Source organism: Chionomys nivalis, chromosome 15 (genome assembly GCF_950005125.1).
Source record: "Chionomys nivalis chromosome 15, mChiNiv1.1, whole genome shotgun sequence".
Lineage (NCBI taxonomy): Eukaryota > Metazoa > Chordata > Mammalia > Rodentia > Cricetidae > Chionomys > Chionomys nivalis.
Genome location: NC_080100.1, coordinates 16,522,523 through 16,666,701, shown reverse-complemented (window position 1 = coordinate 16,666,701; position 144,179 = coordinate 16,522,523). Strand labels below are relative to the sequence as shown.

At 34.6% G+C, this 144,179-nt stretch overlaps 1 pseudogene; it reads right to left on the bottom strand.

The window, feature by feature from the left end:
• Window positions 1–37,325: 37,325 nt before the first annotated feature.
• LOC130887679 (60S ribosomal protein L3-like) lies at window positions 37,326–104,302 on the bottom strand (annotated as a pseudogene).
• Window positions 104,303–144,179: the final 39,877 nt, after the last annotated feature.

Below are 144,179 nucleotides of genomic sequence, written 5' to 3'. Positions count from 1 at the left end.
CCTATTTTCTGTTTTCATTGGTACTTTGAAATAATATGCATATGTAATCCCTTATTGGGCAAGTTTTTAATGTGTCTGATAATCTGTGTCATTGGCTAAAACATAATTGATTCCTGGAGGTAGAAAATTTGTGCTAACTTTAAAAAGAACTTCCTATTCAAGGCTTTCTTCTTGCCCAGAAAACTTAGTTTTCAATAATTTCTGAGCCAACATCTGTAGCCTGTACCTTGTGTTTCATAAATGACAGGAGTTGTTCAGTTGATGTTTGCCCAACTTATCAGTTATCACCATGCACCTTGCCAGAAATTTCAGTGTATTTCTCCTCCACCTTCCGAGCCTCATCATTTTCAGTCAGCTGTAGGCATTAGCTGCCAGAATGCCAGAGACATATGGATGATGTTTTTAAAAATCCATGCACATTTCTATAGTGAGGACCCACCTCAGTAATATGTTTCTTTACCAAGTGAAAAGTTGTAATAAATACTAGGCATCTTGAAAAACACTATCATAAAAAAGGATGTTACTAGCATATGATTATAGGTAATGTTTTTATGGTGATTATATGCAGTTATTCTACACACACACACACACATTTTTCCTTAAGCTAAATCTTATTTCACTATATAAAATGCGTTTCAGTACTGAATTCTTGTCTCGGACTGCCAGTCCCCATATAATGACACACAACTTATTAGTTATGAATGTTTAGTGTTAATGTTGTTTCACTAGTTATTATAACTTAATTAAACCCTTTTCTTTTTGACTACATTTTCACTAAGGGCGTTTTACCTTTCTTTTATCCTATAGGTCCTACTTTCCTTCTTTTTATATGTCTGGCTGGCTGGTGGCTACCTGGTTAACTGGTCCTGGGTATCTCCTTCTCTTTCTCTCTCATTCTTACTTGAGCTAGCCTAGAGTCCTCTTCCTCCTTATTCTTTCTTTACAGTAGCCCCACCTATCCCTCTATTGCCATGGCTATTGGCATTCAGTTTTTGTTAGACTAGTCGGGAGCCTCAGGTAGGCAAGATAAAACAAATGCCACACATCTTTACATAGTTAAACAAATGAAGCATAAATGATGTAACACATCTTTATATAGTTAAACAATTATTCTACAACACAAGCAAATGAAACAAATTTTATGTGGTTAAAGTAGTATTCCATAACAAAATCTTGGCAGTAGCAATCTCAGTCTCCTGGGGTACCACCATAATCTAGGAAAAGTGTAATGACAAAGTAGGCTTGTAGAAACTCAGGGAATTTATTATCTTGTTGAAAAGGAAAAGTCTCTATAGAGAGCAGTTCGGTTTCAGAAGGCTTTTCCCAGTGGAGAACATATCACCTAAAATACAGCTTCTCATGCTATGGAATTATTATGAAATATTATGATACTTCTATCTGTTGAATTTTAGTAGTCCATACAGTAATAAAAGGAAAAACAATGTTTGTTAAATATTAGAACTTATCTAGTGTTTTCAAGCCATGATATGTACATTTATTGCTAGCATTATTAGTGCACTTAACTGAATGCAAGAAGAGCATTGAGGATTAGTTAAATTCTCTTAAAATAGTTATGTAGGTCATGGCCTCAGAAGTGAAAACACACATTCCAAAAGGCTCACAAACCTTTCCTGAGGGATTCCTGTATAGAAACTACTGCTTACAGATGTAAATACCCTTATGTACGAATGCTTGCATATATACACATAACTGCCTATTTTCATGATTATCTTATTAATGCATCATAAATATAAGATTTTCAATTAGTTTAGTATTGCATGTATTTTTTTTACCATCATGAATAAATACCAAGTTATCTTGGTTAGTGTCTGGGTTTCTATTTTGCTAAAATAGTTAGTGTCTGAAAGAATTCTTGCTAAACTTAACTTCATCAAAGAGAAATGTGTAAAAAATATTTATATGAATTTACTTGGGTGACTGCTATCTGGCATGAGGATAAATGCTGAGATATTTGAATTAGAATATGTAAAGATCAGATATAATTTTCCCATGAATTTTAATCAATTTAAAATATAGATCTTGGGCTTCTTGGTTTGGACTTGTCACACAAGAAGCTTAGGGTTTGTCACTCTATTCTAAGCACAAGTAGAAGTTGAAAAGAAATCAAATACTTCTTTTTTTCTTAGCTGAGTCTTAAAAGACAGGTCAGAGAAAAACCTCTTCTCTTTTTTTTTTTCATCTCTTCTTTTTTATTTAAAGAAAAATTAAGGTTTTAACTTTAACATAGTAAAATGACATACAATAAGCAGTCATAGCAAGAATTATAGTTATAATATTTATATCTACTTTATCTTTTTCATAACTGAGGAAAACTATAGTTTTAACTCTCTATTCTTCTACTCCATCAAAGACTCCAGAAGGCTATAATATTACCTAAGTAAACAGGAACTGCATTGTAAACAACTTCCAAAACTCTAGAATTGACAGAGACTTCTCACTGCCTGTACAGTCACCCAAAGTTCTACAACATTCTTCTAGGTATCTATCTTCACCCTACAGGCCCACAGTATCTAGCAGACTTTTCCACAAAGCATGAAATTTCAAAGACAGTTCTGCCTATATTGGCAGTTTGTCAGTTACTTTTTTCTGTGTCCTGCAGAATGTCTGGCAGAGTCTTTCATGAAGCAGGAACCCTGAAGGACCATTTCACCTTTAGGCAAGTTCAGCAATCATTTTTTGTAGGTCCTACAAGTCCCGTCAAGTAGTCCAGGCAAGAGCAGTTTCTTGTTCAAATGGTTAACAAACTCCATGAGGAGACTCTTCCATGCCCATCATACTCTTGAAGTAGATTTGTGCTGCCAGGAGCAGATGTGTCTCAGTGTCATGAAAAGTTCTAAGTTCTTAAAACATTTTAAATGCCATATTTTGTTAGTCTTTGAAAGGTTTGAAGGATATCTATCCATCTGAAAGATATCTTTATATATCTAGAAAACCTAACTAATATGCCTACAAGCTTGACTATTATAGATGACTGTCTATTAACCTAAATTTCTTTATTATACATTGCATTTTTATTTTTTTTATTTATTATTATTATTCTTTTTTAATTAAAATTTCCAACTGCTCCCCGTTTCCCATTTCCCTCCCCCTCCTCCCACATATTGCCCCCTCCCCCCACTCCCCTCCCCCATCCCCACTCCTCTTCTCCTCCCCCCAGTCCATTCCCCCTCCCTCTCGATACTGAAGAGCAGTCCAGATTCCCTGCCCTACAGGAAGACCAAGGTCCTCCCACTTCCATCCAGGCCCAGGAAGGTGAGCATCCAAACAGGCTAAGCTCCCACAAAGCCAGTTCATGTATTAGGATCGAAACCTAGTGCCATTGTCCTTGGCTTCTCATCAGCCTTCATTGTCCGCCATGTTCAGAGAGTCCAGTTTCAACCCATGCTTATTCAGTCCCAGTCCAGCTGGCCTTGGAGAGCTCCCAATAGATCAGTTCCAATGTCACAGTGGGTGGGTGCACGCCTCGTGGTCCTGATTTCCTTGCTCATGTTCTCCCTCCTTCTGCTCCTCATTTGGACCTTAAGAGCTCAGACCGTTGCTCCAAATTGGGTCTCTGTCTCTCTCTCGATCTATCGCCAGATGAAAGTTCCTGTGCCATTCTCCTTGGCCTCTCGTCAGCTCTCATTGTCCGCCACATTCAGAGAGTCCGGTTTTATCCCATGTTTTTTCAGTAGCAGTCCAGCTGGCCTTGGTGAGCTCCCAATAGATCGGCCCCACTGTCTCAGTGGTTGGGTGCACCCCTCATGGTCCTGACTTCCTTGTTCATGTTCTCTCTCCTTCTGCTCCTCATTATAACCTTGGGAGCTCAGTCCGGTGCTCCAGTGTGGGTCTCTGGCTCTATCTCCATCCATCGCTAGATGAAGGTTCTATGGCGATATGCAAGATATTCATCAGTATGATTATAGGATAGGTTCATTTCAGGTTCCCTATCCTCAGGTGCCCCAATGAACTAACTGGGGACATTGCCCTGGACATCTGGTAGCCATTCCAAGTTCAAGTCTCTTGCCAACCCTTAGGTGGCTCCTTTACCTAAGGTATGAGTTTCCCTGCTCCCCTATCCAACCTTCCTTTATCCCCAATCACCCCGATTCCCCCAGTTCCCCTCATCTTCTCTTTCACACTTTTCTCTCCCCATCACCCCTCATCCCCATCCCACCCCACCACCAAGATTCCATTTTTTTGCCCATCAATCATGTCTATTTCCCATAGCTGGGAGGATATCTATATGTTTTTCCTTGGGTTTACCCTCTTGTTTAGCTTCTTTAGGATCACAAATTATAGACTCAGTGGCCCCTATCCATGGCTAGAAACCAATTATGAGTGAGTACATCCCATGTTCTTCTTTTTGGGTCTGGGTTACCTCACTCAGGATCGTATTTTCTATTTCCATCCATTTGCATGCAAAATTCGAGAAGTCATTGTTTTTTACCGCAGAGTAGTACTCTAATGTGTATATATTCCACACTTTCTTCATCCATTCTTCCATTGAAGGGCATCTAGGTTGCTTCCAGGTTCTGGCTATTACAAATAATGCTGCTACGAACATAGTTGGACAAATGCTTTTGTCATATGATAGGGCATCTCTTGGGTATATTCCCAAGAGTGGTATTGCTGGGTCCAGGGGTAGGTTGATCCCAATTTTTCTGAGAAACCGCCACACTGATTTCCAAAGTGGTTGCACAAGTTTGCAGTCCTACCAGCAATGGATGAGGGTACCCCTTTCTCCACAACCTCTCCAGCAAAGGCTATCCTTGGTGTTTTTGATTTTAGCCATTCTGACAGGTGTAAGATGATATCTCAAAGTTGTTTTGATTTGCATTTCTCTGATCGCTAAGGAGGTTGAGCATGACCTTAAGTATCTTTTGGCCATTTTAACTTCTTCTGTTGAGAATAAATAGCTATTGAATAATTCATTTCTAATTGAATCAAACAAGGATTCTCAAGAGTATGTTTTTCAAGCATTTGAAAAGAAATTAAAAACATCTTGTGAAAGTTGAGCAATATAGAAGCCGTACGCTGGGAACGCCTAAGTGGTCTCTCTCTTGTTAGTTGGGACCAAATACTTGCTGCAAGGAGAGAGACCATATTTTCAACAACAACTTACCTCATAAGTATTAACAAACTGCTTTTCTATATTATATGAGGTAGAAAAGTTCAAGACTAGCCAATGCTAATTTTAAGAAGGAACAAAGTGGGATAAAATAAATGAAATCCAATAACTTCCATCTATACTTTTCATAAGATAACAGTAATAATGAAAGTTAGGTATGTGTGCAATTATGTATTCATAAATACATCATTACGAATAAAATGGAAAGTTTTTAGTATATCTTCTTAAGTATTGCCAATTAATAATTGACAGGGAACAAAGGCAGAATAATAGAGAGAAGGCCACACTAAGAAATGATGCTGCAATGTTTGAACTACCACAAGCAACAAAACACATATTCCTAATAAGGTGAAAAGGATCCTCACATAGATTATAGTCCTGAATATAAAGCATAAAATGAATGTGAAATTGATCATACACTTATTGAATATAATGCTGCATTGAGCACTCGCATTCCTAGATTTCAATGAAATGCACCAGGCCCCACTGGTTTCACTCACTCAAATACTTCTGAAACAATTAGTTTATCAATCTTAAAGTATTTGTCTCCTCCATTTCACTCATGAAATTCCCAAACCAAGGACTATTCATAAATTGTTGAATAGTCTTTGTCATGCAAATCAAACAGTTTCAGACTTTGGTAGAAAAGGGATATCTCTATGAAGTGTAATTAATTTATTTCCTAGGAACTTTTTTTTTTCTGTCAGAAACACCTGAGTGTTAACTGGTAAAGAAATTGTCATTACGTGTCTTTCTCAGTTTGGACAGAATTCTTACTAGTGCCTCAGTACTTCAAAGCAAACTAAAAGACTTTGGTGTATATAGCTAGGTGAACTCTGAATTTTCTTCTAATTCTAAGTTTAGATAATAAATATGTACATCAATACTTGCAATATGGTTTTATTTTAAGCCCTTCAATTATACATGTTTATTTTAGATTTTATGCTTCATCTTGCAACAAATCTAAAGGGACTTAAGAAAAGAATGTTTATTCTATGCACGAACCTCTTAATTCAGCTTCTTAAATGTTTACATGCTTAATTTCATCAATCAGACATTTAGAATGAAATGAAAGCAAATCCTCCAGAAAATTCACTTCCCAGGTGGTGTTAGGATGAAATCTTCTGGAAGTAATATAAATTACCTATCTCGGAGTCACTGAAGAGGACAATGCCTTTTGCAGGTAAAAGGAAAATTTCTAATTCTTTCTGATTTAATAGTAAGTGTAATATATATGATTAACAATGAAACTGAAATATTTATAAGAAAGGAAGCCTAAAATATTGATATTCTTAAATATAGATAACTAGAATCTACAAACATGTAAAAAAAAGAGACGAACTTTAAAATAAGAGACTATTAGGATCTAGTGACATTTGAGATTTTCATAACTCTTTTCTTTGTAGAAAACAACAAAAATAATATCAGCTGGTTGTATTTGCATATGTTTGTGTATATCTATGCATAACATTAGAAATCAAATGAAAAGAGGCTATCAGTTTTAGAGTTGGGAAGTAGGAGGTTTTCAAGAAAGGTAGCTGGGAGAGTCTATAGAGACAAAAGTGGAGGGAAATGTGAAGCAATTGCATTTTAGTTAAAAATGTGTTTAGGAAGAAAACCTGAACTGCCAATGCATATAAGCTCTCTGAAATTCATCAGGTTTTATTTTAGAATAGTAGTGGTTACAACTATCTTCATACTTTATTAGGAAATAAATACATAGAATGCTTAATTTACAATGTCAAAAAACTCATCTTTTTATAATATATCAGATATATTAAATTCTAGTTAATCATAATAAACAAATAGTTGGGAAAAGGGAAATCCTCAAAAATATGCTATCGAAAATCAAAACATTGTTTTTTTCCCGAAAACTAAACTACTAAAATATTATCACTTACCATGGTTTGGGCTGCAAAAAATCATATTTAAGCATTCTTTTCCCTCTTTGTCTTTTAGTTCCTTGACTGATTTTGTCATACACTAGTTCCATGAGTGGCTGTTCAGGGACATCTCTCAAGGAGTGACATATTATTGGATTTGCAATCATTTCTATGGAAGAGTAAATGATACGAAAGAAGAGCAATATCAGTTCTTCTGTATTGAAAGAATAGTTAATTTGCCTTAAAGTCAGTGAATTGTAATAAAAATGATCATCCTGAAGGCATTTAGGATAACAGATATTTTCATTAGCACCAAAATAATATATAAAATAAGCCTTCATGATGTTTTTTCCTTTGCAGTTTTAAAGAATTAAATTTCTTTCCCATTATTATTTTTTTAATAGTAAATAAAAAATTCTGTTGTTGTTATTTCATTTTGGAGGAGTAAAGGGTGGATATCAGTTTATGGCTCTGAAGTCATACACCCTTGTGAAGAAAGTTGTTCCCTGTGATGCAGAGGCCATGAAGGAACACTTTATACTGGCTTCCACTATATGAATTTCTCAGTCTGTTTTCTTCTTCATTTTCTTCTTTTGATCTACTTTTTACGTATTTTTATTAAAGTAGATTATTTCATGTATTATATTCTGATTACACTTTTCTCTTACCAGCTCCTCCCAGATCCTTTCCACTTACTTCCTCCAACATTAAAATCCACAGTCTTTCTTTCTCATTAGAAAATGAACAAGCACCTAAAAAAAAGAAGAAAGATAAGCTAAAACACAATCAAACAGAAGAAAAAGAGTTAGAGAGAAAGCATAAGAAACACAGAGAGACGTGGACACACATATTTGCATGTACAAGAATTCTATAAAAACACAAAAACAGAAATTGTAATATATACACAAAAGACCTGCAAAGTGAGGGGAAAATATTTCTTAAAAATATCTTCAATTTGCTTTGTATTGGCCATCTTTTGATGGTCATGGAACCTATCTTCAAGAGAGGATTGTACATAAAGTAGCTTTATTGAAGAAAATTAGTTTTTCATTTGTGAGCAGTTATCAAATGGAGCTGAGTCAGGGATGGTGCCTTCTGTCTACATCCACACTCATTACTATCACTCTTTCAGATGTAGACCCATGCAGGGCATGAGCTTGCGGCCATAATCTCTGTGATTTCGTCTGCTCATCAGTCCTACTGGAGTTCAGAAGGCCTTTCTAGCTTGGTTTCCTCAATCCCCTCAAGTTCTCACAATCTTTCTGTTTCTTATTCCTAAGGGCTCCCTGAACTCTGGGGGATAGAGTTTGATAGAGACAACCCATTTAGTACTGATTGTGCAAATGTCTCTCACTCTCTGCACTTTGATTGGCTTTGGGTTTTTGAATTTATTCCTATCAACATCAGGGCAAAGATTCTCTGGTGATTACTGAGCAAGAGACAGATCTGAGTATAAAAGATTATCATTGGAAGTCTCTATATTGCTATTAGCTAAGAGTACTCTGGATTTTACCTTTATTTCTGCCCTTTCTAGTCTCAAAATCTAGAACCCATCAGTGTTTGGGATTGGTTTATTAATTTAAGACTCACTCATCTTATGGAGTGAGCTATAAATAAAACCAGATCTTCATTGATTATTCTCATAAGCTGAGATAATATTGTAGCAGTGACTCTGGTAGGCAGGTCATGACTGAAGACTAAAAGTTTTATAGCTGGGTTTGTCTTCCCCTTTTCTCTTTGGTCATGTGTACTGTATCTTCCAGTATGATAAATACAGACAGCAGTGTTGTAGGCTGTATATAGGCACCAGATTGACATGTCCATGTTCAGAGAGTTATATAGATGTTATTTTCGCCAAAAGTCCTTAACATCATTTTTCGCAGAACAATCAATAACCATCACAATAGCCTGTGTTGTTTGGAGATTTGCCTGGGGTCCCTTTGGCAAACAACTTGATCAAATATAACTCATTCCAGGAAATGAAAGTTTCACTTGGTGGCAAGAAATGTTTAATTGGAGATTTGGTAATCCCATTGTGACACACACACACACAATTAAATGAAATATATGTACATGTGCATAGTTTTTAAGAAGCTTCAACTTAGGTTTCCATTGCAAAAAATCAAATGGCTATTAGCGGTTCCTTTCTGTATTTCTTTTCTTGCTCACCTTTTCCCTTCATCTCTCCATTTGATCCTCATTTCTAGTACCCTTCCCTCCCAACCATTCAGAATTTTCATGCTATTTCCCCTTCCTGGGAGGTCCATTCTTCCCCTTTTGTCACTTATTCTTCCTATTCTCTGCACTTTTACAGATAATATACCTACTTAAGAAAGACTAAACAGCATAGGGTAGTGGTGGTACACACCTTTAATCCCAGATCATGGGAGGCAGAGGCAGAAAGATCTCCATGAATTATAAATCAGTTTGCACTAAAGAGTGAGTTCCAGTACAGTAGGCTTTTGCACAGAGAAACCCTGCCTCGCAAAACAAAACAAACAACAACAACAAAAAAAAATGGAAAAAAGAAAGACAAAAAAGCTGGTATCCACATTTAGTGAATAAATACATACTGCTCTGGTTTCTCTGGATCTGAGTTACCTTCCTCAGAATTTTTTTTTTTTGTAACTACATCCCTTTGCCAGTGACTAATAATAGCCTCTCATGGTTATCTTTCTTTCACTTTAAAGAAATACCTGGCATAAATGATTTGAAGGAAGGAGGAAATTCATTTTTGAATCATATTTAGATTAGTTGATGATATCTTAGGCTCATTATCTTAGACATGATTTTATAGGGTGGGCTGTGGAAGAGATTCTTTTTCTCATGATAAACCTGAAGTTGAGAGCATAACAAGGAAATAATCAGGTAGAATGATATTCAACATTGAAATGCACATAGACATGCACATAACAACATTGACATACCCTCAGTTATCCATTTCCTCCAAGAAACAGCTACCTTCTATCTTTCTTTACTTCTCAATAATGGTATCATGACCAGCCTCTACGAAAATGTTAATCCATTCAGTCAATTTTCCCTAAATGGCCTCGCACCCATCCTCATTTGTGATTTCATGGTCTCTTACACATTTCTAAATTCAGTTATGTTGATAAGCAAAATAAGATAACACAATGTGAGAGCTGGAAGATGAGAGGTGAGAAGTAATTTTGGTGAGTGTGAACAAGAAGTTGAAGATTACAACTGTGAAGTACAATTTTCAAATTGAAAATTGGCAGCCATATTAATGTAATGGTAGTAAATTAAGAAGGCATCTTGAAAAGTTTAGAATGCCTTTAAGCAGAATAATAAATATAAGCTAAGCTAAGGTACAAGTGGTAGCACTCAAATGAGATCCTAGAGAGTATATTTAATTTAGAGAAGTTAGGAAAATAGTAATAGATGTGTAGGAAATGGAAAAGAGATTAAGAATAGGAATATGGCTAAATAAATATAATTGCATTCATTATTAATTGATATACAGATAGTCTGAATCATTTGATTGACCCATATTGCCACATCAGATAATAAAAACCTCCCTAACAGTATGGTATCTATCACACATATTTTAAGTAAAATAAAATCCCAAATTTTAAGTGCAAGTTATATCCTGTACCCTTGTTTTACTTTGTTTTGTTTAATATTATCAGAATCTATTAGCTGCAATTCATTAAATATAGACAGAATGATATTCTCCTTTTAAATATGGGACCATAATTTTGTAACAGAGTATCCATCTATTGTTTACAAGTTATACTAGATACTTGCTGCTGTGACTATACACCTGAGAAAAGCAACTTCAGGAAGGGTTTATTTTGGCTCATGATTTTAGGATGTAGTATAGCATGGCAGAGAAGGCATAATGACAGGGTCTTAAAGTACGTGGTTAAAATGTGTCAGGAGTCAGGAGGTGGAAAAAGTGAATGGTGCTTCTGAGTTTTGATTTTACCTTTTTATTTAGTCTGAGACACAAGCCCATGGAATAGTGCAACTTGCATTCATCATGAGTCTTTAAAGTGCAGATAATCCTCACTGGAAATACCCTCATAGACATGTCGATTAGGTTTGTCTCCTAGGTAATACTAAGTCTTGTCATGTTGACAATGAAGTTTACCATCACAGATGTTTTGCATAAATGTATTCTCATCATTTTTAGCAGTACTTTTTCAAGTCAGATATTATATTAGATTTATTTACCAATTTGAAGAAAATAAGATTTTGAAGTTTATTTTGGTGGTGATGGAGATCATGGTGTGTGTGTGCGCGCGCACACGCGCATGTATTTATTCATGCACTCACACACTCAGAAGAGTAATATATTGTCTAGTTTTTTTTCTTTTAACTCACTTAGAAGGGACTACAATTTAATAAAAAACAAATATTGAAATGTAAGTAACATGATATTATTGTGGTTATTGTATATGTTAATAAAATGAATGACTGTGGATTTTAATAGTATATAAAATCCATCCTGGGGATTACTCCCTAGTCTCTTCAGCAAGCAGGGTCTAAGGTAAAGTTGTATTTTCTATTCTTTTTAGAAATCCTTATGTTCAGGCAGCATGGAAAGATCATTTTGAAACTCTAACAACAATACAACAAAACCCTGACACACCTTCCAGAATTGGACTGAAAACAGCTTAAAACATGATATTTCCCCTTTAAAGTGAAGTCCTTAGTGAGTAAAATGAACCAGACAGAAATTGTTCTCAGAAATTGGAAGTCTTTGTAGTTTTCAGATAGAATAAACCTAATTCCAGAAGGAGCATCTAAGTGACAGCAGCCACCTTTTGTTCATTACCTTACCAGAGGGTCCCTGCTGAATGGCAATTGCTTCAATACTGAACTTGCATTGTTATTATGAGAAAGGGAGAAAGAGTGATGAAGCTCTTAGCTGTAATGATGATCATCCCAGCAGATGAGAGGGAAGCTAAGCAGCAGCAGGATGCTCTGTTTGCTGGGAAGGATTATCACAAAAGACAGAGCACATCAGGGCTTTTATAAATCTGATAGGGGGATTACACGAACTACAGAAAGTAATGGAGTGTTAGGCACCATAATATCTTTACTGTTTGATTTATGGAGACTCATAGGTTAATGAAAACCATTCTTCTCACTGCCCATCTTGAGTTAAGTAATATGTAGAATTGCATTTTAATATTTGACTAAACACACCTAAAATAGACAATGAAATGAAGATCTTCACACACACACACACACACATATATATATGTATTTATATGTGAAGATCTCTGATATGTGGATGCAGTATAGTTGTACAAATTGTGTAGGTATCAAATAGTGAGAATTCAGCCATTCTGATTTAGTCAATGTAAATGATCTGAAATAGTTTTCTAAATATCAATTCAAAGCTTCTCAGGAGTATGGCCCACTTTACTTATTATATAAATATAATGGAGATTATATTTATATTTTTGCAGAGAGGCTGAATCATTATTGGGAATAATTGTTTCATGAATGCTGATTGGTTTCTGATTACAGCAATAACATATCCTAAATTTTATGATAAACTGATCAACCTCTCTGTTTCACTTCCATATCTCTATCTTTTATGTATCAAGTAGATAACATGGTGCCTGACATGGGATTTATGCCCAATAAAATTCATTTATTATAAATGCATTTTGATTGATGATTTTATACTCTGGATCACTTCCAACTTTAAATTTGAGAAGTTGTTTCCTAAAGAGATTTGAAGATTTAGAAAATCAAACCCACAGTCTTGAGGTCTATTAACCTCTTTCTAAGATTCTAGAAAAGGTCACAGAAAATAGGGGAAAAGGTGTAGAGTTCAAAACACTAACCAAACAAAGCATTTGAACTTATGTGAGCTAATATTTATTTTTTATGTAATACCCCCTAAGCACACTGTGTAAAATTAATGATGAAGAGATTATTGTTCTGGGCTCAATACAAACTTCTACATACCTATGTGAAACAAACACACAATTGCACAGTTGAGATGATACTAATTACATAGATATCTAAATATGTCCTTTTGTTTTCTTCAAAGTAATTTCTAAAAATGACAATTTAATAGTCTCAGAGTATAGTGAGATATTACTATGAGTCTTGTTTGTATATTCTATTTTATTTAGTTGCATTTAGCAGACAAAAAACAATGTCGTGTTTGACATTGATTTAGTCACACATTCTTTAATGCAGGACAATAAAAAAAAGACCAAAATCAGCTTGAAAAGGAATAGTTTTATTTTATCCCACAATTTCACAACACAGTCACTTGTGGAAGTCAGACCATGAAGTGAGGCAAAAACATAAAAGCAAAAATTAATGGAAATTTCATGCATGAGTACTATATTTAACCATTTTAGCCAATGTGGTGGACTAAATCCATGTAAAACCTGAGAGGGCTTGGAAAGGAACTCTAGACACAAAAAACAAAGGTTGATGTGTTTTTTTTCAGTTGACAGCTTGCTGCAGCTCCCTTAAGAGAGGTTTTCCTGATTCATTGATAGCAGGAAAAAAGCTGTGCTGTTTTGAAATGCCAGCTTTCTGGGCCATCCTGCCAGCACAAACTCTGATTCTTTCAGGCTGGAGGTCCAGTTACAGGGCATTTGAGTTAGGCTTGGGAGAAGCCTGCTGCAGCTTTCTTAATGGTGGCATGAACTGGTTGTGTGCCTGAGAATGGGGCTTTGTACGTGGCTGAAAGGTTGCCTTGAACATCCCTCAAAAAAATGACTTCGCCCAATAAACAGCAGGAAGAAGTTTGGACAGAACTATGCCCATATTCCAAAATATTGTCCATTAATGTTTATTTACTTTTAAAGGGGATATGCTATAGAGATTTGCATTGGTATGGATCTTGGTTTATTGATATAAAATTAAGATCAATTTTCTTAAACTCTCTTTATATATTTCTGTTCTTGATTAAGGTATTGTGCTTGTGTAGCTCATTTAAAAATGTAATGTATAATTAAAAAATATAGGCTAATAGATAATCATCTATTATAGTCAAGCTTGTAGTCATGTTAGTTAGATTTTCTAGATGTACAGAGATGTATTTCAGATAGATGGTATTCTTCAAGCTTTCAAAGACTATAGAATTTGACATTTAAAATGTTTTAAGAATTTAGAATTTACCATGACATGAAGACACATCTGCTCCTGGAAGCTCCAATCTACTTCAAGAGGAAGATTGGCATCAAAAAGTCTCTTTATGGAGTGGGTTAGCCATTTGAACAAGAAACTGCTCTTGTCTGGATGGCTTGATGAACTGGACATGCAGGACCCACAGAGAAATGACTGCTGAACTTGTCTAAAGGTGAGATGATCCTTCCGGATTCTTGATTGATGAAAGAGTCTGCCAGACATTCTGCAGGATAAAGAAGAAAGTGACTGGGTGACTATCCAGGCAGCAAAATATCTCTGTCAATTCTAGAGCTTTGGAAGTTGCTTACAATGAACTTATTATTTACTTGGGTAATGTTATATCTTTTGGAGTCTTTGATGGAGTTGAAGAATTTATAGTTATAGTTATAGTTTTCCTTAGTTATGATAAAAGATAAAGTAAATATAAATTTGTAGCTGTAATTCTTGCTTAACTGTTTTGTTGTATGTAATTTTACTATGTTAAAATTAAAACCTTCGTTTTTATTTAATCAGAAAAGGGGAGGTGATGTGGGATTCCCCTTTATATGCCGTGAACACGATTGGTTAATGAAGAAAGCTGGCCTAATTCTATGGCAGGGCAGAGCAGAGGTAGGTGAGGAAGACAGAACTGAATGCTGGGAGAAAGAAGGGTTGAGTCAGAGAGAAACAATGGAGCTACTGCCTGAGACAGACATGCTGAAACTTTGCTGGGAGGTCATGAACTAGTGGTGATACACAGATTAACGAAGATGAGTTAAATTGAGATGGAAGAGTCAGCCAATAAGAAGCTAAAACTAATGGGTCAAGCAGTGATTTAAATAATATGGTTTCTGTGAGATTATTTTGGGGCTAAGTAACCAGGAAACAACAAGTGGCCTCCTTCCTCCACTCATCCTTTCATCACTGAATTGATTCTGTGTCTCTCTAACTGCTTCTTATATTTGGGATCTCTTCTTTAGAAATTACCATTGTATTTAAAATACATATATGTATACATACACACACAACTTGTTGATTTCATTTACTATTGCTCAAATGTAGATATGCTTAAGTGACCTGAAAAAGACCTACATACACAATGACAAAATTAGCTGAACATTACAGTTTGATGGAACAAATCTAACATGGCCCTTCCCAAAGAGGAAGAGCAACAGGCAGTTACTGGAGACTAAGAGAGGAAGAATTGGTTTTCTCCAGAAATGATGCCATGATAAGGTCATCCAAACTAAAGGGTTCTTATAATTTTACTGGTTCTTTGAGGAGTAAAACATAAGAAATATTATACAACTGGTTATCAATGGTAGTAGTACTGATGAGTTTGAGTGAAGTGGGTAACAAACCAGAGACAGCAAATTATATTTTCTTTTTAAATTCTGGATACCAATATACAATATTATTGAATATTTATGGTATTTTCATATATGTTTTCACATATAGAAAGTCAATTATATGGCAATATTAGGTACGAAAACTAAGCACTGATTAGTCAAGGGTACAAATTCTATTTCCTAAAGATGACCCAAATCAATTTTCAGCATTTAGGAAAAACATGTTTATTTTTACATTGTTTAAATTAATATTTAGTTGGAAATTTTAATTTGATCCTAGGAATTTAAGCATTGCTACTAGATTCTAGTCCATATAAATAGTTTTATCCAAATAGAAAATTACTAAGCATTTTAAATTGTTAATGGACAAGTCCAAAGTTCACCTTCTTATAGAACATGAATATAGTTATGAGTGAACCTGAACTCAACTAGGTTTCTTTTATTAAAGGAGAAAAATAAATATTAGCAGAGTTTTCTGTGTCTTGGCAGTTGCTCCCAAATAACCACACAGATTATTACTGTTCATCTTGGTTTGAATGAGAGGTATCACATACTTTGAGCATTTGAATGTGTTTGTCCCCAGTTGTTGGTACTTCTCTAGTAGATTTAGGAGGTGTGGTTCTGTAGGAGGAAGTATATCACTTGGGGATGACCAGGAACGGTGTGTGTGTGTGTGGGGGGGTGTTAAGCACCATTCCCGGTGCACTTTTTACTTCCTCTTGTAGTATAAAATGTGAGCCCTCAGGTTTTCTCCGGCTGCCATGTCTGCTGCTTGCTGTCACATTTCCTGTGAACTGGAAATCTAGTCCAATCCCATTGTAACTAGAAACAAAATAAACCCATCCTTTTATAACTTTCCTTGGTTGTGTTGTTAATTAAAAAAAAAAATAAAAAAATAAATAAATAAATATTAGCATCATTGAATAGGTAATAGCTGCAGTTTCCACACAATCTGCCCATTGTGATCTGATTGCTATTTTGAACATAACTCTACTCAGAAGCTAGGAATAGTTTCAAAGTCTACAAATAGTTTCAAAATGCCTTTATAAATGGCCACATCCTCAAGGGAGACAAAATATGTTCAGTCAGATGCTGTTTAAATTGTGATAAATGCTATCTTAAACTTTTCACCTCGTTGCTGGAAGCACTTAATGTTCTGCTCATTTTTCACTTTAAACTTTAGGAGGATCACAAGAGAATGGCGATATTTTCCATTTTCTAATTTTGAGACAACCACCAATGGCCATTGCCATATTAATGATTCCAACACAATCACTAAGTCTTTGATGAGCAATGTGATAAAATTGACTTTGTCATTAGTTCCAACACTTAAGAATGTTCATACTACATTGATTTTATGACTTTTCTAAGAAAAAAATTCTAAATCTTTTCAATTAAGCTGACACCAGGGAAAGCATGATTTTTTCATTAAAATGGAACAAATGGATTTTATTTGCATTTGTATTTTATGAAATATGACAAGAGGTTCTATAACATATTGGATAAAACTTACTCAAATGAGTTTTGTAAATAAATATGTATATAAAAATTTTCTAAGAGAGTTGATTATAGCAACAAATGTGAACATTTGGTACATGGTATTTTTTAAACATGTTGGAAAACAAACATACAGTTCATGTTACAACTTGCTTTTTAATCATCTCTTGCAGTTGCTTATTTTGCAATAAAACTATCATTTTTACCCACATTCTTTTGTATCTAGTTCATGCTTCCTGTTATAATTAACTTTCTATCTTAATGTGTGCATTGTGTGTGTGTGTGTGTGTGTATGTGTTTGTGTGTGTGTGTGTTTCACTCAGTAACCTAGAACAAACAGGAACCTTTTTTTCATTTCTCCTTCCACAGCTTTCAAGTGTTAGGATTGCAGGCTTGGGACAGCATATTTTGCTTTTATCTTAATTTAATTTTATTTTTTCATTTTTTTGAGACAGGGTTTCTCTGTGTAGCTTTTGGGGCCTGTCCTTGAACTAGTTATTGTAGACCAGGAGATCTATCTGTGTCTGCCTCCCAAGTGTTGGGACTAAAGGTGTGTGCCACCACTGCCCAACTTGCTTTTAGTTTTACTATAATGAAGTATGATAAATAAACATCTAAAATATTTTCCCATTCCTATTGTTTTCATAGTCTTTTCCTTACTGGTTTTCAATGTGTTATGCCTTATATCAGTTGGCAATTTCTCTTCTTCTTTAGGGATCAAATATGTTGAGTCAAATTTAGAGTAATGCCTACCAAAATAAATCCTTATAAAGTTTCAGAAAACACAAAAGAGCTCATTAAGCAAAGTGAGAGCGAGAAGAAGCTGAGCGTTTGTAATCTCTTGCCAGCATATCTGATGACCTCAGGAGCTCAAAACAACACAAAATCACAATTCCCACCAGTCCGTGCTTGGGAGCAGCTCTTCTAAAATGTACAAAAAAGGTTTTGAGAAGCATTTGTATTCTCCCTCAGGAATAAGGTCACATTCTAAAACAAGATAAACATATCAAGTTACAATGAAACTCTCAGGAAAGTAAAAATAAACTTATCTAACAGGGATTTTATATTCAAAAACTCAGATGATGGTTGCTTTAAGAAAAAAAATCATCAGGATGTAGGATTCTATGAAAAAAATAAATATGCCATTGATAATTTAAAATAAAATATTAAATTTTTCAATGTACATACCTTAATAGTAGCAACGTAGAAGGACCATTATAATTTTAAAAAAAGAAAAGAAAAGAAAAGAAGAATAAGCGAAATAAACTCGTAATGTGTTTGTGCCGGTTGCTATAGGGAACTGATTGGCAGCAGTCTTAGTCAGCTTCACCAGTATGCTAAATCATACTCTAATCTCTTCAACCAGGAGCCTCATTCTCATGCAGCTAGTTCCAATTAAATGTCATTTGTTTCTTATGCAGAATGGGTGAGAAGTTTCAGATACCTTTTTTTGTTTGTTTGTTTTCAATGCCACTTATCGTTCAGAAACAGAATTGGAAAGCCATGATACATGCCACAAGGATTAGTCTTTCCTCTGTTTACATGTAAAGCTAGACATGATCCCTTATTCTACGATAAAGGATTGAAGGCATGAAGCTTCCCTTCCTAATCAACCTGCACAACCCTTAGGGAATGGGAGCATGGAAAGACTTGCAATGAAAGACACAGAGTAGGTTTCAATGCATCTGTAAGGAAGAAGGCACAAAAACTAGCTTATTGGCATTGAAACTTATGCTTGTATAATATATTATCTTTTTCATATATTCCTATTAAAGTTTCAAATATTCTTAAATTCAATAATTACTTCAAAGTTCACCAGTCATTTTGGATAGATTGCACTTATAATTAGTTATATACAATACCAAAATATTTGCACAATGAATCTAAACCAAAATTAACACAAAAATAAAATACCGCTTAATTATTTTTCTGTAATCATTAGTGAGTCAGTTAGCAAGATAATGTTACTCAAATAATTCAAAATATTTTTAGTTAAAATTTTCACAAACATATATGTAATATAAATATAAGAATATATTGGTTATTTTTTAATCTATGGATTCCTATAGTCTTAGAACTCTGGAGGCTGAAAGTAGAAGTTATAATAATCAGAGTTCATTTTCAAATACTTACATTTAGTCAGATATCTTTTAGAGATTAACTATTATTAAAATAGTTTAAACAAATCTGCATGTGTCTCCATATATTGCATATTGTAATGTAGACTTCCATATAAATAATTTGAGGACTTTTTTATGAATTGAAAATTCAGTATTTCTACAAATGATTTAAACAGGGGAAATCAAATGACTTGCATAATGTTTCTAAATGTTTAAGAACATATATTGGCCAGCAACAACTAGTAAGAGTCATTTCACTGAGTTGCTTAAGTTCCAAGGATATTCTTCATGTTTTGGTTACATAATGGAAAACAATTTTCCTCCATAATTGAAGTTGTTTGCTCTTTGAGATAATTGCAAAAAGGGTTCTGTCAATTCCAGTTATGTATTTTGTGTTTTTTTTTTCTTCATGTATATAGTCATTCTTTGGTTACGTGGTTCTACAATCTTTCTGACATACAAGAGGTAAATAAAACACACAGACTAAGAAGGTTTCAGTAAGATCTGTTTTCAAGTTCACCTCATGGATTTCGTGTTCTTCCCTCCTATCTTTCTAAGGGACATAAAAGCTTACACAGACCATGGAATTTAAATGTAGGCCATTTATGTATACACTTTTATTTTTATACTTGTATTTTATATGTATAGTTGGTATTTTATCATCAACTGAACAATCCATATTTTTCATATTTTGTCTATATAGTGAATGCACTGTATTAGGATTATATCAAACATTCCTTACCATCCTTTATCACATCTCCTTTTTCCCAATTAGTGCCCTGCTTCATGACTTTTGTGTTCATTCATATCTTATAAGATTAATCAACTGTGTGTTCATAATTGAGATGGCCACGTAACAACAAGACGACAGCATTTCATAGTGCTTGTCTTAGTTGCTTTTTTTTTTTAGTGATGTGAAGGGACACACCATGATCAAAGTAATTTGTAAAATGAAGCATTTAAATGGGAAGTTTCAACACTGAGTCAATAATCATCATCACAGAGATCAAGGCAGAAGGCAGGATGGCAAGCAGGAAGCTGAAGCACTTGCTGTGAGATTACATCTTATCTGTAAGTTGTAGGCAGAGAGAAGAAGCAAGGCTGGACATGGTGTGGGCTTTTAAAACCCAAATCTCACTCCCAGAGAAAAATAACTCCTACATTAAAGCTACACCTCTTAATCCTTCCCAAAACAGTTACAAGTAAGGACTAAATATTCAAATATATGATTCTGAAGGAGTCATCCTCAATCAAACCACAAACACTTCTCATTCTCCTCTTCATGGTTTTTCTGCTCCCTCTGGGCCACAATTTGAATCTTTGAATGCAGTATTTAGCAGTCACTTAACATCCATATTTGTACTAAGGAAAAAGTACTAGAAAATGAATATTATTTGAGCAAAGAAGAGAATTGATGAATCTATGCATATAAATATAAATACGAAAAAGTTTAGCTACATGCTCACTTAGGATGACATCTCTAGATGATTACTAGAGGGCTATGACTTCTCCAATCGAAGGCTTTTGAGCAGTTTTCTATTACAAGGCATGTTTTCCCACATATTTCGATACAAACTCATAAAGATGGAATTGAATCAGAAACTTCTTTAATTCTAGCTACAACTCACAATACAGGGAATATTATGCAGCCTCTTAGGAATGAAAAATTAACAGTATTATTCTACTTTTAACTTTGCTTTTTATAATTCATATCAGATGTGCCCCACTGATATAATGGCAGTATGTATGTTTTGGGATTAAACACCTACTTTCTTTTGGATTCAATACCCTTGACTTTATGTTAAGTTAGTTGCTTCTGTCCTAAAGTGTGCATGTTGAGATTACTGAATTTGGATGATATGTTTATTATCATCTTTTACAAAACAAGCATATATGGAAGTGTTACTTGCTTAAAACACTGTGCATGCATTAGCTATCAGATTTGTTAAGTTTTCTATCAGAATGAACCCACAAAATAATCAATAGAATTGTAGTAAACACATTTGCTCATTACTATGTACTTATACCTAGCTGTGAACTTGCCTTTAAATCCTTTCACAGTTGGTAACCACTAAGCAAACACTTGTCTAATATTTTATATACTTTTACTGATGTTTGTCAGAACAAGAATTCCTTCATTACTCATGGGAAAAAGTAAAACTGTATCTGGTAAGAAGGACATTCTCCAAATTAAGCTACTGATATGGGAAAAATCATAAACATTGAAGAAAGATCTCAAGAACATTTCTAACCTAATTGTAATCTTGAACAAAATTTGGAATGTCTGCATATATACCTTAGACCACTATGAGTAGGCTTATCTTAATTTAGAAAAATAAAGAAAATCAAGTTACTTTAAATAGAAATATTGTACCAGATTCATGACAGTAGAGAAGGTTTACAATAAATCCCTGATAAAGATCAAGAAATATTAGAGTCACTATAGGTGCATCTGTGCTCAGAGCATGTTTTTTATTTTGTCAAGTAAAATTTCTATTCAAACTACCCTGTTTTTTTTATTTTTCCATCCTCCTGCCTTAGCATATCAAATGCTGTGATTACAGCTGTTAAATATTTTTACCTGACAATGTATACATGTTGTTACAATAAAATAAAAAGTCACTATCATTTACAAAATCTAAAGTGTTTAGTCAACTGTTAACTCTTGTTAACACAACTACATCCTTCATGGTCCATTGATTAGAATGTCCATTGATTGAGATGACTTGGAATATTGCAGGCCAAGAGCCAAATTAGCTCTGGTTATTTTATCCCCTAAATAGTCATTTGCTGCCAACTTTGTGTAACCTAACATCTTTTAATCTATTATGGAAAGTATTTTGGAATGTAGGAATAAACCCACAGCTTCTACCAAACTAAAAGTTCAGGCTGTCTGATGATAATATCTAAGGCCTATCGCAAAAGTCAAGTCAGGTTTTAAACTGACTGTATGCTAGGCCAACCAATGAATTTCAAATTGTTTGGGGAACTGAGGAAAATATTTTCATCTCTTCTATGGGTCCTGATTTTAGTCCCCAGCACTTATACTCAGTGGCTTACAAACATCGGTAGATCCAGCCCTAGAAGCTTTGATTTCTTTACTGATTTTCTTAGGTATACACATATATTGGGTTTATTCTCTCTCTTCCTCTTCTCTCCCTCTCTCTCACCCTCTCCCTCTTTGTCTCTCTCTCCCCCCACACACAAGCACACACACACACACACACATATGCACATGTATTCATAGATAAGAATTAAAACAATTTTTTAATCAAAATGTTGTGATTTTCAATTCTTTGTTACCATAAAAATTTTATTCATGTTATAATGAGAGCTTTTCTCCATATTTGAAATCAGGATCTGTTATCATAGTCATCACAATTGCATGTGGATGATGTACAATGTGATTTTAAGATGTGTTCCATTCATTTCTGCTGTGAAACATTTGTTTAATGACGCAAAGATGTCTTTCTTTCTTTAATGTTACAAATTGTTTAACTCTGTAAAGCTGTGTGACTTTGCCTATCTAAACTACCTGATTGGTCTAATAAAGAACTGAACGGTCAATAGCCAGTTAGGAGAAGAATAGATGAGGCTGCTAGGCCAAAAGAATTAATAGAGGAGAAAACTAGGGTCAAAGAAAAAGAGAAAAGAGCTAGGAGTGAGGAAAAGAAGATAGAATGCCAGGGGCCAGCCACTGGGCCACACAACAAGCCACAGAGTAAGAAAGAACAAAAGGCATATTGAATAAAGAAAGGTAAAAAGCCCAGAGGTAAAATGTAGAAGAAGATAAATGGATTAATTTAAATCAGAAAAGTAACTAGAACGCAAACAAGCTAAGGACGGACATTCATAAGTATGAGTTAGTCTCATTATTATTATTTGGGTGTTGGGTTGCAGAACTCTAAAGAGTAAAAATAGAAATTAAAAAGAAAACCAAAACCAATTAAACACTACAGGTGGGAATGTTTCCAGCAGATTATCCTAGCTACATATCATCGTAATAATTCAAAAGAACACTTTAAGATTCTGTTCCTAATGCACCATAATGAGAAGGACTAAGAATACAGCACTTGCAATTGTATCGTTTAGCCTACTTGAACTCTGTTTATAAGGGATGAGTGAAGATCTGCACTCACTTGGCATTTGTTGGTCAGGTATTTAGTTTTGATTACATTCACCTTTACTAAGAAAGTCTGGGGTTCCTCAACTTCCTGTGTTTCTCTGATCATAACTCATATGAATAGATTCAGGATTTTTTTCAGAACCTAGCCACTGCTAACAACATAGCTGTCTGATAAGAGAGCTAGGAACCACACTCAGGAAGCTCTTGAGGAACAGTAGCAAGTGTTATTAACCACTGAGCCAAATTCCAAATGTTACAAAAGTTTGTCTTCTCAAGTGGATCCTAAAAGTATCTTTTGTTTATTGTTATAAACATACATTTAAGAAGGCAGGTATATTGCCAGTTTAAACAATTAAGTTTCCCCCTGGGGCCTATGACATTTACAATATGGGTTTCATCTTTTGAAGAATACCTCAAATTCAATCAGATGGCAATGGTTTACCCTCATAACAATTGTTCCAGAATTGCTTAGGTGTAGACATCTTGCCCAGCATGCTGTTTTGTTGTTTGTCGGGTTTAGATCTCACTCTGCTAATAGGTGACTTTTCTTCCTCAGCAACTAGAGTGGTGCCTTCAGACATGCTGAAAGGACAGCAGAATTCTTCAACTCAGTACCTAAATGTTGTCTTTACACTTTGCAACTGAGGTACATGATTTCTTCAGAAATAAGTTCTTATCCTCCAGTTCTAGTGAGATACCAGGTGGCTTGATGGTCGCTATTATGTATGGATTCTTAGAGTTTCTCTGACAAACTCTTGGAGAGGTATCCCATAAGTAGGACTATGAGTATTCTTAGTAATCAATCGATTTTATCAGCAACATTATACAGACATGTGAAGGGGTTATTTCTTTCGATATCTCTTTTTTATTTTTGGGTTGCAAGAATAGTCACTTCACGCATGATTTTTGCATATGTCCTTTATTTCAGTTTTTCTCCTCTCTATTACTCTTCATGCCCTAAACTCTTTCATTTCCTCCCAAGTTCACATTACATAACTCATTGTTAATGATGAGCAGTGAGTTCACTTTCTGCATTTGCAGAATAACACGGACAATCTGTCAGATAAGCAATGGCCTTTTTATCATGCACACTAATCGAACTCCAGAGTGTCACTCTCTTTATCATGAGGTTCCCCCTTTTCCCCCCTCAGACATAAATAGCACCATTATGTCAGATCCCTCTGTATGATAGGAGGGGACAACAGTACATGCTTTTAGACCTGTGCCTTTTTAAATTCCACTACCTATGAATTTATTGAGAACCATTATCATTGGATAAAATTGAGACTTTTCTACAGCCTAGGTTTCTGTGAAGTATTAGTTTTGTCACCTAATAAAGCAGAATAAATAAATTTTAAATGTTTCAACTGTTAGCAGAAATTTGCTTCATAAAGCCAGGACAGACAATATCAAAATTATTAAAGGATGGTAACTCTATTAACCTTTTTATAGTTTATTCATCATAAAAGAATTTTTAAAAAATTTTTGTGTTTTATTTTATTTATTTTTTGATATGGTTAAATCTGAAAAATCAGAATATATCATGAAAAATAAATGCCTCTACAGAATTTTAAACATGCACAAAACATATGAGATTAAATATAATTTTCCTTCTGAAATATATTTCTTTAGAATAATTATGAAAATACTATTTATATATAATGATCGATTATTTTTTAAAATATATCAAAGCATTAGATATCCATATTTGAAAAGCATTGCTCATTTCCTTAATCATAGAAGGAAAATTTCTTTTATAATATATAACTGCCATGAGGAAAATAAGAAAAATACGAATTTAGGAATTTCACTAGGTCTATTTTCTGTGAAAAGAAGATTAAATGTAGGTTTAGGTGACAGAATCTCCTTACCTAAAGATATATTAGTCACAGAGAACTGTTTGAGAGTCTCTGAAGACCTCCTGATAATACTACATACATAAATCTAAGGTCTGGAATCTTAGGACTTTCTTTTTATATTAAAAAATGAATAAGAATTCAAGAAACTTGATAGCAGTAACTTTATCTTTAACCAATTTTAATCCCAATGTAATACTTTATTCTTGTGGATTATTTTATCACAATGAGGGTGTGAAAAATAAATCTGGATGATATTCGCCAAGGGAAATGCAATGAGGCATCTTTAAAGCTCAGTTCTATTTTTCTTATGGATATATCATTAAATCATCGCACTCAAGTCTCCTGCATTCATTTATTTTAAATAAGGCATTTCTACACTGCAGAACTTCTCAATAAATCAATGACTGTTTTGAAGATCTCAAGTACAATTAATGAGAGCAGCGACCTTCCTGAGCTAGCTATGTAATATGCTCTTTCTTGAAACTTGGACAGAATGAGTGCTGTTACTGTTTGTGCTCAGATACTGATTATCAAATTTAACAAAATCACGGTACCCATACTTTATATATTCATGTTTTCTACTAATTTTAAATGTACCATATAAAACATCAAAGACCATCATTTTGAAAGGTAATAATTAAAATCTTATACTGAGGATCATTGTATTTCCCATTGACTTTGATCCAATCTTCCAAAAATGTTCATTTATCATTCTTCTGTATCCTTAGTAGACCAGTTCAGTCAGACTGTGATATGGAATTCCCCTGTGTATGCAGTGAATACCATTGGTTAATAAAGAAACTTCTTGGGCATTTGCAGGGAATAGAAGTATGTAGGAAAAACTAACCTGAATGTAGCCTTGCTGGACACAGACACCGGAACACAGACACAGACACCGGAACTTTAGCTGGTAAGCCACAGCCACATGGCGATACAGAGATTAATAGAAATGGGTTAAATTAAGATGTAAGTGTTAGACAATAAGAAGTTAGAGCTAATGGTCCAAGTCATGTTTTAAATAATATAGTTTCTGTGTGATTACTTCAGGGTTGAGCAGTCAGAAACCAACAAAAGGCCTCTTCCTACAAACTGGTACCCACATGACCAACTAAAATCCACTTAAAACCTGAGAGAGCTTAAAAAGGAATCCTTTCCCTCAACCCAGGATACTGTAATCTGAAATGAGAAAATATAAATTGAGAAAATAGCTCCTTAAGAGCATTTTCTAGGTCATTTTTACAATTTGTGAATGATGCAAGAGGGCCAGCTCATTGTGGATTGTGCTATCCCTTGGTTGGCAGTGCAGTTCTGGATTTTTAAAAGAAAGCAGGCAAAGAAGTCATGGGGTAAGTCTGTCAGCATCACCCCTCCAGGACTTCTGAATCATCTCTAACCTTGTGTCTGACCTTCTTGAGTTCCTTTCCTGACTTCATTTGATGAGCAGTGCTATAGAAGTGTGAGTCAAATAAACCCGTTACCCCAAAAGATTTTTGGTCATGGAGTTTCATTACAATAGAAATCCTAACTAAGACTTTATCCCTATCAAGGTATGTGTATACAGGACCCAGAATTTGGAAATGATATTAGGTACAGTCTGACGTGGACTCTGATATATATTAATAATAACACTACTGAATGTCCCATGCTTTAAATATGATTAAGAATTACTATAACAATTATTTAAGTTTAAAGATAGAAAGAGGATTTCGTGCCATACATTCTAAAAATTTATGTTTTGATAAACAATTAATGAAGAATTAGAAATGGAGATCCATCTGCATGACACTTGCCATCCTTTCTTCCCTATGCTACACTACGTGGTGGAGAACTTAGTTAATTGACCTTTCTGGCAACATAGTGAGTGAAGGTTAAACTTGTGTAAATCGTTTAGACAGCGTTCCTATGGGTCTAAGGATTTATTTAAGACAGAAAATCATTGACAATTTTTGTTGTTGTTGTTGTTGCTTGGGACAAGCAATAAGTAAGTAGGACCAGAGTTTTTAAAGAGTAAAAATGAACTGGTGAAAAATGTTTTGTTGTTGTTCTTGAATAGACGCTATTGAATTTAAAGCATTGAATCAGTTGTGTTTGTGAATGAAATGTTGAGTTGAATTTTTGTGTGCAGAAATAATCTGACATACAAAGGAATAAGTTTGAAAGACTAGGTTAGAGGAATATGTAACTGATTTCTATTTCAGATACACACTTCAATAAGAATATTGAATGTGCAAGTGGTGTCTTGACTTTTGCAGAGTATGTTACAATTTCATTTTTAAGATAGCATATTTCACAATAATATTAGAACATAAATTGCAGTGGAGTAAAAGTAACTTAGTCTCTAATCAATGAATCATTGTTATGTGAATGATTGACTGCACTGAAGATGATCTTTAGAATCATAGAGATTATTTTGCAACAATGACAATTTATTGATATGTTTTGACTCTCAAGCTTGGTAGTGTAGCTTAGCAGATTATGGAATACTTTGTTAGTAAATAAGTTATGTGTTGAGTATTAACACAATAAAAAAGTGATATAATTGATATGTTGAGTTTTTATTCTTACCTGTGCTTATCATTTTATAGAATGGCAATGGATACTGTTATACAAGAGCATGCTATTAAATCATGGAATTTCCTAAACCACTAATTTGGGGTACTGTTACAGTATATAATATAAACCTAAAAATAATAAATTTTTCTCTAAAAGAGATCTATAGGATATCAAAATCATGAATTTAAAATATTTTGGAAACAGTTTTATGTCTCTGTACTTTTTCCTAACACTTTTAATTCCTCCACATACACATCAGAAACGAGAAACTGCCGTGGACTCTGTTGCTATACACTTTTCTTCATAGGTCAACCTGATATTTCACAGGAAACTTTAGATTTTACTAAGGATTTTTGGGAAGAAAATTGTACTCAATCAAATGGTGAAATGAAAAAGTATATTTCATAAGTAAAATAAATTTGATTTCAGAAAGAAAATCAATTGGGGCATATAATTAATCAGTTTTATAAACACGTCTTCTTACACACACGTGATTGACTGCAGACATACATATGGTTGAAATTATAATTACCAAATATTTTGTTAGAACATGTTAGTATCACCACACGGGAATAATTTTAATATCTATGAAATAATGCAATTATCCCTAATTATATTGCTAAATGAATTTGTGGAAAAAAAAGTGTTATTATATAAAAATATTTTCTTCAAAACTAATATGAATTTATGGGAGAAATACTAAATTTGTAGGTTTCAATTTGTATAAATATATAGTTTATATGTCTGAATTATATTTGTTTGAAATATGAAATTAAATGCTATATAGTTTAGTTCTCTTTTTTTGTAATAAAATACCATGCTGCAAAGTAGTTTATAAATGAAAACATTTATTTCACATTGTATTTCTAGAAATTCATTGTGTCAGGAGCCAGAACAGAAAGTGGCAGGCATTAAAACAGTAATAAAAAGTTGACAATTCACATATCAATCAAAGAGGGGTAGTAGAGACTAAACAGTTTCCTAAGTCATATTAGGTTGATTATTCTTAAAGCTTTACCCTACCATTGCTTTTGTCCAGCAAGGCTCCACATACTAGAAGTTTGATAAATCCCCAAACATTGTCACCTACCAGGGACATAATGCATTAAGACTATGTGGGACACTAATCCTTCAAACAAGAAATTCTTTATAGTGCTCAAGTAGTTATAACGATATGACATGTTACAGTTAAATGTAAATAGTATCAAGCAAAGGAAATGATGCAAATTATTAAGTGAATATTTTCATGCAAAAGAAACAGAAATGTAAGTCACTCTTTAAAAGTGTTAGAATTCATGCATTATGCTGGCCTGCCCTCAAGGTCCTCAACTGCAACCACCAAGAACTCCTCTTGTGTGCTGGCCATGTACCCCCTTATAAAAAGCAGCCTTCCCCCTTCTCCCAAAGCCAAAGACCTGACTTAGAAGCCTTCTCACAATAAACTTCCCAGGTGAGTTCTGTTTTATGGTTTAACTTTCCTTTCTGCCTGCTTACTGCCAAACTACAACAAAAGGTTCTTGTAGTTCCTGTTGAAAAGCTTAAGTTCCCTGTTACAGCATCCACAATGTGTCATTCACAACTGCCTTTCAATCAAGTTCAAGGGAATCTACATCTGCTCTTACTTAAGAATCAAACTGTTCTTACCTTTCCAAACAGGATGGACACATGTGGTGCAATACATATATGCAAGAGTTTACAAATAAACACAACATAAATAACTAATAAAAGAAAATGCAGAATAATTCAAATTTTTTATTGATTTTCAGACCTACCCCAATGGAATGTAAGAATTCTGAAATGATTTTGTAGATTCTGTTCACACAGTAAATATAAAGCATTGCCAACAAGAACAGCTCACACCCAGAGAATATTTTAATTTGGAAATTTGGAATGTAGCCATTCTTAACATATTTGAAGAATGTAGAGTGATTTAACACATTTCAGTAGGTCCAGGTCTTTTATCTTTTTTGATCTTGTATGATGCATTGTACTTGAATAAGGTCGGCAGTAAAACTAGTAATTCATGCTATTCTGAGAACAACATAAAAATACCAAAATAGGAGACATTATTTTGAGTGAGGTAACCAGACACAGAAAGACCATTTTCACATGTATTCACTCATAGGTGGTTTTTAAACATAAAGCAAAGAAAGCCAGCCTACAAACCACAAACTCAGAGAACTTAGGCACCAATGAGGACACTAAGAGAGGCTAATAGATCTAATAGATCTTATCTACATGGGAAGTAGAAAGTAGAAAAAGACAAGATCTGAGTAAATTGGGAGCATGGGGACCTTGGGGGAGGTTTTAAGGGGGAAGGGGAGAGGCAGGGAGGGGAGCAGAAAAAAAAATGCAGAGCTCTATAAATAGCAATAAAATAAAATAAGAACACAAATGACCATCCTGAGTTTACTAAGTTAATGAGTGTATATATTGGTATTGTATTATGTTCTACTGCGGCAATTAAGACTTCTTCAATATTACATTAGAACAAGTGACAGCACAATTAAAGTGGTGTCATTAGTCAATATAAACCAATTACAAACTCTCAGCCAGTGAAGTTGTGGATATATTGTTCAAAAATATATAACTGATCTGATAAAATTCTACTTGAAAAAATGTTTATATTGTGATCATGTTTAATATAAACAACAAAGACATCAAATTCCTTATCACACAGACAAAAATATTATTTTTTGTTCCCAAACATCTAAAAATTATTACTTCAGTGTTTTGTAATATTAGTTTTAAGTTGCGTTACATTCATTTATGCTGTGGAATATTTATTTAATAGTTCAAAGATGTGCCACATTCTTTAATGTTGCATTTGAATAAGTCTGTAAGCTGTGTTTCTTTGCCTGTAACTAATTAGGAGAGAGAAATAGGAGTAATCTACACTAGAAGAGAAGAACAGAAAGAAGCAAGGAGTCAGAAAAAGAGTAGGAGAGGAAGACCAGAAAACAGCAACCCATCTACAAAGCCAACCAAGGAGCAAGACAGAAAGATAGATAGATAGAATAATGGTAAAAGGTCAGGGGAACAACATAGTTAAAGGGAAAATGGATAATTTAAGTTAGAAAAAAACCAGGCTTGAAACAACCAAGCTAGAGCCAGGGGTTCATAATTAAGAAAAAGTCTCTCTCTCTCTCTCTCTCTCTCTCTCTCTCTCTCTCTCTCTCTCTCTCTCTCTGTCTCTCTCTCTCTGTCTCTCTCTCTGTGTCTCTCTCTCTCTGTCTCTCTGTCTCTCTCTCTCTCTCTCTCTCTCTGTCTCTCTCTCTCTCTCTCTCTCAATTTGGGAGCTGGATAGTGGCTCTCCAAAGAGTGAAAGGAAAAAGAAAAAAAAAACATAGTAATGAATTAAATATCATTTAAAATAACCACAATACCTGGCTATGAATTATACCAAGTTTTCAATGTTCAAACTAGGAAACTGATCGATGAGAAATGCCACAGTTGATTCAGTGATCAGTTAAGATCAATCTTGTTCATTTTTACCTGATGTGAACATTGCACTGATGGGGAACCTTATTAGCCAATCATCTTTAAGAGGTGGGTTATAGTTAAGGTGTGGTTTTGCTGGAACCCAGGGAAAAGCCTGTGCACTGACCAGGTGCTCTTTCTCTGCACCTTTTCCTGCAGGACATTGCTGTACTTGGATTTCTCGCTTCCTGTTTCGTGAGTTTCCCCCTTATAATAAATAAAATATAATTGTTTTAAACTTAACTAGCCTTGTTATTTCAACGTTCCACTTCTTCCAATACTCTAAATTGGAAACTCAGAATCATGTAAAAGGGCCGTATCAAGTGAGTTCTATACAAACATTAGGGGACCAGAGTTTCCGAAGTGTAATGCTAGGATATAGCCATATCTGTAGGATCGGGAAAGGTTACCTCCAAGAATGACTTGTAGCAATGATGGAAACAGTCACTTGAGGGGGGAGACAAATGGATCAGACTTAGGAAATTCTGCTCAATAAACAGAAGGAAACAAAAACTACATGAGGAAGAAGGATGAGAGAAAATAAAGGATGATAACAAAGTAGAAGCAAATTAATTCACTGATGCCATGTTGTACATGATGTAAATGACAACATATATGATGAAGAGAAAATAGCAACACTGAGTAGACCCAAATACACATAGATAAATGGACATCTAAAAATACATCCCTTTTTTTGGAAATTTTAATATTATGTCTTTCAGAGACTGGTAGAATTCATGTGAAAATTTCCTCAAGATGAGGCCAAGTTTCTATATCAGGAAAAAAGTTAAAAAAATTCATATATACATCTTTACTGATAAAAGAATAATATTTACCAACAGACTAAATATGAGACATAAGTTTAAATTGAGGGTTTTGACATTGAAATTTCAGTTGGGATATTTTCTTTAAAGTTTAAAGAATTATAACTTTGAGTTTTTTTACTGGTATTGTGTCTCACACAATTAAATAAATAATACAATATATTTAGCCAAAACCCTAGTTCCATAATAAATGATTCATCTTTGTTAGTTAATACTTCATTGTTAACTATGCATGTTTGATTACTCTGCTATAATTGACCATAATAGAGGAAAACAAGGCACAGACACTATCATCCAATTATAATGGGTTTTATCCTTTGAAATTTAATTTATAAGGCAGTCATTTCTAACTCAAGTACAAATGAAACTTCAAAACTTAAGTATATGCAATAAATTTTCAGGATGGCAGAGTGCACAAACACATGCTATTGGATATAAATAATATATTTTTATTTATATTTGGTGATATGGCATTATTTTAAACAGAAACATATTGTAAGATTCTAGGGTGCAAAACTTGCTAAATTGTATCACAATGTGCAGTACATTGGGCAAAGCATTCATATAGCTCCAAGTCTATAGTGTTTATACAATATAGCATTATTTATGTCTTTTGCATTTTAATTAAAAAACTCATGATTATTTGAAATTGTTAACATATTGCAACAATAAATTTTGAGTGTAGTGTTAGGGCCAAAACTTAAACAAAACTTAAAAACTGTTTTTTGTGATCTAAAGTATTCTTGTAAACAGCAGCCCCTTAAAGCTGCCCCTTCTGTTAAATATTTTTGCATGAGAAGTCACTCTGTAAACACTTAACAAATATATGGTATTTTACAAAGTGCCCTGCAGTCAGCCAGGTTCTTATCTGTCAGCAAGGCAACTCTACTCATCCTGAGAAATCAGCTGAAGACTACCGCCCTATAAGGAGACCAGCAGTTTGCTGTTTTCACTAATGAAATAGGCCAAATAGGGTTCTTCTCTGCATCTCTCTCCACAAACTCTCTCTGCACTCTTGCAGTATAGTGGCTGGGCACCTGTAGAAATAACTGACCTTGGAAATGTCAATAGTAAGTTTCACTTTGGTTTAATAGCGTTAAGGTGAAAACCTCAAGAAAACAATCTAAAGTTTTAGAGAGGCACATAGCTGAATGAAGAATGTGATAAGGTCAGGGAAGGACTACACAGCAGAGCAATTATTACTAGCTGGTGTGCTTTCTGTGTGAGAAATAGTGATCAAAGATTATGATTAAATCCTTGTATCTATTTTTGCCCTCAATCTCCTGATGCAAAACAAACAAACGAACAAACAAACAAACAATATAAAAAAAAACCTTTTGACTGGGTATGTACCCTAAAGAGTTAAAGCAGAAGCTTACATGTTCCTTTCCATATATAAACATTTAAGTTTGTGATCCATTATGATTCTTTATTCTTTAGTTCTCTGTCTCTGTCTCTGTCTCTCTGTCTCTCTGTCTCTCTCTCTGTCTCTCTCTCTTTCTCTCTCTCTAAGACAGGGTTTTTCCTGTGTAACCGTCCTAGCTGTGCTGGAACTAGCTCTTATAGTTTTTTTTTCTATAATTTATTTTATTTTTTAAAAAAGAAAAAAAACTATTTTTTTCAATTTACATACCTATTCCAGTTTCTACTCCCTCCGCCAGATAAGACCCTAAGCAATAGAGGAGAGGGTGCCTTTAAGATTCTTTATGAGAATATCTTTCAAGTTATGTAATAAAGTGGTTGGTTCTTTCAATTTAATGGCAAAATACAATCTACCGTTAAAAGAATATTTTGCTTGCTTACATACTTTACTGTTAATCCCTAACAAGTTGTTTGAGTATCAATGTGTGTGGTTTTGGTTTTTTATCTGTAATATGTAAAATGTTTAATCTTGTAAGGGAAATGGAAAACATGCTACTTTTTTTTTTACTAATATTCACTTAATAAACAAAAAGTAACCACATTGTAATTTTTTTTTCTTTTCTTTTTCCTTTTTTAATTTTTTAAGACAGAGATTCTCTGTAGCTCTGGAGTCTGTCCTGGAACTAGGTCTTACAGCCCAGACTGTCCTGGAACTCACAAAGATACTTTGTCTCTTCCTCCAGTGCTAGGATTAAAGGTGTGTGCCACCACCTCCTGGCACACACTGTAATTTTCGTATTACTTGAAAGATTTTGCTGGGGTATGTAAGCTGTAAGGGAAAGAATAAACAGTTAAAATGAGTTACTAGGAGAACATCAAGAATGAGAGAGTTACAAGGAAAGCTTCGAGAATGAGGGAAGGAAATCATCAAGAAAATAAAGAGTAGAAAATGCAAAAGAATAAAGGAGAGGTTTGAAGGAAATCATGAAGAGAGTCTGTGAGTGTCTTTTCCTCTTACACCACAGATAAAAAAGTTGAAGTACACTCTGACTCCATGGACCCCATATGTGCCGGGTGCTGCTGGAGACTTGCTCCCAAGGCAGGGAAAGATTCTCCTGTTTCTCTCGCTCTCACATTTCTCCAATAAGCTTTCTATTATTATTGACAGTTAAGTTACTGTGGATTCTGGGGATCCCAACTCAGATTTATACAACAGTTTTAACCACTGAACCATTTCCTTAGTGGCATGTACTAACTTCTAATTCGTAATAGATAGATAATCTTGAGAGGGTAAGATGGGCTCTAGGGAACAGGTAATAATACAATACATATAATACAAAAATGATTTAGGGATACTGTGTGATGGAACAGGAAGAACTGGGGGGAGGGACAGGGGAAAGGAGGAGAGGCACAAAAGAGAATGAGCCTGTAAAACGCTAAATCTCAATACAACTACAATCAGGAAACTGGCTACTTTTTATGAAACTTTAAAAAATAGTGTGGTTAAATCATTTTTCATCCAACACAAAAGTTTTACAAGAAAATCCATAGTAATGGTCAGCTATTTGAAATAAGAATTCTGATAATGTAGATCCTAAAACTGAGCTGTTTAGAAAAAATAATGAACACATTTCACTTCCTGACAACAGAGATAAAAGTGAACTTGTGTAAGATGTTTATCTGCCTTCTTACTGCCTCTCTCCTGTGTGTTTTGTGATTAAGACTCAGGACTAATTCTGGTCTCACTATTGGTATTTGTTTCAAATGTCTAGCTTTGTGTCATGTTAGATAATAGTGATACTGCAAGTCAGAATACAGGCAGTCAATGTGTCTAAATTTAGATTTCAATCCACAATAATTTAGTTTTTTCTTTTTTTACTATAAATAATACCAATCAAAATTTCCACTTCCTCCCCTCCTCCCACTTTCCTCCTGCTCTCCCACACACCCTCCCTCTCCTCCCCCTCCAGTACTGAGAGAGGACAAGGTACCCTGCCCTGTGGGAACTTCAAAGCCCTCCCCCCATATCCAGGCTTAGAAAGGCATGCATCCAAATAAAATATGATCCCCAAAAGCCAGTATATGCAGTAGAGACAAATCCCAGTGCCATTATCATTGGCTTCGCAGTCTGTCCCAATTCTCAGCCACATTTAGAGGGTCCAGTTTGATCCCATGCTCACTCAGTCCCAGTCCAGCTAGATCTGGTGAACTCCCATTAGCTCAGGCACACTGTCTCAGTGGGTGGACCAACCTCTTGAGGTCCTGAATTCCTCGCTCATATTCTCCCTCCTTCTGTTCTTCAACTGGACCTTGGGAGCTCAGTCCAGTGCTGTGATGTGGATCTGTGTCTCTATCTCCATCTGTCGCCGGACGAAGGTTCTATGGTGATATTCAAGATAGTCATCAGTCTGACTAAGGGAAAAGGCCAGTTCAGGCACTCTCTCCTCCACTGCCAAGGGTCCTAGCTGGGGTCATCCCCGTGGACTCCTGGGAACCCCTCCAGGGCCAAGCCTCTGGTCAATCCCAAAATGGCTCCCTCAATTAAGATATCTCCTTCCCTAGTATGAAATTTTAAGTATGATGTTTATATTTGGATGATGAAAGAAAGAATGCTTTGAGGTTAGGATTTGGGGGAGGAAAGAAAGAAAACTGATTGGTGGTAAATGAGGTAGAGGTTAAAGCACAGTGCAGGCAGAATCTTTCAGAAGATGATATTATATATATATATATATATATAGAGAGAGAGAGAGAGATACATAGATATTTGTATAAAATTCTGAAAGATTAATAAAAAATAAAAAATGGCCTTGTGGCCTGTGAAACAGGCTTTTATTTCAAGAAAGTAGGAGACAGAGACAGAGCAGATATCCAGACCTTCCTGCATATGACTGAGTCATTGCCTCAAAATGAAAAGTGAAAAGACTGTTGAAGACAGCTCAGCATTGGAGATATGATGTAGCATGCATAAAGAGTTAGCTTCATTGGCTATTGAGAGCCCTACTCTCAAAACAATAAAAAATAAACCAAAATTAGAGCCACCATTGTGAGTGACTGGGGAGCTAATCCTTGTTGAGAAAATTTCCGAAGTGGGTTCAGAGTACATGTCTGAGAGATACTTCCTGCCTGAAGGGACAGTTCCTGGAGTATTTACAAAAGTACTCTCATCAGTCATTGGCTGAAGACTGCTCCCTGGGAAATGCATTTCTCCATACTTCTTGTCTAAGTTTGGGTAAGGCAGGCTACTGAAATTGGAAAAAGCTTCAGGCAAAGAGATCAGATGTTTTCAGTGGTAAGTAAGTGAAGCATGTTCTGAAGGCCTACAAATGAGGAAATACAGTAGGGGAATTTTCAGCACATGCTCCATAGCAATGTGTACAGAGAAAAGGCTGAATCTGTGTTCAAGGGATATGTATTAGTTCAGAGCTGTTTTATGATATATACAGGATTAATATGCTTACAAACCTACTAGTGTTTAAATATCAAGATAAACTTTAGTATTCAAATGTTTACAATTGATATTATATTTCTATTATCATCCTTTGTGTATAAATGGTGCAAATACACTAAAATTTTAAAATGTTTTTTTAATGTATGGAAAATGTCTTTGTCTGAAGTGTGAGAAATTAGTATTTTGCATATCTCTATATATACATGCTTATATATTATACATATATAAGCATCTGTAGTAAATTAAACTTTTTTGAAAAAAAACATATTCACTATAGTCAATATACTATTTTGCAGTCTGAAAACATATACAGCATAAATCAATCTTGTACTCAAATGAAAATTGAGATTATATATGAAAGAAAGTCAAATTTTTCCTTGGTTCAAGATAACTACATTTTTTAGATTTGTGGATTTGTTTTCACTGATTGCACTCCAAAACACAGAACTCATACTCAAGTTTAGTGTATTAAGTCTATTTTAACACACTCGATTTATTTCATTATTCTCTATTTTAGCCTTATTTTCCCCCACTGCAAAAACTTTTATTGAGACCTCACCAGCTGCACTAAGTGCTGCTGGCATTAAGCACCTTCTTCCTTGGCAATGCAGTCTTTCTTGAGTCGTCCCATGAATGCTTTCTTCTTCTCCATGGTGTAGAAACAAACCACGTTGGAGGAGGTATCAATCAATTTCAGGTTAGTCTTCTCCAGAGCATGTCGTTTGGTCTGCACCAACAAGGACTTTAAGAGAGTGATCTCTCATTTATTGGTTCCCACCACACAGCCTATGAACATGAAAAAGTAAATGGTCACCTCATCGTAATGGACAAAGCCACCAATGGTTTGGTGCTCTTGTCAGACAGGTCATGGTCAATAGATGAATTGTTCTTGACCAGTTTGCCATCCTTAATGAGGCAGCCTTGGCCAATCTTGTAAATCTTGTTATTCTCTGTTCAATGATGGCAGCCTTTTGCCCAGCTGGAGACAGAGGGAAGGAAGGCCACACAGGCATGGTGCCAGGCTTCAATACAGGCATTCTTGCACAACCCTCAATGGGTCTTACAGGGACGTTTCTTTGTAAGTCAAAAATTGGTGACCTCTTTGTAGCTGCTGTCTTTTGTCATCTTGTTAAAACACCTGATTCATAGGAACCTGCTCTCCCTCCTTTCTGGGGTCCAGTCTAGCTTCTCAGCCAGTGTCCCCAGTCACCTGGATTTCCATCAAGGCTGCCTTCCTCTGGCAAAGAGGAAGCAGATGCATCTGAGTGTGGGCACTTATCCAGATGACTTGGCAGTACTTCTTCCTGCCGCTGAAGTTCTTTAGCTGTTTCTTACCCATGTCATCCTGCCATTTCTTACAAGACTTGGTGAAAGCCTCCTTTTTAGATTTGTGCCAGTTCTTGCAGAAACACATTTTATTCTCATCGCTGATGTGCTCAGTAAATACTGTATTAAAGGTCGAAAGGCTTCATGGGATTTCACCATATCCCACGATGTCTACAACTATTGTGAGTGGTGTTTCAACAATGGTTACAACCGCCACAACTTCCTTCTTTTTCGCTTTGGATTCTGGTCTATCAACTTCCTGCATGTTGTGACTCATGCTAGTTTTGTAGCCTATAAAGGAGGTGAAGTGAAGAGACTTGGAAGGGCCACCCTTGGGAAAACTCTTCACTTTCCTACAATGCCAGATGTTGTGCTTCCGAGGCAAGAAGCCCAAGGACACATGCCTGGAAGTAGAGAATTTCCTGTGAGACGTTTTGCCTTCACATGCTGCCAATAGAGCGTGTTAACCTTATTTAAAATTAAATACAGCTGAAAATTCTGATGTACATGATTGAAAATAATAATTCTTTATGCAATAATTTTTGATCTAATATATTTATGCTAAAGATCAGAAGCTGGGTATTGAGTCCTTTGCTTGTTTTAGATTTGTATTGTTGTATAATGGGAGCATTGCTACATTAGTTTTTTCCAGCTTCCATTAAGATTTTTCAGTAGTATTCAATGTTACTACTAAAAATCAGCAGTCTCGTGAGTTATATGCTTAATAATCCTTTCATGGGGCTTATTTTCAATATCCCACGGGTATTTTCCTCTGAAACCTCACTTTGAATTGAGATGATCCCTTGTACCATGTGTGATACAGTAATGGTACTACTTTCATGAGGCTTGGACTAATTTGCAATCACAGCAGATCCTCAGCTTTCTTTTTCCAAAATGTCTTAGCCTGCCAGAGGGGATATTCATTCAATTAGCGTTTCTAAGTGAATTAATTTCTTCATAGTTTTACTGATTCCTGTTTTACTGAGAATATCTCTGAACTTGAGTGCCATGTTTTCTTTCATCCTGTGTATTTCATTGTTCTGACATATTATATTTAGTCAGTGTGCACTATTTTTGACAATGACTTTTTAACCTTATAATGATCAGCTGAATTCATCCAAAAATTTGAAACTAGTTTTTATTGTAGCATTATATGAGAATAGCAGAGAGAGTTATCATGATAAGGCTTAAAATTCTTGAATAGTACAAAAACAATGACTTGGAAGATCATGAAAACAACTCACTGAATTCTTTGGAGATCCTTTATCTCAAAAATGCTAGCTCCAGGCATTTGTTTGTTTGTTCTTCTACCTCACAGTTCTTATGGGTATATATTGTGGCTTCCAGGTTATTATTGCTTCATTTCTGTGTTAGCAAACACATGTGTCTATGTATCCATATGCATTTTTGGAGCGTTTTCTTTGTCTCTTTTTCCTGTTTGGTTGTTTTGTCATATTCTGATTCATTTATTTTTGAGTTATATAATTTTATTACTATTCCTTAAATGCTTTTTTTTTCTTTTTTTTCTTTTGGTTTTTTCGAGACAGGGTTTCTCTGTAGCTTTGGTGCCCATCCTGGAACTAACTCTTATAGATCAGGCTGGCCTCGAACTCCCAGAGATCCGCCTGCCTCTGCCTCCCAAGTGCTGGGATGAAAGGCGTGCGCCACCACCGCCCAGCTTTTTTTTTTTTTTTTCTTTTGTAACTAGAGGGAGAGAGGGTTTGAATTACTATAAGAAGGAAGGCAGGGAGGAACCGGAAGGAGTAGGGTAAGGGGAAACAGTAATTAGAATATACTGTATGAAATACCATTTTAAATGACTCAGACACAAACACATAGATATGTACAAAGTGAAAAAAAAGTTGAAAGAAGGTTAGGAAAATTCAGGTTTTTTTTTTTTTTTTTAATTTAGCAGTGTGGAATTTGACAGTTTACAGAAGAGAAAATTTTCTTTCAGTTTCTGCAATAGAAATTGTGTGTTATGTTTTCCTTAATCATACTATGTACTATACTAAATTTAGATTATTCTATTGCATATTAATGAATTCATAGATAAACCTGCATTAGTACAAATGAAGCTTTTATTTAGAGAATGGCACATATAAATTGCTAACAGCACACAGATACATTGTGATCATTAGTTTGTGAAAATGGACAAAATAAATCTAAATTAAATTGGGGCATAAAAGATTTCAGTCACACCCGTGTGAATTAGTCCAATGGGAATGCCCACTAGAAAAGAGTACAGTTCTGTGTACTGGTCAGGGACCTAGACAAGAAAGTGGGAGAGAAGTGAACATGGGCATCATCACAAATGCCATGTGACCAGCTGCCACAGCATCTGAGTCCGTAACTTCTCCATTACAGTGGGTTAGGACCTCCCTCTGAGTCAAAATAAATCCTTGCTTCCTTCAGTGTTTTGTCAGGGTATTTCATCACAAGAACAGGAGAAGTATATGACTTATGGGCATGCAGTTTAGAAACATGATGAATTTTCAGGACTGTGGCCACAAAAATCATGACAAACAGAAATGTAATACAGAGAAATAGAACCTTTGAAAATTCAAATCTTAAGACTCACTCCATGTTTTGAAATAAAACCTAAGTTAGTATTGTATATTAAATAATTTAACACTTGTGTTTATAGTCCTCGTTTGCTACTTATTGTTGAAGTAATGTTTTGCTAATAGTAAAATTATATTCAACCAAAATTACTTAAAATTAGAAAATATATAACATCTAACAGGAAGTTATATGCTCATTGATTAGCTAAGTTTCTTAGCAAAAACTTTAATGAATAATGACTTTTCCTTAAGTATAAGTAGGCTAGATTAAAGGGTTTATCTAAAAACAGAAATTTGGTTACTCATGATTTTCTGTTCTTCCACTTTCTATTGACTTGCCGCCTACAGTATTTCTGACCTACATTATAGCCAAATACAGACAACTGAATATTGCAACTTCAGTCATGCTATGTAGAAAAACTGCAACATTAAAAGAGGGAAAAAGTTTGTAAAAGCTGACAAAAGATGTGTTAATATGATAGACTATTAATGCAAAGCTAAATTGTGAATGTTTTCTGTCATTAATTAAATGTTTATTTTTTCTAATTTCAAACTGATATAAAATATTTGTCTATATCTCTATGATTAACAGCAAAATTGATCCTCTTCATTTTAAACACATAAGTAAAACTTTATAAGTATTTTGGCATAAGAACTATTTAAATTTTTGAACATTACTGACATATAATCAAAAAATATGCAATTCTAAATTTTCTATATATGTAAACACTCATTCAAGACATAACAATATAACTCAGTTCCAACTTAGCATACACAATTCCCTGGGTTCATATGTCAATACATGCACAAACACATACACACACATACACACACACACACATATACACACACTTACACAGTCCAGTTGTTCAAAATGTAAATTAGCGTGTGTATGTTTCTTGGTACATGAGTCATGGCAATTGTTTGTGCATAACTTAAAGTAATTATTTTATAAAATAATGTAACTTAGTTTCACCCATTCAATTTATTTTATCAATTGCAACTTTATAAATAGTAAGACACTGACTGAATTGGTCCATTAATTAATTCTTTGAATAAGTATATCATATGAGCGCTTCAAAAACAATGGTTTATAAATCATTTAATAAAACACCTAAAGAAGAAAAAATATGTCTCATGAAGATATGAAAAAAGTTCACAGCAAGATACTGCTTTTCAAATGAAATTAACTTATTCCCTTTGATTTTCAATGTGCTCACTAACTAAAACTGACTTAAGAAATTTTTTATGTGAAATAAAATTCTATTTAAATTAATTATTTTAAACTCCACTAAGTATCTATTTCAAAATAAACTGATATTATATAGCATGCCTACTTGGATGAGTTGGGCAAGGTGAAGCTCTGTCAGATGCTACAGTGACTGTCCTTCTCCACATAAACTCTAAGGAGTACACACACTCATACTTAAGCTAGTTTTGAAAGTAGTTAGAAAATCAGGCAAAGAAAACATAGTTTCTGAGTATAGTATATCATAGAAAAAGTTTTCTTTGAAGAATGGAGAAAGATCCAACTTGAGTCACAGATCTGCAATTCCAAGCATTTGGAAGACCGGAAGGGAATTTGGTAAGGCCTGAGCTCATTATTTCTCAGTCAGAATATATTCTGTGAAACAATCAACTTCAAAATGAAAGGTGATTTATAATATCACAGACAACAATTGCTTACTACTATCCCTTATGGCCTAGAGCATGGGAGCACATTATGGCAGAAGTATTGTGATACTGCTTACTGGAGGGCGAGAATACAAGAAAGGAAAGGGTGAGGAACTGCAGGCTAAGTGCCCCCTGGAAAAGTATGCATCAACTATTATTGAGTTAGCATGGGTTTGGTGGGTGAATACTCACTAAAATAGAATAAAATAAACATTTAACACTCATAAGAGAAAATATAATGGAACTCATTACTTTCTAGTTGTAGGGTCCCACAGATGTGAGTCCTATTCCACCTTGGATAAAGGGCAGAAACTGGGAGCTTATTCTTACTCTCTCAAACTTCTTGACAACAGGTGTGGCTACAAACAGGAAATGCTGACCTAGGGTGTGGTTAATTCGTATTTTGAGTATAGAGGTGGATCCGCTCCACCTTGACCACAGGTCACAGAGTATGGGAGTGGACACTCTGTTAGTATCTTATATCATGCTAATGATGTCTGTTGCCTCCCGCTCATCTTCTGAGTGAAGAATAAAAGCATATGAAAAATAAACGTGGGTGAGTTCAGTATTCACTGAATTTCCCTCCCAATGCAGTTCCGTGTTTCTGTCTTTTATTTCTCTCAAATCTCTGTTCCTTTTGCTTAATAATTCTAATCATCACGTTCCTACTCTAGAACATGCAAATTCCATAAAGGCTGGATCTTGACAGATGTGTCACACACTTCAATATGTGACTTGCGACATGTACAATGATTTCAAAACAAAAGGGTATGAACCTGTGCTCTGATTTCTTGCCACAAGGCTTCAGCTCTAAAATAGCCTGGCTCAACTCTCGTAGTCATAAGGTAGAACCCAAGCATGCATTTCACGACAAGTGTTTGTGAGAAAGAAGAGCAAGGCCTTAGAATTGTTATTCAGCACCAGAGATGCAGAGGTGCTGTGGTGAAATTTAGCTCCAGGCAAAGCACAATGCCACTGTCAAGCGACTGACATACTGGAAATGTGTTTGATAGAAAAATGGTTCTGTTTCTTTTAATGTACTTCTAACATTAGAAAGGGGAGCAGAGAGAGTAAGCTACTATAAGGCATTGTCTTGGAGCTCAAAGCTAGGACTGCCATGGGGGGATTTGGAACCAGGTAATAACAAAAACCAAATTTTCTATACAAAGAGAAGACTTGATAGAGCTTCTAGATTCGCTACCGTATCAGGTATGTGGGCCAGAGATGACATTTTGCATGTATCACTGCCAGCATTAGAACATACTTGAAGCATACTACACTCTAAGATTGTGAAAGATTCTTGGATAGAGGAAAGCCAATTAAACTTGGCCTTTTTTGGCCATGAAAACTCTCCACCAACTGTTCCTCAATTGATCACAAACTTCACAAACTTTTATCCCTAGGCAATTTCTTTATGTGAATTTGTGAGTATGTATACCCAACATCTCTCTCTCTCTCTCTCTCTCTCTCTCTCTCTCTCTCTCTCTCTCTCTCTCTCTCTCTCTCTCTCTCTTCCTCTTTCTCCTTTACACTCGGAAATTTGTGAATACCAGGCTGGATTTCTGTTTTATCCTGAATCATCTCCTTAATACTGTACAAGTTCTTGTAACCTTGTGACCCATGCTTGACTCAACTAAACACTGGTAGTTGTAAGAATGACTCTACCAATACCGTTTCACTACACACAGAAAAACATGTAATTATACACTTGCTGAGGCTGGAGAAGGGAAATAAGCCAAGTCTTGAAGTCTTTGTTAGCAGATTTATAAAACCTAACACCTGTGAAAATTTTAATAATTCTCATAATCATTCCTGCTAGGAGAAGAAATGTGTGGAATAGAATGATTTGATACATGGTAACATGTAATCCCAAGGAGTCATACACATTCTGGAAACTGTTCTCACCTGTGCCTGGTTTCAATGGCCTACATCAGAATAATATAGTTCGTCACATTGTGGACATTTTTCTACTCCAGGAATGAATTGACATTGGCAGTGTGGAGAATTACATTATGACATATCTGTTTGATGTTACTAGTCAGAGGTCTATTCTGCCCGATTAGGTTGGGACAGTGTCAATAACAAGCTAAATAAGTCTGGTAACTGTCCAAAGACAGGCAGATGCCATGATGCTTGATCATATGACATTGACAGTTACAGAAGTGTACCTGCTGTCTCTGCCCCATGTTGAGGATTCAGGGTGGAATAGGTAGGGGGAAGATTGATCAGTGAATCGATTACAAATTGATTGTAATTTGATTACAGAAATTACAGTTAGATGAATATGGCACTGTACAGCATGGAGACTTCAGATAACACTCTTTTTCTATTTATAAATTATTCTATATACAAGAAAAACATCTATACTACAATTCTTTTAGCCATAAACATAAGTGTGTAGAGAGAAATTGTGAATAAGAATATGGATATGATCCATTTTGGTTATATATGATAATTGGATTCTGTGATGTCTATGGAAAAGAAGGGTCATTTAAATGTAAAAATTATTTTGTGATAATTTTGTACAAGAACATAAAAAATTAGTTAGAAAGAAGTAAGTATTCCTGGTGTGATATTGCATAATGGGGTAACCATAGATAATTATAATGTTCTGAATATTTCATAATGCTGCAAAAAATATTAAAATTTTCATCATAAATAAATGTTAATGTTGGGCTACATATGTTTAACCAGATTAAGAGTTTGTAACTATCTACAATATGTCAAAACCTAACATGTTAATTCATTAATATGTATAACTGTTTCAACTCACCAACTGAATATTAAATTTTGAAAGATATCAAGTGATGTCTAATACTTTTGATAGCTGGAAAAACTTTTTGGAATTTGTTATAGATTGAATTGTTTTTTAACAAAGTGTGTCTCCTTATGTCTTAAATTCCCACTTGCTAATAATCAAAATTGGAGATTTAGAAAGGCAGTAAGGTTTGTATAAGTTATTGAGTATAAAGTTCATAGGTTAAGATTCCTGTCCACACAAGAACAAAAGGCCCTAAGATGTGTAGTCTTTCTCTCTCATCCTCTCTTCCTCCCACACGCCTTCATGATGTTTATCTCTTCTCACTTTCTCCCCTATATGAGTACAGAAAAGTGACCAACACATATACAAAGAACCACAACACAAATTTAATCTGCTGATGCTTTGATTATGTGTTTTCCTTCCTCCTTATCTGTGAAATATTAGTGTCCTTTGTTTCTTCTCCATAGAATATTTAGTTACAGCAACTTGAGATAACCAGGCATATAGGCATAATTTTTTGAAAGTGAAAATATACTTGGATAGAACCCTATAATTTCTATGACTTCACAAAGGCTTTGCCAGGGATTTTTGTATAGAAATAACTTTGGTATTAATTATATAAGAAAAAAAACCTCAGTTGCAACAGAGTGCATAGGCTAGTAGAATATAGGAATTTTCTTTCCTGACTTTAAATTTTGAAAAGAAATTGTTAATAATAGCTGGTGCAGGAAAGTATAAAACTCTTCAGAAAACATTACTTGTTCTGAAACCTACCAGAGTTATTTTGTAAAATTATAGTAGGGTATGACTTTTTCCTATAACAGAAAATAAACTGTATTAGGATTCTCAAACTGTAAACATAATTGAATTGAAATAAAATGTGAGTGAGAAATAAGGATATACTATTTCATTTTGCTTTATAGGTCGTGATGTATGACAGTGAGGCCAAAGCAAGAGGCAGTCTGAAGCCTGTTATTTCATGGAAATTGCCTCGGAGAACATACTGTCCTTTAAGAAGAAGAATAGTGTGATTTGTTATCATTCTGCATTGTATTGAACTAACTTAAAAGAATAGCTAAAATCCCTTTTCAAAAACATTTTAGTTATTCATAAGTTTGTATATTTTCTTGAAATACTCAAAAACATTTGAATTATTTAGAATTCTAAATGTCTTAATGAAATTCTTAGGATATTTTGTGCACTATGAGATATCACAGAGCTTCCTAAACTCTATGAAATAGAATTCTATGTTGAAAAATAAAATCGAGAAGATCTTCTGTATTTAATTTTCCTAATGAAACTATTTCTGATTTCCTTATTAAAATATATTTAATAGAAGCTGTGTATGGTACAGTATTCTATCCTCAGCTGTGAGTTGATTCAGATATCGACGTTCAGCCAGAGGACCTTGTTTTATAAAAATCCTGTCTTATAAAAAAATTAAAGAAAAATTGGCCAGGCGGTGGTGGCACACGCCTTTAATCCCAGCACTCAGGTGGCAGAGGCAGGCAGATCTCGGATCTCTGGGAGTTTGAGGCCAGCCTGGTCTACTCATTCCGGGACAGGCACCAAAGCTACAGAGAGATCCTGTCTCGAAAAACCAAAAAAAAAAAAAAAATTGATGGTGATGTGGAATATCACAATATTTTCAATAGATAAGAAAATCCCTTCAATTCTTCAGGAAAGAAGATGAAGTTATGACAGGCAAGGCTGAAAGATTAATAAAAACTGAAAGTCAAATGACTGTAAAAGTTCTGTATTTTCCAGCTGCATTCTAGACTTAATTTGAAAGAAGACCAATGAAAATAGAGTACAGGTGAGGGGAAACGATGCAAGGCAATGATAGAGCTGAGTGAAATTGTAACAATTGCTCTATCTCTATGAAAGTCACAGAGAAACAGATTGTTTTGTATGTTAATGAAAAAATAAAAATAAAAATGTTAGGTGGAGCTAAAGATTTGGGGAAAATAATCTATCTTCCCCCAAAGAGGCATTGACTTTAACTAACTATGCATGAAAATGTCTTCAATTCATTGAAGGCAATCAAGAGAGAGACTAAAGTTACATGAACTAAGACAATACAAATGACCACTTTTCCAGTTTTTTTTTTTAACTCTTCCCTTAAACACACAGCAAAATCCAAACACCCCCTTTGAAAAATGAGGAAGAAGTCGTGTTTGTTTTATTTGTAGCCTACTAGATCTACAAAAGTAAACACACATGAACTCACAGATACCTTTCATACTTGATGGTCCCTGATCCAGGGCTGTGAGACTCCAGCCTCTGAGAAAGATTCAAGGGTGGTGCTGTATCATCTCTGGCTGACAGTAGTAACTTTCAGCTCAGAATAATCCAGAGAAACAGCAAACCCAGTGGGACTAATTTGGAATTTCAGAGGACTGAAGCAGCTCAAACATATATTGAGAAGTTGGTAGCAACAAGGCACTGGTCTTTCGGGGAGAAAAAAGACTCATACTTTACCCATCACAAAAATATTTCCTTTGATTAAAGCAAAGTTATAGGAATTTCAGTTTGACCAATTTTGTATTTATTGTTACTATTTTTACTAGAATTTATGTTATTAATATGTTAATGTTTGTAATCACTACAGTTCACTATGAAGATATTTCTTTTGAAAATGGTTAGAGTTTATATGAGAGTAATTTGGAATGATGGTAATGGGTCTTTAGATTTTGTACAGTTAATAAGACAAATTTGGCTTTTGAAGCAGCTAAAACTTCTAAAGACATCCTGGACCAACTTAAAAATAGGCCATTCAATTTTGGTCATCCTTTGCTACTTTATTAGGATACATTGTAGCCATTGGATCATGTATATTGCTAAGCATTATCTGTTTACCCATAATTATCAAGTTACCTATGATCTCTTAATGGAAAGTTAGCTTAGATGTCCATGACATCAAGCTAAGCACTCTCTCTTAACCCTTTATAAACAGAGGCTTGTGATCAAAGACGCGTAAGATCTTTTTGCCTCCAATCTACCTGAGAAAGGACATGCATGGTAGAATGTGTCTGCCAAAGATGGGTAAGTCTGGAAGGTCAAAAAGGAACAATTAAGACAGGACAGTCATCTATCCTGTCGCAGAAGTGAAGATAATTAAATTATTTTAGTTAAATTAAAAATCAGAACTGTGGAGGCCCACAGGAGTGAAACCATTTCACCTTCACCAGACATCAGAGAGTTCAGATCTTCTCTTCCTCCTTCAAGATTATACCACAGTGTGTTTGACCTAAGGTGTGGCTATTGGGATGTCTTGCCTAGACAAAAAGATGTTTTGATCTAGAGTGCAATTACTTGATATTTAGAGATGTGAAGAGTTCATTATGCTTGTTTCTTATTGGTATCATGGTAAAGAAGTCTTCTTCCTTCCATCCATTTTGGATTGATGTATAAAAGAACTTTGAATACTAAAATTTGGGTGGATCAGAGTGTTTGATGGATGCTCTCCCAATTCTACCTGCTGTCTCTTGTCTATTTATTGTTCAATCCTCACTTCTCCCTCTAAGTAAAAAACAAATAAGTCAGGAAGAAAACAGACACTAAACTCGCCCTGATGCCCTAGATAAAGCCAATTACTAAGAGTGAAATAGTTGTCTTCTTCATCACTGAATATACATTAATGTATGTTCTTGGATCAAGGTTAGTCAGGACAGAGCAAAACATCTGACTGAATATAAAGATGCAGCTACAAAACCAAACAATTTATATTTTAAGAGAGTTTAGCAAACTTCCAAAAAGATAAATTATAAAAACTCATAAATTTAATAAAGAGACTTAAATAAAAAATATTATTCTTAAAGCATAAAACCCAAATATAAAAATCAAACATATAATAAAAGTGACGAAAAGGCAACAGCTAAGAAATCTCTGAATTCAAAAATACCACAGTAAATTTGTTTTAAGAAACAATAATGCATCAATTTAAACCATTAAAATTGTCAAGTTTATAAACATTATATAGAAAACATAGTATATGGAGCTACATACAATCAAAATGGAAATGGCCATTTGATAAAATTTTAGTGAAAATCTATAACTCTCATTTTAGGAAATAATATTGTGAAAATGTCTAGTCAAGATTCATATATAAATTCCATCTAGTTTAGCCAGAAAGAAATTATGATTAATTAAAGACCTTTAAAAGTATATTTTAAATCATCTGAAAAGCTGATGTGCCCAGTCAAAATTTGTTAATGGATTTTTATCCTTGGCTTGCCTAAGTAGAAATAATGAATATATTAATTTAAAATAATATTTTATCATCCTTTGAATAAAATATTTACTTGAAAATGCAATGGCTTAGAAAATATGTAATTGTGATTGAACAAGCCTTCACATACTTTATATTTTTTGTAACTAGGTATTACATGTACATATATATTAAGGCTAAAAGTAGTGAATTATAGGGCTATATTATATGTGATTATGATTTATGATACATAATTATGTTTGTGATTTTCATGCATAAAAAGCATATGAAATTATGATTATCTGAATATTATTTATAAAATACTAGAATATAAATTATGTATATAACTCTAAAATCAAACTAAGATGAGATTTCCATACATATATAAAAGAGCACACTTTCTTAACTTTTAAATTATAAAATATGTACATTCCCACTACATATAATAATTTAGAATAGTCTCCAGGAGACTTTTTGACTAATCTTGCAAATATATGAATATTTCACAGATTTTAGTTTATAAAATCTAAACTAATATTCACTGATTGTGGATTCTACATTTTACCTTCTGTGTTAACTAGTGACAGTAAGCAACATTTCACTAATAGGCCAATTTAAGCTGATTTTGTACTCATGTATTATTTATACCATTTATGTCATTTATATGTGTCCTCCTGAAACATATTAATTTATGGACATTTGCTATAATATCCTTGCTAACTCTCCCTCTTAATTTATTTAAATCATTATATTGGAATATCATCAGTAACTTTCATGTCTGTTCTATAGAGAGCAACCATACTGACTTTTCTCTTTTCCAGTGCTTATATAAAGATATTCTTCCTACAAAATATGATTACAAATATTTAAAAATGTATATTCATGCATATAAGAAACAGGAGAGAGAAATCTGTGATGGATAAATTTCATGAAGAAATTAAAAGTAAGCGGCCAGTGTGCCCCATAGATAGCCCTATCTCTTTCCCTCAATGCCTCCATTCATTTCAGTTTGCTTCTTAGTCAGCACTGACATTTTCATGCTGTTTTAAAGATAATTTAATATCTAAAAAATTAGTTTTCCCCCCTCCAAATTGTAGAAAAACTCTTAACATCTTTTTCACATGGATGCACTGATGTAACTAAGAGGTTTTTATCCCACAGATTCTTGAAATTCCAATGAATGAAGGTGGGCAAGGAGTGATGAAAACTCAAACAGCTCACACTGAGTAGGTTGTTTATTTCCATAGCACCATTTAAAACAGAATAAAACAGACTTGTTTCTTTATGTTTATATTCAATATAATTATAAGAAATAACAGTTTTTTATTATTAAATTTATGATTAGTTTCCTGGAAGTCATTTAATATCTTACATTTAGAAATAGCAGTTAATTCACTCCATGGACTTTTCTGTTCTCTAAAACCTTCAAAATTAAAAAAGTCAGATTGTCTATGTTTACTGTTACACAGCTACTGGATGAAACAGTATGTCTAAATAAATGTGAATTTCTTATAACTGATAAGCAATTTTTTAGCACAACTTACTGAGTTCAAAAACTGTGTGTGTATCTCCAATGTAGTAACCTTACATTATTTCTGGGACATAGATTTTTTTTCAAAACATTATTCTATAATTATTTAAATTAAGTGCATGAATTAACTTTCTGGACATGAGTTACTTACAGTCTGCTTGGTACCCAGAGATGTAGCCACATGCACTGTAGCAATACAACTCCTGTAGAATGACCAATAACTTTCCGATTATATTCTAATGCCCACTTTACAAGAAGTCTCTTACTGCTGTTGTAAGCCAGGCCAAAGAATAATTTCTGGAGAAATCACGGGCTCTAGGTAAAATATTAAAACTGTTCGGTACTTAAAATGAAATACTTTCAAGCATTCTTTGAAGTATCTATGCTTATACCCACAGGCAAATGCCTCTCTTAGCCTTAATCAGAAGAAACTTCCTTGGCAATGAAAGGTGGTAAATGTAGAATCTTATTGCTGCTCAAACTCTTGAGACTAAATGACATTTGAGTGCTCAGTCTTGTATAAGCAAACATCTCTAAGAATCAGGAAACTTTGAAAAGTGGCCAGAAAGAATATAGAGAACAGAGAAAGGGAAAGGTACTGTTTTCTGGGCATGGTAACAACATTGCAGTAATGAACTTGCAGCAACTGTATTTATTTGCACTGGGCCTGAAAAAGATTGTCAGTACTGGTTCAAAGAGCTTTAATTCGCCCTTCTGAACTATTGGCTTTTCTCAAGTGGCTGAAGGATCATTGTATTGAGTTTTATATGCAATGAGGATCCCACAGGTCCAAATGTGCTGATCTATATTTATGTTCATGAAGATGTGACAGATTAGAATCAGAGTCACAAAAGAAAAAAAAGATATTATTAAGGAAAATGGATATGTAGGGGATGCCTAACAGAGCGGTAGGGAGAAAACATGGTAGATATGACAGTAATAATATATTATTGACCTAAATGCTGCTTGACCGAAGAATGGATAAAAAAAAGTGATACATTTATGCAATGGAGTATTACACAGCAGAAAAGAATAACAACTTCTTAAAATTTGCAAGCTGATGGATGGAGTTAGAAAACATCATTTTGAGTGAGGTAACACAGATACAGAAAGACAATTATCAAATGTACTCACTCATAAGTGGTTTTTAAGCATAAAGCAAAGAACACCAGCCCACAAATCACAATCCCAGAGAACCTAGACAACAAGTAGGACCCTAAGAGAGACATACATAGATCTAATCTACATGGGAAGTAGAAAAAGACAAGATCTCCTGAGTAAATTGGGTTTCGGTGCCTCTGCCTTAATATAGAAAAAAGAAATTTACAAAAGAAAATATTGACAAATTGTTAAAGGTGTATTCCATATTCCAGTAATCTGAGTTCTTGGTAAATCCAAACATACCACTCATATATTATAAATTCTGTGGCAAGCATTAATCATTTCTTTGTACACGTTTTCTGATCTGAAAAAATGGTCTTAATTCATGGCATTTATCTTCATCTTTTAGTGAAGACTTGAGTCTAGATAGTATCTATATTTTTGTAAATGTTACAAGTATACACACATATTTAAAACATATGTATCAGAAGAGTGTATAAACATATACAAATACTTGATTTTCATATTAATTTTGTTTTGTTTTGTTTTATTGAGACAGAGTTTCTCTGTGTAGTTTTGGTGCCTGTCTCGAAACTAATTCTGTAGACCAGGCTAGCCTTGAACTCAAAGAGATCTGCCTGCCTCTGCTAACTGAGAGTTGAGATTAAAGACACCACCACCCAGTTCATATATTACAGAAGATGATTCATTCAACCGTTATTAAATATATTGTATAAAACAAAGATTCCATAATCCAGGGGTTTTGACTGGCCTGCAATATAGTTGGAGATTTTGATAGAAAAATAAGAGAACATCCAGTAGCCTGATGATTTAGAGTAAAAAATATTAAGTTCTTCCACATTTCTTCACTTGAGAAAGCTCATTTCAACACATATTTCTCAAGTCCATTCTACACTTAAAACAATGAGCAAACAAGACCACAATAACAATAACAGGCAAAAACATCTGTTAATGTACTTGTTGTAATCAAGAAGATTTTTAAATCAGGGATATTCTGACTTTATTCCAGAGAAGGAGAGAAATTATCTGTCACACACATTTCAAAGATTTGTATATTTTAGACACCCCAATCATGCCATTTCACCCATGTTATTACCATGATGACTTTTGTATGCTGAGATTCTGATCCAATAATAATGAATAGGACTTTTAAATCATACCACTTCTACAAAACATCCCTATAGTTTGAATTAAAGCATCGTAATTAAAGCAGGCATGTTCAATAAAAGTTCTTAAGTAACAGACTCTCCAAGCATCTGAAAAGACACATGTGAATGTCTCCTTTAGATTTTTTTTGCTTCATATCTCCTTGTCTCAAGCTTCTTTTCTTTTCCACCTGTATTATGATGGTGACAGCTGGTCCTTGTTGATCTTGGTTTGGCATATGCTTCTGGACTCACTCCTGGTACATGGTCACACATCCCTGGTTTTCAGGAGGCTTAATTTCTGCTCTCTGGCTTCAGCCCATGCTTTTATTCAGATCTGCTACAGGTTCCCAGCAGGGCTTCATTCTCCATCATTTCAAATCAGCTTACATCTATTCAGACAAGCCATTCCAGTCAATTACCCAGTTATAGACATGGAATCTCCCCCTGGCTGGCCTCAAGGATTATAGCACATGCAAATCCTCTTCTGTTCACTATCCACATTCAGAATACGGTCTTCACAACAGGCCTGGATCTTTGCCCTGACAACCATCTGTATGACCGAGACCTTAACATTCTATGTATTGCCTGCCGTTTCTGCTGCAGATAGTTAATACATTACAATGTCTCAGATCAACAGACTGAAACATCTGAAGTAATTCTCCTATACCCACTGCTATAAATTGAAATTAGTAGACTATCAACATGGACCCAAAGAAATTCTGTAACACTACCATCCAGGAGGAACTGATAACCAATCTATTCACATATATCAAATGGAAGGTTGAAACTGGTTCATTCCATATTTTCCACAAATTTATTTCCAAAATAATCTATCTTGTACCACAGTACAGATTTGAGCTAAAAATGTTATCTTACAGCAAGACTTCCTTTTTATAATTTCTTTTCATTCTTATAGAATTTTTCTCCTCTCATAGTTTAAGCTCTGGTAAAATTTAATTAGAACATTATAACTAAGTTAATATTAAAAATGAGCACACATATAATCAATGAACACAATGAATCAACTAGTTTTGAAATAAAACAATGTTTTTGATCTGTACGTTTTTGGACCCCTAAACAATGATGAGGTCATTCTTTCATTTTTTATCATGCCCATTTTCCTTTTATTCTGTACTTAAACTTACCAATGGTGTTTAAACTAAATTTAGAATACTTTCATAACTTTTCTTACTGTTTTTTTTTTTTATCTTTATGTTGTGTAGACAATGTAATGTGTCTCAGTTGTGACCAACAAATTTATTAACTGGATAAGTTTATATTGAACATTGCCATTTTATCCTTTAATTGTTTTTCATTGTTTTCAAGTTTTCCAAATAACAGTATCCAATACATTGTAAAGCTTATCATATAGAATTCCCAGAAAGAAACATTTTCTAAAATATTAAGAATGACCTCGTCTTTGTATGGAGGTCCTGAATCACATAAGGCAGATATTGCTGAAATCTGAGCGATGTGTAATTTCATTTTGCTCCCTTTGCTATGAAATATAGAGCCATTGGTGTCATGAAATCGAAGAAGGATAAAAATGAAGGCCTTTACTGATAGAAGCATGTGCAGTTTATATTAGATTAAGAGGGATGGAAACAGATCCGTAGCTTTTGAAGTACATGAAAAACTACAGTAGCACTGAAGATACTGGCAGGTCAGCGGTGTAAATGGAAATAACTACTTTAGGGATAGACTGTTCAGGACTCATACTGAGAACCTGTGTGTCGCATATTTCCAGAAAATCAATTTATTTTCAGTAACTTGGGAGTGCTATGGTTTATGAAATACAGTTATAGTTCAACTGTCAGCACAAAGCAAAATTTCAAAGTGGGTTCACCAGTGGTATTTTGCGCTTTTAGGAGAAAAAAAATACTACATATTTTTCTTCACTGTGAGCCTCAGTTTTCTAAATGCAGTCCAAAACATAAATTTAATTATATATGTTCATTTTGACACCAACAGAAATAAATATATTGAACATGTACCTGAACTTTTATCATATATATATGAGTCACAAATGGATTTATAATTCTGAATAAACATATTTGAAAATCTATAACAGTTTATTTGCCATTGAGTAACAAATAGAAGTATGATCCTGACTAATGGATACATCAACATGCAGATAATTTCAGATTGTAAAACTGTGTTTCCATTATAGAAAATAAATGATAGTCAAATTACAGACAACCAGATTAATTTCCTTTAATAGCTTGAGGTGCACAGTGGCTATTGGACAGAATAATTGTGACACTAAAAAATTATCAGAATAACATACATCCATATATTATTTATATTAATGATCAAATAATTGTTAGTGTCATAAATTAAAACAATGAAATATAGTGATTAATTAAGCTCTTAAATTGCAATATATTTATAGTCTACAGAATATTATGAATTTTGGATTGTATTTTAAGAAAAATTCTCATTGAAATTTAGATTTGCTGCTGTGTTTACCAAGTATATGAATTGTATGAATTGTATAGTGTCAGAGTAGTGTTTAGTGGTAACACTTATCAGATGGACATTTATTGGCACTTTAAAAGCAAAAGGTTTAAGGATTCTTTTCCTACTACTACATGACACATTGAAATATCTAAATACCTCAACCTATGGAGAAGTCAAAATACAAATTAAATATAGGAATGGTTCTATTGAAATGGAACTTCTGTTGTTTATAGAATTCAGGTCTCTTGTTTTGATCCTTCCTTTATAGTTAGAATAAGAAATTATATTCTCCACATATTTAGTATTTATTTTTGTCTTTTCAATTTAAAATAATATACAACTATGTTTAAACCAAACATCTCTTCATTAATAAATGTTTCTCAGATTTTTATCAGATGAATATTTCATACCATTTTTAGAAATGCCTAATTGCACATGGATTTTTAAAATGCACAGAACTGAACAGCATATAGATCAATGAGTTTAAAGAAAGAAGTGAACTTTATAAGGCACACCTTAATTAAATACAATGATTTTCTTTTTCTCTCTTTTATTTCTTTGTATGTGGTATCTGTGTGTGTGTGTGATTGCTTGTGTGTGAGATAGTATCTTTCAATCTAGACTAGTTGGCCTTAAACTCAGAGAGGTCCACTTGCCTCTATCTACCTAGTGCTGGGACTAAATGTGTGAACCACTCCACATTAGAAAGTTTTAACTTTCTAGAAAAAATTCCACCCTCTTCTTCATCTCCAAGTCACACAGGCTACCCATGTTGTACTTTTGTAGTTATTGTTGCCACAGTGTATTTCTGAATTTTGCTGAATTTCATATAAATCTAATGACATAAAAATCACTCTTTTTTTCTGTACTCTTTAAACATTAATATTTTTAAAAAATATTAAGAATCCGCTGCCTAGGGACAAAACCGGTCTCGCTGAACATAATGGACAATGAGGACTACTGAGAACTGAAGAACAATGGCAATGGGTTCTTGATCCTATTGCACGTAATGGCTTTGTGGGAGCCCAGGTAGTTTGGATGCTCACCTTAATAGACCTGGATGGAGGTGGGTGGTCCTTGGACCTCCCACAGGGCAGAGAAACCTGCTTGCTCTTTGGGCTGAGGAGGAAGGAAGACTTGATTGGGGGAGGGGGAGGGAATGGGAGGTGGTGGCGGGGAAGAGGCAGAAATCTTTAATAATTAAATTAATTAATTAATAAAAAAAATCAGCAAGAAAAATAAAAAAAATATTAAGAATGTAGCATTATGCTCTAAATTTTTAAAGTATTGATGATTTAGTATCATCTACTATCAATAAAAATAAAATGATTTTGTAAAATTTATTGTCTCTCTCTTTTAATAATGAGTTCTAATTGCTAATTTTAAAAGTTAATGAATATTAGTTAATGAATAATTTTAGATATTGACAGGCGATTAATTTTTTGTAATTTATACAGAAAAGGAAAATGTCAATTAGAAGGAAGACTTGAGGAAACTATGATGAGTACAGAGGAAAAAAGAAAAATATTCAACTAAAAATAGAGACTGAAATAGATTTAGGAGACATTGAAGAGTACATAGCTCTTTTGGTGTAGTAAATGCTTAGTAAATTCACCCGAGACAGCAATCTACAGCCTTGGATTGTAGTGTGGTTATCCTTTGCTTTACATTTCTTAGGTTCGCACTTTATGGGTTGATGATGCTCACATTCAGATTAGGTCTCCATTGTTTCAATAAAACTCTGAAGATATAACACCAGCAGAACATCTACATGTCAAGTCATTAATGCCTAAACCACTTCTTAATCCAGTCAGTTTTATAATTAAGATAAACCATGCCAAAATGTCTTCAGTTCATTTGTTCCTCTGGGGAGGAAATTAGAGTGGCAACTGTGTATCTGGTCACTTTACTTAAATATGCCTTAAATTTTCTTCTATATTTGCAATTTATATTAGGCTCAAGAAAGAACTATGTAAAATGTTATAGAAGTCTAGCAATAGATTTAGCATTTCAAGTGGTGAAAAATGACCACAGCAACTGAAATTAAAGAGGCAATGTGAATCACAGTTTGCTTATGCTTCTTCCCTTCCATATCTGCGAATTCACAGGACCAGTACTTCTGACTAATCCTAATACCTACAAATCACTTTTGGGGAATATTATTTTTAGGTGTTGCATTTGTTTATGCTGCATTTGCTTAACTCTGTGAAGCTGTGTTACTGTGCCTGTCTAAAACACCTGATGGTCCAGTAAAGAGCTGAACAGTCAATAGCGAGATAGGAGCAAAGATAGGCAGGGTTAGCAAACAGGGAGTATATATAGATGGAGAAATCTAAGAGGAAAGAAAGAAGAGCAACAAAAGAACAAGGAGAGGAGGACGTCAGGGGCCAGCTACCCAGTTACACAGCAAACCATGGAGAAAGAAGTAAAGAAAGAGGTAGATGGGTTTACATGAGATAAGAAAAGCCAGATATGAATCTCCCATGCTCTTCTGTAGGTAGAATTAACATAGGAAAAAATAAAAGCAATCTACAGATTCAATATAATCCCCAGCAAAATCCCAGAAAAATTCTTCACAGATCCCGAAAGAACAGTACTCAACTTCATATGGAAAGCAAAAACCCAGGATAGCCAAAACAATCCTGTATGATAAAAGAACTTCTTGAGGCATTCCAATCCCTGACTTCAAACTCTACTACAGAGCTACACTACTAAAAGCAGTCTGGCATTGACATAAAAACAGACAGGAGGACCAATGGAACTGAATGGAAGACCCTAATATTAATTCACATACTTTCAAAAAGCTGATTTTTACAAAGAAGTAAAAAATATAAAATGGAAAAATAAAGCATATTTAACAAATGGTGCCGGCATAACTGGATGTCAATGTGTAGAAGAAAGAAAACAGATCCATGTCTATCATCATGCACAAAACTCAAGTCCAAATGGATTAAAGACCTGAACATAATGCTAGCCACACTGAACTTCATAGAAGAGAAAGTGGGAAGTACACTTGAATGCATTGGCTCAGGAGACTACTTCCTAAATTTAAACCAAGTAGCACAGAAACTGAGAAACAGTAAGTGGGACCTCCTGAAACTGAAAATCTTCTGTAAAGCTAAGGGCACAGTCAACAAGACAAAATGACAGCCTATAGAATGAGAAAATATATTCACAAACCCCACATCAGACAGAGGTCTGATCTCCAAAATATACAAAGAACTCAAGATATTGGTCATCAAAAAGAACAAATAATCCAATAAAAAGTGGAATATAGACCTAAACAGAGAACTGTCAACATAGGAATCTAAATGGCTGAAAGACACTTAAGGAAATGTTCAACATCCTTAGTCATCCGAGAAATGCAATTCAGAACAACTCTGAGATTCCATCTTACACCTGTAGAAATGGCCAAGATCAAAAACACTGATGACAACTTATGCTAGACAGGTTGTAGGGGTAAAAGGAACACTTCGGCATTGCTGGTGGGAGTGCAACCTGGTACAGACCCTTAGTATATCAGTGTGGCGATTTCTTAGAAAATTAGGAAACAACCTTCCTCAAGACCCAGCAATACCACTTTTGGGTATATATCCAAAGGAAGCTCAACCATGCCACAAGGACATGTGCTCAACTATGTTGATAGTAGCATTGTTTGACATATGTAGAAACTGGAAACAACCTAAATGCCCTTCAACTGAAGAAGTAAAATGTGGTACATTTACACTATGGAGTACTTCAAAGCAAAAAAAAAAAAAAAAAACGACATAGTGAAATTTGCAGGCAAATGGATGGAGCTAGAAAACATCATTTTAGTGAGGTAACCCAGACCCAGAAAGACAATTATCATATGTACTCACTCATAAGTGTTTTTTAAACATGAAAAAGCAAAGAAAACCAACCTACAAATCACAATCCCAGAGAACCTAGACAACAATGAGGACCCTAAGAGAGACAGACATGGATCTAATACACGTGAGAAATAGAAATAGAAAAAGACAAGATATTATGAGTAAACTGAGAGCACGTGTACCTTGGGAGAGGGTTTAAAGGAAGGGGAGAGGTTGGGAGGGGAGCAGAAAAAAATGTAGAGTTCAATAAAATTCAATTAAAAAAAACTCTAAAAAAGATAATAAAAACTGGCAAAAAGCAAGCCAAGCTAAGACTGGGCATTTATAACTAAGAACAAGCCTCTGTGTGCGATTTATTTGGGATTTGGGTGGTCAGCTCCTCAAAAGACCAAAAGAGCAAAAACAGCACACGACAGATCACCTTTGGCTACAACTCCGTACCTACATAATTTTGTATTTTTAATATGTGTTTGCATATGTGTGTGCAAGTTTGTGGGTGTGTTCGTGCATATGTTCTTGCACATGTGTGTAGATACTTTCATGATTCAGAAAACAACATGAAGAACAAAATTCTCTCCTTTCCACTATGTGTGCTTTAGCAATCCAACACAGGTTTTCAGGCCTTGGTTTCTGAGTCCTTTTCTTGCCTAAAAACCTTGTTTTGATCATAGATCCGGAAACTTCCGAAAGTGTTCAACTTCTTGTTTTTTTGAGAAAGTGTAACTGTTGATTTTGCCTGGTTTTCTGTGAACTCCTGTTTTATTACACTTACAATGAAAATACTACTTTGATTGTTTCTGAGTATTCAATTTTAATGTTTTCCCCATAATAGTGTGAATTCTAATGTGTATGGGAATCTTTTTATTGCTTAGCACCCACTGAACTTTTCTGTTTGAAGTCTGTTTAAAGATAGTTTATGAAGATAGAAATAGTACTGATTATGAATAGTTTTAGATGATCAAACTACTAACTTTAAGACATACTGATTTTACAGGATTAATGCATTAGGTAGAAAAATAACAGACACAAATCCTGCATCTTAGGCTAGCTAGCATCTCTTCATTTACTACTCTTAGAAAAATTACTCTTCAAAACAATTGCCTAAGTCAATATAAATTACATCACAGAAATTGTAGAACAATGTGTTCCAGTTTCTTTCTGTTTTTATGTAGCTTACTATAATTTTATGATTTAAAATCTATCATTTAATATCATGGAAGTGCATATTATCTGATTCTTAGAAAACATGTATAAGATGAAAGAGAATGACTGTGCCTAAAGCTCCATTCTTTATTTGGGAAATGGAAGCATACAGTACTCAGTGGTCCATGTCACTTCTCAAATTCTGACTGTCAGAAATGGAGGAGTACATACTCCTGCAAGTGGAGGATGTCCATTAATCATGCTCCCCTAGTTTATTTGTCAAGGAACATTTCATGGCCCATATCCTTTCATGTTTCATGGGTCTGCCTTTTTTGAAAACGTTTCTGTTCACTGCCTATATTTAAAATGGATATCAGGGAGAGTTTCATTTCTAGGACCATACCAGTGTTGACCAGATGAAGTTTATTGATGACTCCTGTGTCTTCTCTCTTTTTGTTTAGTCATCCTTATCATATGACTTTCATTTTCTTGCTGCCCAGGTGATCAATCAATACTCAAGACCATGACTGCATTCTGGGTAGGCAGAAGGAAAAGGGCAATTGAATAATGAACATAGCTCTTTCTAATACCTTACAATTCTTTTCTGAGAGAATGTGCTACTTCTATTAGGTTCAGGATTCTGTCACATGGACATGATTATGTACATGGGAATCTGAACAAATTAAGTTTTAGGCACATCCTAAAGAAAATCAAGTCTCTTGTCAGAGAGACTTTAATTATAATTAAAATAATTACTTCTCAAAATACTGACTGGAGGTAACACTCTTCTTCCTAATGTTTATAATATATATAGAGAGGAAGAAAGAGATAAAACTTAAAATGAATTTAATATTTATTTGCCATTTGACCACTTTTTGTAATATTTATAGGCTGATAACATGTAGTGTTTCTGGCAACAGTGTCCAACATTATCAAGTCTGCGTTTGTGCTCAGTCAAGAGGTTTGTTCAAATCCTGAAAGCAATTTAACCAATCTAAAACAATTAAAATATATAGCTTTCATGAATTTTCAATCTCACAAATTACATTTATTTAAGCAAAATACTCCAAAACAAAGTAGGGGAGAAGTTGGAGTAAATATAAACCCCTTTTCAGCAAAACAGGGTAGAGTACTCTGAACTGTGAAAGAAAACTTTTAGTACAGAATAAGAAGAATTCAGAACATAGCTATCTTGAACAAAACTAAGCATGCAAGTGTGCTTAATGTGAAAACACTAATGGAATAGCAAAGAAGCTAGATCACAGCTGAAGCTCATTCTGAAGCAAAAGACTAGAGAGAATATGAAAACTGGGACGAGGGCTTCATAATCTTATGTTTCTTCATGGACTTCAAATAAATAACAACAACAAAATCAATTTCTTTTAAAAACCCAATTAGAATATTTTTATATTCTAATATTTAAATATACTGAGTACCTATAAAATTAGGCTCATAGATACACACGTTTCTTTCTTTCTTTTTTTTTTGGGGGGGGGTTTCGAGACAGGGTTTCTCTGTGGTTTTGGAGCCTGTCCTGGAACTAGCTCTTGTAGACCAGGCTGGTCTCGAACTCACAGAGATCCGCCTGCCTCTGCCTCCCCAGTGCTGGGATTAAAGGCATGCGCCACCACCGCCCGGCGATACACACGTTTCAAGAAACTTGCAAGGAGAACACTTAAAAATATCGATGACAGTATCAGAAGATATGCTAATACAGAAGGAAAATATCCAAGGGTGTCCCCCACTTAGACAAAGAACTACAGACACTGAGTACTGAAAGATGGAGAATTAGCCTCTGCTAGAGATGAGATACATAATTAGATATCCAATAAAAATATTTAGTACTGAAACCATGCAAGACAACAAAATAAATTCAGGACATTATATTTCTGTATCTCTCAGACATCTCTCCCCCAGTTTGTCAGTGGGGAACTGATGGAAGATGAGAAGAAAAGTAGAAAGGAGGGCTAAAATTAGGAAGATAAAGTAACAACATCATAATATTTTTATTAAGATATACACATGTTAAATACTAACAAATAGGATATGCAGTTTGGCAAATTAGTTAGGTGGCATCATTAAACAATAGATATAGAACTAATTCAGAGAACATTTGATCATAGAGTAACCAATGTTTTGGTGTGTTGCCATTGTGGTTGATTTTTAATTGCATAGTGCTACTCTTAAATTAATTCTTTTAAATTTAAGTTTCAATTCTGGTTTTCTGATTTATGTTTACTTCTCTAGTGAGTCTTATTATTTTCTTCACTAATCATTTTATCCTTAAACTGGAGGTTTTTTTTTTCTCATGCAATAGTCAACTTTATTCAGAGTCCCAGACAATTTATATTCCAAGGGTTAAGAAAGGTCATATGACTGAAGTTCTCATGAGTTGAAGCTGTACACAGTCACAAGGACAAGTGGCAATTAGTAAAATCATGTTTTTTTTCCATAGATGCATATAAAGGGTCATTTCAACATTTGAGTAGCAGCAAGCAATAATGAGTAATCTAAAGTAAGCTCACTCCTAGCGCTTCACCTGGGAGGAGCATAAAAACACATTCCAAGAACAATTCCGTGTTTTGAAGAAACTGAGGTCACAAGGCTCTTGTTTTCTTGAGGACTCTTCTCACACAACTTCATTCCAGACCTTTCTTCCACAATATGCAATCTAGATTTTTGTTGTTGTTGTTGTTTTTCCATTCAAATATTTACACTTCCTCCCAATCCCCTCCGGCTCCCGCACTCACCCTCCTCCCTCAGCCTCCAGCCTTAACAGAGGGCAGGTAACCCTGCCCTGTGGGAAGTCCAAGCCCCACCCTCAACACCCAGGCCTAGGAAGCTGTGCACCCATATAGATTAGGGTCCCAAAAAGCCAGAATATGCCCTAAAAAACAAGTCCCAGTGCCTATGGACACCTGATTTTCAACAAAAGAGCTAAAAGTATACAATGAAAGAAAGAAAACATCTTTAACAAATGGTGCTGTCATAACTGGATATCAACCTGTAGAAGGGGGAAGGGGAGAGGGGGAGAGAGAAGGGAGAAGGGAAAGGCTGGAGAGAGCTTGGGGGAGTGGGAGGGTGGAGATGGAGGAAGGGCAGATACAGGAGCAGGGAAGAAGATATCTACATTAAGGAAGTCATTTTAGGGTTGGCAAGAGATTTGGCTCTAGAGGGGATCCCAGGTGTCCACAGGGATGTCCCTATCTAGGTCCTTGGGCAGCAGAGCAGAGGGTGCCTGAACTGGCCTTGCCCCACTATCACACTGATGATTATCTCAACTATCACCATAGAATCTTCATCTGGTGATGGATGGAGATAGAGACAGAGACCCTCATCAGAGCAACAGACTGAGTTCCCAAGGTCCAGTTGAAGGGTAGAAGGAGGGAGAAGATGGGCAAGGAAGTCTGGACCGCGAGGGGTTGGTTCACCAACTGAGAGTGTGTGCCTGTTCTAATGGGAGCTCACAAAACCAGCTGGAAAGGGTCTGAACGACCTAGTGATTAAACAGGACTCTCTGAATGTGGCTGACAATGGGGGCTGACTGGAGTTTTATTTTTAAAAAAAGTTAAAAAAAAATAAAAATTTAAGCATGGTTTTTCTCATTTTTAGAGAAAAGAGTTGCTTAATATTTTTTTTCTTGATTAGAAGGTTCATTTTCTTTTTTTTAACTTTTTGACCTTTTTTCTTCCCATAAATACTGGAGATTCTCCTTACCTACTTGCTCATTCAACTTCATTTTCATCTTCTCTCTAAATCAATAAAAATAAAAACAAATAAACAAAAAAGAGGAAAATGAATACCAAACCAAAAAAGAAAACCCATGGACTCTATTTTGTATTAATAAACTATTTCAGAGTATGTGGCTGTCTTACTTTGGGTTTCTGTTGCTGTGACAAGATACCATGAACAAGGCAACTGTCTTAAAGGAAAACATTTAATTGGGGTGTCTTACAGTTTCAGAAATATAGTTCATTATTGTCGTCACAGGAAGTACGGCAGCATGCAAGCAGACATGCTGCTGGAGTTGAGAGCTCTTACATCTTGCAGACAATAGGAAGTAGTCTGCCTCACTGGGCATGGAGGAGCACATGTATGTCTTCTAAGCTTGCTTCCACAGGGACACACTTTCTCCAACAAGACCACACCTTATAATAAAAGGCAACACTCCCTTTGGGGGCCCATTTTCTTTCAAAGTCCCACATGTCACTCGCTGGCCCCAAAAACTTGTAGCCAAAAGATAATGTGAAAATACATTCAGTTCAACTTCAAAAGTCCCCATAGCTTATAACAGTCTCAAACGTATTTAAGAGGTTAAAGTTCAAAGTCTCTTCTGAGATTCATAAAATCTCTTAACTGCAATCCCTTATATAATCAAAATGGAGATCACATACTTCCATCACATAATGGCACAAGATATGCATTACCATTCCAGGATGTAGGTAAGGGAGCATAGTGAGGGTATTTGTACCAAGAAAGACTGAAAACCAATGGGGACAAACTTCAAACTCTGCATCTCCACGGTTAATGTTAAAACACTCTTCAGATCTCCAACTCCTTTCAACTTTTTTAACTGCAACAAATTTCGTTCTCTTGGACTGATTCTACTCCCTGATATCAGATTTCTGTAGCAGGTATCCCATCAGTCTGGCCTCTCATACATTTTGGGGTCCCCAAGGCAATCAAGGCTTCACCTTACAGCTTAATGCAATGGCCTTTCTAAGCCTCCATGCAGGGAGACCCCTGGCACGTGCCTATCCTCAGTGGCTTTCCTTAGTCACTCCTTGATTCTAAAGCCAGAATCACATGGCCAAAGCTGCCAAGTTCTGCTACTTGATGGGGCTGGAACATAGCTGCCTAGTTCAAATATCTCATCACCATCTATTTTCCACCTTCATTTTCTAAGCTTGGCTGTTCTGAAACTGAATCTGTAGACCAGGCAGACCTCAAACTCAGAAATCCATCACTCTCTGCCTTCTGAGTGCTGACATGAAAGTTATGCACCACCACACACAGATCTAAGCTCTTCAAAATGTTGGAAACTTAGCTGAATGGGATGCTGATCTGAGGTCACCAGATTATCCTAATCTGTTCGTCTTCTTGAGCAGAGAATTCATTTCTATTCCACTTTTCTGTTCTCTTTTTCTCCTCGAATGTTTTTTCCCTGCTTAGCTTTCTCCTTTTATTGATAATATATAAGCCCTCAAAAGTCATCTCAAAACATTTCGTTCAACAAGCCCACACCTACTCCAAAAAGGCCATACCAGCTAATAGTGTGTCTTCCTTCGGGACCATTAGATTTCAAACAACAATAGTGACCTACCCAGGAGTGTAGTTCATAAACCCAGTACCATTCTGTTGGAAAAACTACTTTTCTCTCTCTCAACAGAAATCAAATGCACATACCTCCTTAGTTAGTGATGGCACTTTGTGACCTTTTCCTTGGATGATGTCTCTTGTGCTACTTGTACGTATCCAGGTCTTGTGCTTACTGTCAATGTCTGTATGAGTTGATCAGCAATGATTGTTAAGGATGCTGAGCACTTTTAGTGTTTCTCAGACATTATTGTTTTATCATTTGAGTACTTTCTTTAAGGCCCATGTCTATACTAATTATTTTATCTTGGTTATCATCTAACAGGCTATGTTAACCACTGAGTTATCTCTTGAGTTCTGCCTTACAGTTTTTATTTGACAATTTCTTTCTCTTTCTGGGTAGAATTATCTCATATTTTTTTATAGTTATTGCAAAAGGTACTATTTCTCAGATATCTTTTAAAGTGTAATATTTGTATATAGAAGGCTGTGGATTTTTTTTCCTTTGGATTTTTGAGACAGGGTTTCTCCGTAGCTTTTTTGGTTTCTGTCCTGGAACTAGCTCTTGTAGACCAGGCTGGTCTCGAACTCACAGAGATCCGCCTGCCTCTGCCTCCCGAGTGCTGGGATTAAAGGCGTGCGCCACCACACCGCCCGGCCAAGGCTGTGGATTTTTACCTAAATTTTGTCCCTTGATAGTATTCTGAAAAGTGTTTATTAAGTCTAGAGGTTTCCTAGTGAGATTTTTTATAGTCTTTTATGTATATGCTATGTTATCTGCAAATAATGATTCATTGACCCGCATATTGAGAATGTAACCCAGCCCAGTGTAATGTATGATTCAAATTTCATTTTAGATTCTGGGCATCTCTGTTCCTAAAAATTGTTACACATTTGTGTCAAGAATAAACCAGTACATGATACACATTGAATTGCACAATGGTAGAATATTTAAATTTCTGTAAAAATCAATAGCATGTAGAATTATGGAATAGTAGTTATGGCTTGAAAGTGAGCTAAATAGAATTTGAAAATCACAATCCCAGAGATCCTAGACAACAATGAGGACCCTAAGAGAGTCCTACATTGGTAGTAGAAAAAGACAAGATCTTTTAAGAGTAAACTGGGAGCATGGGGACCATGGGAGAGGGTTGAAGAGGAGGGGAGAGGCAAGGAGGGGAGCAGAGAAAATTGTAGAGCCCAGCAAAAATCAATTAAAAAGGTTAAATATAATAATTTGCCTATATTTTTAAGATATCATACTTTAGAGATATTTTTGAAGTATTTATGGACAGAACAATAAAATACCTAGCATTAGGTTCAAAATAACACAGTAGCAAAGTTACACTAGGGAAAATAGATGGAACAAGGAAGGATAGCTTTATGTTGACAGCTTTCTTGACAGTTTAGGACACATGGAAGCTCACTATACTGCTGGTTGGGGGGATGACTTGGGTGGTAAACTGCTAGTCCTAAAAATGTGATGGCCCAACATCCATGTAAGTCTCAGATGTTCACTATTGTTGTCCCAGTGGTATGCACGGATGTGTGCAGGAAAAACACACACATTAAATATATGAATGGAAAAATAATTTTAAAAAAGAAAATTGAGATGGTAATGTAATTTCAAAATTTCTCCTTTCCTCTAAACTTCTTTATATGACCCTTTCTGCTTTCCCTTGGATGCATGGCCTCTTTTTTCAGTAACTATTATTCTATGTATATATTAATATGAATACATATACACATATTACTTAATATAACCTGTTCAATTTGTACAATGCTACTTGTAAGTATGTTTTCATCACTGATCAGTTGGCACTGGATGTCTAGCTGGTATAGTCTTCTCTGGGGAAGACCACCTATTCCATTGTAGCTTTCCTCAGTTGCCTATTCATCTTTGCTGAGGTTTGAGATCTTGCGGTCTTTTCTCTGGCCAATTTGGCATATCTATTGGTATCATTCTTGTTCTGTTCACCTTTGCACAGTCATAATGGTAATACTTTATAGGTAGTGGTTCCTGATGTTAAAAAGAGATACAACACCACAGGAAATTCCCTGATGCTTTGAGTATTAAGAATCTTTGTATCCTATAATTCACAACTTTCCTAGAGCCTTGGATGCAACAGTGTTCTACACATGTATTTGTTGAAACTGAATTCCATACTTCTGCATTTTGAGTGACTCTGTTTTCCTGTATTGGTCCCTATCTGTTGTGAAGAGGTTGCCATGACAGTGACCAACAGCTCTCTAATAGACTGAAGACTTACTCATCAAGAGGAAAACCTTGACTGTTTCTGGAAAATTTGCTAATTACTCAGTCTTAGTGAATGCATGGTTATTGGAGAAGAATCTATGACCTCTAATTTACGAAGGCAGAATTGTGACCAACTACAGTATGTAAACCTTTGTATTCACATATAATTGCAAGTTTCACCTAATTTTCTTGGATTTTATGCTATACAATAATGATCTATCACTATTTAGCACAAAGAAGCATAATCAAAATTTAAGGACATGTTGAGCACATCTCTAAAAACCCATGAATGTAAACACTGACAAGAAAAATAAAAAAGTAAAGGGCATATTTACAAAATGTTCATTAAAATACAAGCATGAAACGTATCTGTAATTAGGTACAGCTCATTAGTTCTTGTGTCTAATTAACTAGAATTTAATTCAGCTGTCTATCAACCTTGTATTAGGACATATAAATGGCAGTCTTGAAATCAAAGTCTTATATTTTAAAATTATCAATGTATGTCTTATTTAACAGAATTTTAAAATTGAGCAACTAAAATATGTTAAAATGAAATTCAACCCACAGATGACATAAAGCTCTGAATGTATTATTTTAATACTTATTGCAGCCACCTAAATCATCACCTTTAATTAATTAATTCTTATACATTGAAAACTGCTGTGGATTGTTATTCTTTTCCCTTCAAAAAGATATCTTGCTATTTCATGACTTTTAATTTTCAGATTAAGAAAAACACACAGAACAAAAATATTTGCTCAGCAAAATGTCTCAGCAACTCTCAGCATAATTTTGAAAAACAACATTGCATTTTCTAAATCCAAGATGAAAATATGCTTGTAATAGGTGCTGCTGATGCTTTTACAAATGGAAGATTTTTTCCTCCAAATTTTATCTTCAGTTTTTTGGAAGCCTTCTGTTTGGCTAAAGTTTTAAGCATATCTTTCAAAATAAATTTCCTAACAAGGCAACATAAATTTAGCATTCATTATTTAACTTTCATTTAATACATTTCTTTTCACTTGATATTCTTCTTTTCTTATTTGTGCTTGTTCTTTTATAAAACAAAAAGTTCTCTGAAGACTTTCTTTGAAAATAGACATCTAAATTCTACCTTTTGTAAGAGTTTGTACATTTAGATGGTGCCATTTGAAATCAAGGTCACAAAAGGAGAGCAAATAAATATAGGTGCTCACATATCTAGTGAGCAATGCACATTGGAAAAAGTAATATACCTTTGAAAAGTTCTTAGCTAGACCAATTGCCTATAGAAGAGCCTCCTCAGCCTATTAAACGTAGACAAGGGGGCAAGACTCCATAATTAGATGCAGTAGGTGGAAAGGAAATTCTTGAAAAGTGTGAATTTATTTAAAATGACAGCTCAAGAAGTTACACTTTGTACAAAAGTGCATATTTTAAAAATCAACTCTAGAAAACCAATTACCATATGTTGTGAGGTTTAGAACTCATCATAAAATGAAAACCTGTTAAAAACTGTCAATTTTTAAAATGACAATATCTTTGAATGTTTTCTTTGGGGGTATATCAATTAATTTTCAATTTTTCTATTTAAATTCTTCCTCTCATATTATTTACCCATGCAAAGCATAAAGCATGAGCGGCATAAATGGAAAACAGCATTAATGGACCAAGTGTTCCAGGGCTTAGCGGTGAGACTTCCTGTGTTTAAAGAGATGAAGTCATTTCCAAACAAGGACAACAATACCTTTAAATGTATTAATGTACAGTTTCATGATTCAAAAGTAGATATGTGAACTTCCCAATGATGCTGCAATAGAATATCATAATGACACAAACAAAAAATATTCATTTTCTTAGGGCCGTTTTTATCATAAGTCTGAAATTTAATTTGTAAAAGATTATATTCAAAGTCTCAACACAGCTGTGTTCAATATGGAAAAAAGAGTTTTTAATTCTTTTTCTAGGGTGGTAGCTTTGAAATGTTTACAACACACCTTCAAACTTAGATTATTTATTGGTCGTTTATTCTCTGCATTTTGACCAGTTGCAGGTTTATGATGTATCTTCCATATGATGTAATAAGATGAACCTTCTTTGATAAGGGATAAGAACTTCACTTATCTGTGTGTTTAGGATACATATTTAGAATTCAGTTTAAAAAAACATATTGACTCATGAAATGGCAAATAAAGTTTAACTTATCCTAGGATCCTTGTCCTTTCCAGACACTGGCTACTTGAAAGTTTTGCAGTAAATAATAGATAAAGTCTATTATTGAGAGCGTCTTAAGGTCATTGAGATATCTGCTGATTACCTTCCAAATATAAATGTCATTATTGTACAGCAGGAACTATATTGACGTGTTGTTCGCTGTTGCAGTTTTCATGCTTTACTGTAAGGTAATACTACCACCGGTGATTTTCTGCCTTGTCTGCTTGTGTATCACCTTCTGTTTCTTTCTTATATTGTATTCCTGGAGGAGGATTAAACATCATTCTCGGTCTATTCCTTTGGGTGTTCTGGCTGAAATGAGTGGTGTCTTAAGCAATTACAACATATGATCAAGTTCTTGGAAGCAACAGTGGGTAAGAGCAGTAGCCCATATTGCTTTGAAGGTCCTTTGAACCCTCCTGACCAAGAACTTGTAAGCAAGAATTCTCTTGTCTGGCATTGGGTTTTGTTATATACTCCATGTCTCCTAATGTAGGGAAAATTTTATCACTCTGTGTGATGTAAGTCAAATATTTATAAATATACACATATATGTATATTTTAAATGCACACAGGCACATGTACTTTAAGTACGTAAACTTATATAATACTAAATTCACCTATGACTTTTTCAAGCACCGTTTAATGCCATTTATTTCTCATTCCTCTGTATTTCCCAAAAATCTCCTTACAAGTGAAGTTCTCATTGTTTGTTTCCATTCCTTACTCATCTTTTTCGTGTCTTAAGATTTGTCACTTGGTAACAAGCACTTTTACCCATGGAACCTTTCTGGGAATTTTTCTTTTGGAAAAAAAAAAAAAAAAAAAAGATTTGTTACTTTGGTGCCCCACCACCTTCTTCTTTCCATGATTCCTTTCTATTTCCTTGAATGTTGTAATTATGTTTTTTCAAGTTAAATATTCAAATCTATATGTTAGTTAGGACCCATAACTGAGAACGTGTAACATAGGTGATTGTCAAGATACTTGACAGTTTTTGGAATTATTTTTAATAAAATATATTTGTTCCTACTAAATATTAGTGAAATTCTGCCCTGTGATCTGATGAAACACTGTAATGATGAAACGAATGATAAGAGCTTACAAATTGTGACAATAATTACAGAGGTTTAATGAACAGTAGGCTTGAATCTAGTTATTTTGTTTAAAAATGTCATCAGTAACAAAAGATAATAAAAGATATAGCAGACTGAGGAAATCTAAAGAGATGAAAACAAATCATTTAATAGAATATATATATATATATAGTTTTTAAATAGTATGGGTATAATACTCTAACTATAAAATTATAGAGAACATAATGCATGAACATTTCATATAAATTTAAAGAATTTAGTCATTCTTGAACTTTAACACACTTCTCATTGAATACAATTTTATTAATGCAATAAGATATTTACTAAAAATATGGGAAAAAATCTTTTGCTATTTTATTTCACTATGATTTTTATCTTTCTATAAATATACGCATGTATGTGATATGCATTTTTACTTCTGAGATTTAATAAATGCAGACTCCATTTTTGTTCCATGACTGTTATTTTATCTGCGGCAGAAAATATGCATATTACACAAAACCTTTACAGTTTTGTGATATTTATGACAATAGACATTTGCTCTAGACAAGGTAGGATTTGTGTACACACACATAATAAGCATTGTGGTTATTTGTCCAATAACTATTTCAATGTTTATTATTCTTCAGATTTTCAAACTAGGTACAGCTACTACTCAGTTTTTTATTATTGACCTCACAAATATAAATCAGGTTTGTTTTATTGTTACTGTTAATGAAGAAGTGATTTCCATACAGTGACTTTAGAAAATATTACAAATTTGATAAAAGCAAATAGAGGCAGTACACTAAGATAGACCTAGCTGTGACGGTGTACCTTTTGAAAAAACAATTCAACCTGTGTTATTTGTAGCCACACTATTACTATGGAAACTCAATTAGATAAATTAAATTATGAAATAAAGTTGAAAAGGTCATTTTATTTTCAAGTGTAATGAATATATTTAAATGCTACTATATTGAGCTGATGATGCATTGCATGGGAATTGCTTGCCTGGCATTTCCCCAGATTTGTTACACAAAGTTACTTCCAAGATATTTAATTTTTTTTTTTTTTTTTTTTTTTTTTTGCTGTTTTTTGTTTTTTGAGACAGGGTTTCTCTGTAGCTTTGAAGCCTGTCCTGGAACTACCTCTTGTAAACCAGGCTGGCCTCGAACTCGCAGAGATCCACCTGCCTCTGTCACCTGAGTCCTGGGATTAAAGGCATGTGCCACTGCTGCCCGGCTAAGATATTTAATTTTTTAAAAGTTGATGATTCAAATAAATCAGATAAAATTATTAGTTATAAATAATAAATATTATCTAGATTTTTATCTTCCATACTATTGACTTAAAAGTCACATTGAAAAATCTTGAAACATTTTCTAGTTTGGTGAATCACACCTGTGATCCACTTTGGATCCCATAGCAGGAGAATAAGAAGTCTGAGGCTAGCTTAGGCTTAAGTAAAACTGCTAATTCAAAAGAATACCAAGAAAATTGGAAAACCATAGAATGACAATAACAGTAACACTCATAAACTGGCTTCCCTTTTATTATAAGTCAAAAATAGGGCACAAAAGCCAGTGTCTCTGGAAGTTAAACTATCTATCTAGAAGATAATAAAACATGTTTATTAAAAGCATTTAGATTACTCTGCCTATCAAAATATATATTAAATCATCATTATATTGCTTATTCTGATACTATATTCTTTATAATTCTTCTATAGCTGCCATATTAAAAATGTCTTTATATGTTTTTTTCAAAATGGTGGATTATAATAGTTTGTCTGAATCTGTGCTTAGTAAGAATTTAATAACTGGTTTTGTTTGTTTGGATGCCCAAGTAGTTTAAGTTCTATTTCATTTTACTATATTTTCAACTTTATAAAATACTCAGTAACTCAGACTAGTTTCAAATCAATGATTTTTTTTTTGCCTCAATCACCCACAAAGGTGTGGTGATGGGTAAGTGCTCCTCCTCCAGAATATAAAATCTGAGTGCTTAATTTATCCATTGCATAGTTTATAAATGTTCTTAAGACAAGTGCTATCAGAGACGATTTGGTGGTTCACTCAAGGTAACTACAATTGCAATCCCAATGTGGAAAAAAAAAAAACATAACACTCATTTAATCTAAAACAAGCCCTAATTTTAAATAAGTCATTATATTTGTATGAATTTTTATATTCCTCTGATTGTAAGCATGCTTTAGCTAGAAGGAACCATGTATAACACAAAATTACTGGAAGAATATGCAGGGTGTTAACAATAAAATATACTAAATTCATAAAATGAACTGGTCAGCTTAACTGGTTAGGTGATTCTTTACATTTTTGAAAACATTATTCATAATTTTAAGAGACATATTTTTTAAATAGAAAGAAGTTTGAATTATGTCATGTCTAGCTCGATTCTAAAGTGTAACTTAGGTATCTTTTAAAGCATCATAAAATTTTTATTTTAGTGAGCAATACTGAGTATTCATTGCTATAGTTAAACAAAATTTCAAGAATGTAAAGAGACATTGAAAGGTATTCCTTATAATTGTTTAGGCCAATTCTATTCAGGAAAACACAATGTATACAAATATATTTTGTAAAAACTAAATGGATATAATTCTTAACAAAACTTCTACCTTTTACATTGGAATTCTTTTATAAGTGATTACATTGTTATGTCATGAAATGCCTATTTCAAAATTTAGAAATTAGATATGGCCATATTACATATAGCTTCCTACTTAAAACATCTTAGAAGAAATATAACAAAAATGTGTTATCTAAAATTATCACTCTTCAGCCTTTCTATATCTAAATGTGATGGGTGTACTTAGATATTATTATTTGACTGTCTAAGGATAAATATTTCATTTGATCTGATGGACCCATGAAATTGCAATATAAATTGATACATTATAATTGGTGCACATTATAAAATAATTTTTGGTAATTAATCCATTTTAAGTGACTACCTGCAGACAATGTAAACTCTTGTTTTACTACATCATGGTTAACATTGGGAGTTCTCATTGTTCTGAATTTTGTCAACTATGAGAAGTATGTATTGGTATTTCATCACTGTTTTGTCTTGTCATAATGTCTTTACATATGATATTGATTTTCCCTGTACTTTTCAATCTTTTCTGTCTGTCTTTGTCAAGACTTTCTTTAGTTAACTAAATTTTTAAAGTAGAGTTTTTTTTCTTACAATTGCATTATAAAATTATTTAAACATTTTGATTCACATAAATCTATCAGCTTCCTATAGTTAATATTATCTCCTGAGTTTTGGAAGTTCATCTTCTTTTTAATGTTTTACTTTAAGGGGTAAAAGGTTCTATTGATGCTTAAGACATGTTTTCTAACAAAGCCATCCTATATTTCTTGGATCATCCTTCGATATTTTTTACAATTCTCTACACTAAATGCCATATGCATTTTCCATATTTGTGTCCTATAAGTTTTTTTCTGTTGAATTTAAGATTTATTCAATGATGAATTTAAAATTCTAAAAATACTTTGTGGTTTATTTTAATGTATTTATTTTATTTTATTTATTTATTGTATCTGGATGTCCAGTCAATAGTGTTACCTGAAAAAAGAAACTTTTTTACCATGTGTTATATTTTTCTCTATGTCAAATATTAGTTGATCATATCAACAGAACATTTTTTGATATATCCTGGCTATCATTTTCAAAATTACAGTTGCATGTGCAAATTTATTTCTTTCCTAATTAATAAATACGGCACCAAAACATGAGTTAAAATTTGTGTTTTATAGCTTTATAGTATATATATTTGAATTTTTAAAATTTTGCCCCTTAAATTAATGCAAAAATGTGCAGCTCTTCAATTTATTTCTGTTGCCAAACAACATGAAACTATTTATATATAAATATCTCTTTTACTGGCAAGAATAATATATATATATATATATATATATATATATATATATATATATATATATATATATAACAAATGCAGAATTTAGCATTGGGACAAAACACTAAAGGAAATTAGGAGGAGGGAGAATTTTAAATATAGCCACCCTTATGTTCAAACATTTCTAAGTATTAAAAGCAAATACCTATTCATTGCAAGATAATTGGGACATATGGAGGAAGATAATGAAAACTAACCTTAAAAATGAATATTTAGAATAGTTCTACTTATTTTATCTCTATCAGAAATTTAACTTACTGAAATAGTCTTCATATAAGAATAAGCAAATGAGTGAGTACATCCCATGTTCCTCTTTTTGTGTCTGGCTTACCTCACTCAGGATAGTGTTTTCTATTTCCATCCATTTGCATGCAAAATTCAAGAAGTCATTGTTTTTTACTGCTGAGTAGTACTCTACTATGTATATATTCCATACTTTCTGCATCCATTCTTCCATTGAAGGGCATCTAGGTTGTTTCCAGGTTCTGACTATTACAAACAATGCTGCTATGAACATAGTTGCTGAGAACTCAAAAACAATGGCACTGGGTTTTGATCCTACTGCACGTACTGGCTTTGTGGGAGCCTAGGCTGTTTGGATGCTCACCTTACTAGACCTGGAAGGAGGTGGGAGATCATTGGACTTCCCACAAGACAGGGAACCCTGACTGCTCTTAGGGCTGCTGAGGGAGGGGGAGTTGATTAGGTGAGGGGAAGGGAAATGGGAGGCGATGGCGGGGAGGAGGCAGAAATCTATAATAAATAAATAAATAAATTTTAAAAAAATAAGCAAATGACCCAAAACCTCTCTGTGAATTAGCTTTCATGGTATAAGAATGTGCTATTCAACCTGCTATGCAGAAAATCAATGATCCTACTCAACCATGATGCCTATGAGCCTCAAAAATAGCCACAATGATAAGGTACCCCTAAATGAATGGTAATAAAACTTACTTATTTGTAGTAACCAACCACTGTCTAATATTCAAAAAGAGGAAACTATTTAAGTCCTGGAAACCTACGCATCTATGCCTAGTGAGGTTATGTCTTAGAGGAGAATCCATTACTACCATTTCCCTAAACTAGTATAATTCCTACTGTAGTCTAAATATTTGTACTTATGGCTAAATATTAGTATAGACCCCATCCTTCATCAAATAATATTTTTTGCAGAAGACAGACAATTACAGAAAGACACAGCTAGTCAGATGGAAGAGAAAATCACGGCCCAGCTTAGTTCTCCCTCACCAACTCCTCATCTCCTCTCTGGGATCTGGCCTTTGCTGGGTATGGACCCTGTCATCTGTCTCTGGTACAGCTTCAATTATGAAAGAAAACCTGATATAGGACTCCCCCCGTATGCTGTGAATATCATTGGTTAATAAAGAAACTGGCTTGGACTGTAATAGGGCAAAAGAGTAGAGCTTGTTGGGGAAAATTAAACTGAATGTTGGGAGAAGGTGGGCAGAGTGAAGAGTAGCTATGTAGTTCCACCGGAGACAGATGCCAGAGCTTTACCTTGTAAGCCAAAGCTTTAGCTCCTCTGATGACATTGGGATGCTTTTGTGGTCAGCATGTCATGATAGCTATGTCCAGACCAAAAAGTGCTCAAATAGTAATGATGCATTTAAGAATTAAGATTTCTGTAAAAGCAATAGATTAATCTTACTATTAATCTACTTTTAAAAATCCAGTACAATCTCTTTAGTTCTAGAACATCTTTGATGTACTGAATGCCTACAGGAGATATTTTTCCATGAGTAGCATTAGAAAGAATGAATAGATGAGCAATGACAGAAAGCATCCGAAATGACATTGAGAGTGTATGTTCTGGCACTCTTACTTTCTTTCAAATTATTCTAAAGGACAAATTTTCTTCTGCCTATCATTATATTTACATGCCATTATGTTTTAAAAAATCAGACAATGGAAAAATACTTCATTTCATTTTTGAATTATGACAAGAGTCCAAAGGAAGCTCGCACATTGCACTCTCATGAAATTCACTTCTCAGGCAATATTTTAAGGTTTGCACATTTTTTTCCCTCTTCCTTTTTTGCAGCAAGCATTTCATTTGAATATCTGCTTCAAATAACAGAAGATAGTATAAAGCAGATTGTATTTTTCACACGTTGGGCTACATATATATATATGAAAATCTTACTTCTTCCTAAAATAAACTACATCCTTCAGCAGTGTCTTTACAGTTCTGCATATTACTGCTTCATAGCAGAGGACTTCATTTCTAGATGAACTGCTGCATTCATAACCTTAAAACAGTAGTGAAACATTTAACACAGCCTTAAATTTTGAACACATTTCTTTAAATGAGCAAAGCCAACAGCACATTGTGCTTAAAAGAATGTAGCATAATTGTAGTTATTCAAAAGATATTAGAAGGTATTTAAATTGCTGTGTTTTACTGTTGGTACCATAAAAATATTACATTTGAGAGGGTAAGCTAACCCCGATTCATTTGCTATCTTAGTAGTTTTCTAAAAGTTACCACTATAAAAAATAATTTCTGAAGTATCATTATAAACTTCCCTGTCACCTCTTCTATGTCTCCCCTAGGGGAACACTGTAAGAAATGATTCATAAATGCAGATTTGAAAGTGGTGTCAACAATAGAGCATATAAACCCTTTAGTCATATTCACTTAGTAAACACATTCAAATAAACCAGATGGTCTCTTTCCCTTCTTGAAGGTTAAATTGAGTGCATATTTGCTTTCACTTTAATTATAACCTTCATCTTACTGGGTGATTTTAAAATAAAAGATATTGCTGCATAATTCACAAATAATTTGTCAGATCGATGCATAAGTTAAAGGGAAAAAAGAACATCCAAGCATTTGGAAAACAATCAAAGTTAGTCATTGGATGAATGTCATTTCGTTTAATAGGTTATTTTTAAGGTAGTTTCTGTGAAATGTGTGTGACATTGTTCTTTACTCTTATAGGAGGTATTGAATCCTGGGGTCTTACATGATTGTTTTACTCTAAGTTACAAACCTCCAAATAGTGTAACTGGGAAAATAAATTGGGTGCAAAAAAATATGATTAGCTGTAGCATCAAAAAGAGATATATAAACTGACCAAGAATACTAAATTATATTGAGTAAAACACCAAATTGAGGTAGACACAGCGATTAACATCTGATTTAGCATCAGAGGCTAAGGTGAGAAGATTTCAAATGGTAGGCCAGCCTGAAATTATAAATTTACATAATTTAATCTCAAAAACTAAGGTAAAATACTAAATACAAGCATTAAACCCTTTTAAGTTTGAAATCAAAAATAACTAAATGATAGTAGAAAGAATACATCTGTGAACTCTTACAATGAGTTTGACAAACTTAAGTAAGTTTAACAAGAGGCAAAGAAAGGGAAAGACATTAGATGCATTTTGATTACTGAATACTAAGTAATATGAAGAAAGGCATTGTTCTATGGTATATTTCTTTCACTAAATGAATATGTTAAATGATCAAAGAAACACCAAGTTCATCTCAGATATGTAAAACAATTGTTATTTCTTGTTATTTGTTGTTATTCCCTCAGCGATACTCAGAATGAAGTTAGAAGAATTTATATCCGTCCCCAAGTTTCAAATTTTTCTACCTATTTGTATGTGGGTATGTGTGTATGTGTGTGTGCATCTGTGTCTGTGTTTATAATCTATGTATACAATAGAATGGTGCACATGTTCTTGAATTATGTTCAATACGTAACCAATAACTTACTTCAAATTTTTATCTGCTTTCTCCTTTAATGAGCTCTCTCGTGTAAAGTGTTAAAAAAATAACAACAACAAAACAAAGAGATCAACAAGGGAGGAAAGAAGGCACTAATAAAAGCCAGAAAATGTAGGGGTTTCCGGAAGCATGATATTGTTTGTACTCATAATGCTGTCTCACATTTGGTGAGAGACTCTGAAGTCTGCAAACATAACGTCCAGCAAAGCGAGTATTCTATTGCAGTATTTTCCACTGCAATTAAACAAAACTTACACAAATAATAATGTATAAAATTAATATATAACTATGTTTTTTATTCTTATTAATTTTATTTTTATATATGCATTTAAAATGTTCAATTATTCTGAGCTACTAGTTCATATCTCTTTCTGTCTTTCTATCACAAGCTCTCACTCTCAGACAAACATGAGGAATGCACAATGAATTAATATTTTCCAAGGAATATTTTTAAATCCTCAGTCCTAGCTGTCATATAATGTACATGAACCCCATACACATGTGAAGTGAAACAGATCAGGTAATATTTCCACTTTGGAGACCATGAAACTTAACACTTCCTGGACAGGAAGTAAAAAATATGAGAGCTATTGGCTATTCTCTACATCATACTAAAAAATTGTCTGCAGGAAGAAAACCAATGAGCAGTGAACATATTCAGTTAGAGAATCCTGATATTTATGTTTTCTTTATCATTTCAAGAGTTTGCTAAGATCTTCAGTCATATATATACAAATCAAAAATGGGCATGATTTCGGGTATTGAACCAAGGTTTTAGAAAAATACCTTACTTATTGAGTGACCTTCAAAGTCATTAAAGGAATGTGATTAATATTCTTGCTGTAGTCTTGTTACCTGAAATATTTTCAAATACCTAATTTGCTTTTGATAAGTCTCTCATATATTTATATGTCTATCGTTATTGGAAGAAAACAATTTATTACCATGTTTTAAAGACTTTATTTAGTGATAGAATATAATGTGCTGGTTTGTACGTAACTTTGGCTCATATAACTGGAAGTGTTTTTACTAAAAATTTAGAAATTATAAACACAAATAGTGAGAGTGCAGAGTGAGCTAGAACCTCTGACTCAAAAACATATTTTGTTATATAAGAAGTAAAATACTAACAGGAGAATGAACTTAGTTATTTCTGAACAGTAGCTTTAAGCAGAAAAAAATGCTTTTAAGGATATTTTTATGGAAATATAAGAAATTTTGCAGTGAGAATGATAAACCAATTTACTTATTACTTCTTACTCTATTAAACTAATTCTACCACTCAATAAGATAACTTGAATTTATCTAAATTAGTAAAAATATCTAAATTGGTAGAGAAACCATAATTTGAACAAATTTTTTGAAACAATAAAAATCACAAAAATAATGGAAACATTGTTATGATAAAGTACGTGTATGCATCAATTTATACAGAAATCCTAGGAACTCAGGGAAAGAACTTTCCATTATATAAGTATGACAGATCTTTGATAGATATTGCAAAGATACAATAATTATTGCTTTACCAGAGCCGAATTTCCCTTGCAGTTTAAAGGAAGTTATTCTAGGAATAAACACATGCCAATCATAAAAATATGAGACAACCATAAATATTCATAGCTTCAGATATGAAGATATAAAAAGATCAAAAACATTTTCAGATAAAATGGTAATTGTTAAGGTCTAAACAAGAATATTACTCTGTGTAGACTGTTAATTTGAATAAATTAACTGGTATTTGTTTTATTTTTGTAAACTAATTAAAAAGAAACAAAAATAAGCAGTTTGAACTCAGTTGTGTTTTTCATAATACAAATGTTGGAAGATATGTCTTCAGTTTTCCTGGATGAGAAAATATTCCTGAGACAATAACTAAGATAAAATGAGGTCACAATAGTGAGTCCCTCATTCCTTAGAGGAGTTTAAGCTAGAACCCCTCCATCTGTGTGTGTGAGAGAGCTGCCTGCCATGTGAGAAGCACATCAAAACAGAAAATTCTGTCAGAATTGGACCAGCTCTTCTATCACTCAGTATTGTAAAAACACAAAATATCTATTTTTAAAAATCAAACTTTATTGGGTAAGTGTTATAGTAGTCAGGGCAAACTAAAACGAAGGACAACTTGAATTCATTATAAAGTTTGTTATATCCAAGGCATTGGGGGAAATGTACAACACCTGTGAATGTAATTTTTCTCCATAAGAACAAGTTGGTTTTAATATTGTTATTTGATATTACCTTAGAAAAAAAGTTTAAATGATAGAAACTAGTTAAGCATACCTGTATAAAAGTGACATCCATTAGAATATCCATGCTGCCATTTTTATCATATGCCAAAACACAGAGTTGGGTATTTGAAGGGCAAAAGTAAAAATGTATATTAGAATTTTTGTATCCATTATTATTTTTATGAAACATTAACATAAATATGGTTTAATAAAGTATGAATTAAAAACACATTTTTCTCAAGGTTTAGATAATGTCTCATAACTTAGTCTTGGTAAACCAAAGTTGACATGTACAAAGAACCTAAGTACAAATTAAGAATGCTCTCCAGCAAAGAAGCATGAAAAGTCCTGAGTCCTGAGTCCTGTAGGAAAAAAACAAAACAAAACCTGGAATTATATTAAAATGAAAAAGGCTATAGTGATGACACAATAGCCTTACATAGAACGACACTGTTTCTTTTGTTCTACTTAAGCCAGCTATCAACTGCCTAAGTTAATAAATAAAGTTTCTCCTCTCTCAACCACAATGAAAACTGAGAAATGAGGCAATTTCCTGAGTGATTATCACAATTCAATGTCCTACTTTTCTCCAGAGCTCTCTGTCAATTATTCTTCTCTAATGGAAGCAGAGCTTTGGAATCGAACACATTTGAGTGACAGTAATTTTCCTAAAATATTGGTGAAGGAAAGCATATCTAAAAAATATCAAATCTATGAGACCAAAAATGAGACTTTCTTGAAATTATAGCAATGCTATTATTCAGATAGGGCTTTATCTCTAAAAATAACCTAATCTATGAATCTATGATAGCTGCATGTATTCCATAATAATAATGTTTAGAAAAATGTATTTTATTTGATAATTCCTTAAATAAAAATGGCTTTTAATCATACAAATATTTCCTTCCTTCAGTATTCTTCAAGATCAGTAAGAAGATAGGCCATGATGGCGTAATGATAAATAATCTAAAAGGATGAAAACTCTGAAGAAAAGGTGCATGAAACACACACACACACACACACATCTGGTAAATAATGATAGAAGGAGAGAGAGAGAGAAAGAGAGAGAGAGAGAGAGAGAGAGAGAGAGAGAGAGAGAGAGAGAGAGAGAGGAAGGAAGGAAGGAAGGAAGGAAGGAAGGAAGGAAGGAAGGAAGGAAGGAAGATGATAGACAGACAGATGACAGATGGTACACAGATTGATCATGAATAGATAATAAAATGATAGTTTGGTTGGCAACTTGTTGGGATTTAGAATTGTCTAAGATATTCACCTCTGACTATATTTGTGAGGGAGAGTCTACAGATGTTTAACTGAATTAGGTTGATTACCCTGAAGATGGTTGACATGATTGCATGTGCTGAGGTTACTGAGTGAATGAAAAAAAACAGAAAGTGAAAAAAATAAAGAAGCAGCATTAATTATTTCGACTTCCTGATTGTGGAAGTGATGAGACCAATGATGTCACATTTCTTCCAGCATGACTCATCTTCAAACCACACACCAAAGTCAACCCTTATTCTTTTAAGATCTTTTGTTAGTGTTTTGCCACAATAAGAAATTTACAAGATGAATATATAGACACGCTAGATAGATATAAGTAGATGATAGAAAAAGATAATAGATTTTAAAAGATGACAATTAATAGATATGCAAACATTGTACATATGATCATATGCCTTCTTGGAAAAATATATTGTAAAAGGCTTGTGAAATGGAATTCAAGAGAAAATTGAATTTTTAAGGTGAAACCTCAATGGAATGTTGGAGGAGGTTGCTTTCTGGTTCCTGGCTCCCTGTCTGGCTTAGACCTGAAATAATCACACAGAAACTATTAATTAAATCACTGCTTGGCTCATTAGCTCTAATTTATTCTGTTTTTTTTAATTAATTTATTTATTAAAGATTTCTGCCTCCTCCCTGCCACCGCCTCCCATTTCCCTCCCCCTCCCCCAATCAAGTCCCCCTCCCTCATCAGGCTAAAGAGCAGTCAGGGTTCCCTGCCTTGTGGGAAGTCCAAGGACCTCCCACCTCCTTCCAGGTCTATTAAGGTGAGCATCCAAACTGCCTAGGCTCCCACAAAGCCAGTATGTGCAGTAGGATCAAATCCCAGTGCCATTGTTCTTGACTTCTCAGCAGTCCTCATTGTCCGATGGGGCACTGAGCTGAACAGAGAATTCTCAACAGAAGAAGTTCAAATGGCCAAAAGACACTTAAGGTCATGCTCAACTTCCTTAGCGATCAGGGAAATGCAAATCAAGACAACTTTAAGATACCATCTTACACCTGACAGAATGGCTAAAATCAAAAACACCAATGATAGCCTTTGCTGGAGAGGTTGTGGAGTAAGGGGTACACTCATCCATTGCTGGTGGGAATGCAAACTTGTGCAACCACTTTGGAAAGCAGTGTGGTGGTTTCTCAGGAAATTCGAGATCAACCTATCCCTGGACCCAGCAATACCACTCTTGGGAATATACTCAAGAGATGCCCTATCATACAACAAAAGTATATGCTCAACTATGTTCACAGCCGCATTGTTTGTAATAGCCAGAACCTGGAAACAACCTAGATGCCCTTCAATGGAAGAATGAATGAAGAAAGTATGGAATATATACATATTAGAGTACTACTCAGCAGTAAAAAACAATGACTTCTTGAATTCTGCATGCAAATGGACAGAAATAGCTCTAATTTCTTATTGGCTGATTCTTACATCTTAATTTAAAAGTTCCACCACATCTGTTTCTAGTGGCTCCACGGCTTCTCTCTGAATATGCCCTTTTTTCTCTCAGCATTCAGCCTAGCTTTCCCTAAGTTCTGACTCGCTATAGGTCCAAAGCAGTCTCTTTTATTCATTAATGGTAATCACAGCACACAGAGGGGACTCCCAAATCAATAGAAATTGGAGCATACTGCATAAAAATGTGGAAAGAGTATTTTAAGTGTTAAAAGAAAAGTGAAAAGTTTTTTTGTTTTTTTTTTTTTACTTTGTTATAAAGCTAATAGTTTATTTAAGTTAGTTATTTGGCTTTTCGATACAGGGATTGTCTGAGTAGCCCTCGCTGTCCTGGGCTTTGCTGTCCTTTGCTCTTGTAGACCAAACTGGCCTTGAACTCACAGAGATTCGCCCTGCCTCTGCCTCCCAAGTGCCGGAATTAAAGGTGTGTGCCACTACCACTCGGCCAATCATTGATATTTTATAGTGAGAATGTATTAACACTTTACTTAGACGGCAGCTTGATAAATATTTTAGATGTGTTCTATTTTAGAAATTTATGCAAAAGAAAAATACAACTGGTATTTAGTTTTCTAAGTAACAGTAACCAATATCTAAGATGGTTTGACAGAAAAATAAGCTCTCATTCACTATCCACCTTTGCTGCATAACTATGAGAATAGGTGCAATTCGTGTTATTAGCTAAACTACATAAATTAAAATCTTCTGAACTTAAGATCTAAGTGGCCTGTTAGATCAAGTCTTGACTTCACAGAATGTGGAAGAGAGTACCTTCATTTAAATCTCGTCTCTTATAGTCTATTTTCGTATTGAAAAAAGCATCTATTTTTATTTCTGTTGAGGTCATGGAAATGCATACAGAGCATGATTTCTGTACTCAGCATTATACTAGACACCACGCAATGACAAAAATGTTAGTAAGTGTTTTTGAAGACAAACTATACTGGATTCGATACCAATTGTTTTAGTTTGTGACCTCTATTGTTACATTATATTGTTGTTCCAGGTTTCATATTATTATTATTTGAAAATTTGAACTAACAAGGAATTCCCAATTGAAAAAAAAAAAGAAAGGACTATGTGTGGTGGAGTTCCTTAATTCCAGAAGAGGGCATTCAGAACCTTAAGGCAGTAGCTAGTGTGATTGTGAGCCACCATTTGGGTGATGGAATCTGAATCCAAATCCCCTGCAGGAGTGGAGGATTCTTAACTAAAATCATCTTTGAGCCCTGGGTGCCGAGTTTTAATAGAGAAAAATAAAGAAGGGAAGATCCAGATTTGAAAGCAGAAATAGAAGAGTAAAATGTCCAAGGGAATACTGAATAAGCCAAGAATGGGAAAAAAATTTCTGCCTCTTTTCTTTTTCAGTGTCTTCTGAATTGCAGCACTACCAATTCCCTAATTATCCCTTCCCTGGTTTGGTGAAAGTGAGATTGTGTTCTGCAGCTTTCATTCTTCCTTTTCTTTCAAGATCATAAAGAAAGATGTGACTGATCTGATGGTATGTGAGTGGTTCTTCAAAAAGTAATGTCAAATGATCCTGGATTTGTGGGATGATTTAATGCTCTGTAGTGCCCAAGGATCTTAAACCCTACTCATCCCATTTACTCTGAGCACAGGAAAAGGTTGTCAATAAGTTCTGGCTGTGTATTTCAGAACTGCAGAAAAGCAAACAATGTAATCAAGATTTTTTTTTTTAAGCAGTGGGAAGCGATGTGGTTGTGATATTGCCTGAATTCTATACTTTTTCTTTTTTGTGTAAATATTTCATTGACTTCTGTGGTTCTCTACAGATTTCTTAGATTTGATCTGCCTAATCTAGTTTTTCAAATGCCTCAACTTCCAGTTTTTATCTCATTGTGAAATATAGATTCTATATATGAAAGGAAATGCAATATTTGTCTTGAGTCTGTAGTTCCTTCCCTAACATAATATTTGTCATGTTAGCCATGAATTTAATATATTTGTTTTCTCCACATTACAGTTTAACCATTTTAAAGGAAATCTATAGAGTACTGAAAATTGCTTTTGGTTGGCATAAGTATAGTCAGCAATAACAATTTATAAATGTTATAATCCTCTCTATTGGTTTGATTCATATGGCCAGTTGCATAGTAAACAAATTACATACATAAGTGTAAATGGCAATTTATTGGTCTTCAAAGGAGTAAATTAATATATGTATTTTTATCTGTTGTATAAATTTGTATTCATCTAGTGTCTTAGCAAACAGTAGATGTAAAACTAGTGAGAAGTCCTCAGCATAATCAAGCGTGTTCAGAAATAAAAATAAACATGTGATAGCTCCTCTGGGATAATAAAAGTAAGAATTATGATAATTTACTTTTCCAACATGTTTTTGTCTTCCTCATAAAAAAGAGAATATAAGATTCAATATTTTTCAAACTCAGTTTTAGTGCAATATGTGATCTTTCAAACTCTGATAGATTAAAGCCAATTTTCCCAGTAACTACAAATATTCATGTACCTAATAATAATCAGAACTGACCTTTTCTCTATTTAAATGAGTTTATTGCCATTATAAAATACCTTAATTTACCTTTGTCTGGGTTTTAGTGTCAGCCCAAGATCAGATTTTCTATTTCTTTTACTTTGATGTTAGGACAGAAACAGTATGGTAAATCTATTCATTACACCAATGTGACCTATCTCATGGTATCCAGACAACTGAATGGAAAGAGGAGGCAAGCATTTGGGGAAAGATGTACTGTTACATGGGGAGACTCCTGTGCTTCACCTCCTCTACACAGGCCCTATGTTCTATTTCCATCAATTCAGTCATACGCTTACAAAGGCCCATCACTGGTAAATAAGACCCTGACATAGCTATGGGGAGGTCATTCAGATTCCAATAATAACTTGCTCATTTTATTGTGAAATACATTATGTAATCCACACTTTTAATAGCGATGAATCTGATTTGAAAAAAGAATCTTAATTTTGAAGTATTTCAATGAAGAGATTGACAGAAGGTGTAAACTTTAGATGAATTGTGGAAGAAGTGACTTTTTATCTTGTCTTACCTCATTTCACATTTTTCTGCTGTTTTATATAATAAATGCTTTCAAATTTGATGATGTTATCATGAATCTCTATAAACACTTGAATTGAAAAGATAGTACTTATACTGATTTTTTTCTTTCTTTTTTTAATTATAAGCCTGAGAAAGAAATCAAAGATACATATTAATGAAATTGTTTCTTTACTTAAATAATTTGTTAATACCAATGATTATGCTTACTTTTCTATAAATGTTTTGAAAAGTTCATGTAAACAACAATAAGAATTTTGAAAATGCTAATATTTCATTACCCTAATGTTCAAATAATGACATATTTAAAATATTTTGATTAAAAATGTAGACCTATGTAATTTATGATCATAAGGTATCTAAATATAGGATGATTAATCACAGCAAAAGAATAACAGGAAAATTATAGCAATTAAGAAAATAAATGCTATAAACATATCATGACATCATTTAAAATTTTGTGTGGTAGAAATCTAACTATAATAATGTTATTGCACTGCAGTTAAATATATGTGTAGTCATATATTGGTATACCTATGTTTTTCATGTACACATGACAAAAATAAAGAATAAAAATTAATATAGTTCTTCAATTAATCTTCAATAAAATATTACTTTAATTTAAATTTGCATGATTCTTTTCATTTATAAATTTTATTTTTGTTTAAATTGTATTTGTATATACACTATATTTTGAGAAAATTCATCAACTGTGTTCTGAACTCTCTTTGTTACATTATGAACCAACTTTAAAACTTCCTTAAATTATTAAACAATACATTATTGAGTCTAATGAGTTCAAGCCATATATATTGTATATGAACATTGGATCAGCCAGTGTAATGCTGTTCACCAAGTAGGGGACATATTTCTGATGAAAAAGACGTCTTCTTTACCCAGGCAATTACATCTCATCTGGTGTTGGATCATGTAAGCTTCTCTACCAGCCAAACTGCATGCTTGACTGATTTCATTGTGTACCAGATGTTTCTGCAGTCAACCACAGCATCTATGAGTTTATCTACAGAGACCCTGCCAAATACAGAATATGATAATTTCCAGTAGTGGTCTACCATGGCCTTCATACCTTGATCCTGGAATGCTGGCAAAGAGTATTGAAGTAAGACAGAAATAACAAACACATGGACACACACATAGAGAGATAGTGGAATCATGCTGGATGTGTACTCTGATAGAGATACCTGATACAGCTGTGATTCAGAAGAACCTCAACTTGTTTATTCTGTACAGTACAGTGGATAGGGTCAGCTAATCTTGGTATATATTATCTTCAGGAGGAGAGTTTCCAGTTATAAGTGTATCAGTGGAGGTTGCTGTGGTTGCTAGTTTGTGTAAATATTTGTCACTTGCTCACATTCAGATCCCCAAGGAAAGATTTGTCATCCTCTGAACATGACTCATATGAGGTATAGCTCTGTTGAAATCACATGGGTTCAAGGCTTGGATGATTTGGGGTGACCATGACAATTTCAACAAAACCCATTCATTCAATCAGGGTTTCACCCATTCATAGTTTCCTCCATTCCCTACAGTTCTACTTAAACTTTAGTTCTTCTTTTATTCACCTCTGTATGGATGTTCCTATAGTTTGAGGAGTAAGGTTAGCTATATAGAGGGACCACTGTGATTGAGAATACCATAGACATCTTAGCACTATTAGTTACATGTCATATTATTTCAGCATATTATAGAAATTGCTCAAGATTTTGCTCTGGCTCAAGAAGAGTGATATGCTTATTCTGTGCTAAATAAATGAAATGAATATCCAAACACACCTAAGACTAAGTATGCAAAAAAAATGTCAGATAAGAAAACACGTACATTAGAGAAGCTGTGGAATTGGAAATTTGCCTCTTTCACCTTTTTTTTTTTTTTTTTTTTTTTTTTTTTTATTCTTTTTTAATTAAAATTTCCACCTGCTCCCCGTTTCCCATTTCCCTCCCCTCCTCCCAAATATTGCCCCCTCCCCCCACTCCCCTCCCCCTATCCCCACTCCTCTTCTCCTCCCCCCACACCATTCCCCCTCCCTCTCGATACTGAAGAGCAGTCCAAATTCTCTGCCCTGCGGGAAGACGAAGGTCTTCTATCTACGTCCAGGAAGGTGAGCTTCTAAACAGGCTAAGCTCCCACAAAGCCAGTTCATGTATTAGGATTGAAACCTAGTGCCATTGTCCTTGGCTTCTCATCAGTCTTCGTTGACCGCCATGCTCAGAGAGTCCGGAATCAACCCATGCTTATTCAGTCCCAGACCAGCTGGCCTTGGTGGGCTCCTAATAAATCAGTTCCACTGTCACAGTGGGTGGGTGCATCCCTCGTGGTCCTGATTTTTTGCTCTTGTTCTCCCTCCTTCTGCTCCTCATTTGGACCTTAAGAGCTCAGACCGTTGCTCCAAATTGAGACTCTGTCTCTACCTTGATCCATCGCCAGATGAAGGTTCTAAGGTGATATGCAAGATATTCATCAGTATAGGATAGGGTCATTTCAGGTTCCCTCTCCTTAGTTGCCCAAGGTACCAGCTGGGGACATATTCCTGGACACCTGCGAACCCCTCTAGAGTCAAGTCTCTTGCCAACCCTAAGATGGCTCCCTTAGATAGGATATATACTTCGCTGCTCCCGTATCCATCCTTCCTATATCCCAACCATCCCAATCCCCCGAGCTCCTCCCATCCTCCCCTTCTCATATTTCTCATCCCATTTCCCCTTTGCCCCATGCCACCTCACCCGCAAGTTCCCATTTTTTGCCCTGCAATCTTGTCTACTTCCCCCTCTCCATGCGGATGACTATATGATTTTCTTTGGGTTCACTTTCTTATTTAACTTCTATAGGATCGCACATTATATGCTTAATGTCTTTTACTTATGGCTAGAAACCGATTATGAGTGAGTACATCCCATGTTCCTCTTTTTGGGTCTGGGATACCTCACTCAGGATAGTGTTTTCTATTTCCATCCATTTGCACGCAAAATTCGAGAAGTCATTGTTTTTTACTGCTGAGTAGTACTCTAATATGTATATATTCCACACTTTCTTCATCCATTCCTCCATTGAAGGGCATCTAGGTTGTTTCCAGGTTTTGGCTATTACAAACAATGCTGCTATGAACATAGTTGAACAGATACTTTTGTCATTTGATGTGGCATCTCTTGGGTATATTCCCAATAGTGGTATTACTGGATCTTGGGGTAGGTTGATCCCTAATTTCCTGAGAAATCGCCACACTGATTTCCAAAGTGGTTGCACAAGTTTGCATTCCCACCAGCAATGAATGAGTGTGCCTCTTTCTCCACAACCTCTCCAGCAAAGGCTATCATTGGTGTTTTTGATTTTAGCCATTCTGACAGGTGTAAGATGGTATCTCAAAGTTGTTTTAATTTGCATTTCCCTTATCGCTAAGGAGGTTGAGCATGACCTTAGGTGTCTTTTGGCCATTTGAATTTCTTCTGTTGAGAATTCTCTGTTCAGATCAGTGCCCCATTTTTTTATTGGGTTCATTAGCATTTTAAAGTTTAGTTTCTTGAGTTCTTTATATATTTTGGTGATCAGACCTTTGTCTGTTGCAGGGTTGGTGAAGATCTTCTCCCAGTCAGTGGGTTGCCTTTTTGTCTTAGTGACAGTGTCCTTTGCTTTACAGAAGCTACTCAGTTTCAGGAGGTCCCATTTATTCAATGTTGCCCTTAATGTCTGTGCTGCTGGGGATAAACGTAGGAAGTGATCTCCTGTACCCATATGTTGTAGAGTACTTCCAACTTTTTCTTCTATCAGGTTCAGTGTGTTCAGACTAATATTGAGGTCTTTAATCCATTTGGACTTGAGTTTTGTGCATGGTGATAGATATGGATCTATTTTCATTCTTCTACACGTTGACAACCAGTTCTGCCAGCACCATTTGTTGAAGATGCTCTCTTTTTTCCATTGAATACTTTTAGCTCCTTTATCAAAAATTAGGTGTTCATAAGTTTGTGGGTTAAAATCAGGGTCTTCTACTCAGTTCCATTGATCGACTTCTCTGTTTTTATGCCAATACCAAGCTGTTTTCAATACTGAGGCTCTGTAATAGAGTTTGAGGTCAGGGATGGTAATGCCTCCAGACGATCCTTTATTATATAAGATTGTTTTGGCTATCCTGGGTTTTTTGTTTCTCCATATAAAGTTGATTATTGTCCTCTCAAGATCTGTGAAGAATTTTGATGGGATTTTAATGGGGATTGCATTGAATCTATAAATTGCCCTTGGTAGAATTGCCATTTTTACTATGTTGATCCTCCCTATCCAAGAGCAAGGGAGATCCTTCCATTTTCTGGTATCCTCCTCAATTTCTTTCTTCATTGACTTAAAGTTCTTGTCAAATAGATCCTTTACTTCCTTGGTTAGGGTTACCCCAAGATATTTTATGCTATTTGTGGCTATCGTGAAGGGTGATGCTTCTCTGATTTCCATCTCTGCTTCCTTATCCTTTGTGTATAGGAGGGCAACTGATTTTTTGGAATTGATCTTGTATCCTGCAACGCTACTAAAGGTGTTTATCAGCTGAAGGAGTTCTTTGCTGGAGTTTTTGGGGTCGCTTATGTACACTATCATATCGTCTGCAAATAATGAAAGTTTAACTTCTTCCTTTCCGATTTGAATCCCTTTGATCCCCTTATGTTGTCTTATTGCTATTGCTAGAATTTCAAGCACTATATTAAAGAGGTATGGAGAGAGTGGACAACCTTGTCGTGTTCCTGATTTTAGTGGAATAGCTTTGAGTTTCTCTCCATTTAATTTGATGTTAGCTGACGGCTTGCTATAAATAGCTTTTATTATATTTAGGAACGACCCTTGTATTCCTAATCTCTCTAAGACCTTTATCATAAAGGGATGTTGAATTTTGTCAAATGCTTTTTCCGCATCTAATGAAATGATCATATGGTTTTTTTCTTTCAGATTATTTATATGATGGATTACATTGATAGATTTTCGTATGTTGAACCAGCCCTGCATCTCTGGGATGAAGCCTACTTGATCATAATGGATAATTTTTCTAATGTGTTCTTGGATTCGGTTTGCCAGTATTTTATTGAGTATTTTTGCGTCGATGTTCATGAGTGAGATTGGCCTGTAGTTCTCTTTCTTGGTTGTGTCTTTGTGTGGTTTTGGTATCAGAGTAACTTCAGCTTCATAAAAGGAATTTGGCAATGACTTCTCTGTTTCAATATTGTGAAATACATTAAGGAGTATAGGTATTAGGTCTTCTTGGAAGTTCTGGTAGAATTCTGCATTAAAGCCGTCTGGACCTTGGCTTTTTTTGGTGGGAAGGTTTTTTATAACAACTTCTAATTCTTCGCGACTAACGGGTCTATTTAGATTGTTCACCTGGTCCTGGTTTAACTTTGGTATATGGTACTTATCTAAAAAAGTGTCCATTTCTTTTACATTTTCCAATTTTGTGGCATACAGGTTTTTGTAGTAAGATCTAATGATTCTCTGAATTTCGTCTGTGTCTGTGGTTATGTCTCCCTTTTCGTTTCTGATTTTGTTAATTTGCGTATTCTCTCTCCGCCGTTTGATTAGTTTGGATAGGGGTTTATCAATCTTATTGATTTTCTCCAAGAACCAGCTTTTTGTTTCATTGATTCTTTGGATTGTTTTCTGTGTTTCTATTTTGTTGATTTCAGCCCTCAATTTGATTATTTCCAGTCTTCTACTTCTCCTAGGTGAGTCTGCTTCTTTTCTTTCTAAAGCTTTAAGGTGGGCTATTAGGTCTCCAATGTGTGCTTTCTCCGTTTTCTTTATGTGGGCACTTAATGCTATGAACTTTCCTCTTAGCACTGCTTTCATAGTGTCCCATAGGTTTGAGTATGATGAGTCTTCGTTTTCATTGAATTCAAGAAAGACTTTAATTTCTTTCTTTATTTCTTCCTTGATCCAGGTGTGGTTCAGTAGTTGACTGTCCAATTTCCATGAGTTCATAGGCTTTCTGGGGATAGCATTGTTGTTGAATTCTAACTTTAATCCATGGTGATCTGATAAGACACAGGTGGTTACCGATATTTTTTTGTAACTGTGTAAGTTTGCTTTGTTACCGAGTATGTGGTCTATTTTCGAGAAGGTTCCATGAGCTGCAGAGAAGAAGGTATATTCTTTCTTATTTGAGTGGAATGTTCTATAGATGTCTGTTAAGTCCATTTGATTCATTACCTCCCTTAATCCTCTTATTTCTCTGTTAGGTTTCTGTCTGATTGACCTGTCCATTGGTGAGAGAGGAGTGTTGAAATCTCCTACTATTAGTGTGTGTGGTTTGATGACTGCCTTGAGTTTTAGTAACGTTTCTTTTACATAAGTGGGTGCTTTTATATTAGGGGCATAAATATTCAGGATTGAGACTTCATCCTGGTGAATTGTTCCTGTTATGAGTAAAAAATGTCCATCTCCATCTCTTTTGATTGATTTTAGTTTGAAGTCAACTTTCTTAGAAATTAGTATGGCCACACCTGCTTGTTTCTTAGGTCCGTTTGCTTGATAAACCTTTTCCCAGCCCTTTACTCTGAGTAGATGTCTGTCTTTGTGGTTGAGGTGTGTTTCTTGTAAGCAGCAGAATGTTGGATCCTGTTTTCGTATCCAATCTCTTAGCCTGTGCCTCTTTATAGGTGAGTTGAGTCCATTGATATTAAGTGATATTAATGACCAGTGGTTGTTAACTCCAGTCATTTTTCCTTTCTTTCCTTCTTTCCTTTGGTAGTAGAGTTTGTGTGTTTCCCTTCTTCAAGTTGTGCTGGTGAAGGGTCATTAGATGTCTGAGTTATTGTGGGCATTGTTGGACTCCTTGGTTTGTGATTTTCCTTCAATTACTTTCTGAAGGGCTGGATTTGTGGCTACGTATTGTTTAAATTTGTTTTTATCCTGGAAAATTTTGTTTTCTCCATTTATAGTGAACGAAAGCTTGGCTGGGTATAGAAGTCTGGGCTTGCATCCATGGTCTCGTAGTTTCTGCAGTATATCTATCCAGGACCTTCTGGCTTTCATGGTTTCCATAGAGAAATCAGGTGTAAGTCTGATAGGTTTACCTTTATAGGTAACTTGACCTTTTTCCTTTGCAGCTCTTAATATTCTTTCTTTATTCTGTATGTTTTGTGTTTTGATTATTATATGACGAGGAGATGTTTTTTTTTGATCCAGTCGATTTGGTGTTCTGTATGCTTCTTGGACCTTCAAAGGAATATCTTTCTTAAGGTTGGGAAAGTTTTCTTCTATAATTTTATTAAATATATTTTCTGGACCATTGAGCTGTAGATCTTCTCCTTCTTCTATCCCTATTATTCTTAGGTTTGGTCTTTTTATTGTGTCCCAGATTTCCTGAATGTTTTGTGATGAGAATTTGTTGGTTATGCTGTTTTCTTTGATGAGAGTGTTTATTTTCTCTATGGTATCTTCAGTGTCTGAGATTCTTTCTTCTATCTCTTGTAATCTGTTGGTGGTACTTGTCTCTGTAGTTCCTGTTCGTTTATTCAAATTTTCCATCTCCATCCTTCCCTCGGTTTGTGTTTTCTTTATTACTTCCACTTCATTCTTCAAGTCTTGAACCGTTTCCCTTACCTGTTTGATTACTTTTTCTTGTTTCTCTTGGTTTTCTTGGGTATCTTTGAGAGATTTATTCATTTCCTCTACCTTTTTGTTTGTAATCTCTAATTGGTTGTGGCAGTTTTTCACCTCCTGTTTAAGGTCCTCTATTATTTTCATAAAATTCACTTTTGAGTCGAATTCTTCTAATTCTTCTGGATTAGGGTGTACACTTCTCATTTCGGGATTCCTGGATCCTGGTGATGTCACGTTGCCTTTCAAGTTGTTGGGGGAATTCTTGCATTGGCGCCTGCCCATCTTTTCCTTCAAATGGAGCCAGGAGAGGCCTGATGTCTTGGACCAGTCTTTGCTGTGACTAACTCTCTAGGTGTATCTCCTCAGTGTAGGGGCAGGAACCGTTCTCTTCCAGGTGAACTCCTCAACACCAAAACATGGATGCGTGGTATTCCAATGACCCGCGTAAAGAAGGCCGAATGCAAGGGGTCGGGCGGGGTCAAGTAGAACACAGGCGACACTGCAGTACAAGCTGGAGGTGCCTGCGCTCCCTTTCGGGGGTTGCTGAGGCCTGCCCGCTAGGCAGGCACTCACTGCTCTGGTTGGGTATCCTTAGTGTAGGGGTGTTTGTGCTCTCTACCGGGACCGTCCGCCCCAGGATAGTACACACTCACCCGTCCCGATGAAACTTCTGGCACCTACACAGGAACTCCTGGATGCCCCAATGAGCCAGGGACTAAGGGAAGTAGGGCGCAGGCAGAGCAGGTCCAGGAGATCACAGCAGAGACTGCAGCCCCAGCAGCAGGGGCCCGCTTTCCCTGGCGGGGACCTTGAGGCCTGCCCTCTAGTCAGGCACTCACTGGTCTGGGCTGGTAGCCTTAGTGAAAGGGCAGGAAACTGTTCCACAGCTAAGGACCTTGCAGACAAGGCAGGCTTGGGGGTGGGGGTGGGGGCGGGTGTGTAGGAGAGAAAGCCTTGCAGCAGGAGCTGGGGGAGGGGTGTTTGTGCTCTCTACCGGGACCGTCTGCCCCAGGATAGCACACACTCACCCGTCCCGATGAAACTTCTCGGCACCTACACAGGAACTCCTGGATGCCCCAATGAGCCAGGGACAAAGGGAAGTAGGGCGCAGGCAGAGCAGGTCCAGGAGATCACAGCAGAGACTGCAGCCCCAGCAGCGGGGGCCCGCTTTCCCTGGCGGGGACCTTGAGGCCTGCCCTCTAGTCAGGCCCTCACTACTCTGGGTTGGTAGCCTCAGTGAAAGGGCAGGAAATTGTTCCACAGTAAAGGACCTTGCAGACAAGGCAGGCTTGGGGGTGGGGGTGGGGGGCGGGTGTGTAGGAAAGAAAGCCTTGCAGCAGGAGCTGGGGGGGGGGGGCGTTTGTGCTCTCTACCGGGACAGTGCGCCCCAGGATAGCACACACTCACCCATCCAGATGGGACTTCTCAGCACCTATGCAGGGATTCCTGGTGGCCCCAATGAGCCAGGGACCAAGGGAAATAGGCGGCAGGGAGAGCAGGTCCAGGAGATCACAAGCAGAGACTGCAACCCCAGCAGCAGGGGCCTGCTTCCCCTGGCGGGGACCTTGAGGCCTGCCCTCTAGTCAGGCACTCACTGGTCTGGGCTGGTAGCCTTAGTGAAAGGGCAGGAAACTCGCCTCTTTCACCTTTATGTACAATGGCTCTTCATAGCTATATTCTTTTGCCTTTTATCATGCTGTAGCAAAGTTATTGAAAAATGTGTAAAAAGCCCTCTGGTTATTTTTATTTATTTATTTACTTACTTATTGTCTCTTGCACTTAATTCGGCATGAGAAATTTTCTTTATCCTAAGAAAATAATAAGTTCTATTTGAAGTTGTCAAACAATATATTATTATGAGGACCCTCAAACATGGTCATGGTAGATGAAGCGTGAGGAATGGTAAATAAAAAACACATGCTGAGAAAATGACTCAACCAAACAAAGTCAAGATGAAACTTTGCATTTAATGAGGGTGTAAAAGGCACAGTGTAAACAACTTGTCACTAACTAGATACTTCTCCCAGGGGAGAGTTGCTATCTCTGATGTAGCAGCTCTGACATTCGGTAACAGCATATGTTAAATCAGATGTGTAATGTGAGAAATTTCACTCTGGGGATCATGCTTACCTCTCAGCTCTGCCACTGCTACTCAAGTCATTAGTTCTATATGAACAGAGACTAGATTGCAGATATAGACCAAATCTCAACAGAAATGTGCTGATGGCAAATACCAGAAATATTTTCAACCTTTGGCTTATCCTCTAATCCCACCTGTATTTCATTTTTTCCAGATACATCTTGTGGCTGGTTTTACATATTATTTCCTAGATCACTTAAAGCATAAACTAAGTCATTCATCACTGTCAATGACTATGCATTTCTGTACTGGAAGAACATTTCTTCTCCATATAAATTAAATGATTATTGCAGTACTTGAAATTCTATTTTCTATTAAAGTCAATTGTTTTTAAAAAAAATAGTGGTAATGATGAATAAGAAATGATCAAATAAATTAAATATTTAGAAATGCATTTAAATTAAAAAAACACCTTTACAATTAAAACTATTCAATGGAGGTGATTGCATTTGAATAGGACATACATACTAGTATACATAGGGAAACACTTCTAGTTCTCACGGTTGGGAGAATTAAGATGTCTAAAATTTCCATACTACATAAAGCACACTACAAATTCATTCCAACAGGCATCAAAACATAAATTCAATTTTATCAGAACTAATAGAAATAATGCCAGAATATATATGGACACACAAAAGACTTTCAATAGCAAAAACTGTTTAGGCCAAGAAGAAAGCATTCGGAGGCATTAAAATATCTTATAATATATTAATGACTATGGTAGCTAAAATTATAGCATACTATATGAGTATTTATATACAGAGAATTCAAAATTTAATCCATACTTCTATATCCATTTCATTAGTGATAAAAAAAAAAACCAAAAATGCACATTGGGGAAACGATCGACTCTGAACTAAAATGGCAGAGAAAGGTGGACATTCTTATTCAGAAGTCTAACACTCAACACTCTCACTCCATGTGTAACTAGCTCGCAATAAATCAAAACAAGAATAGAATTCCTGATAATAAAAACCTGATAAAAGAAAATGCAAGGGGTAACCTAAAGAACATCATTGTAACACTGAGTTCTTTATACAAGACAGAAAAGCACAAGGTAATAAATAGCAACAAGAAAATGAACGAAAAGACTTGCTATTAAAAGAAAATGAAACCGGAAATTGGATTAAGATGCTATCTACACACTGGAGAAACAATGAGCATTTTACTATTCATATTTACCATTCATCCTGTAAAGGAAAAATAGCCATAATATGTAAGCAAACCTGAAACATGATACCAAAAGAGCTATATTTATATTGACAAATGATACTAACACATTTTAATGAGTAATTTCACACAATTAACACATTTATGAAAATATTGTTTGACATCATCACCAATTAAGTAAATGGAGATGAACAAAAAGAAAATATTATCTCATTCATTTAAAATGTCTTTTATCAAAAGTTGAAACCCTGAAAACAGCCTAGATGTTTATCAATTAAAGAAAGAATGAAAAAAATGTAATATATATCCACAATGGAGTATCACTCAGCTATTAAAAAAATTAACATCATGAAATTTGAAGACATCTGGGCTGAACTATAAAACACTACCCGTAGTTGGGTAACTCAGACCCAGAAAAACTAACATGGTATGTGCTTATTTATAAGTGGATATTATTTGAGAAGGATAATCATGTAACAATCCACAGACCCAGAGAGGTTAAGTAACAAGAAGGGCTCAATGCAGGATGGATGAATATCGCTAGGAAACAAAAATAGAATAGATTTTGCAGGTAGAATCAGAGCAGGTAGATATGAGAACAACAGGGATAAGAAGGATAGGAGAGTACTAAAACAGGTAGTTGAATTGGGTAGAGTATTTCTGGAGTGCGGGAAAAACATAGTGACATGAAAACTCCCAGGGAACTGCCAGGGTGACCACAGTGAAGACTCCAAGTAATGGGGAACAAAGAGCCTGAAATCTCTGTCTTCTGTAAGTAGGCAAGTATATCAGTAGAGGAGTTAGACACCAAAGCAGCCACAAAACGTTTAGCTTACAATTTGTTCTGTCTGCGAGTCGTGCTGGGCTAAAGTTGGAACAGAACTTCTGTGGCCAATCAACGACTGATTCAACTTGAGTTCCATGCCGGGAGATGGTGCCCACACCTGATACTGCCTGGATTGTCAGGAACCAGAGTCTGGATAGGCCAGGGACCTAGTATAGAAACCAACAGAACCTAGAAAAAAGAGCCATTGAAAGGATCCTTATTTTCTTAATGATATTCTACTATACTCCTAGACGGTAGTCTAGCTTACTAATCAGAGAGACTTCATCCATCAACAGATGGGAGCAGATGTAGACACCTGCATCAAACATGAGGCAGAGCTTGGGATATACTGAAAAAGAAGGACTGTAGGAGCCAAGGGTTCAGGTACACAAGTACGTGGCTCACTGAATCAACTATCCAGGGCCCATATAGCCTCAAAGAGATGGACTTGAGAATAAGAGAGTCTGCATGAATCTGCAAAAGGCCTTCTGAATATATTTTATGGATGTACAGCTTGATTTTCTAATAGGACTCCTAAGATTGGTCGTGAGGTCTGTCTTTGACTCTTTTGACTGCTTTTTGTCCCTTTCCTCCTACGAGTTCCCTCACACAGTCTTAATAGGAAGGGATGTGTTTCATATGATTTTTTTGTGAATTTGAGAAGCCATGTTTGGTTGATCTCCCTGGGAAGCCTGACCTTTCCTGAAGGGAAAGAGAGGAGTAGAGGATTTGAGGGAGACGGGAGTCGGGGAAGAGAGATTGTTAGGAGATGAGGAAGGGGAACTGCAGTCAGGATGTAATATTTGTAAGAAGAGTAAAGAAACAAAAAGGTGCTAGTGGCCTTAACTTCACTGATGCATGATACCAGTGAAACAGAGCTAGATGAAATACATGGGAATGCACATATTAAGTACTCCCCGAGTCTCACTTTCTTCATGAGGGCTCTATCATGCAGTATGAAATGTCAATTCTGATTTTTAACTCATTACTTTATATTAATAGTTGATCCCTTTTCCACCAGAGTCATTGCTTATCTCCAAGATCACAGATATACTTTCTTCGTATCATTCTGGGCTTTCCCTTTTCAGTTAGTAACCTATTTTGTCATCTGAAAAACCTACTGATATTTTTATGAGCCACTTCCATAAGTGCATTAAAAGGAAACTGCCGGACAGGTGTTTTAACTGAGTGCTGATTATTATTACAGAACCTTGCTGGTGAGTGCAAAAACCTGTCAGCAAGTCCTAGTGTTTCCATTCCCTATCATCCCCTGTCATTAGGCATGCACATTCGGTAACAGCAAGTCTTGTTAGCCCCGATCTACAGAGATCAGCCATGACACGATGGTAATGCATTTAGCACTGCTTCCCAGTCTGCTCATCATTGCCAATGGTACAATATACTCCTATTCGTAGGAAACATCCAGAATGTTAGATCAAGGTCTCATACTGTCAAGCTGTCACTGAGCTTCCATTTCCCTGAGCCTTTTGACCCAGCTTCCACAGATTGTCAGTGTTGCCGGCAGCCCTACTTCAATTAATAGGAGCTGTTGGTTTGTAAGCTTCTGAAAGGTATTTTTAAAGATATAATATTAAATCTGACTCCTCATGTTTTTACCAGGACTATAAATAAGGTGACACTTGAAAGAAACCTTTATTGGCAAGCTAATTCTGTTTTCTATTTATGTTTAAGTCCTGTGGTACCAAGTCATTCCCCTGCCTAGGCTACATGTTTGTGCTAGAATACATTAATACATGAATGCAGCTATTTTTTTCTTTTAAACACACTCTATACTTAGCAGTGACATTGCTTCCTTTGTTAGACTGAACTGTGTTCTTGTCATAATTACTGGTCTTATTCCATGAGTGTAATCAAGGCTGGATATTTGAGATGCATATTACTAGTAAGATTTTTTTCCCACTTGAAGCAGAAGTTAGGAAAACAGGTAACTTTTTTTTTTCAAGGAAAGGAAAAAAAAAACTAGAGTTATTCTTTTAGATTCAAAGGGCTGGGAGATTCTAAGATTTCCCCATCAGTTCTTTACTTTGATATTCTTCATAGCTTCAGTATTTCTCTGTTTAGTGTATGGAGATGGGACAATAAATATCCAAAGCCAACAATTCAACTTTACAGATGTTGGGATATTTTTATAAATGTCTGAAATGTGAAATACAGAATAATCCATCCTCCAAATATTATAGATCAGATTATTTTTCTTGACTGAGAATTTTAGATACAGCATATTTCTTTGCATACATGATAAATTCCCTTGAGTACAAACTTTTACAGTTCCAGAATATTCTATCTGCCTAAAAAAGTAATAAGGTTTTATTGTGTTAATAATTATTATTCATCCATATATCTTAAACTCAAGAACATTTCACCATTCAGTACATTCCATTCTGTGTTTATCACATCACAGACCAAACACAGTAGTAAATTTTTGAAGCAGTATAACTATAATATAGCAAGAGAAGCAGCAAACTTACATGAATGAAGGTGATTTTCACCTCCTGTTTGTAGTGGCTGACCTGAGTCAATATATTCTTAATTATTTACTAACATTAGATCAAATTAATTCTTGACCCTAGATTTTTACTCACTTTGCAGAAATGATTAAAAAATAATATATTGGTTTATTTATTTAGTTTTGGTTTTTTGAGACAGGGTTTCTCTGTGTAACAGCAGGCTCTCCTCATACTCACTCTGTAAGCCAGGCTGGCCTCGAACTCACAGAGGTCTGTTTGCCTGTGCTTCCTGAGAGCTGGGATTAAACATATGTGCTGCCACTACCCGGCTTAGGGTAATTTTTGTTTTTAAGTATAGAGAGAGTATTACTTGGATAGTCTTACCCCTAAATAAAACCTTTGATAAGGGAACTGATATACAGGAATTGGTGAGGAGATGCTATATCCTTAAAATTGTCACCATCACTGAAGACTTCACCAGCTAGAAACTTCATCCTACAAAAATTTCTAATCTTCAAATAGTGCCTTGAGCTGGAAACAAGCATGGCCTGTATCAAAAGATATATCAGATTCTAAGCAGAACAAATTTTAACAACCAGTACATGAATTTCTACTTCCCTATAATTATCAGAGTCTGTATGGTTTACTTCCACAAAATTATGAATCACAGCTTTTCAAGTTCAAGAATATCTGATAATTTTATAGCTAATTATTCTCTATATATCTGACTTCTCATGTAATGTTGTAACAGGGTTTGTTTTTCAATATCCCTGTAGAACCTGTATATATTTACTCCTGCAATAAACGTAAAACAAGAGTCACACTGAATGATATATAGCAATCTGTGTACTGGAATATTGTCAGAGGAGCACCACTGTCTTAAGGTTACTCTGGAATTAATATTGAGATCTTCCCTCTCCACAAAGTAGCACAGATAAAGCACAAACTCATTTTAAAAGACCGTAAATTTGAGGTGGTAAACATTCACTTTGGTTATATGGAGGAAAACAGGTTAGTTTCTGATTACTATGCCATTTGCAACCTAAATTTCTAAGATAGAAAGTTTTCTCGTCAAAATACGGAGTATAAAGGATTATTTGTAATAGCCAGAACCTGGAAACAACCTAGATGACCCTCAATCTAAGAGTGGATAAAAAATTTGTTACATTTATACAATGGAGTACCACTCAGTGGTAAAAAACAATGATATCATGAAATTTGAAGCTAAATGGATGGAACTAGAAAAAAATCACGACTGAGGTAACCCATATTCAGAAAGACAAAAACAGTATGTACTCACTCATAAGTGGGTGCTAGACATAAAGCAAAGGAAAACCAGCCTACAATCCACAACCCCAGAGAAGCAAGGTTGCTAGAAGGACCACAATATAGACATACGTGGATCCCCTGGGAAGGGGGAGGAGACAAGAATTCTTGAATAATTTGGGAGTGTGAAGGAAGGGGGGAAGGTTGGAAGGGAGGAAGAAGGGGATAAGGAGAGGGAGGAGGAGAGAAGGTGTAAAGAAGAGAACATGAGGTAATGGGATGATTGAGTTGGGGAAAGGACAGAGACGGAGAACAAGAAAAGAGGTATCTTTATAGGGGGAGCCATTATGAGGTTAGGAAGAAATCTAGCATTAAGGAAATTCACAGGAATCCACAAGGAAATTTCCATAGACCCCAGCTATGACTCTAAGCAATAGTGGAGACTGACGTTCTCCTGGATTAAGATTGATAACTACCTTAATCATGATAGAACCTTCAGGCTGTAATTTATGAATGCAACAGCTAAGCACTGGGTCTAGCTCCCCATGTCCAGTCAGAGAGGGAGGATGAATAATATGATCAAAATTTTAAAGACAGTGATGGAGATACCCACAGAAACAGCTGACCTGAGTTAGCTGAAGCTTACTGACCCAAGACTGATAGTTGGGGAAAATAGACCCTCTCAGTACCAGTAACAGTTGAGTGAGTTGTGATGTTTATGGGGCCACTATCAGTGGGAACAGCATTTATCTCTAATGCGTGAACTGACTTTTTGGAGCCCATACACTATGGAGGGATAGCTTGATCAGCCTAGATACAGCAGGAGTATGGCTGTTCTTGAATTTGAGCAGTATTTGAAAGCAGTTATACGAAATCAAGTTTTAAAAGAGATAGTAAAATGGTTAACATAGCATTCTTCTAAAAATAAATTATATTGGCTATTTCAAATGTAATTAATAATAAGTTAAAGTTTTCTGTTTATTGATTCAAAAATAATGTATAATATAACAAGACACAACAACTTAAAAAGACTTTTCTCATCCATTATCTATTATTCTTACTGGTAAAGTTCTTGCTTTCTTCTTAATCTACATTTTGCCTTCTGGGTTGATTTCCTCATTGTCACAAAGAATATCTCACTGTTTCCCATGCTTCTTGCTGTTTGAGCTCACGTACTGCATCTTTCACATTTGTGGGATACCAAGAACGTAACTCCTCATCTTAAACGACTAAAACAATCCTTTCTGTTTTGATAGACCAGGTTAGATTCCATATTTTCTGATTTCAGCAGCATCATGTGCAAGATTCTTAGTGATATGTGAGTTGTGTGTTTGTGACATGTCAATTTAAAAAGGAAGCATAATGAGGAAATACTGGAACAAAGCAAGATATAAAAATCTTCAGGGCCTCTGCCTCCCAAATACTGGGATAAACTTTGTGAGTTTGAGACCAGCTTGGTCTACAAGACTGAGTTCCAGGACAGGCTCCAAAGCTACAGAGAAACCCTGTCTCAAAAAAAAAAAAAATCATCAGGGCATGCTCCAAAGTATGTGTCTCCATGTCGATGTCAAGCTCTGCAGATCTCCAACTCCATTAAGCTTTGTTTCTGGAAACACACTTCTCTTTCTGAGCAGCATCCACACCTGGACTTTACCTCTCTGTTGTTGGTAATCCAGAACTGTGGCATCTCCAACAATTTGGGGTTCCCGATGAAATCTAGATGTCACCATTGTAGCTCATGTAATGGCATCTCTGGACTTCCATGGAGAGGCACTTTTGACACATGCCTGGTCAAAGAGGCTTTGCTCAGCTGCAGAAGTAGATTTCTTGTATTTTTGACTCTAAAGACAGGATCACGTGGCCAAAGCTGCCAAGGACTCCTGCTTGCTGCAGCTGGAAAATATATTCCCCACTCAAGCACTTTTCAAGAGCTTTCTCGTTTTTATGGTATCTTTCACTGCTTACGCTTTTCTTTAATTCTTTTTTATAAGCTGGAGCCTAAGTTAATCTCTCTTTGTCCCATTTAACATCAGGCTTTTCTTTAAAAGTTTTCTCCCCTCAAGCACAATGCTCAGTTCCCCTCACATTCCCTAATGCTTCTTTTATTCTCAAACTGCACATTTTTAAAAGTTCTTCCTTGACCACTTGCTCCTTTTTCAATGAATATTATGTAATAGTGACCACTAGAAACTACATGACACAGTCAGTCCTATATTATCATGAACTTTCCTCTTCCTACATCATTAAACCAAAATTCTCGGATATAGCATCTGACAGATTTTTTAGGACAAGAGCAAAATGCAGACACATCCTTTGCAATAATACCTAGGCATGTTTTCTAAGTGTCTTATTCTCTAAAATTTCATGAGCTTAATCCCCACAGGTCAAGTTGCTCTTAGGATCACTATCTTTCATGCTTCTTCTAGTATGCTCCACTAAATCCCACTTAAACCATCGAACAACTTTTCTATCCCAGTCTCCCATATTCTTCCAGCAAACAGCAAAGTTAGACCAACAAAACTCACTTCTGGTATCAATTTCAGTGTTGATCACTGTTCTATTGCTGTGAAGGGATACCATGACCAGGGCGACTCTTTTTTTTTTTTTTTTTTTTTTGGTTTTTCGAGACAGGGTTTCTCTGTGGTTTTGGAGCAGGGCGACTCTTTTGAGGGAAACCATTTAATTTTGGATGGCTCTACTGAACTTGCAATCAAACCTGGTCTTAGAAAACTAGCTAAGAATAACATCTTGACCCATAGGCTAAACGAGCACCTCTGAGACTTTTAAAATTTCAAAGTACATTACCAGTGACTCACTTTCTTCAACAAGGCCACACCTCCAAATTTGTTCAATTCTTTTAAATAGTACAACTTCCTGGTACTAAACTTTCAAATTTATGACCCTATGAGGGTCATTCCTGTTCAAACTACCACTGTACCTACATTGGTGAAATAGATCCAAATCTCTTAGCCATTGTCTGATTTCCACATGTGCTGTATGACATCTGGGTTTTCACATATACATACAAGATAACAACAAAAAAATTAAACAATCAGGAAAGGAGGAAAGCAAGCAAGAAAGTAAGCAAGCAAGCAAGGAATAAAAGGAACTTATAAATATATTTAAAAATAATTACTTTAATAAAATATGTTTTCAGATTCGTTGGAATAACTTTTGAACAAATGGAACAAAATAAAGTTTCACTGACATGAATTTTGTTCTCTATCTCGTGCAGAGATGTGTAGAGTGAAAAATATTAAGAGCAATTTGTTAAATTCAAATCCCTCAATGTGGCAACAACTACTGTGTGAGCTGTAAGTATTTATTTGAAAATTGTGAATCATTGGTGTGATCTTGACTCAGATATAAATAGATAGGAAAATGAAATAACATGGAATTTATATGCAAAATAAAAAGCCAAATTTGGCATTTTAAGGAAATAAAAGGAGTAATGGTTCAATAAACATTGCTCAGAGAATTGATTATTTTGGTGAAACATAAAAAAGACCCTATTTTATATCATAAATAAACATTTATTTACTATAATTCTGAGGACAAAAATATAAGATTAATTGTAGAAAATTGTTTTTTTTTCAGACTTTAGACAGTGATATGTGTTCAATCCATCAATTTAGAGAAAACTATCAATTTTATAATGGTAAGTCTCTTTATTCTTAAACATGTTATGCCTTGGTATTTATGAAATATTTTACTAGATATTTGTTTTCTTACTATGAAGCACTTGTGCTTCCTATTAGATTTATTTCTAAATATATTACACATTTATTCTAACAATTGGGTGCTATCTCATTTTTTTCTTCCTTTTCGTACTAAATTTTGTTTAAATGAAGTGACAGAATTGGGTTTCTATGCTTGGCGTAAAGTTAGAGTAACAATCTCCTTTCTAGTTTTAAACTCCATGCTTTTACCTTGCTTTTTGGTAATAGTCATATTTTATACCTATATAACCTTAAACTTTTTTTGGCTGGCAAATTATTAGGATAGATTTACTTTCTTAGAATAGCAGCCTGATTTCCTCTCCTTAGAACAGACTTTAGAAAGGTTTATTATGGGGAACAAATTCTCTACACTTTTGAGGTACCCATTTTTAAAACCCTCTTGTAACTTAGAATATTTTTCAAATTGTTGGCAACTATTCCTTTATTATAAAACCCTTTATAAAAACAGACTGTCTATCTAATAAACTCCGTGTTTGGAATCTGGCTTTTAATTAACAGCAAGGAGTAAAAAATTATGTAATCTCACTAAAAAACATTTTTCAAATCCCTCCAGTACTATTTATGAATGGAATGAGAGAGAACATTCACAAAAATCATTGCATTTCTGGACTGAGTCCTGGTGCAAAAACAAATTTCATTGATTAGTATCTTTTGGTGTAAGTACTTAGTGTTAGAATATGGGGAACATACTGGTTTAGGAAGGTAGATGTAGTAGGTACTTTTGTGGGTGTATACTTCACCAGTCATGATTAGCTGACTAGGTTAACAGTACCAATCATGATTTCATCCAGCTGAATAGGATTTGAGTTTAATTAGATAGTTGTTCATAAACTCCAGGTAGAGTGTAACTATTTCACCCCCGAGGATATCTTGTCAGTCCAGCCACAGTTGTAGTTCGTAGGTGTTACTGATGAATAAGACTACTGATTACCAGTCTCCCTTGACAACATTCTCGGATTATGAGAGCCACTTTTCAAGGATGAAGTTTCTAGGTTCAGTCCAGCTCAGTTCTTCCAAGTTTTCTACCTAAAATTTATAATGTCTTCAGTAGTAGGAACTTGCCCTCAAATTCTGGGAGGCAACCAAGTGTAACAGCAAGAGCATTTATTGCTTTGGAAAAGATGTTTTCTCATGCACAGCACTGATATTTAGCTAGATAGTTCATTGATCATGGAAGCAACATTATTGTAATTGATAGAAATCTTTATATATAATTTTAGGTAAATATAAAATCATGATTCACTGTCATTGTCAAGTAATTCTGGTGTTACTTATCAATACTCCATTCCTATTTAAATTCTCTCCCATATTATATCTATATATTTACAGTACTTATATTATTCTATATTCTAGATCCCCTTTGCCTGCTTGGTCCATTTTAACTTTTCTAGATTCCTTGGTGACTCAGATTTATATATTCACACAAAGATTTGGAACTCAGAGTCCAAATTAAGAGATTACATGTGACATTTGTTTTCCAAATCTGTTACTTAACTTAGAATAATGAATAGAAGTCACATGCATTTATTTGCTAATTTGGTCACATCATCTTTGTTAACAGATGGGTGGCATTCCTTTGTAAATCTGTTCCATTTATTATTTGTTCATCAATGAAGGACAGTTAAATTCTTTCCCCTTTCTAGATAATGTGCATAAGGTAAAAATGAATGTGAGTCAGCAAGGATCTGGGGAGTTCTATAGACATATGAAAGCAGTGCTAAGAGGAAAGTTCATAGCACTGAGTGCCCAATAAGGAAAATGGAGAAGACTCACATCAATGACCTAATAGCATGCCTGAAAGCTCTAGAAAAAAAAATAGAAGCAGACTCACCCAAAACGAGAAGAAGACAGGAAATAATCAAGTTAAGGGCTAAAATCAACAAAATAGAAGCACAGAAAACTATACAAATAATTGATGAAACAAAGAGCTGGTTCTTTGAGAAAATAAACAAGATTGACAAACCTTTATCTAAACTAACCAAAAGGCAGAGAAAGAACATCCAAATTAACAAAATCAAAAATGAAAAGGGGGACATAACAACAAACACTGAGGAAATTCAGAGGATCTTTAGGTCCCACTACAAAAATATGTACTCCACAAAACTGGAAAATGTAAAAGAAATGGACAATTTTTTAAGATAGATACCACCTGCCAAAATTAAACCAAGACCAGTTGAACGATTTAAATAGACTTATAAGTCGTGAGGAGATAGAAGCTGCCATCAAAAACCTCCCAACCAAAAACAGTCCAGGGTCAGATGGTTTTAATGCTGAATTCTACCATAACTTTCAAGAAGAGCTAATACCTATACTCCTCAAAATGTTCCACATAATAGAAACAGAAGGCTCACTGCCAACCTCTTTTTATGAAGCTACAGTTACCCTGATACCAAAATCACACAATGACTCAACCAAGAAAGAGATTTACAGACCAATCTCACTCATGAACATTGATGCAAAAATGCTCAATAAAATTCTGGTAAACCAAATCCAAGAACACATCAAAAAAAATCATCCATCATGACCAAGTAGGCTTCATCCCAGAGATGCAGGGCTGGTTCAACATATGAAAAATCAATCAATGCAATCCACCATATAAATGAACTAAAAGAAAAAAAAACATGATCATTTCAGTGAATGCAGAAAAAGCATTTGCCAAAATTCAACACCCCTTTATGATAAAGCTCTTGGAGAGATTAGGGATACAAGGAGCATATATAATATAATAAAGGGAATATACAGCAAGTCAACAGCTAACATCAAATTAAATGGGGAAAAACTCAACAATTCCACTAAAATCAGGAACAAGACAAGGTTGTTCACTCTCTCCATATCTCTTCAACATAGTACTTGAAGTTTTAGCAATAGCAATAAGACAACATAAGGATATCAAGGGGATTCATTGGAAAGGAAGTAGTTAAACTTTCATTATTTGTAGATGACGTGATAGTGTATATAAGTGACTCTAAAATTTTCAAGATTTATTTTTATTTTACATCTATGAGTGTTTGCCTTCATATATATACACGGTGCTCCTGGTGCCCACAGAAACTAGAAGTGGGCCTTGGTCGTGAAGTATCATATGGTTGCTTACAATAACAACCCTTTTGTTCCATAAAAGCCGTGAAAGAGTTTCAATATTGAGTCATCTCCCTAGCAGTTGCAAACCCACACATTTGATTTAAGTCACTCTTATCTAACATAATGGATTAGAAAAATAAACAGTCCTAGTAGAATTAATAATAAAATATTATGTACAGTGTTATGTTTACTTCATTTAAGATATGTATTTCTCTTGTCCTAAGTAGATTATAAAGATTTCTAGAATACTGCAACCTGTTACATGGCCCTCCTCATCACTAGAGATGGACAGTTTTTCAGGTTGTGCAAGTGAATACAAAAATTTCAATGACTCCCCATATAAAAGCTTGTGTTTCTAGTACAAGCTGAAATTTACACACACACACATATACATACATACATACCTTCAGGTAACTTTACATTCATATGGTAGGATTACAGTGACTATAGACATGAAAAAAAGATAAAGTTAGGATAAAATATCTTCCTTTTATTTTAGTTCTAGCAATAACCTTCTATTGCCCTAGTAGATGGCAAAAAAAAAAATGGCAACAAAAAGAGGGTGATCAACAACTCAACATGTTAAAAATGTTAAATGCCTCAACATGACATCATTTCCTGCTCAATAAAACAGAAAATATTTATGTGACTTTAATGTTTTGAGAATATACCTCCCATTTACTTCTAAGAAAAAAAATGTCCATAATCTTAGAGCTTCAGTTTGTGGAAGGGGAATTCTAAGAACTCAGCTCTTATGTTTCTAATCTGTGTAGCTCAAAGTTAAACTTTTTTGCTACATGACTGTGACCTGTATAAGCTACTAAGAAGCTTCTCTAGGTGTATTTGAGGATAATGGTCATCCTCTTCCTGCAAGTTGTCCAATTTCTTATACAGAATGCTTTGTTTTGATGAGGAAAATAAAAGCAAGGTCATGTATTAGATATTAAAGTACTGTCACTAGGCCGCTCTCATTTCAATAATTATGATTAACTCATCTAGATTAATGAGAATATTATAAGGAGAAATGAAAACTGTGATGTGTACAGCAAAACAAAATATGTACCAATGAGGATTGAGTTCTACAGAATATTGAGTCTGCATATTCAAAACTAAGCCAAGGAAGATAGAGCTGTCAAGTTGAATGAAGCAGATGAATAGTAACAGAGGAAGGGCTTGGAATTCCTTATTATTACCCCACCCCTCATTTTATGTTCAACATACACAAAGGTTTAACGCATATTTCCTAAATAAATAATTAGAGAAAAGATAGCTTTTTCTCTGGAATTGAGAACAATTTTTCATGATACAATTTTAAATTTGAATCAATGTACATAGCAATCTTATCCAGATTTTTTATTTAATTGAAGGACATTTTTCTCTGGGTTATGATTGCTTCTATTTGAACTGTAGACATTTAGTTTTTATCAATAAGTATTACTACATTTGTTTTGATAATTAGCTATTCAGACTTGAGTTTTTCATTTTTTAAAAAATTTTCACCATCATTTGTTCTGGTAGAAATTCATTACAACATTCAGAGACAAACAGAATTAGCCCCCATTTTCTCAATCAGTGAAGAATGTCTTCTAAAAATTCAAGATAAAAAAATGCTAATTGGAAAATAACATGTTATGTTATTAAGAAATTCTTCCATATAATTGGAGAATGTATTAGTTTTTTTCCTACAAAAAAATAGAAGCAACCTGAACCATGGAAGTATAAATTTCACCTGGAGGAGAAAATAATTTTTAAATTATCTCTTTCCTTTACATTAACTGGCAACAGAACTATATTGTTAATGGTCTGTGAATCTTTAATTACAGATAAATGTTCATGTTGGTATCTGTCCTCAGGGCAAAAAATGCAAACATGCTGTCATGAGAGAAGCAAAGAAATGAATTTATGCTTTAATGAGCTGTGGAGTCTTATTATGCACTTGATATGATGTGACACTTTGACTTTGTACTAGAAACAAACTGGGAATATGAAGTTCAATTTGTATTCAGGAATTGTTTACTTTGGAAATTTATCCAATGATTAGTTGTTTTCATTTAATACTTTGAGTGCTTTCTTCCATTGTTTTTCCTTTTTATTTTTTAATTAGTTTAAAGTAATTATTTGAGAATTCAACATTAATTTTGTCTTTAATCATTAGGGAAATTATTCTTGGAAAAATCTACTATTAGCACTATGACTGCTTGCTGCCTGTTCACATGGAAGCACACAAACTCAGACTTAGCCACTGACCCATATCATACTGACCTGTCCATCTAATGAAATATTTTTCATTATGTAGTCCTGCCAGATTTAATTGGGCATTTAATGCATACTTTGTCACTTTGCTGGTTGCTAAAGAATAATATGAAGTCTTCATATTAAAGCTAGAAGATGTTGATTTAAATGCAATATCTAAACTCAAATTCTGGTAATAAGAAATCAATATATCTCTTAGGTTTGCCATTACACGTTTATTGTTGCTGCTCATGCACTGAGTTCTATACAGGTAGAACAGACAGAAATACCCATGTCCAATGAGTGGATAGCTTGACAGTGACAGCTTGAATTTACTGCTATCATAAAATGGAAAATTAAATGTTATGTGAAGGTCTACAGATATTACACAGCAAATCAAAATGTTATTCTATTAGATGAAAACATTAAACTTCAAAGTCTCTTGATCAGTGGTCTGTAACAGATTAATATTTTCTGTTATAAGGAATGGGTTGTTTTTAAATCATTTCTTGAGACTTGACTCTTTTTATACACACTTTTAGCTAAAGTATAAATAACATAGTTATCACTGAAGGAGAAAAATAAAGCCGTTCTCTGATTTTAAAAAGCACACAGTGAGTGGATATGATATAAAATAAAGATAACATAATGGATTTGTTGCTCTGCATATTGCTATAAGCATTAGCTACAGTTTACCATGAAGAAGAATGAAGGCACTAAAATTTAGTATCTCCGTTCATTCAAAATATATCAATTGTAATTTTTATAGACCTTATTACTACAATGATTGTTAGTACGTGTATCCAGTAATGCCAGCAACCCCACGTACACAGAGGGATAAAAGGGTAGGAGGAAGAAAGGAAAGGAGAGAAAGATTACAGAGAGGGGGGGAAGCAAGAAGGAGAGAAATAGAGAGAGAGAGAGAGAGAGAGAGAGAGAGAGAGAGAGAGAGGAAGAGAGAGAAAAAGAGAGAGAGATTTATTGGTTTGAATTACATGAGAGTACTGGGCAGTAACAAAACCTGTGAGATCTAATGAACCCTTTGACCCTACATGTGTACTGTAGCACATGTCACACGCAAACACAAACACACACACATAAACTAAAGAAAGGAAGGAAAAAGGAAGGAAGGAAGGAAGGAAGGAAGGAAGGAAGGAAGGAAGGAAGGAAGGAAGGAAGGAAAAAGACAGACAATGCGTATATGCTAATTCATTGTGTAGTGTTCTCTAGTCAACAAAGACAATTTGAAAACAGTATCAAACATTCAATAAAGATTTGATTTCATATACTTGTCAAGGGATTAACCAAAATTATCTGAAAGCATCACTTGGAAATACTCATAATTGTTCAGTTCTGCATATTTCTATAACTATTATGTAGGAATAAAATCTTGAGAGATAAAGCAGAAGCGAGAGAAGTAGTACATCAAAAGGAATTTGAGACTTTATAATACCTGGCCTTTTCTTTGTGTGACCAAATCAATAAGATGTGTTGGGCCAGCAGTACTTACTACACTTTCTTCCTAAAATTTTATTACTCAAAGCACTATACTGAAAGGCAAAGAAAATATTTATTGACAAATGTTTTACATATTTGAGGCAAAACTATTTCTTTGAGTATAAAGGGATTAGTTTATGTAATATATTTTGCTTTAGGGAATTTTATCAACTTTTTAAGTGCTCATATATGCCTAAATTGAGTTTTCATTTCATTGCTACTCCACTTTACAAGTTAGTGATTTTCCTTTTTAAATATTAATTGTAAATACATTTGCAAATTTTGTCTTATAGTCACTCTGAATCAAGCATTACAACCTTGTTCCTATTCCTTAATGCGTCCAATGTCACTCATTTATGAGTGTCCACCTCTTATCAGAAACAGCTGACCATTCCAATCATGTGCTTGAATAGATTCTATCTATTCAATATATTACATAATATTCAGTGCTGTGGTTATTATCACTGTTTCATTTCCTTTTATTGGAAATAGGATTTTTCCCCAAAATAAATTCTGATTATGGTTTTCCTCTCTCTACTTCTTCCAGGTTCTTCCCTTCTTCCCTCCCCTCCTGGTCCACCACCTTTCTGCCATTCATTAAAAAACAAAGAGGGCAATAAAGGATAATAATAAAATATAATATAATCAGATAAACACAAACTTGTCCTAATATTACAAAATAAACAAAGAAATGAGCCCAAGAGAATACACAAAAGAAGCAACTCACCTGCATGCACACTCGGGAATCCTATAAAACACTAATCTGGAAGCCATTATAAATATACACACACACGAAGGAATGCTAGAGTAAAAAAAGAAAATAATAAATATCTTTAATACATTCTGTATTTAATGATCCTGATAAGGCTAAATGAGAAGCATATACAAATGCTTTGACTACCATCAACTTACTTCAATAATTACATAATATAAAACCATTTGAAATGTAAAACACAATAAAATTTTGTAATATGATAAAGAATCAATAGCTATTAAGATGTAGACCTAAATCCAAATATATAAGAAAATATGTAGTTTTGAAGACTTTTTCTCCATATATCTATTGTTATTTACACTAAAGTGTTAAGTTATTCCCCAATCCTATATTAACAAAAATTTACTATTATATCAAATAATACACTTATTACTTATGTGGATTTGTATTTTGTAAGTATAGGTTTGATTGAAAACTTCAATTGTAATATTTCTGTATTATTAGTTTCCCTTTGTTTAAATTTTCTCCTATGTTATTTGAAGTATTCTAATATTCTAGCTCACCACTCAGAACACTGTAAGTATTTATTTAAGAGTTCAAGAGGATGGGTGATGACTCAGTGATTAAGAACACTTTATAGGCTATCATGAAGACTCCGATTTATATCACAATATGTATTTCACGATCTGTGTTTGCTGGAAAATCCAAAAATCCAGATTTAAGGTATCTTAAATAGCTTTGACTAGCAGTCTGCTAGTCTCTGTGTCCAAGAGAATAATTCCAAACACACATGGGTCATATGGTGATATATTCAGACACACACATACATACACACTCGTCACCACTCACACATGTACACTAAATGAAGTCTAAAAACTAACCACACATATTAACTAGCACCAGTACCATGGCTTGTTGGGTAAAAGTGCTTACTGTGTAAGCCTGGTAGCCTGATTCATTCTCTGGAAAGCACATATAGAGTAATAAAAGAATTGACTCCATGAGGTTGTTCTCTGAACTACAACTTATGTTCTGTAATATCAACACTCCCATTCGAATATAGTAAATAATCATGTTTTAAAATGTGTTTAAAATCCCAAATCTTCATTGAGCTTTTAGGCTCATGTTTATAATTACTTTTTTAGGTATCATAAGGCTATATGATGAAATAACATAAGGAGTTACCACACTGATTTTAAGTTAATAATGATTCAGAATATTTAATTAAGCTTTATTTATACTTAATTTTATTTATACAAAATAGTGTTTGTTTATACACCAAACAGTTATTTTGTCCATATTGCATATATAAAATATTTTGTTTAGACTCTATTTTTGTCTTTAATTAATTTTTCCCTCATATATTCTTTGTGATGACTAATTTCTTAAAATGTACTTCTTCTTCTTCTTCTTCTTCTTCTTCTTCTTCTTCTTCTTCTTCTTCTTCTTCTTCTTCTTCTTCTTCTTCTTCTTGATATTATTGAAAATAGATGTATTTAGAAAATTTATTTTAAAATTACCTTTCCAACAAGTCATTAAACATTTTATGCCATGTTACATTAAAGAATAACACTGAAAACACATTCTACATTGTAAATAAACTTTCAAAGTTAACAAAGACTTATACAAAAATCAAGGATAGGATCATTAAGAGACAATACTATGAATGGGCAGGAGAATGTCACTTGGTAAAAGTATCCTAAGGGTTGTATGCTGGATACATGATAATCTTGTACTTTTCTTCCACTGAAGAAATTGCTGTCAAATACACACACAAACAAACAAACAAACACACACACACACATACAAACACACACAAAAAATTAAACTGTTTTCAAATTTCATATTATTTTATGTATGCTTTGTTCAATATTCTTGAATTTATGATATCTTACTATTTTCTACTTAACACAGCCTATGATTTGTTCATGGATTTTAAAGTTCTTTGAATTCTGTAACCATCAGCTTTGGCTGGTTTTGAAATTCATCTGTTAGCAATCCATATTGAAACAACCAAGCGTTTATGACCATTCAGCATAACAAAACTATTTTAATTGAAAAACATTTCTATTTCTTATTTTGAGTTATAGCTAATGTAAAACACAAAATACCCACATTTCCATTGCTAATTTAACTAGTATATTGTGTGCTAAGTTTTGAAAGTGGAATATTTTAATAACAATCAACTTGCTAACTGATTCAGTTTATTTCATTTTTTTGGTTAATGTTTGACAAGATAATGTCATTAAAATAAATCATTCATTTTTCAAGCAAGAATAATTGTATTTCTATATGACATAGAACATGAATAATTCATTTTATTTTAAATGTTTAACAATCAAATTGTCAAATTTTGTAATTTCAGGAATACTTATTTAAATTACAATAATAGTTACATGTTATTATAATACTTATTTTATCTCTTTTACTGTTGTGATAATTTACATTTTTCAAAGGCTTTGTCATTTATTCATTTATCCTGTTATATGTGCAAATATCTATTTATGCACATCTGTATGAGATCTGGTTGAATTGTACTGTCCCAACCATGCGAAGTAACATCATTACTTTACTATCTTTGTTACTCAGATATGTCAGAGATTCTCTCTCCCTTACTTTCTCCCTTTGTCTTTGATGTTAGAAGTCTTTCTCCCTCCTCGTCCCACAGCTATTCAGTCCCAAGTAAACACACAGAGGCTTATATTAATTAAAAACTGCTTAGCCTACTAGCCCAGGCTTATTATTAAGTAACGATTAAAATTTAAATTAACCCATATTTTTTTCCTATGTTTATGCACATGGCTTGCTAACTGTTCTCAGTGAGACATTCTCATCTTGCTTCCTTTGTGTTTGACTGGTGACTTTGTCTCTACCTTTTCTCTTCCCAGAATTCTCTTAGTCTCTTTGCCCTGCTAATACTTCCTGTCTGGCTATTGGCAATCACAATTTTGTTAAACCAATATGTTTGACAAATCTTTATAGGATACAAGAGCATTATCCCACAGCAGTCTCTCTCTTCCCACCTCAGTTTGTGTGTGTGTGTATGTGTGTGTATATGTGCATATGTGTGTGTGAATAGATATGAACACTTCCATATTCTTCTGAGTACAAGAATCAGACTTAATTTCATCGTAAGTGAATGTCTTTGAGGGATCTATGCATAATGATATTTACTGTAGTCACTGAAGACTTATAACTTAGATAAGTGAAAATGGACCATTTGAGTTTAACACTTTCACTGTATTTAAACTTGCATTCAATTGCAACTTACCATTATGATTAGGAAACAAGTTCCTGATGGCCACTCCTGAAATACACAGATACATAAGTAACATTAAAAATATTCAACAGACAATATTTGGGAAAATATGTATGTGTATGTGTGTGTGTGTGTATTGAGTATACATGAACAAGTATTAAAATTATAAGTTATGAATTTAATTTAGAGTTAAAAGTGGGTATATATGAGGGCTTTGAAGGAGGAAAGGGAAAGAAGAAATTTAACTAAACTTCAATCTCAAAAGACTCAAAAACAACAATTAAAAACAGATCATTGAAACCAGAGATAATTTAATGTACTCCAAAATATAATGTACACATGAGAGTACACTAAATGGTTGGCAAAGTCAAATCACATTCCAGCCCAACTGTTACATAGCAACCCAATCAATTGTCACAGGTCCGTGTTCTGATTGAGACAATCTCATCAAAATAGTTTGCATTAAAACCAATTTTCAAAATTGTCTTTATTTTGTATGGATTTATTGCCTTATTTTATTAATCGTTCTATTAAAGTATCATTTCAATGCTTTCAACACCAATTTTCTAAGTCATGTAGTACCAAGAAGCCCACTAAACAATGCTGGAAATAAACCCCGCTGAAGTTTCTGATTTTCCTAAAATTTTCTTCAGGACTTTTAAAATACATTAGTCAAGAGCATTGCTCTGTGCTCCGCTATTTTGAGAAGGTAGCTCTTTTCATCCTTTTATGTCTTTCTATCTTTTGGGGAATTCAACACATTGTCAATGAGATCCTTTCCTTTGAGATATTTGTGATCTTTTACATGTTTGTATTAACTACCATATGCAATTCTCTTTATTATAGTCAGTTGAAAATACAATATGTCTGTAGTAGGAGCTGCCGGCCTCTTCCCACAGCCCGGCTCATGGCTGCCTGGCTAGCTTATGCCCCAAAATAACGACACACAAACTGTATTCTTTTAAGCACTGCTTGGCCCATTTCTATTCATGTGTGTAGCACCCCAAGATGTGCTTACCGGGAAGATTCTAGCATACGTCCATCCTGGGTCAGAGCTTCATCGCGCCTGCTCTGGAGAGGAGAGCATGGCCTCTGTCTCTCAGAGGAGCTGCCCTGCATCTGAGCTCACTTCCTCCCAGCGTTCTGTTCTGTTTACTCCACCTATCTAAATTCTGCCCTATCAGATGGGCCAAGGCAGTTTTTTTATTAGCCAATGACCTTCCTCCATCATATGTCTGATATTAAATATAATTAAATTCTTAATACATTAATTTATACATTTATCTTGGGTTTTTTGTTTGTTTGTTTTCTTTATTCAATACAGAATTTCTTATGAAACAGCCCTTGCTATCTTGGCAATAACTCCATAGACCAGGCTAGCCTTAAACTCACAGAGACCCCTTTCTTTCTGCCTCCTGAGTGTTGGTATTAAAGGAGTGTGCCACCATTGCCTGTCTTGAATTATTAATTTTGTTACCAGTTAAAATTTCCATCCATTAACTTGCATTATTATGTTTTCTGACATGTAAATCTCATTATTAGGTCACAATATTTATCTAATATTTTCATATTCATTTCTAAACACATTCTGATAAGAGGGATGTTTTTGTTTTTATTTTAATCCACGTCCTAATTTTATTAAAGAATGTATTCCTAACAAAAATCTTTTCATTTTAAATATTTCTATAAATTTTCTGGTGCCCCAACATGATTTGAACATTAAAACATTCCTAATATTTCTGAAGTGATGTTGTATATTAACAAAGACTATCGCTATGAGAAGTAAAGTCAGAGTTTCAGTTTCCGTATTTTCAGTTCTTATCCATAAGAACTGTGAGGGGTGCTGTAAGGGTTTTAATTCAAGTTACCTGACTGATTGCTAATGATTTAGGTCTTAAATATGTAAAGATTCGCTGCATGCTGTGGATTATTACATATTTGTAGTGAATAAAGATCTTTGTAATTTAATGTCAATAACTCTTGGTTTTAAGATCTTACTGAGAAACAAAAAACAGCAAGTAACAATTTAATGTGATATTAAAATATCTGTAGACAAAGGTTATAAAATTCGGCATAATTTCCCATCTGTCACGGCTAGCGTTATGCATATGTTTTCTACATGTCTGTGGAAGATCTGTGTGTACGGCAGGATACTTTCCACTTGTCTGAGAAAAGAAAAACGCTATAACAGACAACAAATACCTAACTAAAATTCCTTAAGCCACATAAAGATTAAAATCTAAAGCCTGCTATGTGCAATGAGAATGAAGAATGTTGGTGAATGATTTGAAATTGTCTTGGTTACTCAACAGCTGCACTCAGATGTGCAGCCAAGGCAAAGCAGAACATCACTCCTGCTCAGGACAGAGGCATTGCAGACAGAGATGTTGGAGAGAGTAGAATCAAACTCCCATCCTTTATTCCGACTAACATTTAAGGACTCTACATCAGAATGAATGATTGAAAACTGAGTTCTAAATAGTAATTTGAGAGATTAATTCTAGATGCTCCCATCTTTCAGAGAGCTATCCTCATCACAAGCCTTTACATGGCTGTCACAGTCTAGCTAGGTTTTCAATCATCTCCAAATTTATATAACATTTCTTTAAAGTTAAAACTTACCTTTACTTGTGTATATCAAATGTATGTTCGTTTTTTTCCAACTAAAAGAACTATTGCATCTTCTTTCCTTTTTGTAATTTTCTTATTCTGAATTAAGTGATAATTTCCTTTTACTTATTTTATTAGATTTATTGTACAGTTTTAATCTCAAGGTCTTGTACTTTCATAGAATCCTTAATTATCCTATCTATTTTTGGGTACTCAAGAGTGAAGCTGAAACCTGCTAGAGAAGAACTATGATACTGAGAAAAATTCCCAACCATTTTAAAAATTGTTTGTTTAAAAAAAATGATGAATTGAATATGCTGTGCTGCACATCAAAAAGAAAGAAGAGCAAGTTACATCAGTGAGAAATTAGACAAAAATTATAAATCATACTCATTGCTAACGACATGCTGTGAGAAGATTATACATGAAGTTTGTGTGAATGTAGCAGACAGATGTTTACTTTTCAAAAGCTGATTTGCCTACTACTCAGCAATGGTATGTAACCACACGCTGCTGACAGGTAGTATTTCAGCAGTATGTAGTCCACATAATAATGACCTTTGCCTTAAGACTATTCCTCTTAGGGGACTAGGGCTTGAGTGATCATATGTGATTTTGTTGCTGGTACAATATTCAGACTTCTTTGTTCCCTGGAACATGAATATTTGGAGTTCATTATTACCACCACAACAAAGAATATTATAGTATCTACTGAGTAAATTCAAAGTATGTAGGAAATTTAACTGTGACTTCTTAGGTTTACTGAAAATACAATTTGTGGAGCAGTGAGATGATTCAATAGATAAGTACAAGAATAGCCTGTAAGCCTGGTAGTCTAAATCTGATTCCAGGATCCCACTTGTCAGAAATAATACAAAAAAAAAAAAAAAAAAAAAAAACCTGTTATGGGATTTTAAACTTCCAAATTTCAAAAAGCATTGTGACATAAATCCTCATTTAGAATTTTATGGAAAAAATTAAATAAAATATAAATGTTTGTAAAAATTGCTGAATAATTGTGATCAGTATCCATACAGTCTCAATCGATAATAATACAACCTTCTGAACATGTTTTCATAAAACTCATGGATCACAGAGTGTGTAAACAATCAAAATTTGACAAACACTACCTTGCTCATAGATTGAGATGTTTAAATATTTAATACAAAGGTGTTGGAATTCATTGGAGGCCTTTAGGAAGTAAGGCCTTGCTCGAGAAAATCTGTCATGGAAGATTAGCTTGAGAGTTCAAGCCCATTCTCTACCTTCAGTTTGCTCTCCTAGTTTTATTTTTTCAGTTTTATATGAGAGCTCACAATCTCCTGTTCCTGCCACCAATTAATTCCTCTACAGATCACTGTGAAAACATCAGCCAAGTACACTCATTCCTGTATAAGATTCCTTTATCATGATTTTATATCACAAGAGCAAAAAAGAAAATAATACAAATGTTGATACTAGAGAGTTGGCTATTGTTGGTGAGAACAGGACCATGTTCATTTTTAGAAGACTTTGAGACTTTGAATTAGAAAAAATTTTTGAATGCTGTAATGATATCTAACTGTCCAACTGGGTAAGAACTTGGAAGACAGTGTGCTAAGAACACTATGGACTGTGAAGGCCCAGCAGAAGAAGTTTCAGAAGGAATTAATCAGTATTAATAACTGATTTTTTTGCATTACAATATGGCTATAAGGTCATATCATTGTGGGCCAGGAAGTGAAATGTGGTTGTTAGAAAGAAAATGGTCCCCAAAGCGAGCAGCAGTATAAAGATGTGTGGCCTTATTGGAGAAAGCACCTTACTTAGGTGCAGGCTTTAAGGTCCCTTTTGCTCAAACTACCCTCAGTCTGACTTTTAGTCTACTTTCTGCTTTCCTATGGCCAAGGTATAGTTAGCATTACATCCGCCTGCACATTGTCATGCTTCCTGTCGCAGTGATAATGAACTGTAACTATGAAATTTCAAGTGAACTAATATTTAAATGTTTATTTTATAAGACTTGCCATGGTCATGGTGTCTCTACACAGAATAGAAAACTAAGATGAAATGTATAATTTTCTTTTTGAATTAAATATGATGTTACAATTAAGAGGCAGTCTTGAGTCTCCAAATAAAATTTGGACTTTGAAGTTGATAGTGTTAAGACTCTGAGAGAATATGGGGACTTTTTAAGTGGGACTAAATGCATTTTACATTATGATATGTCAACGAGCCTGTGGAGATTGGGAAGTGAAATGTAATAGTTTTAGTGAGAATAACAGTTATAGATTCTGATGTCTAAACAGCTAATCCCCAGTTTTTTTTTTTTTTGTTGTTGTTGTTTTTTTACAATGTTTGAACATGTATAGGGGGTTCAGACTTGTTGGAGAAAGTATGTCACTGAGAGGGGGCCTTGAATTCTTAGGTCCTTCAGCTGTACACAAATGACTATAGGCCTCTAAGTACTGGTGAGAGTATGTGAAATAGTACTTCCCAGGGAACCACATATAAACTGGTTATAGAATACCAAATGGTTTGCCTATGAAAACCCAGAGGAAGAAAGTTGTATTCATATATCTAGGAATATATGTGCACACACATATATTCTATATATAAACATTCTATATATAAATATATATTTCTATAAGAATAATGCAAAATAGGGAATTAATTTGAAAACGAGCAAGGAGACTTGCATAGGAAGTCTTTTTCTTTTTTCTTCTCTTACTTTTTCTTTTTTTTTTGTGTGTGTTTTTTGTTTTTTGAGACTGGGTTTCTCTGTAGCTTTGGAGCCTACCCTGGAACTAGCCCTTGTAGATCATGCTGGACTTAGAGGTCTGCCTGCCTCTGCCTCCCAAGTGCTGGTATTGAAGGTGTGAGCCACCACCACCTGGCTATATATGGGAAGTCTTAAAGGAAGCAAGTAAAGTGGGATGTAATATCATTATGTTATAACCCAAAAGAGAAAAATAAATAGTTTTAAAAAGAAAAGAAAACTGAAGGCCTGAACCTATTTGTACTTTGATCTCTATTTTGATCTTTCAGTTAAATATATGAGCTTTCAGCTTTCCGTTCCTGCCACCCCAGCAGGCACCTGCTTGCATATTTGTCCTCACATTACAGAGCCCTCTGTTCTGTAAGTCAAAGCAAATCTTTATAATTTGTCTCAGTTAAGATGTTTTAACAGCCGGGCGGTGGTGGCGCACACCTTTAATCCCAGCACTCGGGAGGCAGAGGCAGGCGGATCTCTGTGAGTTCGAGACCAGCCTGGTCTACAAGAGCTAGTACCAGGACAGGAACCAAAAGCTACGGAGAAACCCTGTCTCGAAAAATCAAAAAAAAAAAAAAAAAAAAAAAAAAAAACTGTAAAAAGATGTTTTATCATAGCAAGTAGGTAACAAAGATAGTCTAGCATTAGTAGCTATTACTTTGAATTTATATCTGCATCAAGACTATTAAGGAATGAGGATCTTTATATAAAATTTAAGCTGCGTATTTAATGGGGTATACATAAAAAATTGATTAATTGAGTCTGGAGTTGGGAAAATGCTTCAGGCTCAAGAGAATCACTTAGCATTCATCTATGGCAACAAAAGACTTTCTAAACTTTTTTCAATTTCTTCCCAGATATTTAGAAAAATATTAGTTTTACTGGGTTAGAATTTTATTTAAGGAATTCTGTTAGTGATTTATAGTTTTTAAGTATGCATTTAATATATCTATGCAATGTGAATAATTTAACACTTAATGCTTTTATCTTATTTAATTTTCATTGGAAATTTTCAAAGTATAGTAAAAATAATTATTTTTCTTTTTATTTTCTACATAGTCTGGGATGTAGGGAGCCATACTAGATATTTATTATATGCTTTGTTCAAGGACTAGCATACATTTTTAAAGAGGAATAATTTTATTTTTAAATTCTGTGCATGTTTGATTGACTATGTGTAGGATTATGAACACAGGTGTGACTACCTGCAGAAGCCAGAAGTGGGCTGCAGATCTCCTGAAGCTGGAATTCCAGCTGACTGTGAGCAGTGTGACACTGGCGCTAATATCTATGAACTATGATTCCTTGTAAGAACAGCAAGTACTATTAACTGCTGAGTCATTTCTCCAGCCTTTTCAGCTCTTTTTAAATTAGCTTTCGCCATTCATTAATATAAATTTAAATATTCATATTTTCTATTTTGAATGTCTTCTGAAAGAAGAATAGAAATTAAAATCCCTAATGGCACAGTGTGGAATGCTTATAAATATGTTAATTACATTTTTATATATTATATACTTTTCCTGTACCTTTTAATTATCATGAGTTATATGCCATCCGTTAGCTTATTGGTTTTACATCAAACTCTCATTTTTGTTAACAAACTTCTCATGTTGTTACTGCTGTAGTTGGTGGTGTGAACCTGGAATAGCAGGGCCCTAAAAATGAGGCAGAGTCAATTTGCATACAATAACCAACTTAATTCAGGGCATCAAACAGTTTATATTCAGAGGGTTAAGAAGAGTCACCTGAGTAAAGTATATAATCACAAGGACAAGCCATATGTATCAAAAAGCTTGTTTTACCAAAGAGGCAGATAAGCAATTTACAATGATCAGTTGTGATGGATAATCTAAAGTGAACTCACTCCTATTTGTAACACCTGGGAGAGACACAGATGCGCCTTCCAGTGACAATCCTGAGTTTTTGAAGAAACTGAGGTCAGAAGACACTTGTCTTGTTTGCTTTGAGTTTGCTCACAAGCATTCAGAATTCTCACATGGCTACACTCTTGGACTGGGTTCTGACACCAGGTGAGAGCAAGAAATCAATAGTATCTATATTGTCCATAAGCGTCCTTCATTGGCTCCTCCCTGCTATGACTAAAAAGAGTAATTAACACTTTGCACCAGCTATTGATTCAAGATTTTAGATTCAGTATACTGCTTGTTTTTGTTTAGGTTCTGAGATTCAGGTGATAAGAAAGGGTGTTAACTGACTAACCATGTCCAGATATTAATCACGCTTAAGAAATATAAAATAGTACACATATTCTTTGCCCCTTACTTAGATCTCTCATTGGTTTAGTTTCTTCCGATTGAGACCTTTGTAGCTGTCTCTTTAAGAGATATACTGAACTTTTACAACCTGTAGCTATTGTCAGTCACCAATTAAGCTGACCAAGTCTTTGCATTGTAGTATTTTTGCTAATTAATTGAGGTATAAATCCTTGGGATTTTGTAATGGCAGAAGAATAAGAATGTAGAATGTAGAGGGATAAGAACAAGAATGTAGAAGAATAAAAAATGTTATGTTTGGGACAGAAAATTAGAGTCAGGAAATTATAGAAAATTAAGACAATAGAATTAGAATTAAAGAACAATAAAAGAAAATAACCCTCAGATCAAGTAAGTGAAATTATTATAGAAAATTTCTTTTCCCACTCCTAGGAAGCTTTCTTTGTTTTGGAACCCTTGGTAGGGGCTGTGAGGGATCTCTTAGTGCTTACAGAATAGCACTAAAAACCACAATCATGTATTGTTATGAATCTATACTCACAGTTTGCTTCCAACATTTACAGGAATCTGCTTGTTTAAAGTTGATTTCAACATGATAGTTAGCGTCACCAAATGATTCCCAGAAAACACACACACACACCTCACATACATTTCTGGATCAGGCTCATGAAGTACTACATCACTTAAAATGAAAGCTATGTAATTATTTAACGTTGTAAAAGCTGATTATACATAAAGTCCAAGGCATAGTTAAGCTTGGTTATATTGCTTGCTTAAATGTGGGTTAAATTTAAACAGACTGAATACACAGTAGGATGTCAGGTTAAGTAAATATCCTTAAATGACCTCAAGTCATATAATTAATTTAGTAACAAAACCTGGAAAAGGTCCAGTCTCTTTGAAGCAGGAGACACTTTCTTTTTCTTTTTTTAAATCAATTTATTTTTTAAAATTCTGTTTTTCTCATTTTACCTACCAATCCTAGTTCCTACTTCCTGCCCTCCGCCTGTTCCCTCCAACTTCCTCACTACCATTACCCTATCCACTCCTCAGAGAGGGTAAGGCTTCCCATGGGAAGTCACCAAAATCTAGCACATTGCATTGAAGCAGGAACAAGGCCCTTCCCACTATATCTAGGCTGAGAAAGGTATCGCTTCAAACAGAATGGGCTCCAAAAAGCCAATACAAGCAGTAGAGCTAAAACCTGGTATCTTCATAAGCCCCACAGATTGCCCAAGCCAAACAACTGTTACCCACATTCCGAGGGCCTAGTTTGTTCCTATGCTGGTTTCCCTACCGTTGATGGGGTCTCATTAGCTCAGGTAATCTGTTTCAGTGGGTGTTCCCAACATAGTCTTGACCCCTCGCTCGTATTCTCACTCCTCCCTCTCTTCAACTGAACTTTAGGAGCTCAGCCCAGTGCTCCAATGTGGATTTCTGCATCTGCTTCCATCAGTTTCAGGATGAAGGTTTTATAATGACTTTTAAGATAGTCATCAATCTGACTGCAGGCCAAGGACAGTTCGGGCACCCTCTTGACAACTGCTTAGGGTTGTAGCTGGGATCATCTTTGTGGATTCCCGGGAAATTTTCTAGTGACAGGATTCTTGCTAGCCTCATAATGGCTCTCTGAATCAAGATATCTCTTTCCTTGCTCTCCCCCTATGTCCTTTCCCCAGCATAACTATCCTATTCTCTTAGGTATTCCTCCTCTCCCCTTCTCTCCTCTTCCTCCCATTCCACCCTCCCTTCTCACCCACCCCCATGTTCCCAATTTATTCAGAAGATTTTGTCTATGACCCCTTTCCAGGGGGAATCTATGTATGTACGCCTAGGGTTCTCCTTGTTGCCTAGCTTCTCTGGGGTTGTGGACTAAAGGCTCGCTATCCTTTGATTTCTGTCTAATATCCACTTATGAGTGAACACAATGGCGGGCCAGTTGCACAAAGGATAACACGTTTGACTGTGGATCAGTAGATTCAAGAGACACTTTCAAAAAATATATCACTACAATCTAGAGAAATTCAAAGCCGAAAATCCATTGTTCTGTAAAATGTAGAATAACATAGAGTAGTGAATAACCTGATCACAACATATATGAAATTAGTTTTTACTTAACAGATAATTGAATATAAACATTCTGACATTGGATTGCAAAGGTTTTATATTAAATTAATACGTAGCTTCTTTGGAGTTAATTCAACTTTGTAGTTGTTCTTACTAAAATATAAGAGAGTGAGTCTTGAGAAAAAAATCAAGTAGAGGGTTTTAAATGCATGGGGATTTCCATAGTTATAATAACCACAATTGACTTGACACTAAGATGAGCAAATCACACAATTTTTAAGGTGTCATAATCAATATCTTGGGGTCAGATTAAATTTGTGCTGTTTAACTAGAAATAGTGCATGTAAACTAAAGTATGTGTGGTACTTGTTATATCTAGCACTGTCAATATTTTTTGTGTGTACCTGTGAGAAAATATTTCCAAACTCAAGGATTATTTTGATACTATATACTACAACTTAGGAAAGTACAACCCAATAAAAGACACACAATAGTTTAATAATGACTATAATATAAAACATTTATCTATAACTATGACAATATAGCCACAAAATTGTAGGAATTCCCATCCTTAATGTAATTTATTGTGTATCAAGTGAAAAACATTTGGATAATTATGTTTCTCTCTAATTATCATAATAATATTAATATTCCTAGATGTCAGGTTTACATGGCTGAATAACGTGTTTTATAGTTTTAGTGGCTTATATGTCATTTTAAAGTGTTTTTTCCAACCCTAACACAAAATGATAGATTGATCCTGCTTTGTACTTCTTACTGGATGTCTCTAAGGCATAGTTAAAGATGCACAATGTGCAATAGATGCATAAATGATTTGTTTACATTACTCTATATAAATGATTTGTTTGCTTAATGTCTTGGAAATTATTTGTGTATTATGATAGCTCATAGTCTTGTCATCATCATATTACTATAATAAACAAGATCTGTATGTGATTTAGTTCTGTAAGTTCTCCCAATCAAATACAGATCCCAATACTTTTATATTAATATCACTTGTATCAAATTAGTATTACCTTATCACTTTTGTGGTGCTGTATCTCTTTTAATAAAAAATGCTTTATGCAACATAATTTAAGTACTCTAATATTATAAAGTGTAATATAAGTCCATACTCTACTAAGTTGGTAACAATTGGCTTTTCAAATCATACCTAATATTTAAATCATGAAATATTATAAAAAGTAACACATCTTTGATATCTCAGGGCCCATTCACTGAGGCATTATCCTGGCATTGGTTCTTATACAAAACCTTGATTCTACAATATTTTTTTCACATTAAAATACTTTGAAACTTTAGGATTTAGGAATGACATTTTATACAAATGTAATATCTGTAATTTACTAGTTTTACTGATATATTTGTGTTTAAATATGATATATACTTATATATCTATACATAAGTATAGGTGATATACACACACACACACACACACACATATATGTTCTTAAATTAAGTGTATATTCTTAACTGACTTTCAAGTTTACCAGACCTACAATACTGTTAACTCTGTTTGTTAAGAAGTGGAATGCTCCAACGTAAGTCATGAAACTTCTTGGCTATTATTTCATTTTTGCTTGCTCTTAGTTACCAATCAATGTGAAATAATTTCCTCTAATTGGTTGTTTGAGTTAATAAATATTCTGTTTTAATTTCCTCAGGAAAGGCTGATTGTGGGCCTATGATGAGTCTTGATCATTTGTAAGGCTTCGTTCACCTCATGACAGTAGAGAGTCAATCAAGTCTGAAGTCCACCCATGTAGTTTTCAATATGATCTGTTGTTGTGCAAGATGAAATTGTATTAGAAGTTCAAATTGCTTAGACTGAGCCCCAGTTAGTGCCTGAAGGAAGTTCACAAATGGCAGTAATGTTCATCTGAGTTAGCAAGGGTCAAAAGATGGAGCAGCTTTTGCAATTTACATTCAGAATTGATGTCTTTCTGATGTTAAATTTTATATAAAAGTCACAGAGGACTAGGTTAAATGCAATCAGAACAAAATGGGATACACACTGCATCATTCCTAGAGAGAGACTGGCAGCTATAGGAATTATTTCAATGTTACTTTCTTCGCCATTTGTTTGTGATAGAAGTACAAAATAACTGTTGCAGATTGAATCTTCATCAGCAATGTATGATTAGTCAACTTGTCCTCAGTTTCTCCAGCATAATGCACATGGATTTATAACTTGTCAACGGATAATTCAGAATATTATTGTCTATTTTACCTTTATTTATTCATGTATTTATAATGCTTTAAAATTTTTCAATGACTTCTTGAATATTAGCTTATAATATTTGTAATATAAATGTTTAGGCTATTTGCACTTTATCTATATATTTTGTAATTTTAACACAGAATCATTTTCATTCATGTTAAATAATCCCTTATTTTAAGTTGTGGGAAATCTTCACCAGTTCTTTTAAGCCTACAGGCTCACTTTCAGTGTAGGTTCACTCTTCTGCCCTAATAGAGCTGAAGACCATGGTAAATTTAGAATGTAGAAGTGATATTATATAAATATCAACAAAACTTAAATATCTAAAATGTTTTTAAAACCAGTCATATTCTTGAAGGAAATAAGCCCAAACACACCTACAAGTGAATAAGAAGTGAAAACCTCATTCTTTTTCCTTTTTTTTCCTTTTTTTAATTTATTTTATTCTTTTTTAATTAAAATTTCTGCCTCCTCCCCGTTTCCCATTTCCCTCCCCCTCCTCCCACACATCGCCCCCTCCCCCTACTCCTCACCCCTATCCCTACTCCTCTACCCCTCCCCCCACTCCATTCCCCCTCTCTCTAGATATGAAGAGCCGTCCAAATTCCCTGCCCTGCGGGAAGACCAAGGTCCTCCCACTTCTATCTAGGTCCAGGAAGGTGAGCATCCAAACAGGCTAGGCTCCCTCATTCTTTAGCAATGATGTGTCATAGAAAGAAAAGCCCTGCTAGCAGCTACTTTCAATATTGACACATATGAAGAAAGGCCTTTTACTCCCTAAATTCAGAGTTTAGCTACAAAGCAATATACATCACAGCAAATTCAAATGCTTCCAGGAAACACCCCATAATTAAGTGCATCTCAAAGAGATGAGTTCCCAAAGGAGCCAAGAAATTATATAGCTGTTTTGTACAGAACATTTATTCTATATACTGATTTAGGCCGAATGGAATTCCAGTGTATGCAGTGGGGATTTGAAAGTAAGTGCATACAAAATTGTCAAGGAAATGAAGTAAGCAGAAATCAATCAGTCAATCAATCAATCAATCATCTTTATTGTCATTTCAATTAATGGACAAGCCAGTAATATAAGTTATGGTTTACTCCTAGGCTCCTATGCACACACACACATGCACACACACATGCACACACACATACACACACACCTTGGATTTCTGAAGTGAAATCAGTCATCTTAACAACTTGGGCTAAAATTTATCAAATTTCTACTTACTAATAGTAGAACCTGTTAATTGTTAAAAATCAGTTATGAGTGAATGCAACCAAAACAAGAAAAACTCATTTGCTTTTATTAAGTAACAGATGTATAAAATGAACTATTCTTAAAAATTAACTCACACAATGGGCAATATAGCAAAAATTCATGTTAATTGTAAGAAAATACTATGTAAATTGCATGGACAAATGTTATCTGCCATACCAGATATTTGAAATGCTGTTGAGACAATCTAAGCCATAATATTAAACACTTTAATCCAATTAACAGAAGACATGTAATGAAAGAAAAATATTCTATCTAGTCAGACATCAAAATATCAATAACTTATAATTTAACTAAACTATTTCATCACAATTCCATTTTGTGTTACCAAATTTGAGAATTTCCTACATGAACACTGTATTCATACCATTTGACCCCCCTTTCACCTCCTTCTAGCTTCTAATCCCTTTGAAATTCATGACCTCTTCTTTTCTTTTTCATAAACACACACACACACACAAACAAGCACACAAAATCTGCTGTGTCCATTTTGGTAATGCTCATATACAATGTGTTTAAGATTGACTAAATGGAGTTGGATTACATAACATTGGATAAAGGGAGTTTGCCTCTAGAGAAAACTAATTATCTTGATGTCAACAGTCATTAATTCCCTGTAGTACTTTATCTAGAATTGGTGCCCTGTGAGTTTTTACCCACTAGATTTGGCATGTTAACTGGTGTTGTCACTTTTTAGGTCATGCTAGTCAATCATACTGATATGATTTAATGGATTCACCCTTCCTGTCATTGATAGAAGACACTGTCTCACAAATGACCTCCTGATCCTCTGCTTCTTATAATCTTTATGCCCTCCTCTGAGATATTCTCTAAGCCTTGGATGTCAGGCTTGTATTTTAGATGTATCTAATGGTATTGAGCACATCATAAAATTATATATAAAATATAAACAACAATTTTAGAATTTTGACCACTTTAGAAGTGTACATTATCATATCCTTTTAAAAATCATGATTAAATAATTGTGGGAGTCATCTTATGTTATGCCATGATAAAATATCGAGCAGAAAGTTACTATACATTTATTATTTGGTTTCATTCACAATAAACATAATCTCATTATCAGGGTTATTAATATATTAAGATGATTTAAATTTTAGTACTTTAACTCAGAATTTGAAGATTCAAATTCAAAATATTCATTAATGGTAAAATGTATGACATTTTCTCCCTCAAAATATGAAACTTAAAACTTGAGTATTTTCAGTTGAAATGACTTGAGGGAAGACCAAGTAAAATGATGAGAAAGTACATTAGAACACTGAAGGAGAAAACTGCAATTCATTCAGCTGTACCACTCCTTGGCATATGCCCAAAAGACTTGACATTCTACCCCATGAATACCTTCCCAACAATGTTCAAAACTGCCCTCTTAACCAAACCCATGTACTGGAAACAATTTAAGTGTTCTTTAAGAATTGAATGGGTGATGACAATGTGAGATATATATACTATTTCACTGCAGAGAAAATGAAATCATCCTATCTGCAGATGAATGGCTGGATTTAGAAGAGATTATATTGCATGAAATAAAGCAGTGTATGAAAGACAATTATTGTATATTCTCTCCTATTTGCAGTTGCTAACTTCAAATCCTAAATGTGAGATACAACATGGATTAACAACAGGAACGAGGAAAGCATAAGCGCATCATTATTGGGTTTCTGGGGAAGGTATAGTAGGATATGGGATTCCTGGGGAAAGCTGTATTAAGATTCAGGTTGATGAAATGGGAGAACACATAACAAAGAGTGTGCTCCAACCAGAGAAATGGAAAGGAACTCAACACAGAAGGAGGGACAAGTGGCATATAATACCAAAATGGTTTGTTAAAGATTCACAGAATCCTATAATTTTATATTTAACTAAAATTACACAATAATTAGGTAAATGTGAACATAAATAATATATATATCGTGTGGGAAGTCCTTCTGTCTAACGTTGCTTTTATAGTTAATAAATAAATCTGTTTTGGCCTGTTGCTTAGCAAAATAGAGCTAGCTGGGAAAAACTAAATTGAATGGTGTAAGAAAGAATGTGGAGTCAGGGAGAAGCCATGTAGCTCATGCTGGGGAAGGATGCACTGGAAACTTGCCAGCAGGCCATGAGCTCTGTGGTGAATATAAAATAATAGAAATGGGTTAATTTAAGATATGAGACCTTGCTAGGAATACATGAGAGTTATTGTCCAAACAGTATTGAAAATAATATAGTTTCTGAGTGATTATTTTTTGGTCTGGGCAGCCAAGAATGAACAAGCAGCATTCTACTACTACATATATAGATAGAGATGTAAATATAGATATAGATATCAAGACACTTGAGTTGCCAGTAATTGCACAAGAATGGCGGGCTTAACAAATGCTACAGTACCAGACAAAAGTAACTTTACACTGTGGTTGGTCGATGTAGTTCATGTATCTCCCAAAACAATATAGATTACTAATGTGGATCTTGATGAGCTTTAGGGATTTGAGGGTGTGCTCATATTTACTGAAGTATCATACATTCAGTATGCATGAATCACATTATTTGAAGTGGATAGAGACGTGGGACGTGATGTATGCTATGAATATATTTTATTGACATTAGTTAATAAAAAGCTGCTTTCAGACAATGGCTTAACAGAGTAAATACAGGGTGAATATATATATATATATATATATATATATATATATATATATATATCGAGAGAGAGAGAGAGAGAGAGAGAGAGAGTAGGTGAAATCAGGGAGAAGCAATGTGGGTGCCACTGGAGATAGACACACCAGAACCTTCCCGGTAGGCCAAGAGCCTCGTGGTAAAATATAAAATAATAGAAATGGATTAGTTTAAGTTGTAAGAGTTTTCTAGGAATACGCTAGATCCATTGGTCATGCAGTGTTTAATTAATATCATTTCCGAGTGTTTATTTCTAGGTTAGGCAGCCAGGAAATGAATGAGCAGCCTCCAACAACAGGATATGACCGGAGAGTCACTTTATTGTGCTTTAAAAAAAATACTATTCAAGCTCCCAAGGGAGGAAAGCAAAAAAATCCTTCCAAGATGCAACATTTATAAATCAGAACAATTACCAGCATGGAAAAACATGCATAAAGTTGCAATAAGTGACACTCAACTCACTAGCCAGTGATATAACAGCCATTTAAGTGGGCTTAAAGCCTGTCAAGGAGAGTGAAATCATATCTGGTACTGGACCCTAGCTAGCTGTAGGGTGATTAGAGATGTCATAGATATTAGAAAAGAACTTACTACAAGTTAGTTTGCTAGAACAACCTAATTCTTTACTAGATTCTACATTATACTTATCCTTATACTCATAGAGAAGTGTAGCAACCACCATTATCAATCAATCCTATCATTACAGTTAATGGAGACCATCACAGGAATTTGTAAATGGTCACAGTGCAAAATATCTTCAGATCACAGGGAGCTAGTCCCCATTGACACAGCACAATACAGCTTCTTTATCGATGGTAATGGGAAAATCAAGAAATTTGGGTGGAAAAATTTTAAAGCCAGAATACTAGAGCTTTTATTGTAAGAGTGTCATAGAAATGACTCCTTTAACGGGCCTAAGAAGCATGGCAGTATAAATAAACGTGTTAATGTGGAAGGGGGAATATTTACTGGGTCTACCCCTAGGCAAAGAACTGTAGGCAACTATTTACTGCTTCATTAAAAAGACTTAGCTCCTTTGTGGGATGAGACCCCTTATTGGTTATCCAATGCAGAGTGGTCAATCTTGAAACAATATACACACAAATAACAAAAATAGAATCATCAAGTCGTATTTACAGATATTTGTGCACACATGCACATTTGTAATAGTAATAATAAAAGAAAGAGGTGACAAACGAGATTATTGGGGGTACGGGAAGAATCTGAGAGAGATTACCTGGGAGGGACTAGTGGAATGAATGAGAGAAGGTAAAGTGATATAAATATATTCCAATGAAAAATATTCAAAATAAAATGTAAGTAACTTAAAATGGAGTGAGGCTCATGGCATCTCCATGGTACAAATGATCCATGACCACTAATGAGGACCAGTCAAACTGTTTGAAAATGTTGCACATTTAGTTCTCATATTTTATTTATCAGTTAGTCAAAAAGAAACAACTTCAAAAAGGAGAAGGAAAGGAAAGTATAAATGACTCAAGGCATTGATTATTACACAGCTGACTTCACATAAATTAATTGAAAGCCACTGAACAAAGTTTCTAAATATATCATACATATTTAAAAGCCATATTTCACATATTATTTAATTTAGTTATTAATATCTAAAATAGTTTTTTAGTTTAAAAGTGCCTGCAATTTTCCTTATGCAAATGTTATTAAGTATTGAAGCTGGGCGGTGGTGGTGCATGCCTTCAATCCCAGCACTCGGAAGGTGGATCTCTGTGAGTTCGAGGCCAACCCGGTCTATAAGAAATAGTTTCAGGACAGGCTTCAAATCAAAGCTACAGAGAAACCGTGTCTTGAAAAACAAAAACAAAAACAAAATTATTGAAATGATAATTTTCAGCTTTATTTTTAAGTGTCATAATAAAAATTTAATTAAGACTTACTAGATATAAGTCTTACTTAATACTCTTACTTAATAGAGTATTTATTAATCATGTATTTTATTTATATTTAAATAATATAAAATAATAATATGTGTGAAATATGTTAGATAAGGGTATCAAATTATAATCCCTCAATCTTTGTATAGAAAGATAAAATATTCTTTGTCACATATGATACAAATATTTATCAAGGTAGATAAACATAACCTCTTGTTCAATAGATCTCTAATCAAAGTGTTTTAAATATAATCCATCCAAAGATGGCATCTAAATAATATATTAAATAAATCAGGAACCTATCCTATATTTGAAAACTAAAGTTACTCTATAACTATTTTTTAAAATATATACTTAAAAACATATTTTCATATATTACCATATTATTATTGAGTATTTGTTTGATAAAATGTCTTTATTTTTCTAATTGATGCCTTCAAGGGCTGAACTTATTTTACTTTCTGTACTTTGTGCTTTTTTCTTTTTCATAGTATGAATATCAAAATGTGTAATAATTTTAAATAAATCTTTGAAAACATGCAATATCTAATTGTATATTAAGGAAAAGTTCTTCCTTTGTAGCTATTTACAAATCCCATACAAGTCTATGTAATTTGATTATTTTCAAAATATCATTCTTATTTACTGTAATAAGAGGTATCACCAAAATTATGTAACAGAAAGTATGTTCTACCATGAGTCTGAACCATTCACTAACACTGGTAGAAACAGGTATATAAGCATGTAGTGAGAGGCCATGCTTCGCTATAGGATATGTAACCACAACATGTAAGAACAGTAATATTTAGCTACTTGTCATCTTGGTAATATTGCTATTAATGTCAGCATAATATTTACTTTCTATCTGAAAATCAAATGTGTTTGTTGTAGGATGGAATGTTCTTTGGGTATATGCCCAAGAGTGGTGTACCTGGGATTTGAGGGAGATCAGATTCCCAATTTTCAGAGGATCCTCCATATTGATTTTTACTGTAGCTCTCCAAGTTTACACTCCCACCAGCAATGGAGATGTGTTTCTGTTGCTTTACATCTTCACCAGCATGAGCTGTCATGAACCCAGTTGTCAGAAGCATCATCCAGGAACTGATGGAGAGAAACAGAGACCCAAAGAAAAATACAAGAGGAACTACAAAGGGAGGAGTGTGGGAGCCAGATGGATTAAGGATACCATAAGAATATGGCCCACAGAATCAACTCAGCAGGGTTCAAAATGAACCAGAGAGACTAAAGGTACAATCAGTGAATCTGTATGGGTATTAGTTAAGTCCTCTACATATATGTTATGGTTGTATGGCTAGGTATTCTTGTGGGATGCTTAAGAGTGGGAGTGAAGGCTGTCTCTGACTCTGTTGCCTGATCTAGGGATTCCTTTCCTCCTACTGTGTTGCCTTGATAGCAGAATTTGGAGAAGAATTAGTTTTATTATGAATAACATTGGCAGATTTTCTGAAATGTGAGAACTGTGGCTGTCAATTTCGAATAGAAATCTCAAGATACACAAAACATCTGTGCCTTTTTCTCACAGTATTAAGGATTAACAGATCTAAATTGGTAGACTACTCGATGTCAAGAACTATCCCCCTCACATAAATTCCCACAAAGACTAGACAAGGAATACATTGCTGAAAACCGTTTTCTTAGTTTATCATAAAATTAACATACTATTTCTTAAAATAATAAAAGGTATTATATATATTTCCCTTGAAACCAAATTTCAGTTACTAAACATGAGGTAATAATGCAAATAACAAATAGTTTCATTTGTGACTAAACTCTAATCCCCCCATGCTAAAAATATTCATTTTAGTATTTTATGTAAATATTAAAGACAATGATCAGGTGTGCTTGGCTTATATGTGCATGTGTTGTGTCCAAAAAGGTATTTAGAAAAGTGTTACCTTATGATACCTAAAGGCAGGATTTTCTAAATAACATTCTGTGAAAAGATGAAGATCACACTACATGTTTTATCCATTCTTAGAGAGACTGCAATAGCAAAAGTTAAATCCCAAATAAATTATTTCTAATTCATAAGTCAAAAAACAATTTATTACACACAATGGTCTCCTCAACAAACACACACAGATACACACACACACAAAAAAAAAACCCTGACAATCTCATTAATTTCCTGGGTGTATTTGAGATAAAATTGTGGACATTAGTTCTGACTTTAGACAAAAAAATACTTAGAGACTGACTGTTATTATGAAATATATACCAGTAACAAACTTGTGTAGTCTAATGACAAAATCAGAAAGGATTATGAATTAAGTTTAATATGTCTCTTCATTTGAATTTTTTGAACAATTAATTATCCACTACTACATTGTCAACTTAAAATCATCTACAAACTGGTGGCTTTGTGTTCACTTAGTGTTTTTATATTTTTAGAAATATGTATGTGAGTGAAATAAGCATATGCATGAAATATAACACAGCAAATAAAGTAAAAGAGCTCATGATTCTGAAAGAAAGCAAGGGGACAAGAGAGGAAAAGAGGATAGGAAGGAGTGAGGGAGGAATGGCAGGGAGAAATGGTGTAATTATATTTTAATTTTAAATATTTATATAATATGATATTTTTAAGCCTGTGGTTTTCAGGAAGAATTTTGAATATTACAGAGTAACAGCAATTCAAATAGAAGTGTATATCAATAATTAAATTTTAAAAATACTAATGTTATCAGTTATGAAAGTGTTAATTCCTTCAGAATTGAACATAAAGATCTCCCTAGAGTCCCTCATTCAATTTCGAGTATTTAATCAAATGAGAAAATGGAAAGTGTTAATCAAATGGGAATACTCTAGGCAGCTTTTCCCACTGAGGATGCTCCCCTGGTCCTATTGACAAAGTTAATGAGATTTGGATACTTGGGTATAAAAACCTCTCATTAAGGGGAAAAAATGTGTCAGACCTCTGAAGGATTTAGTACATATTTGTCAAAATCAATGCTTGTAATAGATGAAAGACTCAATCCTCCTTTCTACATTATCACTTATTTCTAAAGGTAGTTAGCTTATTAAACCAAATGTGCTTGTACACATGCACATGTGTGCACATACACTCATAGACAAAATTTTCCCTTGAGGGCCAAGTTTTCATTCCAAGTGATATTAATAAAGTTCCATTTATAATGACAAACATTAGATCAGTTATACAAAGAATGAAAAATGGGAGTCAAGGTCACAGACATCCAAGACTACAGTTTGTTTTCTGCAGGGTACAGTATTATTTTTAAATTATACCCCTTTGAATGTCACATTTTAGCTTATAAATTTTTTCAGCTTTTTAATGTACTATAAAAATTATTTTACAAAATTAATTTGATAATGGAAATATCATGATTACTGAATGCTTTACATACTAAGCAAAATTACCTGTTTTTATAAAAATAAAGGAAGGAAGGAAGGAAGGAAGGGAGGGAGGGAGGGAGGGAGGGAGGGAGGGAGGGAGGGAGGGAGAAATGAGGGAGGAAGGGAGGGAGGGAAGGTAGGTAGAAAGTAAAAAGGGTTAATTTTAACCCATCCATAAAATGGATCAGCATTATAAAAAAATAGTTTAAAGTTATAATAGATACATACAATTTCAGAAAAAATGTATTGTAAAAGCTAAAATTTTGTAGAATTTCATATTGATACACCAATTCATGAAATTATCATAAAGAAAATATTAATTTTATCCAAGTTTCTCCAGAATATGTAGAATATGCAAAATGCTTATTTTATTTATCCAACCTTTACCAGAGTTCTGACAAGTCAGCAAAAATAACAGCACAAATAAATGTAATATTGAGTATATGCCAAACTATGAATTAAATGCAAGAAATGTAATCATGCCACAGTACTTAAATCAAAATGAAGCAGAAAAACAGTTTTTTTTTTTTCCCAGTAACATTCAGTAATCCAGCTCTATTACCATTATTTGATATTCTGTTCTCGGTGTTACATATGTTTTGTTCTTGTCGATAGCAGTTAGCATTATAAAGGAGAAAATTGTACTGCCTGCTTCAGTGAGAGACTTGCATAGGACATTGAGAACTGGTTTTATTGTTAAAAGATAAAAACACTTAGGAATACTAGTAAGAGATGACAACTTCAACCTAAGTACCTAAAACATGGACCAAAGTTAAAATTTACAAATGGGACCTCCTGAAACTGAGTAGCTTCTGTAAAGCAAAGGACACTGTCACTAAGACAAAAAGGCAACCCACTGACTGGGAGAAGATCTTCACCAACCCTGCAACAGACAAAGGTCTGATCACCAAAATATATAAAGAACTCAAGAAACTAAACTTTAAAATGCTAATGAACCCAATAAAAAAATGGGGCACTGATCTGAACAGAGAATTCTCAACAGAAGAAATTCAAATGGCCAAAAGACACCTAAGGTCATGCTCAACCTCCTTAGCGATAAGGGAAATGCAAATTAAAACAACTTTGAGATACCATCTTACACCTGTCAGAATGGCTAAAATCAAGAACACCAATGATAGCCTTTGCTGGAGAGGTTGTGGAGAAAGAGGCACACTCATTCATTGCTGGTGGGAATGCAAACTTGTGCAACCACTTTGGAAATCAGTGTGGCGATTTCTCAGGAAATTTGGGATCAACCTACCCCAAGATCCAGTAATACCACTATTGGGAATATACCCAAGAGATGCCACATCAAATGACAAAAGTATCTGTTCAACTATGTTCATAGCAGCATTGTTTGTAATAGCCAAAACCTGGAAACAACCTAGATGCCCTTCAATGGAGGAATGGATGAAGAAAGTGTGGAATATATACATATTAGAGTACTACTCAGCAGTAAAAAACAATGACTTCTCGAATTTTGCGTGCAAATGGATGGAAATAGAAAACACTATCCTGAGTGAGGTATCCCAGACTCAAAAAGAGGAACATGGGATGTACTCACTCATAATCGGTTTCTAGCCATAAAATAAAAGACATTAAGCATATAATGTGTGATCCTATAGAAGCTAAATAAGAAAGTGAACCCAAAGAAAATCATATAGTCATCCGCATGGAGAGGTGGAAGTAGACAAGATTCCAGGGCAAAAACTGGGAACTTGCGGGTGAGGTGGCATGGGGCAAAGGGGAAATGGGATGAGAAATATGAGAAGGGGAGGATGGGAGGAGCTCGGAGGATTGGGATGGTTGGGATATAGGAAGGATGGATACGGGAGCAGCGAAGTATATATCCTATCTAAGGGAGCCATTTTAGGGTTGGCAAGAGACTTGACTCTTGAGGGGTTCGCAGGTGTCCAGGAATATGTCCCCAGCTGGTACCTTGGGCAACTAAGGAGAGGGAACCTGAAATGACCCTATCCTATACTGATGAATATCTTGCATATCACCTTAGAACCTTCATCTGGCGATGGATCGAGGTAGAGACAGAGTCTCAATTAGGAGCAACCATCTGAGCTCTTAAGGTCCAAATGAGGAGCAGAAGGAGGGAGAACATGAGCAAAAAATCAGGACCACGAGGGATGCACCCACCCACTGTGACAGTGGAACTGATTTATTGGGAGCCCACCAAGGCCAGCTGGTCTGGGACTGAATAAGCATGGGTTGATTCCGGACTCTCTGAGCATGGCGGTCAATGAAGACTGATGAGAAGCCAAGGACAATGGCACTAGGTTTCGATCCTAATACATGAACTGGCTTTGTGGGAGCTTAGCCTGTTTGGACGCTCACCTTTCTGGACGTAGATAGAAGGACCTTGGTCTTCCCGCAGGGCAGGGAATTTGGACTGCTCTTCAGTATCGAGAGGGAGGGGGAATGGAGTGGGGGGAGGAGAAGAGGAGTGGGGATAGGGGGAGGGAAGTGGGGGGAGGGCAATATTTGGGAGGAGGGGAGGGAAATGGGAAATGGGGAGCAGGTGGAAATTTTAATTAAAAAAGAATAAAAATAAATAAATAAGTAAAAAAAAAAAAAAAAAGAGTTGATCTTTGTAAAAACTTAAATGATGACATTTTGAATGATACCTCTTATATCATTTTTTAGGAAATAAGAGCCTCCAGTGATTTCATTAAATATAAATTCTCAATTTCATATTATTTTCAAATTTAAAATATCCGAAGTAGCTAATTTCATGCTGCTGCTGGAAATTTTCTTTAGCAGATACAATTTTCTAGTTACTACTTCTGCCAAAAATATTAGTAAAGTGATAAAAATATGAATGTATGCTAGAAGTCACCTTTTCCCCCTTTGTTAATATCTGATCTTAATAAAACACAGCCAAAACACTCTTTGGAAAATTATGAATATCAGGAAAAAGAAAACATCAGCAGTAAATATTTTGTTTGACTCTTTGTTGCTTTAAAAGGGGTCCTTTCAGGTCTATTCTTATAATCACCAAATTGTCTCTGAATAGTGAGTGTCACTGTTTTGCAGATATCTAGCCCCAAGACGGAGTTTACCCTTCTCAAGTTCAGAGTTCTATTTCTGTTGAATTAGTGTCTCCCACCACCCAGGCTTTCTGCTCTGTTGTTATTGTGCAAGTTTAATGTTCCCACAGGCAGTCTGCTGACATCCTGTGCTGCCTGCCTGGTCTACCCAAGTTATTTCCCAAGACACCAATTACTGGTTTTGTTTGTGTTCTGTTTACATAGATGCATAGGTATTGGCCAGTAATGTTTCCTCATAATCCCTATGATTGTTAGTGGTGATTTTTGCTGAATACAAAACCTTTCAGATGACGTCTACTGCATTCCAACATATATGCCTGAACTGAAAATACTGTTAGCACATTTTTCCTAAATAACAAAGATTCAATGCTAGTAGATATGAACCTGATGTTAAAAGATAAAAGCTTAGTAGAATCAGAGAGCAGCTAACAATGATGTACAGAAAGGTACAATTAAAATTGGAATCGCTAGTAATATACTAGTACAGGAAAATTGTATTAGTCCTTAAGAATGTTTATTTTAAAAAACAAACTTAATGCACAATGTGGTAAATATTAAATGTAGTGGTATTGCAATTAATTTTAGATAAATATATTAGGGTGTATATTAAATTTTATACAATCATCAGATACCAAATGTTTCTAACTTCCTCATATTTTTCTTATGTGTAAATACCACGATTTATAAATAATTTTCTGTACTGAAATACAGAGACATTGACAAATGTGAATAGGTCAAAACATTCTGAAATTTTAAAAGAGAGGAACATTTGGATATGAGCCTGAAATGAAAAGACTATTCAGCCAGAGTTCCACAATGCAGTCACCTAAAGTGAAGCAATCATTTCTGGAAGAAGATAACAGTAAATTAACCCATACCTTAAGAAAAAGCCCACTTTAGGATACTTAACATGCAGACATATCAAAAATATAAGCTTTGGATTATGTAACAAAATATCGCAGTTCAATAGCCGCAAAGATGCTCAGTGGATAAAGTGCTTGTAAGAGAGTACGGAGACGTGAATTGGAATATCCAGAAACCGTATGAAGAAGGCTGCATGAGGGAGAGCTTTTAATATCATAGCTCCTACAGCCAAAGGAAGGCAGAGATGGTAGCACCCTCAAAAGTACTGAGAGAGACAGCTGGCAAAGCCCAGGTAACTACCAAAAACAAATGTGCACTGTCAAACAATGTGAATGGTTAGGAGCCCGAGTTAGTCCTCTGACCTCTACACTTGAGTAGTGACACACACACTACATCAAGGCAAGCTGACCATTCACACAGGAAGCATAGTGCAAGTCTTGAAGCTATGAATGCAACGAATGTGGGGAATTTGATTGAAATATCCCCAAACATGTGAACCCCTAGAAAAAATTCTTCGAATTGGAAAGCAACAAATGGGAATAGAATATTCTTTTGAAACATATAATTAACAACTCCTGAGGAAGTTTATAACTTTAAACTGGTCTTCCAGATTGAAATGTAAATAAATTGGTTAACAAACTATATCTATAACTGACAGAAGTAGCATAAGTGTTCCAAGCAATAAGACTATAACAAATTTTGCATTTAGAAATGAATGAACTAGACACTCCTGAGAGTTCTACTATTTTGAAAATGAGGATAATATTTTATAGAACTTTTATAAACATTCTATGTTACTTTAAGCAATTAAGAACTACTAATAAGATGTTTTTTAAAGGTAATATTGGGATGAAGTATGATGAAATTTCTTTTTAGGTTAAGTATTATCATAAGAGTTTAAACAGTATGTGACACTAATTTAGATTCTTCATTAAGAATGAAGACTTAAAACTGAAGAGATGGCTTACTGGTTCAGAGTTCTGGCCACTTTTCCAAAGTTCTTGAGTTCAATTCCTAACAACCACACATTGGCTAACAAGTGCTTCTAATGGGATCTGATGGCATCTTCTGACCTAAAGGCATATAGGTAGATACAGAACTCATAAAATAAATATATAATACAAATAAATAAATATATCGTAAAAAAGAAACAAGTCTTTTTACACTTAAAAACTAATTATTAATTGTAGTAATGAGTATGTAGTAAAAAAGTCTTTTTTTTCTAGTGAGTCCTAGATGTCTTTAAACTTGCTACTAAGACAAGAATATCCCTGAATCACAGAGACTTGCCTACCACTGTTATCTGAGTAATAGGATTAAAGAAATATGCTGCCATCATGACTTACTCACCAGTGTTGACACTTGTTTATTTCTCTTTTGTTCCTTACTCTTTGTTCTTTGGGTGGGCCTACCTCCCATATCTCAAATAAATATACTTGGGTTTATTCTTTCTTTTGAATGCCCAACCTTAGCTTGGCTTCTTTCTAGTTTGTTTTTCCTAAATTATCCTGTTTATCTTTAGCCTCTTGGCCTTTACCTTTTTCTATTTCTGCATATCTTCTCCTCTTATTCGCTAAAGATGACAGTACTTATTACTATTTTATTAGAAAATAAAATAGAAAATATATCATATTATCTACATTTATTATCATCCTTCAAATCTACAGCAAATAATAAACACACACATTGTGAATAAAATGTATAAAGACAATTATAAACATATATGTCACAGAATGGTAGGTAAATGAGCAATAAAAATATGTACTCGACCATTAATATTTGGGGCAATGATAATTAAAAACGCCATGAGCTACCAACTCACACCTGTTAGAAGAACAATTATAAAAATAAAGAAAACCAAAAGAAAAATGTCTGAAACCTAATCTTACATTCTGCAGAATGAAAACAGCAATGTTGTTACCACTGTCATAACACCAAGGAAGTTTCTCAAAAGCTAGAAATAATGTAGAAATTCCATTGGGTACAAAACCAAATCAATC